The sequence below is a fragment of the Gossypium raimondii genome, chromosome 10 (genome assembly GCF_025698545.1).
Source record: "Gossypium raimondii isolate GPD5lz chromosome 10, ASM2569854v1, whole genome shotgun sequence".
NCBI classification, from domain to species: domain Eukaryota; kingdom Viridiplantae; phylum Streptophyta; class Magnoliopsida; order Malvales; family Malvaceae; genus Gossypium; species Gossypium raimondii.
The window spans coordinates 53,565,006-53,709,184 of record NC_068574.1 but is presented as its reverse complement, the minus strand read 5'-3'; the positions used below and the strand labels follow the sequence as shown (position 1 = coordinate 53,709,184).

At 33.3% G+C, this 144,179-nt stretch overlaps 10 protein-coding genes, 1 non-coding gene and 4 pseudogenes across 19 annotated transcripts; 10 read left to right on the top strand and 5 right to left on the bottom strand.

Moving 5' to 3' along the window:
• Positions 1-3,984: 3,984 nt before the first annotated feature.
• Positions 3,985-9,309, top strand: LOC105776954 (calcium-dependent protein kinase 1). 3 transcript variants are annotated; one of them, XM_052621906.1, is made up of 9 exons: positions 3,985-4,193; positions 4,457-4,538; positions 4,704-5,561; positions 6,356-6,499; positions 6,646-6,798; positions 7,188-7,303; positions 7,488-7,655; positions 8,398-8,622; positions 8,947-9,309. In XM_052621906.1, exons 3-9 carry the CDS (start codon positions 4,727-4,729, stop codon positions 9,067-9,069), a joined length of 1,764 nt encoding a protein of 587 aa, XP_052477866.1. In that variant the 5' UTR covers positions 3,985-4,193; positions 4,457-4,538; positions 4,704-4,726; the 3' UTR covers positions 9,070-9,309. The 3 variants fall into 3 exon arrangements, with proteins under 3 accessions (XP_052477866.1, XP_012455394.1, XP_012455395.1); XM_012599940.2 differs by having other exon boundaries at positions 3,986-4,193; positions 4,457-5,561; XM_012599941.2 differs by lacking the exon at positions 3,985-4,193 and adding an exon at positions 4,248-4,378 and having other exon boundaries at positions 4,457-5,561.
• Positions 9,310-9,459: 150 nt separating this feature from the next.
• LOC105775598 (uncharacterized) lies at positions 9,460-12,510 on the top strand. Its single transcript, XM_012598101.2, has one exon. The coding sequence runs from the start codon at positions 9,897-9,899 to the stop codon at positions 12,279-12,281; it is 2,385 nt and encodes a 794-aa protein (XP_012453555.1). The 5' UTR covers positions 9,460-9,896; the 3' UTR covers positions 12,282-12,510.
• A 13,251-nt stretch (positions 12,511-25,761) lies between these two features.
• On the bottom strand, positions 25,762-27,902 carry LOC105777538 (mitochondrial succinate-fumarate transporter 1). Its single transcript, XM_012600868.2, has 2 exons — positions 27,307-27,902; positions 25,762-26,574 (listed from the first exon to the last, which is right to left on the bottom strand). Exons 1-2 carry the CDS (start codon positions 27,718-27,720, stop codon positions 26,038-26,040), a joined length of 951 nt encoding a protein of 316 aa, XP_012456322.1. The 5' UTR covers positions 27,721-27,902; the 3' UTR covers positions 25,762-26,037.
• A 15,437-nt stretch (positions 27,903-43,339) lies between these two features.
• On the bottom strand, positions 43,340-47,320 carry LOC105777153 (fasciclin-like arabinogalactan protein 17). Its single transcript, XM_012600245.2, has 3 exons — positions 45,896-47,320; positions 44,142-44,272; positions 43,340-43,710 (listed from the first exon to the last, which is right to left on the bottom strand). Exons 1-2 carry the CDS (start codon positions 47,199-47,201, stop codon positions 44,196-44,198), a joined length of 1,383 nt encoding a protein of 460 aa, XP_012455699.1. The 5' UTR covers positions 47,202-47,320; the 3' UTR covers positions 43,340-43,710; positions 44,142-44,195.
• Positions 47,321-56,216: 8,896 nt separating this feature from the next.
• On the bottom strand, positions 56,217-57,583 carry LOC105776005 (uncharacterized; annotated as a pseudogene).
• A 3,421-nt stretch (positions 57,584-61,004) lies between these two features.
• On the top strand, positions 61,005-71,354 carry LOC105776124 (MATH domain and coiled-coil domain-containing protein At3g58270). 3 transcript variants are annotated; one of them, XM_052622121.1, is made up of 5 exons: positions 61,005-61,143; positions 61,218-61,347; positions 61,441-61,598; positions 62,214-62,521; positions 62,599-63,399. In XM_052622121.1, the coding sequence occupies exons 1-5, from the start codon at positions 61,137-61,139 to the stop codon at positions 63,268-63,270; spliced, it is 1,275 nt and encodes a 424-aa protein (XP_052478081.1). In that variant the 5' UTR covers positions 61,005-61,136; the 3' UTR covers positions 63,271-63,399. The 3 variants fall into 3 exon arrangements, with proteins under 3 accessions (XP_052478081.1, XP_052478080.1, XP_012454071.1); XM_052622120.1 differs by lacking the exons at positions 61,218-61,347; positions 61,441-61,598; positions 62,214-62,521; positions 62,599-63,399 and adding exons at positions 69,196-69,325; positions 69,419-69,576; positions 70,191-70,498; positions 70,594-71,354 and having other exon boundaries at positions 61,068-61,143; XM_012598617.2 differs by lacking the exons at positions 61,005-61,143; positions 61,218-61,347; positions 61,441-61,598; positions 62,214-62,521; positions 62,599-63,399 and adding exons at positions 68,993-69,123; positions 69,196-69,325; positions 69,419-69,576; positions 70,191-70,498; positions 70,594-71,354.
• Positions 71,355-73,018: 1,664 nt separating this feature from the next.
• On the bottom strand, positions 73,019-74,672 carry LOC105776125 (probable transcription factor At1g61730). Of its 2 annotated transcripts, none has more exons than XM_052622123.1 (2): positions 73,364-74,672; positions 73,019-73,076 (listed from the first exon to the last, which is right to left on the bottom strand). In XM_052622123.1, the coding sequence occupies exon 1, from the start codon at positions 74,503-74,505 to the stop codon at positions 73,405-73,407; it is 1,101 nt and encodes a 366-aa protein (XP_052478083.1). In that variant the 5' UTR covers positions 74,506-74,672; the 3' UTR covers positions 73,019-73,076; positions 73,364-73,404. The 2 variants fall into 2 exon arrangements, with proteins under 2 accessions (XP_052478083.1, XP_052478082.1); XM_052622122.1 differs by having other exon boundaries at positions 73,019-73,250; positions 73,364-74,671.
• Positions 74,673-87,808: 13,136 nt separating this feature from the next.
• TRNAE-UUC (transfer RNA glutamic acid (anticodon UUC)) lies at positions 87,809-87,880 on the bottom strand. The gene has a single exon. It is a non-coding gene; the product is annotated as a tRNA-Glu (tRNA).
• A 234-nt stretch (positions 87,881-88,114) lies between these two features.
• On the top strand, positions 88,115-88,802 carry LOC128033839 (GLABROUS1 enhancer-binding protein-like; annotated as a pseudogene).
• Positions 88,803-101,271: 12,469 nt separating this feature from the next.
• Positions 101,272-103,473, top strand: LOC128031960 (protein RESTRICTED TEV MOVEMENT 3-like). 2 transcript variants are annotated; one of them, XM_052622063.1, is made up of 3 exons: positions 101,272-101,667; positions 101,759-101,915; positions 102,666-103,473. In XM_052622063.1, the coding sequence occupies exons 1-3, from the start codon at positions 101,486-101,488 to the stop codon at positions 103,335-103,337; spliced, it is 1,011 nt and encodes a 336-aa protein (XP_052478023.1). In that variant the 5' UTR covers positions 101,272-101,485; the 3' UTR covers positions 103,338-103,473. The 2 variants fall into 2 exon arrangements, with proteins under 2 accessions (XP_052478023.1, XP_052478024.1); XM_052622064.1 differs by lacking the exon at positions 101,272-101,667 and adding an exon at positions 102,299-102,588 and having other exon boundaries at positions 101,771-101,915.
• Positions 103,474-105,030: 1,557 nt separating this feature from the next.
• On the top strand, positions 105,031-107,162 carry LOC105776122 (MATH domain and coiled-coil domain-containing protein At3g58270). Its single transcript, XM_012598616.2, has 4 exons — positions 105,031-105,407; positions 105,495-105,652; positions 105,994-106,283; positions 106,361-107,162. The coding sequence occupies exons 1-4, from the start codon at positions 105,226-105,228 to the stop codon at positions 107,030-107,032; spliced, it is 1,302 nt and encodes a 433-aa protein (XP_012454070.1). The 5' UTR covers positions 105,031-105,225; the 3' UTR covers positions 107,033-107,162.
• A 3,289-nt stretch (positions 107,163-110,451) lies between these two features.
• LOC105776121 (uncharacterized) lies at positions 110,452-116,907 on the top strand (annotated as a pseudogene).
• On the top strand, positions 110,657-112,317 carry LOC128034003 (uncharacterized). Its single transcript, XM_052622516.1, has 3 exons — positions 110,657-110,756; positions 111,639-111,943; positions 112,015-112,317. The coding sequence occupies exons 1-3, from the start codon at positions 110,657-110,659 to the stop codon at positions 112,315-112,317; spliced, it is 708 nt and encodes a 235-aa protein (XP_052478476.1).
• Positions 116,908-118,380: 1,473 nt separating the features above from the next.
• On the top strand, positions 118,381-124,049 carry LOC105775596 (MATH domain and coiled-coil domain-containing protein At3g58410-like; annotated as a pseudogene).
• A 6,537-nt stretch (positions 124,050-130,586) lies between these two features.
• On the top strand, positions 130,587-136,950 carry LOC105776120 (proteinaceous RNase P 1, chloroplastic/mitochondrial). 3 transcript variants are annotated; one of them, XR_008189936.1, is made up of 6 exons: positions 130,587-132,206; positions 133,124-133,213; positions 134,057-134,226; positions 134,989-135,043; positions 135,867-135,987; positions 136,342-136,369. XR_008189936.1 is itself a non-coding variant. In XM_012598614.2 (6 exons), the coding sequence occupies exons 1-6, from the start codon at positions 131,028-131,030 to the stop codon at positions 136,731-136,733; spliced, it is 1,731 nt and encodes a 576-aa protein (XP_012454068.1). In that variant the 5' UTR covers positions 130,587-131,027; the 3' UTR covers positions 136,734-136,950. The 3 variants fall into 3 exon arrangements, 1 of the variants encoding a protein (XP_012454068.1); XR_008189935.1 differs by having other exon boundaries at positions 134,939-135,043; XM_012598614.2 differs by lacking the exon at positions 134,989-135,043 and adding an exon at positions 136,632-136,950 and having other exon boundaries at positions 136,342-136,410.
• Positions 136,951-144,179: the final 7,229 nt, after the last annotated feature.

The window sequence follows — 144,179 nt, the reverse complement described above, 5'->3', positions numbered from 1 at the left end:
CCAAGAGTCAGTTGTTCTTACTCTCAAAAGAGATATTAACATAATTTAGGGATTTCTACGGATCAAGACACAAGTGAATAAATCATTTAATTCATATTCAGAATAATAGGTGAAATCTAGGTGGATTCTTTCTTGGGTATTGTCTATCTTGTTGGTTATCTTTGATTATTTTTCAACTTTATTCTCTTTTACGTTATTAGATAAATTAGATTAGTAAATTTAGATTAAAAATAATCACTCCAATTTGTCGGCTAAATAATAGAAAAACGGTAATTACTAGTACTTTTAGTCTTCGTGGATACAATATTCCTTACTCACTATGTTCGATAGGTGCACTTGCCTTAGTCGTATTTATAGTTAGTTTAGTGACCATTAGTTGTTATAGTCGAGCTATGGTCTTATACCCTTCTTTCTCGTTCTTTACGTCACTTTTGACTTGCCTTGTGTTTACTATCCCAATAGACTTACTCTTTTAATGCCATAAAGTTTTTCATCCATGATCTTACTCATCATATCTGGCTGTTATAGCGTATTTCATCTATGGTCCTACACCGTATACCTTATATCTTGCTGCCACAGCGCTTTTCATTCATGGTCTTATGCCATATACCTTTATTGTGTACCATACTGCCATGATATCTTTCATCCACGGTTTTATGCTATGTACCACATACCAGATTACCATATCATCTTTCATTTATGGTCTTACGCCATATACCGCCGTCACAGTGTTGTACTGAAGGACTAGTCAATACCGCCGTCACGGTAAATAGCATTCCATAATTTCATTTCCCAAATCCTCCTCCCATTACTTCCTTTACACCACCTAACCTTAATGCTCGAACACCGTGGTGTTTCCTCCGCAAGGCTCGGAGCTTTGCCTAAGGCAATAACTAATAGGTTCTCTCCCCATTCCCATCCTAACTTCATCTATTCTCTTAGGGTTTACCCACAATCATGCAATGCATGCACATATCATCATATTTCATGTTTATGCAAACACAACATGCTTAACAACGTAGACCATACTAATAAGGTTGGAGTTTGGAATTCACCTGAATCCTTATCGTTTCCATAGCTTATTCTTTCTCTCAAACACCAGAGCTTCCATTCTTTAGGGAGTAGCTTACAACCAAAAACCCTCTAGTTAAGCTTATGCTACATCTTAAAAGCTTAAGCTTCCATAAGCACGTAGAATCCTTAAAATGGTTATGATGTCCATAACTTAATTCTATATACACAGAAGGGTTAAGAACTTTACCCGCTTGTTGGTTTCCCTACTTTTTCAGCTCTATTCTCACGAAGTCTACTCCATGCAAAACCTTCCATAACTACTCCTTCGAGCTACCAAAAAAGATAAAAGAACAAGAGAAATTGGGACAAGCTCGGGAAGAAAAATCATCATTGGGAGTCATCTCTCATCTATTTATAACCCTTCCCGTGCTACTTCCAACCTTATGAGAACCGTTTATTCTTAATCATTATGTCTCCTACTGAGGAACCGACTAGTTTCATTCTATCCAAATCATGTTTAATTCTCAACTTTGTCAAAATCAGTTTCTAGCTTCCTCATTTCTTCCAATAGAGGTCGTCAATTTGTGGTCTTTTTCAATTTAGTTCTCCAGTTATTCTTAATTTCGAGTTTATTGAAAACTGGATGTTACATCTCAACAACTCTTCACATGCCTTCCGAGTGAACTATCATATCAAGCCACCATCCACATTTAACCCTCAATAGAAATAAAACATCTAAATTTATACTACTTACAAACTTTTTATTTAAATTGGTCTTAGGAGTGTATTGAAATAAGTATAAAGGTAAAAATATTAAGGTGCATTTAGACATCACAAAGTAATCGAATGGAACTATAATTACTAGGGTAGTAATTACATTCTCTTGTAATTACAAAGAATTGTAATTTATTAGGCGTGTTTGGTGATAGAGTATAATTACATTGTAATTCCTATATAACATGTTTGGTAATACAAATTGTAATTACACGTTATATAATTTATATTTTAAAAATATTAATTATTATAAAAATATTAGTATGATAAAAATAATTTCTAAACAAGTAACAAAAATTAAAATCAAATCATCATATGCATAATATTAGTCTAAAAAGTAGATGATAATACGATTACTAATAAAAATAACAAGAAAAATAAACATCATGTGCGATTTTATCTAATTATTAAAATCTCATTCTTCTATATCCTCTTTGAAGTATATGGATCATCTCAATTCGATTTATGATTTAAGTTATAAAATATGCAACATGCTAGTACAATTCAACTTTTTTTATGCTATACTAATGTGATGCGGTTAATATGAGAAATATTTTTTTAGAATAACAAATGTTTCCTCAACCACATTTCGAAGTATTAAATGTGTCAAATTAAAGAGTTCATGAGTTGTCTATGGTGCTTGTGTTTGACTCCATTCTCTCAAATGATATCATACCCACGATATAGTGTAAGAAAACCTTTTTTACTTGATAATTATCATCGACCTTATAATATTTATGTTCACAGTTCAAATAATTTGTAGCTTTAATTTTAAAAACTTATATAAACTTAATTTGGAAAAAGACTTATGCCGAGTTATATCTATTTTTATAATATGTAAATTAAGTCAAAATAATATAATATTTATAATATTTAACCTTTATAAAAAAAAGGTTTTATAAATTGTTCAAACTTTTACAACACTCCATGAAAGTAATATAATTTTTGTCATATTTTTATAAATAAGTTATTATAAAAAAACGTTAACATTTTTATGAATAAATATCTTATTTTTATAATATATAACATTGACACGTAAATAAATTATGTCCATACTTGATCATAAATTTTATAAATAAATATATTATAAAAATTTATAACATGTAAATTATTTTTATAATAAACTATTTGGCTATAACGATAGAAATTTTTAGCATTTAAATAATATAGTTTTTTTGCTATAATTTTATAAAATACATAAATTATTTTTATAATATAATTTTTAATATAATAATCTCAAACACTTGTACTTATCATGCTTATAATATAATTTTATAATTTGTATAAAAATAAATTTTTAAAATTAAATTTGGGTGTAATTACTTATATAATTACTCTAATTCTCACTCTTATCACTAAGAATTGGAAAGTGTAATTGGGGTAGTCCAATTACACTCAATTCAGTCAGACCTACAAATTACAATGTTTACTCAAGCATGCTACCATTGTATAATTATAAACAATTACACACCAATTCAATTACCTAAATATACCTAGAAGTGAGCAAAACTCGATTCGATTAGGAAAAAAAAAGAATCTTGAGTTAATTGAATCAAGTTGTTCAAGTTATTCGAGTAAACTAAATAAGTAATTCGAGTTTCGAATTCGAGTCGAGTCGAGTTAAATTTTACAATTTGAATAATTCGAATAACAAATTATTGTAAATACAACCTAGGTCCTTGCCAATTTTGAAAAAGTGCTAATTGGTCTCTCTAAACAAAAATTCCAAAAAGAAAAAATCAAAATGAATTTTAAAATTCAAAAATGTATATATTTTTAAAAATATATACTCTTTTAAGAATATATAAAGAAAGTTACAATTTTAATTTTTCTTAAAATAATAATTTTAGGATATAAATAAATTAATTAATGATTCAAGTTTATCATACTAAAATATATGTTTAATTTTTAATTTAATTTAAACAATTTCACTAAATTTGACTGAATTCAAATTTCATTTCACTTAACTCAATTCAAATGATAAAGCAAAACTCGTTAACTCAATTAATTTAAAATTTTTTGACTCGATTCGATTAAATCCGGGAACTAAATAAGTGCACATTAGTTGGATAAATTATTGTATTGCGTATTAAAAGAAAATGGGACCCAATACAAAGTCAGGAAAGCTTTCAATTAATGCTACCATCAACCGATAAGCCCGGAGTGATAAAAACCCTAAATCCGGCCAAGCGCGTAAACCCTGCAAATTATGTCCAAACACACGTTTATGCCTCTTTCCATATGTTTGTTCTTTTCTTGTTATTTTAATGCAATAAAATAAACATTAAATAATGTTGAGATTTAGATATAAACCAAGTTTCAAGGACTTTCCACTTCCACTCTCTTGTAGTTGTAAAACTTGGAAAACAGACTTCTTCCTTTTTCAACTATTAGGCCAAGACTTGGTAAACCATACCTTTTTCCTTTTAATATAAACTTATTTTTCCAATGATCTTCTTTCAACTTTCTCATCCTTCAACTTTACTCATTTGGGTTTCTGTTTTTTTCCTTTTGGACTTTTGGGGTGTTTTTCCTTTTGAGAATTTCAAGTTTGATTTTTCCAATTACTGAATTTGAGATCCAAGGAGTTGTATGTGTTTTTCTTTTTCTTGCATAGTTAATTTATTTATTAATTGGTGATTGATGATTGTGTTGACTTTTTTCTCAGGTTCTTAAACTTGCTTCTACAATCCCGTAGTTGTTGTAATCATTACTTTCATTTTTTTATGGATAGATTTTGAAGTTTGGAGGTAAGTAATTAGTTCTAGTTTGGTTTTTGATATAAAGATTTTCCCTTCTAGTGGAGAATATAGGGAGCTTGATCCTTATTAGGAAGATCAGATCTTTATGTATCAGATTGGTCCATCTATTGGTTTTAGATATTAATGTTCAAAACTTTTGATTGTATTTTGAAGAAGAAATTTAAGTGTGAGAGTAGATGGGGAATACTTGTGTAGGACCAAGCATTTCCAAGAATGGGTTTTTCCAATCGGTTTCCGCCGCAATGTGGCGGTCCCGAATGCCTGATGACTCAGTTTCAAGTTCTAATGGGGGAACTGGGAGCGAGGTAGCAGCTAGAGAACCTGAATCACCATTGCCAGTTCTAAACAAACCTCCAGAACAAGTGACAATTCCTAAATCAGAGACCAAACAAGAGGCCAAACAGGAGACCAAACCAGAGACCAAACCGGAAACTGAACCCGACAAACCGGCCAAACCCAAGTTCCCTCATATGAAAAGGGTGTCCAGTGCAGGGCTTAGGACTGAGTCTGTGTTACAAACAAGGACTGGTAATTTCAAGGAATATTTTAGCCTAGGGAGAAAACTAGGACAAGGGCAATTTGGGACGACTTTCCTTTGTGTGGAGAAGTCAACTGGGAGAGAGTATGCTTGCAAATCGATCGCGAAGAGGAAGTTGTTAACTGATGAAGATGTAGAGGATGTGAGAAGAGAAATTCAGATAATGCACCACTTGGCTGGGCATCCGAATGTTATATCTATAAAAGGAGCTTATGAGGATGCAGTGGCAGTTCATGTTGTTATGGAATTATGTGCTGGTGGAGAACTTTTTGATAGAATCATTCAGCGCGGACATTATACAGAAAGAAAGGCAGCTGCACTTACAAGGACTATAGTCGGGGTTGTGGAAGCTTGCCATTCTTTGGGGGTTATGCATAGAGATCTCAAACCTGAGAATTTCCTTTTTGTGAATCAGCAGGAGGATGCGCTTCTCAAGGCTATTGATTTTGGATTATCAATATTCTTTAAGCCAGGTAGTATTTAGGCTAACTAAGTCTTTTCAATTTGATCTTCACTTTATGGTTGAAACGGCATGGATTTCTTGGCTTAAATGAGTTATTTCTAGGTCCAAATCTAGTAAATGAATTCCTATTAAATTATTGAATAAGCAAAAATTAAGAAATTCTTTGCTACAGAGAGCTTATTCATGCTACCAATTCCTGTCAGAAATGTGATATTACATTGGAATTATATTCATATCGGTCTTATACATTACATTTCAAATGGTTTGTGACACTGGGAGTCATTATTTGCTGTTAGCCCTATGGTTATATTCTGCTACCAGCCAGCCATCCATTAGGCAATGGTATCACTATGGTATCACTTGCACATCTACGTCCTATGCTTTCATCATTGGTTTAGGCATGTCAGTTGTGTTTGATTCTTTAATGTTTGTGACACACAAGGTTCCTTTCCCTTGGTTTTCTTGTTTGAACAAAATTGGCTTGCATTATCTATAGTTTAGAGTTTCACAAGTAAATTTTACTTTGAGCCCCAATCTTAAAGTGGGCCTTTTCTTTCTTAAAATAATCACTATATAAGAAAGACATTCTTTTGGTTTGCATTAGCATGAAATTTATTAGGCTTTCCATCTGTTTATTTGTAAAGAATTATTATAGAGCTTTTATTCATGCATTGATTTGTGATCTTCCTTGGTTTGCATTGTCAATATAACATAGAAAATTGATCCCATTTGTGATTACCAACATCAGTAGAGGAATTAAGAGAAGATTTACTTACTTTTTAACTGTAATTCTTTGCCATGCAGGTGAAAGATTCACTGATGTGGTTGGGAGCCCATACTATGTTGCCCCTGAAGTCTTACGAAAGCATTATGGTCCAGAAGCAGATGTTTGGAGTGCAGGAGTAATTCTTTACATTCTCTTAAGTGGAGTTCCTCCCTTTTGGGCTGGTAAGAAATTTTCTGATGCGTAAGATTTTCTCCGTTTTGACTAGTCACATCCTAATACAACCTTAATTTAGCCAAGTGCAATTATTTTAACTGCCCCTTTGTTACATCATCATGATTATGTTTTGATTTTCCCTGCCATGATGTAGAAAACGAGCAAGGCATATTTGAAGAGGTATTGCATGGTGACCTAGATTTTGATTCTGATCCTTGGCCTAGCATCTCTGAAAGTGCTAAAGATTTGGTGAGGAAAATGCTCATCCGAGACCCTAGGAAACGGTTAACTGCACATGAAGTTTTGTGTAAGCCACATTCTTTTATTCCGGTCCAGCATTTTGTTATCAAAGAACTTTTAGGATTTATGAAGGCTCCATTTCGTCAGCGGTTTTACATTTTTTCTCTTTGCTTCTGGAAGCAAAAAGGCAAAAACTACATTTGGATACAAAAGCAAATAAAACTTTTAAACGGTTATATACAAAACATGTAATTGTTTTAGATGACAAAGTGCATAATTTTCAATTTTGTGCCACTATAAAACTTTTAAACTTTTGTTATTATTATGTAGAAAGATTCCAGTCTGCCATGTTATTGGCGATGCAGATGGCTCCTACTTACATGATAAAATGTGTAACACTAGGTTCCAGGAGGGCATTATTTTTCCGTTGCTAATATTGTTAAAAAATCTGTGCAGGCCACCCTTGGATACAGATTGATGGTGTTGCTCCTGACAAGCCTCTTGATTCTGCTGTTTTAAGTCGTATGAAGCAATTTTCTGCAATGAATAAGCTCAAGAAAATAGCTCTTAGAGTGAGTCTCTTGACATGCTAGACATGATATATGAGAAAAAGGGGTTGTGAGATAGGGAGGGAGGGACTGATGGATGGAGACTTGAGTGGATACTCAAACTATGAAAACCTATTTTTACATTTAAAACCTTTTTTAGATTTTCCAGTTATGTTGAACTGAAAAATTATTTTCTTTTTCCATTCAGGTAATTGCAGAGAGCCTATCTGAAGAAGAAATAGCTGGCCTGAAAGAAATGTTCAAGATGATAGATGCTGACAACAGTGGTCAGATCACATTCGAAGAACTTGAAGTGGGACTGAAAAGAGTTGGAGCTAATCTTAAGGAATCTGAAATTTATGATCTTATGCAAGCAGTAAGTATACCGACTGCTAGTCAGCTAGGAGTAATGTTATGTGGATTTGGGATGATTCTCTTAGGGGATAATTAGCTAACCCTTCTCTTCCTCAACTATCTTTCTTAGACCAGAGGAAACCCATTTCTTGACCTTTTTTACATCAAATCTAGTAACAGCGGTGGCACCTTAAACCTCTCGGCTTGTTCAATGAAATTTCTAGAATTTCTTCCTTATCTACATCCGAGGAATAAGTGTAGGGGTGGTTGCTTCAAGAATTTTTCTTTTTTTGGAAAGAGACATTTAAGGCAGCTCATGTTTGCTTGTGCACTTCCAAAGGGTAGCTATGGTTTGTGAATTTGTTGAGATCTCTTGGCTTCATTTACTCAATTTAGGATTTTCAGTGTTTAAATGCAATAAATATAGATATACCATGGAAGAAGGAAGATATACCAAATGGTATGAAGTGTCTTCAACCATGGAATCATATGGATTCTTCAATGGTCTTAGGCAATTACAATTGCATCCGGTCCATGCCTCAATTTGTATGAGCATAATTGAATGTGTACCTACTACCATGTCTTTGTCCAAAGTTGACAGTGGCAGACATGACTTTAGTTTCACAAAACTGACATCTAATGATTATCTAGTAGTTTTTCTTGGTTTTTACCTTTTGTCTTCTTTGTTCTATACCTAATACAAGGCTAATTGGGAATAAGCAATGACAAGTTGTCTCTAATGCAAATGTGTTCTTAAACTACAGGCTGATGTTGATAATAGTGGCACAATTGACTACGGGGAGTTTGTAGCTGCTACGCTTCACCTAAACAAAATCGAGAAAGAAGATCATCTATTTGCTGCCTTCTCCTACTTTGATAAGGATGGTAGTGGTTATATTACTCCAGATGAGCTCCAAAAAGCTTGCGAGGAGTTTGGCATAGAAGATGTTCGCCTTGAAGAAATGATCCGAGAAGTTGATCAGGATAATGTAAGTAGTCTGTTTTATTTTTGTATTTTAATTAGATCATTATACATTATATAGTCGACCAAAATTAAGAAAGCTTGCCCTCAAAATGAGTTGGTAGTCCTTTCCTTCACTTCCACATTCGAGATCCGTAAATAGTCGGCCGTTGGATCATGTAAAGGTATCCAGTTCTCATAATAAAACCCTCAATGCATCCATTTGCAATAATCAATCCTTCATTTCAACCAAGACCATAAAATATTTCAATGTTGTGCTAAATTATTATCAGCACTTTGTTGCCTGCATATAATTTATGCACTGATCTTATATTCTACGTATCATATGCAGGACGGACGCATTGATTACAATGAGTTTGTGGCGATGATGCAGGGTGGAAATGTCGCCGGTGCTGGTAAGAAAGGCCTGCAAAATAGTTCTAGCATCAAGTTTAGAGAAGCATTAAAATTTTAGTACAGGCAATTGCACTAGTTCTTGTTCCTTTTTTCTTTTCACCTTTCAAGTTTTTGAGGGAACTGAGGTTTGTATAGTAAGAAGTTACCTATTGTTCTTTGCAAAGAACAGCCATGTCTTTGCATGGCGCTTTGGCCATTTTCTTCCACCTTTTTTGCTATTAAATTATGTTCCATCATGTTGTATACTTTATACAGAACGAATCTGTGTTTCAATTTACTACAGACTGTAGTTTTGCTACGTGTTATTTACTTAATTCTTTTTAGATATTTCCATCTGTATTTTGGCCGAGGATTTTTGCAATGAGAATATTGGAAAACGAAATACTTGCAGCCTTGGATCAAAATGAATGTCTTTAAGTTTTAGATTTATCATTGATGAGTGTCAAATTCACCAAATTCGTAGTTAGAGAAGTAGGGTCAATCCTCTTCACAGAATTTAACTTCTCGTTAGTAGGATGAATCTCACTTCACTCGAGGAAAAGCCTCAAACTTTCAATTCCTGTTGCAGGAACGTCCTGACAGCTAACTTTTGTGTTACGAGCTACTTAATTAGCAGAGAAGTTTGAGCATAAGTGAAACGGCGAGTTTTGAAATTATTTAAACGGAGCGTTTTGGCTACAACAGAAATGTCCACGTACTTGTTTACAGTTTCTTTAATAATTGCATGTATTGCATGGTAGCGTTTTTCAAGGAAAAATACAGTAACAAATTATTTGTTCTCTCTCTCTTATCTTCTTCTTCCAATTTCTCCTACTCTATTCCTCTGTTCTTAACTCAAAATTTAGTCCCGCAACAAAGGTATCAGAGCCATTCTCGATCCCTTCCATGGCTGGTGACGGAGTTTCTACAAGGTTACAGAAGGAGGTGGGCGGTATGCAGCAAGAGATTTCCAAGATTCATGAGGAGATCACTCGGGTGGAAACAAAGTTGGAACAGCGGCTACAGGATTTTAAAACTGAGTTTCAAGGAGATCTTCAAGTTTTGCTGAGTCAGTACTTTGGACCACCACCAGTAGGATCATCGGCAAATGTCTCCGGAGACAAAGGCAAGGGTGTTTTGGGAGCTCCTCCAGGTTTCGGCCCTAAGAACAGGGATTTTCCTCCGATGCAGGCAGAAACTGTAATCCCAAATGGGGGCAGTGAACAAGTGAAAGATTCATCTCATATAGCTGGGGTTTCTATTAATCACAGTCGATTAGAGTGTCCCAAGTTTGATGGCACCGATTTCAGGGGGTGGTGGACTAAGTTGGAGCAGTATTTTGAAGCAGAAGAGATACATGATGCTAGCAAAGTTCGCGTGGTAATATTAAACTTGGAGGGCCGAGCGTTAGAGTGGCATCACTTTTATTCTCAACGCAATGGTGGGTTGCAAAGGTTAGCATGGCCAGCATATATTAGGAGTCTCCAGGACCGTTTTGGGTGTGGAACGTTTGGGGACCCGATGAGGGAATTGGTCAACTTAAAGCAACAAGGTACGGTTGAGCAGTTTCAAGACCTTTTTGTAGGTTTACTTAATCAATTGCACCTACCTGAATCATATGCTCTCAGTATATTTCTGGGAAATTTGAAATCAGAAATAGGCCATTATTTAGACTTATTTACACCATCGACCCTGATGGAAGCCTTTCAATTGGCTAAAAAGATAGAGATACTAATGTCACATTCGGGAAAGGGATCTACGACCACTATGGGAGTTCAGTCATCTAGAACTTTTAGCAATACTTCTGCCTTATCGAGACCATCTTCTTTTCCTACTAGACCAGTAGTCGGTAATCAGGGGGCTACTAAGGTTTCAACTAACAACCAGGGGTCTAGAAACATTTCTCCAGCAGTGATGGCTGAAAGGAAACAAAAGGGCCTTTGCTTCTGGTGTGGGGTTAAGTATCACGCAGGTCATAAGTGCATGAGGTCTCAACTGTATCAAGTTTTGTTGGAACCTCATTCTGACGGGGAGATTGAGGAGTTTCAGGAGTGTTCTGACAAGTTGGAGGAAAATGGGGTCGATGAGGAAGGTCTGACATCTCCTACCATTTCGCTTAATGCTCTTACCGGAATGCAGGGACACAACACCATGCGGATGGCTGCGAAATTGGGGACTCATTGGGCTATCATTTTAGTTGATTCAGGTAGTACCCATAACTTTGTTGATGCAAAATTGGTTCACAGGTTATCGTTACCAGTGATGCGACAGGAGCAGTTGAGAGTTTCCGTAGCAAATGGGAGCTGTTTGTTCACTAGGGGTTTGTGCAAAGAGATTACTTGGGAGGTGCATAACCAAAGATTTACAACTGATTTCATGGTGTTAGCCTTGAAAGGATGTGATATGGTTTTGGGAGTGCAATGGCTATTGACTCTAGGAGACATTATGTGGAATTTTGGATCCCTCACAATGCAGTTTAAGGTAGCAGGGGAGTCTTATGTCCTCCAAGGCATAGCTCCAGGTTCCCTGGCAGCAGATAATATGGAATTTAAACCAAGGTGTTTTGCAGCTGTTGGACAATCAATGGGTCCTTTTTCAGCAGTGTTGAGCTCGCCTAAACAAATGGTACTGACTACCAAGGAGAACGAGAACCATGAGCTTCATCTTCAAGGGTTGTTAAGGGAGTTTGATGACATATTTCAGGTTCCCAAAGGGTTACCTCCTCGCAGGGTGCACGATCACAAGATTCCATTAATGAATGAAGGAGTAGTGGTCAAGATGCGACCCTACCGATATCCAGCATTTCAAAAGAATGAAATGGAGAAGCTTATTAAAGAAATGTTACAGGCTGGTATTATCCGTGACAGCACCAGTTCTTTTGCCTCTCCCATTGTTATGGTCAAGAAGAAGGATGGGAGTTGGAGATTATGTGTGGATTACAGACAGTTAAACCAACACACTGTCAAAGACAAGTTCCCTTTTCCGGTGATTAGGAAAGTCGGGGCTGTGGCATATACCCTGCAACTTCCACCGCAATCTCGAATTCATCCGACATTTCATGTTTCTCAACTAAAGAAACATGTGGGGACGGTTCCAACACAGGCTCAATTGCCATTGATGGATGAGCATGGTGTCTTGCCCAAGGAACCTGTTCGTATTATAGACCGAAGGATAGTTAAGAGGGGAACTCAGGCGATAACGGAGGTGTTAGTGGAGTGGGCAAATTCCTTTCCGGAAGATGCAACATTGGAGTCTTTCACTACGTTTCAGAGCAAGTTTCCTAATTTCTAGCCTTGAGGACAAGGCTGTCTCGCAAGGAGGAAGTACTGTTACGAGCTACTTAATTAGCAGAGAAGTTTGAGCATAAGTGAAACGGCGAGTTTTGAAATTATTTAAACGGAGCGTTTTGGCTACAACAGAAATGTCCACGTACTAGTTTACAGTTTCTTTAATAATTGCATGTATTGCATGGTAGCGTTTTTCAAGGAAAAATACAGTAACAAATTATCTGTTCTCTCTCTCTTATCTTCTTCTTCCAATTTCTCCTACTCTATTCCTCTGTTCTTAACTCAAAATTTAGTCCCGCAACATTTTCTCAATTTAACAATTAGAGATCAGCTCTCGTGGGTTTCAACAACCTTATAAATGATTAAACTCAACAATATTTAAATCAGATTACTTAAAAGAAATTATAATTCTGATAAAAGTTAATATTAGTTTTTAACCTTATTAATATAATATTTTATACTATTTTGGATAGCTTTAGATGAGAGTTAAATACGATAATTTTAATATCTTTTTAAAGGATAATTGTCATGCCCAAAATTGGGACTAGAAGTTAGAAAAGAAAAAAGAAGAAGAGAATTTACTGTAATTAAGTAGAAAAAAATAGAAAATTTGGGAAAGTTAAATTCGGGTTAGAGAGTAATAGTCAGAACTTCGGATTAGCTATGGTGGTCTGAGAATTGAAATCGGGGATCAAATTGAAGCAAATTACAACAATTTTGGCCAATTTTAGCCGTTAGGGACCTATCTGGAAAAGGGGCAAGGTTTCTGTCTTTAGGAAGAAAATACTCCACTTTTTGAAATTTCAACCAAATCACCTTCTCCTCTTCCCGCTCCCGTCGGTGACCAAACACCATGACCAACCTTTTTTTTTTTTAAATTTTCCCATTAACTCTCAAATTTATCATCAAACAAGGATTCTAGTTCAGAAAAAATACATTTTCTCTACAAAACAACAATCAATTTCACCCGAAAACTCAAACAATTGCCGTCAAATCAAACTATTTTATTTCACGAATTTTTGAAGATTCTTCTCGAATTTGATCTCCAAACTTGCAATTGAGGTAACAGATAGCTTTTAAAGTTGATTTTCATTCTTTTTCAACCTTTACAATTCGATTTTACGTTCTAAATAAAAAACTTCCAAATATTTTAAAGTTTCTTTTAAGTTTGAACTCATACATGGTGAAATCATTATTTCTTTACCATTCTTTAATTTTAAAGTGTTTTTAGCTTTATTTTATGAGGAAAAAAAGTTTAGAAACTTGCTTTCAACTTAAAATGAGGGAATTGTTAGTCAATTGAAAAGCTTATTTCTGACTTAGAAAATTTTCTTTAAAATTGGATAGGTAGCATTACGAGGCCAATTGTATAATTTCTGACTTCTATTCTTGAATTGAGGTTGTAATGTGTTGCGAGACTAAATTTTGAGTTGAGAATAGAGAAATAGAGAGGGAAGAAATCGGAGAAGAAGATAAGAAGAAGGGAGAAAAGATAATTTGTTATTGAATTTTTCCTTGAAAAACGCTTTCATGCAGTACATGCAAATTTAAAGAAACTGTAAACAAAGTGACGTGGACATTTCTGTTATAGTCAAAACGCTCCGTTTTAATAATTTCAAAACTCCCCGTTTCACTTAGGCTCGAAACTTCTCTGTCAATTTAGTAGCTCATAACAGTACTTCCTTCCTGAAAGACAGCCTTGTCCTCAAGGCTGGAAGTTAGGAAATTTGCTCTAGAACACAGTGAAGGACTCCCACGTTGCATCTTCAGGGAAAGAGTTTGCCCATTCGACTAACACCTCTGTCACCGCATGAGTTCCCTTCTTAACTATCCTCCGGTCTATAATACGAATAGGCTCCTTTGGCAAGGCACCATGCTCATCCATCAGTGGCAATTGAGCTTGAGTTGGAACCGCCCCCACATGTTTCTTTAGTTGAGAAACATGAAATATCGGATGAATTCGAGATTGCTGTGGGAGTTGCAGGGTGTATGCCACAGCCCCGACTTTTTTAATCACCAGAAAATGACCATAGTACTTAGGAGACAACTTCTGATTAAATATTTTTCGAATGGACTGTTGCCTATATGGTTGTAGATGCAAGTAAACCATGTCACCCACTGCAAAACTTCTATCGGAACGATATTTGTCTGCCAATTGTTTCATATGAGTTTGTGCCTTCTTGAGACAGAACTGGAGTAGTTGTCGAGCAGCTTCTCTAGCTTGCAAACTGTGATCTACAATAGCCACGTGCGAAGCGCCAACCAAGTAAGGCATATGTGTAAGAGGGGGTTGTCCATATAATGCTTCATACGGGGTGAGTTGAATAGCTGAATGATAGGATGAATTGTACCACCATTCAGCTAATGGTAGCCATTGAACCCATTGTGCAGGTGTTTCCCCTGTCATGCACCTTAGATAATTTTCTAGGCATCGATTGAGGACCTCCGTCTGACCATCCGTTTGTGGATGATATGCTGTCGATAATAGGAGCATAGTTCCCAACTGTCGAAACAACTCCTGCCAGAAGCTACTGATAAAAATCTGATCTCTGTCTGAAATAATGGATTCAGGCATACCATGCAATTTGTACACTTGTGTCAAATATTCATGGGCCACATCTTTAGTAGTAAACGGGTGACTCATCGCTAAGAAGTGTCCGTACTTGGTGAGGTGATCAACCACCACAAGAATGTCAGTCTTTTTATTTGAAACTGGTAAGCCCTCAATAAAATCTATGCTAACCATCGACCAAGCTCGCTCAGGTATCGCTAAGGGTTGTAAAAGACCAGGAGATGCCACTGATTCACCTTTGCATCTCTGGCAAATCGGGCACTCACGAATCCACTTTTTAACATCAATCGTGAGCCCTTTCCAGTACAGTTGGCTCAATATTCTTTTCCTGGTCACATGCACCCCCGAGTGACCCCCTATGGAACTAGAGTGGAAGTGCAAGAACAGTTCTCGACGCAGTTGAAGATCTTTGCCCACCATAATCTTCCCTTTCCGAAATAAAAACCGACCGTCCCAAGAGTACTTTTGATCATTATCTTGGGCCTGTGGAAGTTTCTGAATAATGCTTTGCAACTTGTTATCAGACGTATATGATTGTTGTACCCGCTCTAAGAGACTCGAAATAATGGAACTCGTGGACATCTAATAGTACTAACAATGATCAGTCTATGGTTGTCGAGATAGAGCATCTGCAACCTTGTTATTGATCCCTTTCCTGTATAATACTTCAAAATCGTAACCCAACATCTTCGCAACCAACCTTTGCTGAAATGGTGTAACCGTCACTTGGTCAGATAAAAGCCTAAGACTCTGGTGATCTGTCCTGATTCTAAAATGTCGACCGACTAAATAGGGGTGCCATTTCCAAACTGCCAGCAGCACAGCCATCATTTCTTTCTCATATATTGATAAAGCTTGGTGACATAGCCCGAGAGCCTTGCTAAAGAAAGCAACCGGTCTCCCTTGCTGCTGTAAAACTACCCCAATACCCACCTCGCTAGCGTTTGTATCAACAACAAATTCGAGCTGGAAGTTTTGTGTGCTAATACAGGGGCTGAACTTATAACTTGTTTAAGTGTTTGGAAAGCTTCAGTAGCTCGGTCAGACCATTCCCATCCATTTTTCTTCAACAAATCAGTGAGTGAACGAGCCAATATCCCATAATTCTTGATGAATCTCCTGTAGTACCCGGTAAAACCAAGAAAGCTGCGCAGCTCCTTCACTGACCGGGGAACAGCCCACGCAAGTATACACTCAATTTTTGAGTTGTCCATGGAAACGGTCCCTTCTCGCAAGACATGTCCCAGGTAGTGAACTTGAGAGGACCCAAAACAGTATTTTGATTTTTTGCATACAGCTGCTATTCCCGTAAAATCGACAGAACTGATCTCAAATGTTGTAAGTGCTCCCCCCAAGACTTTGAATAGACAAGAATGTAATCAAAAAATACAAGCATAGATTTTCGTAACAGGGACTTAAAAACTGAATTCATGAGAGCTTGGAAGCTTGAGGGAGCATTAGTGAGGCCAAAGGGCATCACTAAAAATTCATAGTGCCCCTCGTGTGTACGAAACACCGTTTTATGTACATCAGGCTCCCACATACGTATTTGATGGTAGCCGGACCTCAAATCCAATTTAGAAAACACTTTAGCCTCCCCTAGTTCATCCAACAACTCTTTGATCACCGGAATAGGGAACTTGTCTTTGACAGTGTGCTGGTTTAACTGTCTGTAATCCATGCATAATCTCCAACTCCCGTCCTTCTTCTTGACCATCACAATGGGAGAGGAAAAAGAACTGGTACTGTCACAGATAATACCAGCCTGCAACATTTCTTTAATAAGCTTCTCCATTTCATTTTTTTGAAATGCTGGATATTTGTAAGGTCGCATCTTGACCACTACTCCTTCATTCATTAATGGAATCTTGTGATCGTGCACCCTGTGAGGAGGTAACCCTTTTGGGACCTGAAATATGTCATCAAACTCCCTTAACAACCCTTGAAGATGAAGCGCATGGTTCTCGTTCTCCTTGGTAGACAGTGTCATTTGTTCAGGCGAGCTCAACACTGCTGTAAAATGTCTCATTGGTTGTCCAACAACTGTAAAACACCTCGGTTTAAATTCCATCTTACCTGCTGCCAAAGAACCCGGAGCTATACCTTGAAGAACACAAGACTCTCCTGCTACCTTAAACAGCATCGTGAGGGAACCAAAATTCCATATGATGTCCCCAAGAGTCAATAGCCATTGCACCCCCAACACCATATCACAGCCTTTCAAAGCTAACAACATGAAATCAGTTGTAAATTTATGGTCCTGCACTTCTCAAGTAATCTATTTGCACAAACCCCTAGTAAACAAACAACTCCCATTTGCTACAGAAACTCTCAACTGCTCGTGTTGCACCATTGGCATGATAACCTGTGAACCAATTTTGCATCAACAAAGTCATGGGTACTACCTGAATCAACTAAAATGATAACCCAATGAGTCCCCAATTTCGCAGCCATCTGTATGGTGTTGTGCCCTTGCATTCCCGTAAGAGCATTCAATGAAATGGTAGGAGATGTAAGACCCTCCTCATCGATCCCATTTTCCTCTAACTTGTCAGAACACTCCTGGAACTCCTCAGTCTCTCCATCAGAGTGAGGTTCTAACAAAACTTGATACAATTGAGATCTCATGCACTTGTGACCCGCATGATACTTGACTTTACACCAGAAACAAAGGCCCTTCTGCTTCCTTTCGACCATCACTGCTGGGGAAATGTTTCTAGACCCTTGGTTGCTAGCTGAAACTTTAGTAGCAGTTTGACTACCAACTACTGATCTAGTAGGGAAAGAAGATGGTCTCGATACAGCAGAGGTATTGCTAAAAGTTCTAGGTGACTGAACTCCCAGAGTGGTCGTAGGTCCCCTTCCTAAATTAGACATTAGTACCTCTATCTTTTTAGCCAATAGAAAGGCTCCCATCAGGGTCGATAGTGTAAATAGATCCAAGTAATGGCCTATTTTCGCCTTCAAGTTTCCCAAAAATATGCTGAGGGCATATGATTCAGGTAGGTATAATTGATTAAGTAAACCTACAAAAAGGTCTTGAAATTGCTCAACTGTACCTTGTTGCTTTAGGTTGACCAATTCTCTCATTGGATCCCCAAACGTTCCACACCCAAAACGGACCTGGAGACTCTTGATATATGCCGGCCATGCTAGCTTTTGCAACCCACCATTGCGTTGAGAGTAAAAATGATGCCACTCTAACGCTCGGCCCTCTAAATTTAACATTACCAAGCGGACTTTGCTAGTATCAGATATCTCTTCTGCTTCAAAATACTGCTCCAACTTGGTCTACCATCCCCGGAAATCGGTACCATCGAACTTGGGACATTCCAATCGACTGTGATTAATAGAAACTCCAGCTATATGAGAAGAATCTTTCATTTGTTCATGACCCCCATTTGGAACCACGGTTTTTGTCTGCATCTGAGGAAGATCCATGTTCTTAGGGCCGAAACTTGGAGGAGCTCCCAAAACACTCTTGCCTTTGTCTCCGGAGACATTTGCCGACGATCCTGCTGGTGGTGGTCCAAAGTACTGACTCAGCAAGACTTAAAGATCTCCCTGGAACTCAGTTTTAAAATCCTGTAGCCACTGTTCCAACTTTGTTTCCACTTGAACGATCTCCTTCTGAATCTTAAAAATCTCTTGCTGCATATTGCCCACCTCCTTCTGCAACCTTGTAGAAACTCCATCACCGGCCATCAGAGGGATCGTGAATAGCTCTGATACCTTTGTTGCGAGACTAAATTTTGAGTTGAGAACAGAGAAATAGAGAGGGAAGAAATCGGAGAAGAAGATAAGAAAAAGGGAGAAAAGATAATTTGTTATTGAATTTTTCCTTGAAAAACGCTTTCATGCAGTACATGCAAATTTAAAGAAACTGTAAACAAAGTGATGTGGACATTTCTGTTATAGTCAAAACGCTCCGTTTTAATAATTTCAAAACTCCCCGTTTCACTTAGGCTCAAAACTTCTCTGTCAATTTAGTAGCTCATAACATAATGAAGCTATTAGGTGATTGAAGTGAGGTTTTGAACAAGTGGTTTGAGATTTTCCTAACATGGACATTTTAGACTAGTTTAGAGAAATTAGAGAAAATGATAATTTTGATGCAATTTTTATACTTCAATAATGTTATTAGGATTCTAATGAGTGATAATTGATCTTATTTTCAAGAAACAGAATTTGGAAGGCCGACAATCGAAATTGACAAAGGAAAAGTTAAAGTGAATTAGGTGATCGATAATCGAGGCTTACACAAATCGATGTGTGTCTTTACCTACTGTTTGAGTAGGTTATGGTGCTAAAATTTGTGTGTGCTTGCTGTTGAGATTATGTGCTTAAGTATATGTTAATGAGTGAAATGCTAGATGGTGCAAATGGCTTAAATAGTGCCTATACTGGTAAGTAAGATAAGTACAATAGAAATGATCATTTAGCGACCAGAATATATTATTGATATAGATTAAAGTTGCTGCCATTAGTATGTGTGAATGTCTAATATTTTACATTTATGGCTTGTGATGATTATCAATAATATGTTAAGTGCATACGTGCCGGTTTTAATTGCGTTGAGGTAAGTAATTCTGTGTAATACATATACGATAATACTTATGCATGATTGGATTTGAAAATGAACTTGATCAGTGGCTATTTGTCTATGTAACCTTAATGCAAACATGCTTAAGGAAATGAGTAAATTTGGAAGTAATAATGTGCATGTGAAATTAATTATTAATGTTGTTGAGTAACAAATTGACTAAATGTCATTGTATATATGTGGAAACCATTTAATATGATTAGCATGTCATAGGACATTTGGAAATGTCTTAGAACTGAAGTTTTGAGCACGATGTGCTAGACTGGTTCACCAATCATTTTGCAATTCACTATTTGAGTCATTGACTCATCTTTTTGTGTGGAACTTCGATTCATTATTTGATGCGTTCAGGATGGAGAGCTATGACTCAATATCTTGGTGTGTTCAAGTTGGGGTTCGAGTCTTGGATGTGTGTCCTATTGTAGACTTGGGCAAAAATATTAAAGATCATCTTTTGGTGTGTGCAATGATATAAGAGTAGTGCTGCTTTTTTGTGTATTAAAAAGTATGTTTTAAATTGTTATGTATGTAACTGAGCATGATGTGATGTCGAATTGAGTAGAATATGTCTAATTTAAATTGTGCATAAGTAATGAGGATGTTACTGACTAATGTGATTGTGTGTGCATGGTGTGTACCTTGAGGCCACACTAAGCTTAGTAAGCTTATTGTTTGAGCTTTATTTATTTTCAAGATATAGTTGATATCAGAGAGGCGACATCGGCATTGGAGGATTACTAGAAGTCTCGCAAGTTAAAATTGTAATAAAATTGGATTTTTGGTACTTTCTTTCTTTTATAGTGGCATGGGGACACTCATTTGGGTATTATGTTGATAATGCTCTTGGTTTAATATTTTCATATATTATATTTGTGTTGCATGTTCGAGATTGTATGAAATTGGTTTCAAAAACTAGTTTGAATGATTCATAATGTGAATTGATTGAATATTCGAGTGTAAGTGTATTGTTTCTAGTCTATGTCACTTGGTGTCTAATGTGATCCCTGAAACTTGGTCGAAACTCTTGAGTCGGGTTCAAGGTGTAACATTTGGTGGTATCAGAGTCAGGTTTACAAAACTTAGACCATGAAACCCACAAGCCTATGTTGTTTGGGTTTGGTAAGCCTTGGACGTATTGATTAGATTTGATGATTGCAAATGTTTTGGGGTTAATGGGTACCATGCCACCCTTATTTAACGAATTTTTACAGGACTTTTTGAGACTCTGATGTCATTCCTTAAATGTTTTGTTTGTTGTGAATGTGTATAGATACCTAGCATGTGATTACTCGAGAGTCGGTGATGAACATTCGAGGAAGAAAAAGAAAAGTCACGTCGAGGAAAAATTCGAATGCACAACAGATTATGGGTTCTCCAGTGAGAGTTGATCCACCTACTCGCGAAGGTGAATAGACTGCACTTGGCCATGAGTGGGCACATAAAAGGGCATTGAGAGAAGATGCACTTACTAGTGCCATGATAAAGGTATTCCAGAGGGTCGCGAGAACCCAACTCAGGCTAGTTGCTCGAGGAGTACCTACTGAGAGGCTCATGGCTAATGGGGCTGAAAAGTTTAAAAGAGTTGCGAGTGTAGCTTCGATGGTGGTCGAGTACTGGCTGGAGGCTACCGAGAGGATTCTTGAGGATTTAGAGTGTACCCTGGAACAAAAGTTGAAATGTGCAGTGTCGTTGCTTAGAGATGAGGCCTACCGTTGGTGGAAAACTATAGTGAAGGGTACACAAGCTGATTGACTTACTTGAGATTTATTTTTGGAGGTATTCTAGAAGAAATATGTTGGGACGATGCACATCGAGGCTAGAAGACTGGAGTTTATTAGGCTAGAGCAGGGTAATCGGACAGTGGCTGAGTACGAGACCGAATTTTTAAGATTGAGTTGGTATGCACCTGGTATGATTGCTACCGAGTTGGATAAAAGCTTAAAGTTCAAGGGTGGGTTGAGGTATGACATTAAGTTTCAGGTTGCACCTCACCAAAAGCAGGTATTTAAGAATCTGGTTGAGAAGGCTAAGATAATAGAGGAGGTGAAGAGGATTGAAAGGGAACAGTGTGAGTAAAACAGGGCTCATGGTAAGAGGATTGTTGGTTCTGCTGGTTTGAATGTTTGTCCTCCGAAACGAGTTAGGGATTTTCGGGATAATAGGTTTTCGACACCCCAAAATGATACTAGTGGTAGAGCTAAGCCACCCATTGTTTTAATGGTTAGTACGAGAGGTTTTGATTGGGCTTCAGGTGTTCTAGTTTGTGAATATGAGAGGCATCATCCCGATGAGTGTTGGAAAAAAAGTGGTGCATGTTTTAAGTACGGACCTATAGAACATCGCATGAGTACTTGTTCCCGGAGAGTTAGTGCCACCCCGACACAGACCCAGGGTTCTGCACCAGTGCTACCAATAGGACGAGGTCATGGTAGGACAGTTGGTACTGGGGTTACTTTTGGTAACACTAGCCATGGACAGCATGCTCAAGGACAGGGTTTTACTCGAACTGAAGATAGGCAACCGGTGCTGGCCTATACAGCAATGCGACATGAGGACAAAGATGCGGTTGATGTGATTGCAGGTACATTTGAGATTTTGTTGTTACATTTCTATGCATTAATTGATCTCGTTTCTACTCATTCCTACATTTCTAGTGTTGTGTCAGGAAGATTGGTTGTAGATGTAGAACAAATTGAGTATGCTATTACTGTTATTAGTCTTCTAAGACATAGTGTAGTCATTGATAAAGTGTATAGGAGATGCACGTTAGTGATTCAATATGTGGAATTTTCGGTTGACCTTATGGAGCTGCCATTTGGTGAGCTTGATTTGATATTGGGTATGAATTGGTTGACTGAGAATCGGGTGATGCTTGATTGCGATTTGAAGAGGGTGATGCTGATGACACTCGAGGGAAATGAGATCGTGATGGTAGGAGAATGATCAGACTACCTTTATAATGTGATTTCAACAATGGCAGCCGAGAAAATGATTTAAAAGTGATGTAAGGCATTTTTAGCCTATGTGATGGATAAAAAGGAAAATAACCCTAGTGTTAGTAGTATTCGTACGGTGAAAAATTTTCTTGATGTTGAGTTTGGGGTAGAAGTTTTCCCTAGAACCACTCCTGTGTCCATTGCATCTTATTGTATGACACTTAAGGAGTTGAAAGTCCAATTGCAAGAGCTTTTAGATCGAGGCTTCATACGACCTAATGTGTCAACTTGGGGAGCTCCGATTTTGTTTGTGAAAAAGAAAGATGGGACATTGAGATTCTGTATTAATTACCGACAGTTGAACAAGTTGACTATTAAAAACAAATACCCTTTACCAATGATTGACGACTTGTTCGACCAATTTAGGGGAGCTATAATGTTCTCCAAGATTGACTTGAGATCTGGTTATTATTAAATGAAAGTGAAGGAGGCAAATGTCCCTAAAATGACTTTTAGGACTCAATATGGCCACTACGAGTTCCTATTAATGTCATTTGGTTTGACGAATGCCCCTGTTACATTCATGAATTTGATGAATCGGGTATTCCAACTATACTTAGATTAGTTTGTGGTGGTGTTCATCGATGACATTCTCGTGTACTCCAAAATCGAGAACAATCACGATGCTCACTTGAGAATTGTTGTGATATGGTTGGCATGCCATGGGACATTTTGAAGTGTCTTAAAAGTGAAGTTTTGAGCATATGTGCTAGATTGGTTCACCAATCATTTTGCGATTCATCGCTTGAGTCATTAACTCGCCTTTTTGTGTGGAACTTTGGTTCATTATTTGGTGCATTCAGGGTGGAGAGCTACGACTCAACATTTTGGTGTGTTCAAGTTGGGGTTCGAGTATTGGATGTGTCTTATTTTAGACTTGGGCAAAAATTTGAAAGATCATATTTTGGTGTGTGCAATGATATAAGAGTGGTGCTACTTTGTTGTGTATTAAAAAGCATGTTTTAAATTTTTATCTATGTAACTGAGCATGATGTGATGTCGAATTGAGTAGAATATGTCTAATTTGGGTTGTGCATAAGTAATGAGCATGTTACCGACTAATGTGATTATGTGAGCAAAGTATGCACCTTGAGGCCCCATTAAGCTTAGTAAGCTTATTGTTTGAATTTTATTTATTTTCAGGAGATAATTGATATCAAAGAGGGGACATCGACATTGGAGGATTACAGAAAGTCTCGCAAGTTGAAATTGTAATAAAATTGGATTTTTGGTACCTATTTCTTTTATGGTGGATGGAAACACTCATTTGAGTATTATGTTGATAACATTTTTGGTTTGATATTTTCATATATTTGGTTTGTATTGAATGATTTGAGATTGTATGAAATTGGTTTCAAAAACTAGTTTGAATGATTCATAATGTGAATTGATTGAGTTTTCGAGTGTAAGTGTACAGTTTCTAGTTTATGTCACTTTGATGACTAATGTGATATTGAGGCTTGGCTGAAACTCTTGAGCCGAGTTCAGGGTGTCACAATAACTTATTTCAAGTTTTTAATAAAATAAAATTGACTTAATATTTTCAATATTTGAGTGATAAATAGCTATATTATTTACAACTCTTTTTGTTGAAAGTTTTATATTAAGTAGAAAATTAAAATGATTATCAAATACATTTAAAATATTAAAAGTTAAAATTTTTCAATTTCAATAAAATAAAAATTTCAGTGATTTATTAAATACATCTTAGCTAAATGTAAAGAACTATAAGCTTAATTAAACTCTTAATAAAATATTTTTATAAATAAATAAAATAAAATAACTATTAATAAAATATTCCTAAAATATAAAAATTTTGCACGCCAATTTTTATCTAATGTCAAATCTCTCTAGTAATTTCACATTTAAACTTGTATCCTAGTATTTAGGACATGTGTTGCACTTACATGGAAATAAACAAATAATCATCAGAATTTGTAGCATCATATTCAAATTTAATTGTAATAAATTACAATTACATATCAATTAAGCACATCATCGTCTAATATCATTTGGTATTTAAGTTTGACAATTTTTGTTAATGTGATACTTATGTTATTTTTGGTCCAATTTGGTATTTGTATTTGACAAAAGTTAAATATTTTAGTACCTAAAGGTAACGATGTTAACTTTTTGTGTTTAATCTGGGTTTTAGGGTTGATTTGATAAAAGTTAATTGCTAATATTATTAGGTTTGAGTTTTTTATGATTTTTAATAGAATAAATTTAGTGTTAATTGTAAATTTATTTAATTTTTCGTTTAATTTGTCAAATCTTGTCCAATGCATGTGTTTTGATTTGGATTTTAGGGATTAATTTGATGAAATTTAATTGATAATAGTATTAGCTAATTACAATTTTCATTAAATCAACTCTTAAACCAGATTAAACTCTTAAACCCGGATTAAGCTCTAAAAGCTAATATTGTTATCTTTAGGTATCAAAATGTATTACCAAATACATGTACCGCATTAGACCCAAAAATAACACAATACCACATTAAAAGAATTTTCAAACTTAGATACCAAATTATACATTAAACCGTCATTAAAATAAAAGGTCTATTACCCAAACTTTTTCTCTTTTCTTTCTACCATGCAAATAAAAAGAATATAAAAAATTTTGTATGACTTTATTTCATTCCATTCAACTAAATAATTGAATTACTTATTACAATTTTATTTTATTACGCTCTATTCCATTACAATCAACCAAAAGTAGTGTAAAAGTACAAAAAAACTTCTAGTTTTAACCTGCTTTTTTAAAAAAATTTTGGTTGAAATTTTTCTTAATTTTAATAAATTGTCTAGAAAGAAATATTTAGGAAAATTTTTAATTGTACTATATATATATATATTATTATATAATATTTTTTAATTCCTTGAAGTTCTGTGAAGTATTAATCTCTTAATATTTGATTTTATATACTTCCTATTTCCATATTCTTATAATCAAATTTTTTAATAAAATACTTAAAAATATATACAATTATTTAAAAACACACACACACATCCATGTGCATCTATGTAAAGCACAAATGTGACACCCTCATCAGTTTACACGTATCCGAGATATACATGCATAAAAATTTCTTACTTGACAAAGCCCCTACTCGATAGAAATAAAAAGTCAAAACTGAGCATTTTATCTTTCTATTATTGGTGATTCAACAGTACCACTTGCTCATTGAAGGCCAGAATGCTACTTGACACTGTCTCATTCAGACAACCATAAACACATAATGTAACAGAGGTGACTTTATGTTAGATCTGTCTCAACTAACAATCTTTACTGTGTTGATTGAAACATAGCATGCATGAAACTAAGCTGAGACTCAAATTGGTTAATGAAAGTGACACCAGCAATGTATCATTATTGAGATATAGAGAAACAGATACCTTCATTGCTATTCATGAACTTTTTTTTTTTTTGGATTCAACTACCATTTCCTAATTTATAGCTTAAGTTCAAATGTGGCTCTTTCTTACCAGGTGTTGAGTCCGACCACTGAAAAAAATGGTGTCCAAGATTTTCAAGATTTGCGTTTGCTATGGTAATCAAAACCAGAACAAGCAAACAAAGTACAAGCTTATAGAGCTGCACTATGAAAGTATCTCCTCTCATAGAGACCAATTATTTGGTCAGCAACAGCCCACATTATGGCCTGACCAGGTGGTATCCTCATGAGCCGAGGCAGCAGTCCTTTCCACAAAGCACGAAGTCCTTCCTCAGCATATATTGTTCGGATAGCATGGACCATGCCCTTATACTTCACCTCCCCTCCATCTCGACTTTGAGCCATCAACCTAGTTTTGACGACATCAAAGGGACCAGTACATACTGGACCAGCTGTTCCCGCAAGGAAACCCGATATCATAGACTGCCATGGTTGGAGGACTTTCCCGTCGCCTTCATGTTTCTTCCATAATACTACATCAAAAGCATTTTTGGCTGTAAACATTGCAGCTTGGTTTGTCCCATTACGCATAACGGTTGGGGCAGCTCCTGCCCACAGCCCAAAAAGGCCTTCTTCACGTATGATTGTATGAGCACAATGTATGGGGCCTTTGTACTTTAGAAGCTCTCGACTTAGTCCTCTCTGTTGCTGCAGTCTAATTTTCACCACCTGCACGATAAAAGACCAAACCAAACCTTTTCAGTACATTAGGATTAAAAGGCCATCATAATCCTAACCTCAGCATAATAATATGCACCACTGCAAATCACATTCTAAAACCATGAGTAAGCAATCACCAATCCCAGGTGTTTAATCAAAAGCACTACATGCAATTGATAAAGTCTCATGAAGCATCGTTCCAAGTTGCATTCTCCAAAGATATATGAATCATTCTCGCTTTGAAATGGAACAAAACTTACATTCAGTGTGGGAAATGTATTCCTAAGTTTCAAATTTATACATGTGTCCTGATTTAGCCAAATTAATAGTTATCATCTTCTTTGCTTGCTTGTGACAGAACAATAGCATCAATATCCAATTCTAATTCGGATATTGAAACGAGATCAATCCAACTGCTTCTTTCATTTTGTATAGCCTTATTAAAAGTAGACAGCAAGCTTAATGGCTTCACAATCCGATTTACCTTCGGATGAACCAACAAAGTGTACAAGGAACGTTCCTAGATTCATCAAAGAGACAATTGAACTCCAACAGATACCACAAGGAACGTTCCTAATCTTAAGCTTAGACACAGAATTGAGACACCCCTTAGCAATATTATGGTAAAAAACACACAGAAAACACCCAGTTTCAAATTCAACATAATGTAAGATCTACTAGCACATCATCAATTATAGATCAATATTAACTCGGATTGTATTGAGAAGGAGGGTAGATAACCTCAAAGGGAGTAACGATAACAAGCGCCTCAAGAACCCCAGCACCGAACCCAGATAAAAACCTCGCTTTGTTACTCAAGGTGCCAGTATCCGAGTCCTTGAACGCGCTCTGCAACATGGCGTTAGATCCCATCCGGAGCGCGTACTTAAGCGTGAGGTGAGTAGCGAAGGGCGTTAATCCTTTCCAAAGAGCCCGCACCCCTTCAGTGCTAGACACGGTGGCGCCGCAGTGAACGATCCCTTTGTAATTCCCCATCCTGTCCAATTGCAACCTGGTTTTGATGACATCGATGGGTTGCAGACAACAGGCTTCTACGATACCGCCGAAGGAGCCTGAAATGGCTTTCATGTAAGGCGGGATCGTCGTCTTCTTGGATTCCGCTTGGGGATTTCTGTTTGCTTGAGAATCTTTCATGGCGACGGGAATCGAAGTCTTTGAGTGGCGCAAATGATGTAATAAAAGCAAGTTTTGTTTGAGTACAGGAAAGGCAAAGGACAAGGTCAATATCAGACATGACAGCACATTTGGTGACTTGGTGTGAAGTTGTGAACGGCCCAAAAGTGAAAAAAAAAAACCAAACCCTGGAAAGCTTTTCGAGGTGCAGGAGGAATTAAGAAGAAATAATTATAGGGTTAATAATAATAATAAACAACATTTAAAATATTCGTATATGGAAAGTGTTGTGTGCATGAGAGTCCTGGAATTGCCTGGGTTTTCTTTCTGACGTGGTCAGGAGAATTTGTTTGTTTTCCCAATGTGTCACGAGTGTCTGCGCCACCACACCTTTTCATTGTGGACCATTACCTCCTAAACATGTGGTATACTTTTCATCTATCTCCTCATTGTTAAGTATTGAGTATATTACTCCCATTGCCATTTATTTAGAAGATTATCATGTAAAACAATAGAAGACTTAGGGTGAGTTTAGATGGGTAATTGGGTGAGGTGCGGTGCATTTAATTTACTTTTTGCCTCACGTTATAGTATCACTATAATATTTAATCCCACCGCCACAGCTATTTTTACACTAACCGTAATTAAATACACCGTTCATCCAAACTCATCCTTAGAGATAGCTAACACCATCTATGAATATGCATCCTTAGCTTTAGGAGATCTACCTTTTCCTTGTAAATTGTGTGAATAATCATCTCTCTTTGTCTACTTTTATTCATCATCAACATTGACTATTGTTTTTAAGAATTAGTATTTTAAGTTTTATTTATATGTTTCAATATCTACCTTGGTTGTTGGATTAGTTTCAGTAAAAGATGAAATGGTGGAGCTCTTTTGGTCATCAATAAGCGGCTTGGAGGATGAGTTAGGGTACGCATGTATTTGGATGTGATGGAATTGTTTAGTTACTCATTCAAAGGTTCTTAAATAGTGTGAATGTGACTTGTTTGAGTACTTATAGAGGATGCAAAAGACAAGTATAGAGTAAGGAATCAAGATTTGATCAAGTGGTGAGGTCACCTTAGATTACTTCTGGCCTGACATCTTGGGCGAGGTTTTTATTGTCTTCTACTAGTCATAGGGTTTGACTAAGCGATATCCTTCAAGCAAGGAGGAGAGATACAAAAATTGTCCCCCTAGATTGAAGGGTAAGTTATCAAGTAACCTACCCTAAGACTAGAAGTTGTGAGTGAGTTGATTAACCAATGACTCACTAAGACTCAAGGTAACTTAGCATAGTTGAGCTCAAGAAACAAGTCACCATGAACTTGAGAAAACTTGAGCCATTAATGACTCAAAGGGTTTTTATTATTCCGAAAAAGATTTCTTTAAGCAAGAAAAATGTGTGGATCAAACGAAGTGGCATGGTCAAGGACTGCCACCATAGGTGGGGGAGGAGAAAAAAAATGTGAGAAAGGAATAGGAAAGCACAAAAAGAAGAGAGAGCAAGGGAAATGAATGAGCTATCAACCATCGACCGATCATCAATCTCAAGCGATCATAAAAGGATATAGGGAAGAAAAAAATGAATAAAAGGAATGGAAGAGAAGGAAAGTGAGGGAGCAAGGAAGGATAAAGGAAGAAAAGAGAACAATGATGGGGTGGCTACCAGTTGCCAAGGGTCACCGAAAAGGGGAGCTTTGATGAGAATTAGAATTTGAAATATTTCTCTAATGTGTTCTCTTTAAATATTTTATTGACAACTATCGAAGGATGTTTCGAACTATAATTCCAACACCTTCGTAGCTTCTTTACTTTTTTATATAACCATTTGACAAAGCATAGGCCAATCCACCAAAAACACCATCAACAAGATGAAATTGTTATGATTGATCACTGCACAAGCCTTTCATTTAGACTATTCTAAACAGATAAATTTTGAAATTGCAATGTGATACATGAACTTTATTTTGTTCTTTTATGGAACTGTTTTTTAAACAAAGGCTAGACATCTTTATTAAAATAATACCGCGACGTTGTACAAATGAGAATAAAAAATAAATAAATAACATTCAAATAAAATACAAATCCTAGGACTTAAAAAGAAAACATCAAAAGAAAAGTATAGATTCCAGCCACACTTACGCTTTTCTCATTTAAAAACCAGAATACCAAGAAACTGAACAGCTATCAACTTCACTGCTGCCCATATATGTTGTAAGTCACAGACGGTGGTAAAAGCATCTAGTAGTAAACAAGCCGATGGTAAGCACCTTGACCGTTGAGACCCTTTTCCAATCCTTCGTCTCTCGCCACCATCGCCATCAAACCTGACCCATCCACCACACCACCTTCGTGGACACTTTTTGTCGTTCGTCTTCTACAAGAAGATAACGATCGAGGTTCCCTTCGTTGACTAGCATCTTGTCAAAGGAAAGATCTATGCGTATCCAACCGTTGTTTGAGCTACCCCTCGTGCAAATCGACATTTTCACATTGATACATACAGAGCTCTCTTGATACCACATGTCTCCAGTGACAAATGAATGATGAGAGACCCCGACTCCGACAAGATCCACCACTATTTGTTCACCTCCAATCTACCTTTGTTTCGCTCCAAGACGATAGCATCCACTCCTCGATCCAGTGGCAAATCTTCCACGATTGGAGGTTCACCCGACCCACCACGGTGCTTAACAGTAAGGCTTCTTCAATAACCCATCCCCCTATCGTCTAGCGTTGCCTCTCGCCTGCCTACCCCTCGCCAGAATTGATATGTCACTCGTTATCTTCCCCACCCTCTATGGACAGCACTGTTAAAACCGATACCATAACCACTCAACAAATCGCCAAACCGCGAGTTTACCTTCTTTCTCTCAGATGCTTGGAAAACCAAAAAAACTAAATAGAAACCCAAACTACTGTACTATAAAAGCAGACAAAATTATCGTACAAAAACTTTAATGGAAAAACATTTCTTCCATGGACAAAAAGTTCATGAAAGCCTAAAAACAGAAACGAAATGAACATATTCTTCATTTGAAAACTGTAAAGGAACTATAAGCAAAAGGCGGTTAACTACACCGACAAAGATGCTTTTGCTCGCCTCTACAATAGTTAACTCCCGTACTTGCCTATAAGGGTGTTGATTTTTTCAAAATAAGTATATGGGAATTGAGTGAAAAGAAATTTTTTTTTTAATTTTCAAATTTTTTATATGAAACTTTAATGTTAAATAAATATAATTATTTGTATATATGATGAGAATGTTTGTCAACTTCCAATAATAGTGATTAATCTTTTCTGTAACAGCCCGGTTTAGACCCTAGTCGGAACAGTGGTTTCGGGACCACAAATACGTAGTCATAAAATTATTTTAATATTATTTTTAGTGTTTATAGCATGTTAATTGAGATGTGTGAAAATTTCGTGATTTAATTTTACCGATTGGATAGTTAATTTGATAAAAGGGCTTAATTATGTAAAATGCAACAGTGGCATACTAATTGTTTAAGTGTTTATTTGCTATGATTAATTAATTATGAAGTCCTTAAGTGGTTATTTGACCCTTGTTTATTTGAGTGGACGGTTTTGGATTTATAATATATGGTTTTCATATTAAATTATAAAGGTTAGTTTTGTAAAATTAGTAAAATATGTTAATATAATAAAACATAAAAAAAAACATGCATTAGGTCATCTTTCTTTCACCGAAACAAGAAAAGAAAAAGGGGGTTTTAAAGCTTTTGAACATTCAGCCTTGGTTCAAGCTTGATTCAAAGTTCGTTTTTGCTCGGTTTTTGATAATTTTTATGTTTTTGAGATCATTGCTTCGAATACTAGCTAGCCCATGTTGAAATTTTTGAATTTGTTAATGTATTTATGATTTTCCATTGATGATAGCTTGTGATTTTTGTTGTTTGATGATGAAAAATAAATATATGTTGTTAGATTGTCAAGTTTAATTAAGTGATTTTTAGTAAAAATGCCTATCTAGGATTAAATCGTGAATTTCAAAAATTTAAGGGTCAAAATGTGAAATAAATGAAAGAAATGGGCTGCTAGGGACCTTAGTGAAATTCGGCCAAGCTTGGGTGTGGTAAAATTTTGAATATTTTGTGTTTTGTGAAATAGGGACTAAATTGTGAAAAATGTGAAATGTTAGGGGCTAAAATGCAATTTTCCCATTTATTCAATTTTGGATGAATTTGAATAAATATATTATTAAACAAGTCAAATTTGTATTAATTTAGATCAAGAAAAGAGGAATTTGGATTTGGATTGGGGGAAATCAAAAGTGGTCGAATAGTCGTCCCGGTCCGTTTGTCTTCGTCCGAGGTAAGTTCATAAGTTAATAAATGTTGTAAATTTTGAATGTATATGTTTTAAATATGCCTAATTAGAATGCATATATATTTTACATATTGCCGAATTGTTATAAGCATGGTGTGACTTGTATTGAGCTCGAATCGATCGAATTATGACGTCCGAAAGCCCCGTACGAACCATAGGAATAGTTAGGATACATATGTCATGACATAGGATTTTGATTTGAGATTTCGTGTAAGACCACGTCTGGGACATTGGTATCGATTTGAGACTTTCGTGTAAAACCCTGTCTAGGACAGTGGCATCGATATTTAATTACATGTAAGACCACGTCTGGGACATTGGCATTGTACGAGCTTTATGAACTCTCCAAGTATCCTTATTGATTCCGAACGGTTCAACGGGCAATGTCAAGATGAGACCGAATGTGAATTTGAGTTAAATGACTCAGGTATGTATACGGTTTAAATGTTCATGAAAGTAAAGGTAAGTAAAGTACTTACATGATTATATGAATTTGCAAGCATGATAAATGTATATGTGGTAAAGATTTGCTTGATTGGCCTTGTTAAATTGAATTATGTATGTTATTGAAATAATTTTATTTGCTTATAACTTACTAAGCTTTCTAAGCTTACTTTGTGTGTTCTTTCAGTGTTTTATAGATTTTGGAAGATAGTTACGAGCTCGGGGATCGTCAAGGAAATCCGTCACACTATCGAACGCTATTTTGGTATTTTAAAAGCTTGAAACTTTGAACATATAGCATGTATAGGCTAGCATTTGTCTTGGTTGGTTTTCAAATTTGTATATATTTAGCCATGCGAAAATGGCTCAATCTTAATGCCAATGTTCTAATGTTTAAGTAATTTTGGTCGTGATATATGTGTGTGGTAATATTGATATAGGATGTGTTTTGATTGTGGATTGTTAATGATGTTTAGGTTATGCATTTTTGGTCATGGTATATGTTATGTAGTGTGTTTAATATATGATTTTAGTATGAAGTAAAGATATATATATGTGGCTTATGATTAGTTCACTTAAGTATTTGCTTATTACTTGAGTTTATTATGGAGAAAGGTTCCATTGTATATATGCTTGTAATGTTTTGAATTATAATTGGTAATGGGTGATGAAAAGCTTGGTCTATAATCGTTATGAAAATAGCTCACTTTAAAAGTGTGTTTTTGGTATATGAAACATAGGTTAAATAATGTTATGTCATTATTTTGGATTGATTATTTAGGTGCGAATGGTGATGGTAAATTATGGATATATTTTATGGTAGCTTGGTTTGATCATATGAGTTTGAAATTGTGGACTGAATGTATGAATGTTGAAACGGTTGATTATATGTTATTTGGTTAGTCATTGAACATGTGCATTTGGGATAATTATGATATGATCATTTGTGATTTGGCTATTTTGATTCGGTTTGCAATGACAAATATATATATATATATATATATCCGAATTAGGTGTGCAAGGGAATGTTAAATGTGTTCATTAGATTAATGTGTTTATTTTTGTTTTTTTAGGGTAAGATACGCATTATACATATTTATATACATCAATAGTATGTTTGGCTAGGTTGTAATGTTACTAAAGTCGCATACGTGATTGCATAATAATTATTGTAATATGATTCGGATGGCTATTATTATGTGCTTGTGCAGAAATTATGAAATGTTATGTTTGATATTTAACTAATGAAATATACTGAATGCAATTAATATTAAGGTTATGTGGTTCGAACATTAATCTGAATTAAGTACATGGAATTTGGCTTTGTTGCATATTAGTTAAATTCGAATGTGTGGTTATATAGATTATATTAATATGGTCGAAATTTGAAGCTAGTTTGTATATGCATTATAAGTAATAAAGCATAACAAATTTTATCTGGTTACATGTTCTTTATGTGCAAAAATTTAATTAACATGATTTTGGTGGATGATTGATATTGGATATAGAAGTTGGTATAACCATGTGTATAAAAATGATAAATGACTATACGAAACTGTGTTTTGTTCGGTAATGCCTCGTAACCCTAATTCGACGACGGATACGGGTTAGGGGTGTTACATTTTTGCCACAAAAACTTATCGAAATATGCTCAATTCCCATAAATAGAGATTGAACTCTTGACCGCATGATTAAAAAAATGAGCTACTACTATATCACACCCGTAATTAATATAACAAATTTAGTATATTCAATTAGAAGTTGTATTTTAAAATACCAAATGGACTTTTTTTTTTCTCATAAACCCTCGGAAGGTCTGAAAACAGATCATCAATTTTATTAATTGAAATCAGAACCTCAATTAGTCATTATTTAAAAGTAGAAGAGAAAAACTTTAGGGCAAAAACACTAGAAAAGTTCATTATTTAAATCTGAACAAATGAATCACGTGATTGATGGTGTATTAGTTAAGACATAGTGTCACAAGATTATTAAAATTAAGTGGTTTGAGTTTTAGCTCTATTAGTATGAGCATTATTGTCAATGTAGAAGGACGTGCGTTTAAGTGTGCTGAAGCGCATTATTATCTTATTTATGGGTTGGAGAGAGGCTATAGGTAATTTTACGCATTGTGTCAAAAAAAAGCGGATATGATCAGAACCTATAATGAGATTATTCAAAAAATATTGTAAATATTTTTGTTGCTATAATAACAAACTTAGGCCTCAAAGTTTACACATTATATTTATGTAGTCTTGATTTTGACAAATTTAACCCACAACATTTACACGTTCTATCAATTTTATCCCGATTTAATAAATTTAATCCGCAACATTTATACATTTTGTCAACATTTACATAGAATATATAAATATTAAGAGTTAAATTTATTATTATACAAATCAAATTTATATACAACTGACGAAAACCTTAATATCAGGACTTATTATTCATAGTTGTTCACCTTCAAAATTGATAGATTAAATTGCTCCTTAAGTAAAACTAATTTATTCAATTTCGATAACAAATACTTTTACAGAAAATAAATAAATTTAATTTGAGAAACATATTTAAGATAATACTTTATTTAAGGCTAACAGCTTTAAACATGTATGAAGAACTATAGAACAAGTCTTTTGACGAAGACTCGACCTGAAGGGAAAGAATATGCCAACACCCTTTTAGAGCTAAGGTGTTTATGGTTATATTTTTCGATCTGGGTTATCTTGGGTTCAGCTTATTTTACTGTTTAAAAATATTTTTATATTTTATAACTAAATTTGAATAAATATTTTTATTATTTTTTAAATAATAGGACAAGTTATTTAGATAGATTTAAATAAATTAAACTCGGGCTTAAAATATTTTTCAGAATTAATATTAGATCTAATGTAACTCGACCATGAACACCATTGTTTTTTAATAGTTTTATTATAATTTTTAAATTTACTCATAATCTCTCTCCAACCCATAAATAAGAGGATAATGCGGTTTAGCGCACTCAAACTCACGTCCTCTTACATTGACAGCCAATCGAGTTAGGACTCAATCAACATTTTTAGAATAATAGTTGAAGGTTTTTATTCACATTCCAAGATTTAAAGTTTAAATCCTAGAATTGTAATTCCCTCCCTCGTATTATAATTTTACCAAAATAAAACCATAAATATATATATGTAAATAAAAATCATGTCATTTAAAATTTTAATTATATCGACCCATGTTACCATTAGAAAACTAACATGCAAAATAACATATTAGAATAAAATATTTGTAAATTACATGTACTGCTTTAAAAAATTTATGAATTATGAAAACAATTTTGCTCCCTCAAATTTTGTTATTAGTTTCTATTCTAAGCATGAGATGTATATTTATTCTTTATATTTTGATTTAATCAATTTTAATTCTTAATTTTTAGTCATGACCTAAACCGTAACAGTTAAATTTGGTAGGTTAAATTTTGCTGTTAATCTCATACTATGCGTAAGTTATGGACTTTAGTCTCAGTTTTCCTATTCAATCATTTTTAGTTTCTTTTGAATTTGAAAGTTCAATCTCAACTAGGGGAGAGCATTCGGTCAATTCAAATCGAATCGAGTGAAAAGTTTTTGAGTTAATTGAAGAGTTGAATTTTTTTTCAAATCGAGTCGAATTAAATGAAATTCAAGTCGAGTTGAATCGAGTGAAATTATTAGATTTAAATTAAAAAATCAAACATGTCAAATTAAATTCTTGTTACATTATAACTAATTCCATGTTAGAACACATAAATTTGAAATTAAAAAAGAAGAAGATACTTTAGTATTATAAACTTAAATCATTGATTAACTTATTAAGGTCTCAAATTTTTAAAAGTTTTACTTTCTCTATATATTCTTTAGAATTTTTATAAATTTTTAAAATATAAATTTTAGAATTTTTATAAATATTTTAAAATTTAAAATTATTTTGAATTTTGAAAATCATTTTAAAATTTTTATTGAGAAAGACCAATTTGCTCATTTTCAAAATTAACAAGGACCAAAGAGGTATTTACATTATTCGAATTATTAAAGTTATTCAAATTGTAAAATTCAACTAGACTCAAACTCAAATCACTTATTCGAGTTGACTCGAAAAAATTGAGCAACTCAAATAACTTGATTCAATTAACTCGAAATTCAAACATTTTTCATTTTTTTTGGAATTGAATCAAGTTTTGCTCACTCTAATCTCAACTCAAAAACGTAGTTGTTAAATCCATTAACGAAAAATAGTATAGCTTTTTGTAAATATAACATAGAGATAACAAGCCAGTATGATATTACATATGTCGAAACCACTTTTTTTAAAACAAAATTTGGTTGTCGACTTTTACAAATAAAACTGGAGTCGCCACCGATCCTTTATTAAGGTGTGACCGGCCCACCTCAAAAATTATTCTGGTCTGCGAATTTTGAAAACAGGTTCGGGAGTCAGTTACGCATGAGGAAGGGTTAGCACCCTCGTAACGCCCAAAAATCGGAACCAAATTGACTATTTAATGTCTTAGTGTCGAAAGTTAAAAAAGATTTTAAAATAAGCTTGAATGATGAAATTGGCAAAAGGATAATCAATTGTTCAAGTCATGTAAAGAAATCGAGTCCCAATACGTTAGGGTACAATTCCTCATAATCCCCAAACTTGAATGTCACTTTTATTTTATACGAAAATCCTCATTTCGAGAAAGTAACATGCCACACCCAATACGTTAGGGCACAACAAGTTAAGTTCCCAAAAATGATTTTTATGCATTTTGAATAAAAATATTCTTGGTCATTTAGGATTGACAAAGAAAATCAGAACCCAATACGTTAGGGCTCAATTTCCCTCGAAAATCTCAAACCTCAAATAATACTTTTATTCAAAAAAAAACCTTTAAATCAAGAAAATAACTTTGATGAATAGTTAAAACCAAAATATATTTTTGAAGGGGTATGTTAAAAGGGTTAATGTACCATATGATACAAATTCTTTAATTTAAAGCATGTATACATAAATATTTACAAATATATATACAAGTATAATATACACGTACATTTGCAAACAAAAAGAAGGAATGAAATACATCGATAAAAACAAATAGAGATACATGCATTAAAAAAGTATAAAAGTATGCATATGTATTTATTTACAAAGTAAAATGTATAATCACATATGTATTGGTAAAACAGGAAAAATGCGTATATATATATATATGGAAAATGCACATGTAATTATAAAAAAATATGTATATGAAAGATGCGTGCAAATATATAAAAAATAATAATGAAAATAATAGTGATGACAAAACTAATTAAATAATATAACAGTAAGAATGCAATAATAATATTAACAATATTAAAAAAACTAAAATGTCAAATGAAGGATTAAATCAAAAATAAAAGAATTTTGAGGGTCGAATTTTAAAAAAAATACGCGAATGGACTCAATTAAAGTGCGCACAACAGCAGGAGGACCCAAGTGGAAATTAATCCATCCTCTCAAAACACTGCGCAGCTAAGGACTGAATCGAAACGCAGATCAAATATGCGGTCTAATTTTTTTAAAAACAAACAGGTTTAATTGCAACGCGCCACGAACAGGAGGGACTCAATGCGCAAATAAACCATATGACGTCGAAGGCTTGGATCCTCCCTTCGGTCGGGTCACCGCATGGTCGAGGCCCTGACGAAACGACGCCGTTTTGCATGTTATTTAAAACAATTTTTTTCTCTTTTAAAATCATTTGAATCCGAATGAGGAAAAAAATGTTTATTCGGTGCTCTACTAGGGTTTAATCCCTAGCGTCCTAGCGCCGTTCGCCCGTGCTCGTGCCCCGATCGCGACGGAGCCGGCCTCCCTTGGCGTCGCCGCTGAAAGAGATAAGATTCCCTTTTCCTTTTTTTGTATTATTTATTTAGAAAAACAAATTAAAAAGAAAAAAAGAAAATAACGAAAAGAAAAAGAACAAAAATCCAATTTCACCTTGAAAATCTATGTATTCTCAGTGTTTTCTCTCTACTCCTTTTTTGCTTCCCTTTTTCCCTCTCCTTTATAGATTAAAAGTGGCTTTTTATAGCTTGAAAAAGAAAAATAAAATGCTATTGCTTGCTATTTTTTCTCCTTTGGACTCCTTGAGTCCGTTTTGCAGGCGGACGTGGGGAGAAACGTGCGCGTGAAGGCCGAAACTTGCGGCGGCTGGAGAGTACTCCGGAGGCTGTTGCGGCGCTGGAACAAAAGGAGCTAGGGTTTTTACTTAGGTTTTGTTTTGCTGAGTCGGGCTAGGTTAATTTGATTTGGGCTGGGTTATTGGGCTTATTTATTTCTTTAGGTTTTATTTCTTTAACAGGCCGGATAAAATTGGGCCCTACAACATATGTAATAATATAGTTATCATATAAAATTTTGAAAAGGATATAATTAAATAACTACCCTTTCAATTATAACTTCATTCAATTTTTAGAATTTTAAATTAAAAATAACTAAATTAAAATATAAAACTAAACACTTAATTTATGCATGGTATACAAATTAAGGGTGAGTAAAATTCAATTCGACTAAAAAATTAAAAATAATTTTGAATTTCGAATTATTTGAATCGAATTAATCGAATTGACTCAATTTTTTTGAATTTCAAATTCAAATCGAATTAATTTCGAATAACTCCAATAATTCAAATAAACAAAATATTAAACCCTTTTTACTTTCCTTGCCCCCACCCTGTCAAATCATTTTACTTTTCCAAAAATTTTACTTCCCTCCGAACCCCTCAAACTTTTTTTCTTTTATTTTCTTCTAAATTTTTTACTTTCCTCTAAACCTCATTTTTTTTTCCTTTTACTTTCTCCCCAAAATTTTTACTTCATCCAAACCCCCCAAAAAATTTCCTTTTGCTTTCCCCTAAAATTTTTACTTCCCCTAAACTCCAAAAACTTTTTTTCCGAATTTATATTTACTATTTATATTATTGAATTAAATTTTACAATTTGTACTATTTATATTATTAAATTATTTAATCATGTTAAATTTTATCAATTTCATTAAACTTGAATTATTGATGATGCCATAAAATATTCGTGTTAAAATTTTTTGTTGTTATTAATTTCACATTTTATCTTTAAAATAACTTTTATTAAAAAATCTCATTTTTTACATTTAATACTCTTTTTTAATTTCAAAATACATTGTGACAAGAATCAAAAGATAATTGAAGCAACTAAGCATGCAAAGAAGTTAACTCAGTATATAAAAGATTAATAAATAAATTATGAGGGGATGAAAGTTAATAACAAATTTGATTACGATGGATGGCAGTACTATAAGGACCCAAAGTCATTTTCATAATTTAACTCAAATAAATATATTTGAGTCGATTTTATTCGAATTCCATCTTATTCGATTCGATTCAAGAAAATTTCAAATCGAGTTAGGATGATAAAATATGATTCGTTATCTAAAAAAACTCAAATTTTTTTATTTGATTCGATTCAATCGAACGCTTACCCTTAATACAAACTGATAACATAATTTATTTTTGATAAATAATATTTCATAATCCACAAGTGTGATTTTGATATATAGTAATACAAAGAACAATAATAATAAAATGACTTGCAGCAAATACAATTTCATGTGAAGACGAAAGGAATATATTTATTTTATTATTGGCACACCACACACATTATATATAATAATAATTTAATTTTAATGCCTTTCTGTTTTTCATATGTTAACGAGTGGGATTGGCCACATGGTCGGCTCTTCACTGTCATCTACATCCCACAAAATTGCACACATAAATTTTACAATAAATTTAATAATTTTAACTACTTCATACTATAGTCGATTAAGTCTTAACTCGATTAATATTGACATTATTGCCAGTGCAGAAAGACGTGAGTTTGAGTACGTTAGCGCATTATAATCCTATCTAAAGAGTGGAGAAAGACTGAATAATTCTAAGCATTATATAAAAAAATTTACTCCATACTCTAACTCATATATTTTACTAAAATTGAAATGTTAATTTGTAAAAAATTAATAATGTAAACAAAATTGAATTATGACAACTATTATTTGATAAAATAATGAAAAATAAATAAATTAATATATATGTTGAGCCATAAAATAGGTTAGAGTAGTTGACGATGACTGACATAGTGATTGTGTAAAAAACCATATAAGACTGTACATAGATTATGAGGTAAGAGGCACGAGTTATGGTGAGCTTTCTATGCGTGCATTTGGATTATTATGTTAGCAAAGTTAAAAATATTAATTTTTCATCCGTTTTGAGTAATTTGACAAACAATTCAACTAGAAACAAGTATAAATTGATAATTTTGTATATTATTTTAGCTTCTACCCTTTTTCACCTAATTTTGATTTTTTTTACTCTAATCAATACTTTTAAAAATATAATTTTGGATGACCAAAATGAAAGTATAAACATGATGTTACATGTATAGTTTACTTCGTTAAAGATTTAATGCCCGAGTGACTAAAATGAAAATACTTTAAAAATTGAGTGACTAAATTGCGACAATTTCATTTTAGGTGACTAAAATAAAAGCGCCTTAACTAAGTAATTTATCCATAAATTAAATTTGAGAAAAGATGTTATTGAACAAATTTTATTTGATGAAGACTCAATTTGAAGGGAAAGAATATGCCAACACCCTTCTTTTAGAGCAAAGGTGTTTATAGTTATATTTTTCAGTAGGGCTTATTTGCCAATTTTACTATTTAAAATATAATAATATATAAATATAAATAAATTTATTATTATTTAAATAGTAAAACGGATTATTTGTCTAAAACTTTTAAAATTAGACTTGATCTGATCTAATCCGACTTATAAACATCTCAATTCCCACACCATAATTTAGGGTCATTCCTCCCTCATACTATAATTTTACCAAAATAAGCATTATGTCATTTAAAAGTTTAATTTGAATGCCATTAGTAGATTAACATGCAAAATGAACATGTAAGAATAAAATATTTTAAAATAATTACTTCAAAAATTTTATAAACTATGGGCATATTTTTATAGGTCAAATTCTGTTATTAATTTATTCATTAATGTGTAAGATGCGTATTTAGTTATCGTGTTATGATTTGGTTAATTTTAGTCATTGTATGTTTTTGATTTTGACTTTCAATTATGACCTAAATGAGAACAATTAAATACATTAGGTTAAATTTTGTTATTAGTTTCATACTATACGTAAGTTACGGATTTTAGTTTTGTTCTTTTATTTTATCATTTTAGTTTATATATATATATATATATATATATATATATATTACTTTGAAATTTCAATCCTAATTCAAACATTAGCCGTTAAATCTATTAACTAAAATAATGCACTTTTTGTGAGTATGATATAGAAATAGCAAGAAAGCTTCACATTACATATGTGATAATATATATATATATATATATATAGGGTTATGTAATAATATGTTTGTCATATAAAATTTCAAAAAATAGAATTTAATAGCTACCATTTCGACTAGCACTGAAATTTTAATTTTAAAAATACAAGACTATAAACCACAAGGGTGATTCGATGTATCGGAATGAAAAAAGAAGCAATAATAATAAAATGAATAATATAATTTTTCATCCTTGAATTTGGCAATTAAATCCACTTTGGTATATTTACTTTTTTGTCCATTTTGGTATATGAACTTGGCAACTAGATCTATTTTAGTCCCTGAACTTGGATTCCGTTAAGATTTAATGATGTGGCTAGTGTTATTGGAACAAGACCAAATCATTGAGTCAGTCGATTGAATTCATTGGGCCAAAAATCAATCGGTGTAACAATTTGAACAAAGGAGTTGAACCGATTAAATTGAAAACTGCTTGAAATAGGTAAATATATATATAAAACTAGAAAAATTGGAAGTTAAAACATGTTCAATCAATTTTATAAAATTTCTTATATATATAATTAATTATTGTTAATCTAGTGGTAGAACCAATTAAACTAATTGAATCGAAATCAATAATCTAATCGTGTGAACCAAAAACCTATTAATAGATAAGAACACATTCCAACTAATTCTCGAAAAATATAAATTTGTATCATATTCGAACTAGTAACTAATCCCGATATTGAAGTATTGAACAAACTCATATAAGCAAAAAACTCAAATATCCTTCATCATGAGACATATAATTGTCACCATAAATATGAACAAAAATTCCAACATAAGTGATTAATATTGACATAATAGAGGTAAGTGAATCAATAAAGTAGCCAAACTCAAACAACCACAGATCTCATTATTAAAACACTAAATGTGACACTTTGAATTGTATCACATTATCACCTAAAATTTATATAGATTTTTAAATTTTCAAGTAATAATACAATAAAGTATCATGTCATTAAACTTTTATATTTTTAAAGAATGATTAAATAAAAATAAAATACCAAATAAACCTAGGCAAAAAAATTATATTATCCTAAAAAGAAATGAATATTGCAGCAAAACAAAAGAAAAGTAGAATTTCATTTTTGTTGAATGGTGAAGACAAGAGGAATATATATATATTTTATTATTCCCACACCAAACACACAATTTTATTTTTCATCTTATTAGTGGGATTGCCGACATGGTCGGCTCTTCACTGTCATCTTATACATTTAATATTATTTATTTCTTTATTTTATTCATATTTATATATATATATATATGCTTATTTATTGATTATTTGATTATTATTTATGAACATTTTCCCTTAATATTTGTGAACATTTTGTTTATCGTTCACAAACAAATACATTTAATTCAAAAACGAACAGTTATTTACACATATAACTTTAAATAAACAAACACAAACAATTTTAAAACTTTTAGCGAACACGAACGGACAAGCTTAAAAATAAACAAACGAACATGAACAGGAATCCGTTCGTTCAAGCTCGATTCATTTACAACCCTGGCAACCACCTCCCTTCCTCCACCACCACTATCACCAGATTATTACACACATAATTTGACAGAATAGAAAAGAAAAGAAAGAAAAAATCTTGTAGACTTGAGGATCAGCAACCAACCAGGGTGACCTTTTTGCTGCCTTATGAACCATAGAATATAGAACAAAAAAGGGGAAAGAAGAAAAAAAGAAAACTAAAATCCTAATGCAGAGAGCAAAACATCATTCCAGGACTTTATACTATGCTGGTTCACCTGCATTTGATCAGTAATTGAATAAATTAGTAAAGCATTCACTGTGGCAGTCTTTTTTTTTTCTTTTTTTTTTTTGGAAAATGAGATACTTGACTTGGACAAAAAGTTAAATAAAAGAGAAAAAAAAGGAAAAATAATAAATTTTTTGAGGCCAAAAAGGAAAAAGAAAGAAAATCTGCAGGTGCCATAAAAGATGGACCAATTCTGTTGTTGACCTTTAATTTAGAATCATATACTATAGGCAGAAATGTATTAAATAATGTGACAATCATGCATGTTTCACAAGGGTGTGTAGGCAGCTGGATTGAGCTGTAAGAGTTTTGTCTTTTATTTACTGCAGACTAGAGTAAAAATGGAGCTAATTCTGATGCAGAATGACATGGTGAGTGGATGAACACATAGAGCTAAACATGAAGATTCATTTCTTTTACCTTTTTTTGTTGTTTGAAGATTTGTTTATGATATGGAGGAAGTAATTGTTGTGTTCATTGTCGGCAAGAGGTGAAACGTGAATCTTGTCCAATAGCCACAAGCATTCGGCATGCAGCTTCAAGCAACTTCCCTGCCAAACATTTTAGGCAAATTAAGTATTAGGCCCCCCAGTCCTATTTAAATAAGGAAGATCAACTGAAAGCTACTTATTAACTTGGTGAAAACAACTTCCCATCTTAAGAAATTCTTAAGTTAAAACAAATGTGATACGAGTTCGGTACTGTCGGACATATATCTGTATTTGACACTCACCCGAAGTCCAAGTAATAGAATGATAATTTTATAGGAAGGAAACAAATATGTGAGTGAACACATGGCGTGATGGAATTTATTTTCTACAAGGGAAAACAAAGGGCAGTCAAGATTCCTCTGAAGTCCAAACAAAATTTTATTGTTGTTAAGCTGGAACTTTCATATCCTTTTATTTTGGTAAACCCAACTAATTCCAAAACAACAACTTCATACATACATATATTCTGCTACCCACCATTAATCTTCATATAAAATTTTAGCATGTTTTATTTGCCATGACTTTGGCTCATCACAACTCTTAATACAACTAGAATCTACCGATGTCGAATACATAATCGTATCCAACACTCGCCTTTGAAGCCGGTAAAATAAATTGCAACTACTCCGAAAACAAAGGATATATATATTGCATGACACTCAAACCAGCTACGGTAGATGAAACTTTAATTCAAAACAAAGTTCATGACCTTTAACTAATTAACAAAGGTCAGGGAGAAAGGTGGTAAACAGTCAATGTCATTCAGGAAACTATAAATTTCCCTCACAACAACCAGGTTGATGTAAAGCTACAAAACAATATCAAGTCACATTCACAAGTGAAATTGTAATAAAAATAAGAGAATATATATATATATATATATTATTTCCCACAGAGAGCTGCAGTTCATCTTTCTAAGACATAATGAACCCACCAAACATATATCAAATTCTTGATTAAGTTAAAGAAATGAGTTTCATTGATTTTCGATGCCTATGCTATTTGTCACAAGTTCAAATCTTGGAGACGGCACTGTTAGAAGGGGCAGCCACGAACCCCAAACATGGACCGCAAAACGGACATGAAAAATACCAAAGAAATGAAATGAGTTTCATTATCAATTTCTTACCAAAAGCTAAAATGTCCTAAACTTTAGGTCCAAGGCACCACCTCGACTTTAGGTGTTTGATAATAAACTATAAGCTTTCCTTTTCTTAGTTCAAGAGTTGATAAATATTTATATTTTTAACCTAATTACATTAATTAATCATATAAAAATATATTTTTTAATTTATAAATAAAAATTTTAATTTTATGTTAGTTAGCTTTATAACATCATTTCAGTTAGAAGTATTAAAAAATTGTTAAAAGTTATATTTTTTCTTGTCTTGAATTAAATCTATTATTATTTTTCTAGCAAATATTAAATAATGTAAGTAGACCAAATTGAATACAGGAAATTCTGAGGAAGACAACAAAAGCAAACAAAGGAATAGACAATTCTACCCTCCAAAATGATTCTAACGCACCGACACTTTCCATTTACCCACCAAAAATTCCCCGGCAACCACCGTCGCCGCCGCCACTATTCCCAAACGCCCAAATCAAGAACTTATATGAAAAGAAATCTAATTTTATAAACAATGAATCAATGATCGATGTAAAGTAATAATGAAAATGTACCTCTTCTGGGTTTCACAGTGGCAACTTTGATGGTTTTCTTTTCTTCCTTAGCTTTCTCTTCCGGCGGGAAAAGGACGCCGTCGATACCCTGAACGGAGATCCTTCCGTCGGTATAAATGTCGGGATCGAACAAATACGCAGATCCATCGCTGTGCCCGAATCTAACAGACCCATCAGCTTCTTGAGCCAACACTTTATGCGGCAACCTCAATGTATCGTACGACACTTTCCCAAATCTCCTCACCGCATTGTACATACTTTCCTCCGTCTGGTACTCTGGGATTATATGGTAATATATGATTTGCTCCGGCGCGCCAGGTTCGCTCAGCTGGTCCGTCGTTAGCTTCGCCATTGCCTCGTCGTTGGGTGCTAAAACGGTTAAAACGTAACCTTCGGAAACCAGGCGTCCCATTTCGGTGGCTAACGATGTTAAGTTCACTAAAATGTCCGCCATTTCATTGTACCCTCCGTATTGTATCAGAGTTTGGATGAAATCTTTGACTTGCCTCATTCCGTTGAAATGATGGTGAGGTCCGCCGGGTCCGGGTGCTGGTGCCGGAGCTAGCGATGGGCCTGGAGCCATTGCGTCGTAGATTGGGAGGACGGGTGGAGCTCCGGGCTTGACCGGGGGTGCTGGTTTTTTCAAGCGGTGGGTTCTGGGATCAACTTCCGGAGCTCCTTCTGGTTTGACAGCGGAGATTGAGCGAAGGCTTCTACGATTGTTGAAATCTTGTTGCACCGATCGAGGGATCAATAGTTGTTCGATGCCGTGGATGACACCGTCGGGACGGTCAACAGCGTTGGGGGAAATGACTTTGGCCGAACCAATGAATTTTTCACCGGAGGAATCGTCGCCGGAGAGTTCAACTCGTTCATTTGATAAAGTAAAATGATGGGTTAACGCCGAAGTCGATTTGGGCCATGAATGACGATCGATCCTAGCAGGGACAATGTGGTAAAGCAAGAGAGTTTGGAGGGACTTGAGATTACCAGGTTCAAGCAAAAACCGCTTGAACTCAGGGTCGAGATCCCGCTCAAGAGCTTCATTTTTAGGAGCGAAAATGGTGATATTGTGTTTGCCGACAGTTTCCTCAAGGGTCTGCAACAACAAAGCTTTCTCCACCAACTCGGCAAGCTCAGTGTAATGTGAGTCTAACAAAGCCACCAGGACTGAGTTGGAATTGATCTGACCCGAGCGAACCGTGGCTGATGAGTTCTCTTGCAATGCCAATGAGAATCTAGAACATGAGATTTGAAGAAGAAGAAGAAGAAGAAGAAGAAGAGAGTTGAAGAACATGAAAGCCATTAGTGAAGAATAAAAATCTAATATGGAATTGACAAAATGGGGGATATTATAAACCAGGAAGAGAGAAGTATTCTTTTTTCTTTCTCTCTCTGGAGAAAGTCTTTGAGTTACCGATTTAAAGAATTGTTGTAATAATATGTTTGCTAAATTAGCATTATATGCCATTCTTATTTTATTTGGCTTTTTAGGTTTTTTTTTATTTTTTTTATTTTAAGAAAATAGATCGGTTTTTAATAGAGTGTGTGAAAGCATGTCTAACCGTGGTAGAAAAGTTGAGCACGCTTTTCACCAATAGTCATTTTTTTTAACACTAACAATGGCAACATTTTTTAAAGGCCTTAACAATAATTTTATTTTTCTTATAAATAGTAGGTCATTTTTCATTATTTTCACTCAAATCCAATTCTCTTAATTCTTTCTAAATTCTCAACTCTCTCAATTTTCTCAAGTTTTGTTCTAAATTTTTTGATATGCTTGTTTAAAAATATTGTAAATTTATTTAATTATTTCGTATATTATTCATTTCGATTAAGTTTTCACGAATGGCAACCTCTCTGATTCGAGATGGGACCATTACCTCTGAAATCTATCACGTAAAAGTCGGGATTTAGGATTATTTTGGTTTGTACAGTCACGGGTGGAAGTCTACATAGAGGTCTCAATCGACGGCAGTTTTGCGATCGTGGATCAAAGTATAACACAGGAGCCAGTTGACGGTCGTTACACAGCCACAAGCTCAAACTTTTCGAATATCTGAAAATGTTGCATTATAAATACCATACAGAAGTTTGAAGGGATAATCATAAAGAAAATTTGTGGGGGCTTCCCGCTATAATCGGCATGATTTTTTTCTCCATTTCCACACTACCGGTATCTTTAACCTTCTTTCTTATCTGAAGGTCGGCACTATCAAGGACGCGGGAGGACTCTCAGGTGGACAACAGCTGTTGCGGTGGAATAAAGGTGATGTTCCTTTTGGGGTGACAACGGTTACCGTTATTAAACAAACTATTAATAACTACAACCATTGTCGTGCTAACCTGAGTTTAACATCTACTGTGTCGAAACATCCGCTCTTTGATTGAGAGCCCTCTTATGTTCTTCTCGGTGTTAGCCTTCAAATAAGAATGAAAGGTTAAATATACCATCTTCTTGGAAATAAAGAAAAAATTACATTGATTACACCGGAAATCCTTATGTTTTTCCATATGATTATGGTTTCAATCTTATGTATGGTATATATAAGGCATCTTTTGCGAGTATCTAAAAAGCTTGAACTCGTGACCTCATAACAACCGTCAATTGGCCCTCGATTATACTCAAACTGGTAGCCGCATTACGACCATCGACTAAGACCTCCACTTAGTCTTTGACCCGTAACCATATCAAACACTATCACACCCACAACCTGACTTCCATAGGATGAGTTTCTGAAGTAATAGTCTTATCCCGGCATGACATATGAAATGTATGTGTTTTGAGGTTCGTTATCGCATCCTCTACCCCTCAAATCTACTTATAAACTTTTACGGTTTAAACCCTAAAAACCTAACCCTAACAAAATAAAAAAACCTCTAACCTTAGGAAAGAAAGTGTGAAAGCGTCCAGCTGGATGCGCTTTCATATACTCTATCTAAAATTAACTTATTTCTCTAATTTAAAAAAAAATAGTCTAAAAGTCCAAATAAATTTTTTTACATACAAGGCTAATTTAGCTAATATGTTGTTGGTTTGATAATTATTTTATATTTTTATTTTACCGCGGTTCATATTTATTATAACTAATCTTATAATTTATTTATTGTATTTGCAAATTTTTATCATTATAAATTTAAAGAGGAATGGATGACCTTTTACTCGAAACATGGTCAACACAAAAAAAAATTATAAGGTAAAAATAGTATATTAATAAAGTTATATAAATTGTTTAATTTTATTTTGAAAAACCCTAAAAATATTTTTCGTTTTAAGTCGTTTATTTTTTTTACCAACGGTGTCAATTTTCAGGTTGGTTATTATCTGCTTTTTTTTTTCTCACTAACCTTTTTTTTTTCCTTCCCATTCACTCTTTGTACTTTCTCTCATTTCAGTTTACAAATCTATTTTGTGAGTATCTTTGCTCTCTTCATAAGTCATGATAGATAGATGACGGTGTCTGTCGTTGCTAAAACTCCATTGGCTACTAATAGTTTTTTTTAGAAAAAGGGTAGCACTTCGTCGGCTTCTTAACATATTTATGTTTTGAGAGTATTTTTAAAATAATAAATGATTTCATAAGTCAATTTAGACTCGTGTTGTCTTAAGTTTTATATATTTTTTTGTTTGTCTTCCATTGTTTAATAACTCTTTACTTTTAGACGTGTATGTCTACTCTTGTAGCACATTTTTAGTCTTATTTATGCATATAATATTATTATTAAAAGTGTTTTAGAGATGATTTTATCATTTTCCTCTTGAGTTTGGATGCTCGATTTCATATCTGTTAAAATTATGATAGCTAATTCAAAGATACGCAATAATATTATCAGAATGAATTTAATTTTAAATTATATTTTATATTGGACCCTCAAATGGAAGCAGTAATTATGGCAATATAAAGCATTATAGGGCAAATTTATGGGGGGTTGTGTTTGATATCACTTTGTGGAAAATATGGAAACAGCGCAACCAATACATCTTTGATGGTATTCCCTGTAATGTCAGTAACACTATTTCATGCTGCGTGAGCTGAGCGAAAGCGGTCAAGAAGAGTGGGAATGATCGTGCCTCACATGGTCAGTACAGGAGAAGGACGGTATGTTGGGAAGCGCCGGAGATAGACCAAGTGAAACTTAATACAGCCGGTGCTTGGAAATCTCATAACTAATTGGCCTCGGTGGGGGGGTAGGTACGAGACAACTGCAGGCAGTGGTTATGGGGCTATACTCGAAGCTTGGGGAGGTGCTCTGTGCTGGAAGTAGAGTGATGGTCGATACTGGATGGTTTGCAGCTGTTGTGGGTAGATTAGGGTCTTCCCATGTTGGTTTGCATGCTTTTAATTACTGTGTTGATAACATCAATAAATTTAGGATAAATTTGCAAATTATTATAGGAGCATAATTTATTTTATTAATTTATTTGACATGTGGCAACAATTTATTGGGACACATGGTTTTATTCTAACTATGCAATATCGGCAATAAATTATTTATGAACTTTTTATATTTTTTAATTTTGATTTTGATTTATATTTTATATAATTTTTAATTATTTATTGTCGTGACATATAAAAGAATAGTGTTATGTTAGCATGATATACATATAGATTATCATGTGTGTTGTCACGTTAATAATGTTAAAATTAATATTTTAGTCAACATTTCTATTAAAAAATAATTTGACTCTTTTTCAAAAGATTAAAACTGAATTTAGCTCAAAAAAGAATAAGGATCAAATTAACAGAAAGTATAAATATTGAGAGTCAAATTTATCATTATGAAAAAAATAAATTGAGGGCCAAATTTATCATTAGGAAAAATAAATTAAGAAAGAAAAGTTTTTAACTATTATATTTTGAACATGTGTCATCTAGGTACTAAACGAGAGCTCTAACAACGTCTTGATAATTATAATTTTATTTATTTCACTTATTAAACTATTATCCTTAAATTTAAGTGATACCAAACTTCAGAAATTATTTTATGGTCCCTTACCATCACATTATTCACGGTCCATTAATTCTAATTATTTAATGGCATTTCAACAATTTTGTCCATGTCATTGACACATAATTTTGATAAATTTTTTACCCCGAACTCTAAATATTGAACCTTAAATCTCAAACCCCAAATCCAAACTTAAATCTTAACCTCAAACCATGAATCTTAAACTTAAACCCAATTTAGGGTTCGAATTTGGGGTTCAAGATTCAAAGTTCAAAGTTTAAGGTTCAGAATTTAGGGCTCGAGGTTCAAGTTAAAAAAATACCAAAATTATGTGTCAATTTGACATTAAAAAATTTGTTAAAATGTCATTAAAGAATTAGAAATGTACAATGAATAATGTGGTGAAAAAGATCTATAAAATAATTTTTCTCATGATTTTATGAAAAAGAAAGTTAATATTTATAAACTAACTTTTATTTAATAATTTTATAAAATCAATCTATTCTTATTAAATAATAATTTCCTTAAAAATTAAAAATTCTTCTTTAAAAAAAAACTAACCAATTTAAGAGTGAAAATTTTAGACGTAATAAACACAAAAAAGAAAAAAAAAAATGGGGTTGATATGAGCAGCTGAGGGTGTAGTTTTGCTTTCTCTATCGGCGGGTTTGGTGAATGTTTTCCATAGGGTTTTGTTTACTACCGAAACTGCTTAATGTAATCACAAAAAGGGAAAAAGTGGAGGGTGGAAGGTTAAAATAGCGTCGGTTGCGGGTAAAGATGACAGCGATAACACGTGGTACTCAGGAAGGAACCAAAAGGTTGCCGGTTCCTTAAGGCTTTCTTTGCTCTTTTCCCTTTATTTTCTGTTGGGAGAAGAGAGCTGTGTCTAGTTCAAGCCTTCCTATTTACAAATGACACTTGTATAGTTGGAGTGATGGTTGGAGGGTCCATTTCTGGAACACATTCAATTACGTATATCATACAAATGTGATCGATTATTTATATTCTAGTCCTTGTCTTCTTTCTATTTTTTTCCATTTTAAAAACAGCCGATTGAATTTTAGCTTGATTGGCATGAGCATTATTGCCAAGGTAGGAGCACATGGGTTCAAGTGCGTTAAACCGCATTATCTTTTTATTGATGAGTTAGGGAAGGGCTATAGGTAGTTCTAAATATGGTGTCAAAAAGAATAGATTTGATCAAAATCTATAATGAGATTGATAAAATTTTTTTATTAAAAAGCAGCTAATAAAATGTTTATTTTTATCCATAACGTTTCTTCAATCCTTATTTTAATATTTAATTTAGAGGAAAAACATGTTCAAACTCACGCCTTTTCCATTACTATAATAGCAATGGTACAATAAAGCAAAAACTTCACATCTTCCTTTCAAAGCATTGAGGGAAGATTATCCACTGATGGGTTAAAGGCATGTGATCGATGTGTTGGTTTTGTTGTTTAATCTAAAGGGTGTGTTCGTATTAATCTTACTAGGTTTGGGTTTTGATCTCACCATGGATTGCTTTCCAGTAGTCCAACAAATGCTTGCCACCAACCCTAGATCATTCAGTTAAAACAGCTTGGATATATTGTTCCACCACTCAAGACACCAACCAAATCGTATATGCAAAGGGTTATAGCTGAATTTTGAAGCTCTTTAGATAGGTAGGGCAAAGGGGCATAAGAACAGGGTGTGTTATGTTCTGTTGATAAACATTTTAAGTTTAGGAATTGTGTTGAGATTCCATAGGCCAGTATGATTTCTGGCCTGGCCCCAATGACCCAATCTCAACTTCGCTGCATATCATTTAGTTAGCAACCAGTGGTCAAATCTAACAACATATGTCCCATCATCTTTGGTAAAGTGCCAAATAAGGGAGTCCTCATTACCTATATGGATTAAGCTGATGGCTTCTGCAACTTATGGGGTAAAAAATGAATTGAAAACATTCGATATAATCTATCTATTTAATTGTTAGATTTTTTATATATATAGAAAGTGTAGAACTGAATTATAATAAAAAGGAATATTTCCTAAAATGGTTATTCAAGAGACCTAAGAAGTTTTCCTACACAGTCTTTGTCAAGCTCATTCTTGATATTTATTTTTGGGGTTTTAGGTGAAATTATAAATTGAGGCCCTTTTTAAAAAATATATAAAATAAAAATATATACTAGTAATAAAATAAAAAAAATTGGGCCAAATTTTTTTCTTTTTTTTCCCTGCGTACAATAAAGCGTCGATTAGAAAACTTAAAAGGTTAAAAAAAAAATTCATGTTAAAAGTTGAAAAAAAAATTTGGGCTCCTTCAAACCCTGAACATTAGACGACCATACTTCTAAATTATCCCAAGGTCGAGCCTGATCTTTATTAACAATTTGTCACCAAATATCTAATGGAGATAGCTGAAGGATGTTTTCCAAATATAAGGTAAAGCATTAGACGTTTGTATACCAAAAAATAAAGTGAATTTAACTGGCATAATTTCGACTTTGTCAAATTCTCTAACATTAGGGAGACAAGTTACATTGCAAACAAGTTAGAATAGTTTTTGACTTTCCAATCATCATAATCAAGCCAATATTTTATGGTTCAATTCTTGCTTTAGAATAGATTAAAATGGAACATAGAATCAACATCAACATGATGGCTCCGAAACCCCTAAAGAATACTAATACTTTGTTGATGGTCGACCGGCTCCTTCGAGAGAAGTTTTTGAAGTGTCATCCTTCGAGCACTCCATCGGACCCCTAACAACAAAAGGTATTGTTCTCACTTCTCATATTGAGATTTTGTCCCTAACTTCTGCAGAGAATTGTGTATGGTTCATGAAGGGGGTGCCTCGGTTGGTGGAAACAGGTGCTTGCAAGACTTGATAAAGATGTCGGTATGGGGCATGTGAATAATAATGAGGTGGGCACAGGACGACTTGAACCACCAACACTAACCTGAGGCTTATATGGTCCTTACCTACAACCATGATACCATTTAAGCTACATAGCCCAACCGATATGCGCCTTCCATGAACTGTACACTACTCTCCGTAGAGGTTGGAGGATAAAACCTCAACACGAGGACAATACCTCTGGTTGTTGGAGGCCCAGTCAATTGCTCAAAGGACAACACTTCAAAGACTTCTCTCGAAGGAGCCAACCCCTCTCAACAATACTCGAATTTTTGGAGGTGAGGAGAAAAAGATTATGTGTATGCCAAAAGAAAAAAAATTGTTATGTATTTAAAATGTTCTGATTTTTTTTATAAAATTTTACATGTTAATAATTCGTTAAATGTAAATACAACACATTTTTGTATTCGTACTGTTTTCATGGTATGTCATGTTTTAATTATTTCACATTGTTTTATATAATTTTAATTCTTGCATAATTTATAATAATCATTTTAATTAACTCTAAATTTGTTTTTTTCCTTAGTTTTCATGAAATTGAAGCTTCCGAAATTCAAATTCTGACTTTTCATTGAATGAGTGATAATTTTAATAGAAGATCATGGAATAAAAGTTATGCACGCTAAAGGGAGGGAAAACAAGTTAGTGAATGCTTTGGTTAGGGTTAAATTATTATTTGAGTTATTGATTTTGTAATTTTTTTTTTTATATTGGGGTTTGATTTTTTTTATTTAAGTCCTGAATTTGGTAATTATTCTGGGGTTTGGATTTGACAACTTTTCCCACATTGTGGTTTGAATTGTTTTAGTCCAAGTTAGGTACTGAACTTGACAATTGTTTTCACTTTGGGGTCTAAACTTAGCAATTGTTCACATACTTAGGCCTGAACTTTAGGGTTTTTAAGGACAAACTTGAATAAAAAAAGTTCAAATTCTAATGTGAGAACAGTTGCCAAGTTTAAGGCCTAACTTGGACCAAAGAAAAAAAATTCAAGTCCCAACGTGGGAACATTTGCTAAGTTCAAGGCCTAACTTGGACAAAAAAAAGGGTTCAGGCCCCAATGTGGGAACAACTGTCAAGTTCATGACTTAATTTGGACAAAAAAAGTTCAAACCTCAATACGAAAGAGTTACTAAGTACCAGCCTCTGAATGTGATTTAACCCTTCGGCTAATTATGCCTAAACCTGGTCATGGACCAGGCTACCCACCCAAGCTTGAAGGCCCGCTCAAAAAGTGGGAGAGTTTAGGCAAAACTATAGGCTTGAAAAATGGACTTGGACAAAAAATGAGACTCGTTTTCTAAATGGGTCGAGCCTCGGGTAAGATCTCTTTAGCTTGAACCTGGCCCGGATTTGCCTAATTTTTTTCACTGTTGTTTTGCTGCTATTTTGTTGTTGTTTGCTGCCATTTTGATGTTATTTTGCTATTATTTTATTATTATTTTATTATTATTTTTTGGATATTATATAACTCTTATTTTATTATTAATTTTGCTATTATTTTAGAGGCATTTGCTTGCTAAGTTTCAACTATCTTAGTATTATTTAAGTATAAAGATTTTTTTAATGTATTTTCAATTTATTAGAGAACATTTATTATAATGTTTTTAGTGTATTTGATGTATTATATTTTTTAATTTGTTTATAAAAAATAATATAAAAAATTTAATATGGGTAGACAGAGCTTGTGTTTAGCATTTTTTTTATCTAAGTCAGACTTGGACAAAGTTTATGGCCCATTTTTTGGGTCAAATTGAGCCCAAACCTAAAAAACGAGCCTAAAATTTTGCATTAGTCTGACTTGACTCATGATCAGGTCTAATTATACCCCGCCTGGGCTCCATTGTTTCTTGCAATTGTCGGCTAAAGTCCTGCATGGTGATATGAGCTATCCTGACTAACCAAGACGGGTGACTGTGTTGTTAAGCCTATGCTATCAATTTTCTTTAAAAAAAATGTATCAATTTATTTGGTTTGTTAAGTTTTAAAAAAAATTAAAATAAAAAAATCCAGAATTATTTGATAAATCATTGAATTATTTAAAATATTTTATAATCATCATAAATTATAAGAAATTAAATGGCTACTTATCACTTAATGTTGAAAAATTTGAGTTGATTTAAAATATTATGTTCAAAATAAATTGTTTTATTTTATTATATTTAATTTTATCCAAAATAATTTAAAATAATATAAAATATTATATTATATTAACTATGAAATAAGTAATTTTCAAAAACCAAAATTTATTATTATCAAATAATATAATTATATTAACAAAAAAAATTAATATTAAATTTTTTAAGTTTATCAAACAACATCTAAATCTACTTAAATCAAACACTTTGATAAATTAAATCGAATTAATTCAATTTTATGGATTACCTGATTTTTTTCTTACTTACATTATTTGTGTTTGACACTACTGATTTCCTCATTTCCTTTTTGTTTTATGGAGTTTCATTCTTCCCCATCTGCCTCAACAGGCTTCTCTTCCTCCTCAACAACCTTAGCCTTGGGCTCATGCTCTGCCCATTCCTTTCCCAATGCTTCCAACTCCATTTTCATTTTCTTGCAACTTCTGAAGATCTCCTTTCATTCAGCCGAAAGGGCAGTAAGTTTTTGCTCTACCTGTTTCACCTCTGATACGACCTCCTTATATCTGATTAGATTACGATCCAAATTACGAGTAATCGTCTGCTTCATAGATTCCTTCGCAATAAGGTGATTGTTGTCTTGCACTGCTTTCGCTGCTATGTCAGCTAGTTCTTTCAAGCTCTCCTCCATGGCCAACGACTCTTTTTTCTGCTCAATTGTAAGGGTGGTAGAGGAACAATCAAAACTAGCTAGTATCTTGAATGCATGCTTAAGTGGAGAAAGCTTCGGTGACTCGTAAAAGGTAACAGGGCTCATATTCAAGGCTTCGTCTAATTTAGTCAGTGCTTCCATTGCTTCTTCTTGAGAATAAACAATGTTGGAGCTCGAAAGCTAGTGAAGAATGTGTTCATATCTTCTTCAGTAGGCTCCTCAAGTTCAATGGCCTGAAATGGCGGCAAAGAAAGCAATAATATAGATACATAAATGCATTAATATCAACAACTAATTTAGCTGACTTACCACAATCTGGGAAGAAGGCTGAGTTGGTGAAAGAGTTGTGATTCCTATTGGTTCGGTTTCTTTAGTTTCCTGGTTGTGTATGACTGCCTTAACACAATCAGCTTCCTCCGTCTTAAGTTTATCCGAATCGGATTTGAGTATCAATTCATGTGAAATCAAAGCTCTAGTCCTATCAGTGGGCATGCATCATTGACAAGATAGCCTCTTTCAGGGTCATGTAATTCAGTAAGAGGTAAGAATGAACGAAAGCTCCAAGCAACATTCATATCGAACTCACGCGTACCCACTGCTAAAAGAAAAAGAGTGTATCATCAACAACCAGTCAAGTAAACAAGCTAATGACACATTCTAAGAAGAAAGAATGGCATGGAGAACATATTTGGCCTCAAACAAGCTGAGCTAATCGATGGGAGGTCAGATTTCATAGAGCTCAATCCCATTTCTGAACCTATGACCAATATGAACCCAAAGTTTCCTTTGTGATAATGGTTCCATTTCATGCCTCGTTCAATTTTATATTGACATTCTAGTATATATTTTCTATTTCTATGTATGCATGGGTAAAGCTCAAGCATTCACCATTGAGCCAGGGCCCCAAGTGAACATACAAAATAAATGCCAATATCACCAAAAAGAATTGAATTACACAATTGGTTCACACACTGACCTTTAACAACTAGCATTAGCTTAACCCCAACATCACTAACCATTCCACTATTCCCATAATATGGTCAAATTTGTATGAAAATAAATAAAACAAATTCACCAAGGGGGAAAAAGCAAAAGCCATGTGTCCACATAAGTATACCCCATTGTTTAGAATCAAATAACTATACCCCCATTAAATAAAGTAAAAATGTGATAGCTGCAACAACATAACCTTCAGTAATGGAAGTTGTTCGATCAAATCGGTCAATTACAGTTACTTCAAATTGGACAAATGATCCGCATTGTTCCCTTTGGGAAAGATAAGAATTCGCCTGCCATCAACCAGTTGAAACAAGTAAAACATAAGCAACAAGAAGAAGATTATCAAAGTTACCATTTGTTGCCATCAACCACAAAATTTTCAGAGTAGAGCCTTTTGTCTTGGATGCTAGAGAAATTTTCAATCCTCCCTGTGTTAATATCCACAGACTGAGACTTGCTATCCACTGCACTCAAAATTTTAAACATTAAAAGGATTAAAAAAAAAAAAAACAGGGTTTTTGAGTGTTTAGGGGAAGGATTATAAGAAGTACTTGCTAATACCTTCCATTATCAGATAATGTGGTAGTAAAAGATGCTTACTGCTCAACGTCCATAATTGGAAAATTCAGGGTTTCCTGGCAAGTGTTGCCAATTTGACTAAAATATGATAAACAATTAACCCAAATTTATTTATTTGAAGTCCGTCATATTATTATTTTTAATTTAACATTTAATTGTTATAAATAATAAATTATTGTAAATATTCATGGAGATAAATTATTTCTTTCTATCTAAGACAAAAAATATATATTTACATTATTTTTAATTTAATATTTAATATTTATAAATAATAAATTATTGTGGATATACATATAATAAGAGATAAATTACTTTTTTTCTAAGATAAATCATTTATTTATCTTTATGTGTTAATTTATCTCCTTTATTTATCTTTAATTTTGTAAAGTTTATCATTGTTTTTAACCCCAACACATAGGTGATTCAAGTGAATGAGAACACATAAAGTAGAATTATATTCTCTATTATGGTGTTTTGTAGCATTCTTTTATTTCTTTATATTTCTAGCTAAATTTCTTTTATTTTATAACATTAATGTTGGGATTTGTTTAAAACTAAGATTTGAATTCGCAATAGAGAAAGGATTTTATAAAACAAGGATATTATCCATTTCCGATAGTTTAATGTCACATTAGTAATTATTGGTCTAGCAACTAAACTGATCAAACCAATTGAATCAAGAACCAAAAGTTTAACTGATTGAATTATTGGTTCGATTATTAAAATTTATATGTGACTCTCTAAGGTTATACCATATTGTCATATAGAATTTTAAATTAATTTTCAAGATATGATGTGACATAATCTCAAAATTGATCCTAATAACCAAGTTTAAGGGCCAAAAAACTTATATTATCCCAAACAATAACAAAAAATGTTCCAACACCAAGCTATACAATACCAACATTATAAATTGTTTTCAAGAGAAACTTATTGGTATCAAGAATTGGCTCAGAAAACGACTCGTTAGCTGGGAGAAGTTTTTTTTTCTTTTTTGGGGTTCAAACATTTATAAAAGTTGAAAACTTTGATTAGTAAGTTTGATAATCAAATCGATACAATTTGTAAACGTGAAGGGTTAAAATTATTAGATTATTTATAATTAAGATCAAAATGCTAGAATATGTAAATATTCAGGACTAAATGTGTTATTATACCGTTATCAATTTAATGGTGGCTAATCAGAACAGGAACGAATTCAAATGTCAGTGTTTAAATTAAAAATTTTTAAAGTTCAGTAACCAAAACAGGAACACGTGCATAGTTGGGTGACCATTTGTATAGTTTACCCAAAAATCAAATGAATTTTAAGTAAAAATCCTTTTGGATTTTCAGATCCTTTTGGGCTTGATATTAAGGCTAAGGCCCAATTTAATTGTTTTTCAAAACCCAATCTGATTTTCTTTAAATTTGCTGCTCAAACCTAAATTTATTTGGAATTTTGTTTTGAAAAATTTGTTGTCAAATCTGTTTTTAAAGAAGTCCAAATTGATTTGTTTTAGAAACTCAAATTGATCTTTTAGAGCCAAATTAATTTTTAAAAAATTCAAATAAAATTTAAAATTAGCCCAAATTAAGAGTCTAAATTTGTTTTAAGCCTAATAGGTTTTGAGTCAATTCGAATTGTTTTAATTTTTCAAGGTCTTTTAAAATGCTCTATCTAATTTTAATTTAACAAGGTCCAATTTTAAACTTATAAAAATTATAAAAAAATCATAAAAACTTAAATTGGATTGGATCAATCAGTTTGATTGATTAGATCGAAATCGATAAGGGTATCAATCTGGAGAAGGTCATTAGATCGGTTGACTTGAAAACCGAATGGTTGAATCAAATTTTTTAATATATTTTTTATTTTTAATGTTTTATTTAATTGAATTGGATGAATTATCGAACTGTAAAATCAAGGGCTTGAACAATTCGATTAGCTGTTCAATTATGGAAACATTGGTCAAAATATTTCATTATGGCATATGCTAATAGTTGGATAATAAAATTTTCATTTGATAAAAATTATTAAAAATAAAAAAGTTCGATTCAATAGTCCAGTTCTCAGGTCAACCAATCTATTGACTTTTTTCGGATTGGTAAACTTGCGATTTTGGGCTAATTGGTCCAATTCAAGTTTTTATGATTGTTTTATAATTTTTATCAGTTTATACAATTTTAATAAATTTAATATATTTTTTAAAGAATTCTAATATGTATTTTATTTTAAATAGGTTTCATTAATTTTTTATATTTTTATAATATTTATAAGTTTATACAATTTTAATAATTTTAATAATTTTAATTTTTTTAAAGAATTCTAATATATATTTTATATTAAATAGGTTTCATTGTTTATTTTATATTTTTATAATATTTATAAGTTTATATAAATTTTAATATCTTTTTATAATTTTTAATTTTTTATGATTTTTAGGGGAAAATATTAGATTAAACCAAAAGTTGCCATTTGTCACTATTTGATTGGTCCATCAATTTATTTTAACAGTCAACGTAGTCAATGACGGAAATTGTTAACGGAGGGGCTTGATTGATTATTTTAATTAACGATAGAAAGTTAGTTGAGTGTGAATTTAATATAGGGGCTTAATTGATTTTTTTTGTTTGCATTTTCTTAAGGGCTTTTTGACATATAAGCAAAAAAAAAAATCAACATTGATAATTTTGGTGATAGAATTGAAAATGTTTGAAATTAGATAACCAAAATAGAAATATATTAATACTTGAGTGACCCAACTAATAGAATTGCCATCATTTTTTATTTTTTAAATAAATATAAAATTATTTACATAACTTTCTATTAATTTTTAAAATAGTAAAAGAAAATAATAAAGGATAGCCTAAAGCTAAGTAGTTTAAGTCAACTAGACTTTTGACAAAAGAAGAGGACTTGTCAATATTTAAACAAACTTGGAACTCAAAGGAACCTTGAATCTTCATCCCCTCCACGTTTCTGCACTGCAGGTAGCACCACATTCTCTCGTAATGGCAGGTATAGAGCTTCTACTTATAATCCTTTCTTCTATTATTATGTATGTTCTGTAATGTTTAAGATTTTGAGTGCAGTGGATAGTAAGTTTCAATGTATGGATATTGATGTAAAAATAAAGAAGTTCACATGGAGGATTCAGAATTTCTCCAGTCTTGAAGTCAAAAAGCTCTACTCTGAAGTTTTTACTGTTGATGGCTACAAATGGTAACTTTGATCTTCTTCTTCTTGTTGTTGCTTTATGTTTTTATTTCCAGTTTTTATCTCCCTATGACTCAGATTTACAAACTTATTTGGCAGGCGAGTTCTTATCTTCCCCAAGGGGAACAATGTGGATCATTTGTCAATTTATTTAGATGTTGCAGATTCAGCTACTTTGCCTTACGGATGGACTAAATATGCCCAAGTCGGGCTCGGAGTCATCGATCAATTTGATCGTGAAACTTCCAGTACAAAAGGTATATTGTTATTTGTTGCAGCAATCACAATTTCGCAGTACAAACAAGGGATCAGCATTTTATTCTTGTTCTTATTTAATGGGTTTAAAGAACCTATATAAGATAGCCATAATATAGGAATAAGGGAAGGGTCACTGATATGCTGAATGCTAGGTCTTAAGAGTGACTGCGTCAACCAATTGTGTAATTCGACTCTTTTTCTTATTTACTCGGTTACTTGTCATTTGTCAAAGCTTTAGGAAAACAATGGATATTGCTTCCTCTTGTTCTGTTTTGCATTTATTTTGTATGTTCACCTGGGGCTCTGTCTCATTGGGGAATGCTTGAGCTTTCCACGTACAAGCATACATAGAAATAGAAATGATAGACTAGAACCAAATGACAATATAAAATGTAATGAAGCATGGAAGAGCCATTACGAAGAAGTTTCGGGGTTTATAAAGGAAGCTTCGAATTCATATTACCTAAAGCTCAGCTTGTTTGAGGAGTTGGTATGGTCAAAACTGTTGAAGTCCAGATGCCAAATATTTTATCTATGCCATCCTTTCTTCGTAGAGTCTGTCAGCTTCTGTACTGAACTGGTTGTTGATGATAAGGCACTGTTGTTTTTGGCAGTCACTCACCATTGTTTCAACGCGAGGCAGGTTGATTGGGGCTTCACTTCATTCTTACGTCTTACTGAATTACACGACCCTAAAAGAGGCTATCTCCTTAATGATGCATGCTTGGTTGAAGTATACGTTTGCACTGATAAGACTCTAGATTTTATTTCCCATGAATTTATAGTCAAAACTGATTGGGATGAACTTAAGGCCAAGGAAGCTGATTGTGTTAAGGCAGTCATAGACAACCAGAAAACTCCTACAACCAAACCAGTAGAAATCACACCTCCTTCACCAACTCAGTCTTCTAGCCAGACTGTGGTACGTTACCTAAATCAGTTAATATTAATGCGTATATATATATCTCTTATTATTGCTTTTCTTTTCCGCCATTTCAGGCCATTGAACCTGAAGAGTCTGCTGAGGAAGACATGAACACATTCTTCACTAGCTTAGAGTCCGAGCTTTCAAGCTCTAGAATTGTTTATTCTAAAGAAGAAGCAAAGGAAGCACTGGCTAAAATAAACGAAGCCTTGAATACAACCCCCGTTAATCTTAACGATTCAGGGAAGTTTTCTCCACTTAAGCAGGCATTCATGATCCTAGCTAGTTTTGATGGTTCCTCCACCACCCTTACAATTGATCAAAAGAATGAGTTGTTGGGCTTGGACGAAAGATTGAAAGAACTAGCTAACCGAGCAGCGAAAGCAGTGCAGGACAAGGATCAACTTACCGCCAAGGAATCTATGAAGCGGACGATGACTTGTAATTTGGAGAGTAGCCTAATCAGATATAAGGAGGTCGAAACAGAGGTGAAACAGGTGGATCAAACACTTGCTGCCCTCCGTGAGGAAGTTGAAGAAGCACAAAAGAGAAAGGAGAAGATGTTGGCTGAACGAAAGGGGATATACAGAAGTTGCAAGGAAATGAAAATGGAGTTGGATGCATTGGGAAAGGAATTGGCAGAGTGTGAGGCCACTGCCAAGGTTGGTGAGGAAGAAGAGAAGAGTGTTGAGGCTGAATGGGGAAGAATCAAAGATTTCATCTCTTCCATTGAAGCTAAGATTTAAGTATTGGTGTTTTGAACAAGACTTTATATTATATAAATTTTATATAAATGATATGTAGGAGGTATATATGGAATATGGTATTCTTCTTATTGTCATGCTTAAATTATTTATTTGGTTTTTTTTTGGGAACATTAATCTTATTATAGTTTTTTATGATATAAGTTTTTTTTTATATATATATATAATATATGAAACTATCTATAGCTTATCTCAAACTTTAAATAGGACGAAAATATATTTCAATAGCATTTAAATCGACATTCTCCTGCACTAGTAAGAATGTCAATACTAATCAAGTTAAAATTATATGGGCCACAATTCACTATTTATTATAGTAATGTATGCATAATTTAATGTTTATCTTGGGGTCAATTTGACTAAAATATGATAAACAATTAACCCAAATTTATTTATTTGAAGTCCGTCATATTATTATTTTTAATTTAACATTTAATTGTTATAAATAATAAATTATTGTAATTATCCATGGAGATAAATTATTTCTTTCTATCTAAGATAAAATATATATTTACATTATTTTTAATTTAATATTTAATATTTATAAATAATAAATTATTGTGGATATACATATAATAGGAGATAAATTACTTCTATTTATCTAAGATAAATCATTTATTTATCTTTATGTATTAATTTATCTCTTTATTTATCTTTAATTTTGTAAAGTTTATCATTGTTTTTTTACCCCAACACATAGTTGATTCAAGTGAATGAGAACACATAAAGTAGAATTATGTTCTCTGTACAGCCCAATATTTGCCCAGCCCAAAAATCAATTACAAACCCAATACCCAAAACCTATACAACATAACCCAAACAAAACAGCAGCCTAATTTAGCCCAATAACCTAGCCCAACTACACAACCGGCCCAATCCCCCAAAGTCAAACTAGGGTTTCAGAAAAGAAACCCTAGCGCCGCATCTGCTGACCAGCCGCCACGGTCATGTCGCCCACTTGCCCTGCCACCGCAGCTTCTGCCACCGCACGTCCCATCGCCACTTGCCTGCAAAACTAGAGAAAGAAATCACAAGTAATAAATAAAAAATATTGTAAAAATGGCTATAAAGTCATTCAAAGATCTGTAATGGGGCTGCCCCCCTTTTTCACGATTTAAAGAAATAAAAAAGCAAAAAAAAAAAACAGATTCAATAACCCATTTTTCGGTATATCTATTTTCCTTTTCTATTTTTATTTTTTTTCTTTATTTTTTTTCTTTCGAACTATTTGTGTTTGATTTTGTTTCTTTTATTTTTTAAAACCTGTATATATATATATATATAACATATAAAAGAAAGCAAAAAAAAATTACCTTTGAATTTACACGGTGGCCGGCACGACGGCGTCGACGGCGGTTCTTCTCGTCGGATTCTGGGCTACGGACTGGAAGGAGAGAGGATTTTTTAAGAGAATTTGTTTTTTTCTTTGAAAGAGCAGAAAATGAAGTTAAATTTTTTTTTTTGATTTTATAAGCACTCAAAACGGCGCCGTTTTGCGCCATAGCCCCAGGCGTTAAAACGACGCCGTTTTGCCCCCAGATCCGCCCGTCGACTCGATCCGACCCGGAGGATCCGCGTGTTTTCGCTGGAGAGGATATTTGCGCGCGAGGCCCCTCCTCCTTAGCGCTCTGGTGCAATTTAGTCCTGTTTTGTTTTTTAAATTCGGTCGCATAATTTCTCATATGTTTCATTTCAGCCCGTGTCAAAACGCTGCGTGTAGGGCTCGGGATATTTTCCAAATCGATCCCCTAGGCTTCGCACGCATTATAAATGAGTCCCCTTTGTATTTTCCATGTTTAAATTCGCCCAGTATCTTTGTTTTTACTTCGATTTAGTCCTTTTTTAACACTTTTATTATTATTTTTTTTTTCTTCATTATTTTAATGTTATTATCTTTTATTATTATGATTATTATTTCTATTATTATTTATATCATTTTTATTCATCATATTATTATTATATGATAGTTTAGATATACATACATATATTCTTTTTGCATTTACTTTATAATCTTAAAAAAATAAGTATACTTACATACATTTTGTACATATATACCTACCCTTTTTACATGTATTTCATTATTTTCATATTCTATAATTTTTATATACCGACGCATATGTACATATGTACATATTATATATATATATATTTATATATTCTTTATATTTTAAAATATATTATATATATTTTATATATACTTTATAATTCTAACATACATACATGCATATATATATATATATATATATATATATATATATATATATCATAATTTTATTCATTACTATTGTTTCATTTGGTGTTAATTTATTTATTTATTTACATGCTCATTATTATTATTTACTTAAAGTGCTTTAATTTTATTTGTTTATTTACTTTTATTTGTTGATTTCTTTTTATTATATTTGCCATCTTATTTATTTATCTTTTCTTATTTTGCTTGTATTATTTTATTTTCATTATCATCATTATTATTATTTTACATTCATTTTTCTTTACTCAGATTTATCCAAAAACGGAAAATTTCAAAATAAAAATAACACTCGATATTTGAGATCTTCGAGAGAATTGAGCCCTAACGTATTGGGTTCCGATTTTCTTTGTTGAATCAAAATAATCGAAATTACTCTTTTATAAAAAAACATAAATAAAAAGCTCATCATCGAGAATTCAATACGTCGTGTCCTAATGCATTGGATGTGACACGTTGATTTCTTAAGATGAAGATTTTTTTAAAAAAATAAATGCAATATTTAATGTTTGATATTTTGAGAAATTGTGCCCTAACGAATTGGGTTGAGATTTCTTCATTTGATTTAAACAACTGAATATTCTTTTAAACTTTATTACGTGAATATTTTCAAACTCAAGTTTTAAACGATATCGGGAATTAAAAAAGGATCGTGTCCTAACTTACTGGCCGCGATCTCTTTTTTAATCCAAGATAGTTAAATATCTTTTGAACAAGCATTTTCATTCACGTATCGGGAATTCGAGATATTGTGTCCTAACTTACTGGATATAATTCTCTTTCTCGAATAACGTGAAACATGCCCTTTTCCTGAAAATTTTTAACGTTTTAATACAATGATCGTATTTTTAAAATTCTTCAAGGTTCTCAATTTTCGACATTAAGACATTAAGTAATCAACTAGGTACCAATTTTGGGCGTATCGAGGGTGCTAATCCTTCCTCGTATGTAATCGACTCCGAACCCGTTTTTCTGAATTTCGTGGACCAAACTTGTTGTTTTAATAAAATCAAACCGTTTATTAAAAACAACTCCTTTTCGAGGTGATCCAATCACACCTCATAAAAAAAAGGATTGGTGGCGACTCCTGTTTCTTTTTTTCAAAACCCAAGTCGACCCCGTTTTCAATAAAAAAAATAAGGTCAACATTCTCAATTATGGTCTTTTATAGCATTCTTTTATTTCTTTATATTTCTAGCTAAATTTCTTTTATTTTATAACATTAATGTTGGGATTTGTTTAAAAACTAAAATTTGAATTCCACAATAGAGAAAGGATTTTATAAAACAGGGATATTATCCATTTCTAATAGTTTAATGTCGCATTAGTAATTATTGGTCTAGCAACTAAACTGAACAAACCAATTGAATCAAGAACCAAAAGTTTGACTGATTGAATTATTGGCTCGATTATTAAAATCTATGTGCGACTCTCTAAGGTTATACCATATTATCACCTAGAATTATATGTATTAATTTTCAAGCAATGATGTGATATAATCTCAAAATTGAACCTAATAGCCGAGTTTAAGGGCCAAAAAAATTTATATTATCGCAAACAATAACAAAAATTATTCCAGCACCAACACTATAAAATACTAACACTATAAATTTTTTTCAAGAGAAACTTATTGGTATCAAGAATTAGCTCGGAAAACGACTCATTAGTTGAGAGAAGTTTTTTTTTCTTTTTTAGGGTTCACATTTATAAAAGTTGAAAACTTTGATTAGTAAGTTTGATAATCAAATTGATACAATTTGTAAACGTGAAGGGTTAAATTTATTGAATTATTTATAATTAAGATCAAAATGCTAAAATATGTAAGTATTGAGGACTAAATGTGTTATTATACCGTTACCAATTTAACGGTGGCTGATCAAAACAGGAACGAATTCAAATATCAGTGTTTAAATTAAAATTTTTTAAAGTTCAGTGACCAGAACAAGAACACGTGCATAGTTGGGTGACCATTTGTGGGTTTACCCAAAAATCAAATGAATTTTAAGTAAAAATCCTTTTGGGTTTTCAGATCCTTTTGGGCTTGATATTAAGGCTAAGGCCCAATTTTATTGTTTTTCAAAACCCAATCTGATGTTCTTTAAATTTGCTACTCAAAACCTAAATTTATTTGGATTTTGTTTTGAAAATTTTGTTGTCAAATCTGTTTTTAAAGAAGTCCAATTTGATTTGTTTTAGAAACTCAAATTGATTTTTAGAGCCAAATTAATTTTAAAAATCCAAATAAAATTTAAAATTAGCCCAAATTAAGAGTCTAAATTTGTTTTAAGCCTAATAGGTTTTGAGTCAATTCGAATTGTTTTTAATTTTCCAAGGTCTTTTAAAAATGCCCTATCTATTTTTAATTTAACAAGGTCCGATTTTAAACTTATAAAAATTATAAAAAAAATCATAAAAACTTAAATTGGATTGGATCAATTTGTTTGACCGATTAGACCGAAATCGATAAGGGTATCAATTTGGAGAAAGTCATTAGATCGGTTGACCTGGAAACCGGATGGTTGAATCAAATTTTTAATATATTTTTTTATTTTTAATGTTTTATTTAATTGAATTGGATGAATTAGTCTAACTGTAAAATCAATGGCTTGAACGACTCGACCAGCTGTTCAATTATGGAAACCTTGGTCAGGATATTTCATTATGGTATATACTAATAGTTGGATAATAAAATTTTTGTTTGATAAAAATTATTAAAAAATAAAAAAAAATCGATTCAATCGTCCAGTTCCCAAGTCAACCAATCTAATGACTTTTTTCGAATTGGTAAACTTGAGACTTTGGGCTAATTGGTACAATTCAAGTTTCTATGATTGTTTTATAATTTTTATAAGTTTATACAATTTTAATAATTTTAATATTTTTTTAAAGAATTCTAATATATATTTTATTTTAAATAGGTTTCATTAATTTTTTATATTTTTATAATATTTATAAGTTTATATAAATTTTAATATCTTTTTATAATTTTTTATTTTTTATGATTTTTAAGGGAAAATATTATATTAAACCAAAAGTTGCCACATGTCACTATTTAATTGGTCCATCAATTTATTTTAATAGTCAACGTAGTCAATGACGGAAATTGTTACTGGAAGGGCTTAATTGATTATTTTAGTTAAGGATAGGAGGTTAGTTGAGTGTGAATTTAATATAGGGGCTTAATTGATTTTCTTTGTTTGCATTTTCTTAAGGGCTTTTTTGACATATAAGCAAAAAAAAAATCAACATTGATAATTTTGGTGATAGAATTGAAAATGTTTGAAATTAGATGACCAAAATAGAAATACATTAATACTTGAGTGACCCAACTAATAGAATTGCCATCATTTTTTATTTTTTAAATAAATATAAAAATTATTTACATAACTTTCTATTAATTTTTATAAACAGTGAAAGAAAATAATAAAGGATAGCTTAAAGCCTAAGTAGTTTAAGTCAACTAACTTTTGACAAAAGAAGAGGACTTGTCAATATTTAAACAAACTTGGAACTCTAAGGAACCTTGAATCTTCATCCCCTCCACTTTTCTGCACTGCAGGTAGCACCACATTCTCTCGTAATGGCAGGTATAGCTTCTACTTATAATCCTTTCTTCTATTATTATGTATGTTTTGTAATGTTTAAGATTTTGAGTGCAGTGGATAGTAAGTTTCAATATATGGATATTGATGTAAAAATAAAGAAGTTCACATGGAGGATTCAGAATTTCTCCAGTCTTGTAGACAAAAAGCTCTACTCTGAAGTTTTTACATTTGATAGCTACAAATGGTAACTTTGATCTTTTTCTTCTTGTTGTTGCTTTATGTTTTTATTTCCAGTTTTCATCTCCCTATGACTCAGATTTACAAACTTATTTGGCAGGCGAGTTCTTATCTTCCCCAAGGGGAACAATGTGGATCATTTGTCAATTTATTTAGATGTTGCAGATTCAGCTACTCTGCCTTACGGATGGAGTAAATATGCCCAAGTCGGATTCGGAGTCATCGATCAATTGGATCGTGAAACTTCTAGTACAAAAGGTATATTGTTATTTGTTGTAGCAATCACAATTTCGTAGTACCAACAAGGGATCAGCATTTTATTCTTGTTCTTATTTAATGGGTTTAAAGAGGCTATATAAGATAGCCATAATATAGGAATAAGGGAAGGGTCACTGATATGCTGAATGCTAGCTCTTAAGAGTGACTGCGTGAACCAGTTGTGTAATTCGACTCTTTTTGTTATTACTCGGTTACTTGTCATTTGTCAAAGCTTTAGGAAAACAATGGCTATTGCTTCCTCTTGTTCTGTTTTGCATTTATTTTGTATGTTCAACTGGGGCTCTGTCTCATTGGGGAATGCTTGAGCTTTCCACGTACAAGCATACATAGAAATAGAAATGATAGACTAGAACCAAATGACAATATATAATGTAATGAAGCATGGAAGAGCCACTACGAAGAAGTTTCGGGGTTTATAAAGGAAGCTTTGAATTCATATTACCTAAAGCTCAGCTTGTTTGAGGCGTTGGTATGGTCAAAACTGTTGAAGTCCAGATGCCAAATATTTTATCTATGCCATCCTTTCTTCGTAGAGTCTGTCAGCTTCTGTACTGAACTGGTTGTTGATGATAAGGCACTGTTGTTTTTGGCAGTCACTCACCATTGTTTCAACGCGAGGCAGGCTGATTGGGGCTTCACTTCATTCTTACGTCTTACTGAATTACACAACCTTAAAAGAGGCTATCTCCTTCATGATGCATGCTTGGTTGAAGTATACGTTTGCACTGATAAGACTCTAGATTTTATTTCCCATGAATTTATAGTCAAAACTGATTGGGATGAACTTAAGGCCAAGGAAGCTGATTGTGTTAAGGCAGTCATAGACAACCAGAAAGCTCCTACAACCAAACCAGTAGAAATCACACCTCCTTCACCAACTCAGTCTTCTAGCCAGACTGTGGTACGTTACCTAAATCAGTTAATATTAATGCATATATATATATATATATATATATATATAGCTCTTATTATTGCTTTTCTTTTCCACCATTTCAGGCCATTGAACCTGAAGAGTCTGCTGAGGAAGACATGAACACATTCTTCACTAGCTTAGAGTCTGAGCTTTCAAGCTCTAGAATTGTTTATTCTAAAGAAGAAGCAAAGGAAGCACTGGCTAAAATAAACGAAGCCTTGAATACAACCCCCGTTAATCTTAACGATTCAGGGAAGTTTTCTCCACTTAAGCAGGCATTCATGATCCTAGCTAGTTTTGATGGGTCCTCCACCACCCTTACAATTGATCAAAAGAATGAGTTGTTGGGCTTGGACGAAAGATTGAAAGAACTAGCTAACCGAGCAGCGAAAGCAGTGCAGGACAAGGATCAACTTACCGCCAAGGAATCTATCAAGCGGACGATGACTTGTAATTTGGAGAGTAGCCTAATCAGATATAAGGAGGTCGAAACAGAGGTGAAACAGGTGGATCAAACACTTGCTGCCCTCCGTGAGGAAGTTGAAGAAGCACAAAAGAGAAAGGAGAAGATGTTGGCTGAGCGAAAGGGAATATACAGAAGTTGCAAGGAAATGAAAATGGAGTTGGATGCATTGGGAAAGGAATTGGCAGAGTGTGAGGCCACTGCCAAGGTTGGTGAGGAAGAAGAGAAGAGTGTTGAGGCTGAATGGGGAAGAATCAAAGATTTCATCTCTTCCATTGAAGCTAAGATTTAAGTATTGGTGTTTTGAACAAGACTTTATAATATATAAATTTTATATAAATGATATGTAGGAGGTATATATGGAATATGGTATTCTTCTTATTGTCATGCTTAAATTATTTATTAGGTTTTTTTGGAACATTAATCTTATTATAGGTTTTTATGATATAAGTTTTTATATATATATAATATATGGAACTATCTATAGCTTATCTCAAACTTTAAATAGGATGAAAATGTATTTCAATAAGATTTAAATCCACATTCTCTGCACTAGTAAGAATGTCAATACTAATCAAGTTAAAATTATATCAGCCACAATTCACTATTTATTATAGTAATGTATGCATAATTTAATGTTTATACTAGGGTCAATTGCACCAAATGTCCCTAATTTATCGTTTAAATTTTAAATTGGCCCTAACTTTAAAATATTTTAATTGAATCTTCAAAATATTCATATGTATCAATCAAGTCCTTTAGTTTAGATATCAATTCAAGCATTAAATATTGATTCAAATTTGATGTAAAACATATTTAAAATATATAGATTAAATTATAAATATATATGTACTTATTGCATAAATAGTTATTTTTTAACACCGCCAAATCTAAGCCATAGTGTAACTACATGCACCACAACTTATATTTGCCAAAATAAACACTCGAACTGTAGTAAAATTTGAGAGTAGTTGGAATGGGATTAGGGTTTGTAGAATGAGGGAGAATAATGACTTTTAGAGAATTTTGAGATAATTTTTTTTTTGGTTTAGTCATTGTTTAATTTAATCAATTTTAATTTTTATATTTTTTTAATTTTGAAATTTCAATAATAATTTAAACAACATTCATTATTTTGAGTCATATATCGAAATAGTAACTTGACATATCAATGAGCGTGAGCAATTGATTGAATCGAATCGAATAATAATATTTCGAGTAAACAAATATTATTTTATCATCTTAATTCAATTTAAAATTTTTTAAAATTAAGTCGAGTGATATAAAATTTAAAAAAGAAAAAAGAAAGTTTTAAAAAAAATTCAGATTCCTAGATACATGCAGTCAGAAAAAGTAGGAACGGGATTTAGGGTGCAATGAGGAATAAGGAAATGGGACATGGAATAATAGGGAAAGTAGGTTGGACATTTTTGATTAAAAAAAGAAAACGTCATAGTTGGATTAGATTGATTGGAAGTGTAAGAGAAACCTTTGAGTGGATACAGATACACTTATTTATTTGTTTCTTGTTTTGTTGGAATTTAGAAAGAGGAGAGCTGGTTTTGTCATAAATGAGGTGAGGGTGTTGTAGTTTCCATGGCGGCGATGCAGGGGCTTTAAGTACCAACCTAAGCCTAAATCTAAATCTTCACTTTAATTACGTTTGCATGGTCATGATCCCACTATTAGAACAATTAATTGGTACTCCTCGTAGCCATTGGTGTTTCTGCTAAGGTGGTTGTACTGGCTCATTTTGGGGCAGTAGTGATTTGGAGAGCCAACTGAAGGTTAATGATGAAAGCAAGTAACTGCTGGTTTGAAAGCACACAGTAACCAATCGAAAAGCAAAAACGCAGTACATTGTGCCAAGAATTTTGGTTGGTGCAACAATGGCCTCAATCGGTTCAATCCAGCTATCGCAGCAAGCCTTGAAGCAACAATCACCCATTATTTTCGGATTTTTGAGGCAAACGATGAAGCAATTAGCAGCATGTGCAATGACAATTCAAAACAATATGAATGGAAACAATGGGTGAACAATGAGATGGTAAAGCAGCATTACATTAAGCCAAATAGCAGCAGATTTTTGAACATGTTCAGTACCTGATTTGTACAACAAAGTGAAGCAATTTTAGAACCAAAACAAGCTAGATTTACAAGAGAGGAATTTTTGGTAAATGGCAGCAAAACAGCAATTCCTTCAAGGCTTAAGAGAGATGGCAGCAGCAGTTTAAAAAGTAAAGTAAGCACCGAAGGCCAATAGAGGGTCGCAGCAGACTAACAAACAAACAAAATATATTACCATAACATGAAACAAAAGGATTAAGCACTTCCAAATATGCTTAACAGCATAAGTACCATCCTAAAGTTACCAAAGGCATCTTACTTACCTAATAATCACAGAAGTTAAAAAATTTCATTTCTTGCCAATCTATTCGTCTTCGGACTTGTAATATTTCAGCGCCAACTTAGCTTGCTCAGTCACAAATTCAGCTCGCTCAACAAACAACTCCAACTGCGCCATTTGCAATTTCCTCCATTTTGCCTCCAAAGCAGCCTTCTTCTCACCATCAACCATATCCAACCCGACCTTTACAACACCTACTTCCGTGTCAGAGACACTAAATTTCATATCAAGCAAACTACTGTAACTCTTAGACACCACAATATCGACCTCTATTGGCACCGCATTGTCTGTTTTCTTATCGGATGAAGAAGGCAACTCAGCTTTCAATGCTGCCACTACCTTGTTATTCCCCTTGGCTTTCCCATTCGACTTGGCAGTTGAAGACTCAACTTTTCCACTAACTCCCCAAATCTTTTTCGACAACTCAAAAGCTTTTTGTTCATGGGCTTTAGAGAAAGTTGGATCCTCACCCTTCTTATTTTTACCAACATTGTTTTTGAATTTTTTCTTTAGTCTTCTAACCTTATCCATCAATTGTACTTTGCTAACATTAGTATGAATCGATTTCTTAACGAAGTCATAAAATCCATTCATATCAGTATGAGGGTCAGCCCCTGTCTTAGCAGAATAATCCAACATACCTTTCAACAAAGCAATCTCATCATCTTCACTAAACAACCGCTGGAACAGCAGCTTCTTTGCATCTTCACCAGTCCTTTTCACCTCCTCCACAACAGGTGCAGTAGCCATCCCTTCTCCCCCAACCTTCTTCTTGGGTCGTTTCCCTTCTTTGGCATCCAACCCAGACTCCCCAGGCCGTTTAGATGAAGAAGCCAAGGGCTTATTCGATCCGGGTTTCGTCGCAATAGCAACCGGTGCAGCGGTGTCGGATTCAGATTCGGAATCAGAACCGGATTCATCAGATTCATCGTTAGCGGTTTCAAGCTTTCTGTGTGGTGGGATCTTGTGGGTCAATGGAGTAGACTTGGTTTTGGGGTCTTCCTCACCTTCTTCCTCAGTTGAAGACCCTTCTTCTTCTTCCTCAGAAGAAGTCACCTCTTCATCTTCTTCAGATGAAAAAGCGGGTGCTGGGACTTCAACAGGGTTTGCACGCTTTGGTGCCATTAAGAAAGAGAGAGAGAGTGGGGTGGATACTTCTTGTTTGTTTGATGGTTTTATAGGGAAAGAGGGGGGATGAAGGACTGATTTCAGAAGGTTTTCTTTTCAAATGGGCTGTAAAATTGATAGAAACGAAGAGTCAAAGTTTAAATGTGGGAAATAAAGAGTTTTCCCCCTAACCAAGCGTCGGAAATCTAATTCAAGCTCCATCATATCATAATTTCAAATCAAAAGTAACTTTTTTAAATTAATCATATTTTTAAACAGACATTTTTAATTCAAGCTAAATTTTTTAGCTTTCACTTTTACAAATTTACCTTTGATTAAAAAAGTATATCCTCTTTGAAGATTATTTTTTTAGTAGAAAAAAATACATCTTAAAGTAAAAAATTTTAAGAATTACACTAGTGACTCAAAGCAAGAACATAATCCGCCTTAATTAAATTTCTAGCTGATTGCCGGGGGTTTTTCAAACTAATGAATTTCTGTTGAATTAGTCGCCATACACTTAGCCATATGATCAGTTACTATATTTTGCAACCTCAAAATATGACAAACAAGGACCTTCCAATTTCGACTCAATAAATGATGGATAATACACATTTCAGTCAAATGACTATCTGTAACTCCACAAGCTAAAATCAATTCAACTAAGAGAGCATTATCACATTCCACTTCCAACTGTCGATGACTTTTCCTCCATGATATAAGTAAGCCTTCAAGTAAGGCTATCCCCTCAATCTTGAAAATTGAATCATTTCCTAACTTCATCAAAAAACCACCTAACCATTTGTCATCGGCACTTCTAAACACTCCTCCAATGCCAGCAAATGAGTTATTTCTCGATACAGCTCCATCCGTATTAAGTTTAACCCATCCTTTAGTTGGACATGCCCACTGATTGGTTGTCACCCTCGAACTATCATGCAATCGTGCCATGTTTAACCACTTATAACTTCTTGCCCAACTTATGCTTGTATCCATAATTTCCTGACCACAACTATGGCCTATTGAAAACAAATACATGTTTCTATTTTTCCATAATAGCCAACAAATTATTGAGAAGAACATTTGCCATTCAATATCATGATAATTATAATTACCTATATTTTGCAAATTCCACAGCAACTAGTCTTGAAGCGAAAAAGAGAAAAATTGTACCTGATTATGTTTCGGCACAATCGACAACCACACCGCTTTAGCGAAACTGCAATCACGTAAAGCATGGATACCTGATTCATCAACATGGCTACACCTCTCACAACTTCTATAATTTGTCATGTGTCTCCTTACCCTTTCATCATTAGTCAAAATTCTCTCATGCCATAGAGTCCACATGAACATTCTAACTCTTTGAGGCACTCTTACTTCCCAGATAATTTTCCAACTATGTGCATTGACACCTAAATCAAACTGATGGAGTTTCTTATAAGTTTCAGATACAGAGAACATCTCCTTAGTCGCCCATTTCCATGCAAGACAATTTGGCCCAGCATCCAACGAATGTGGGACTACTACGCCTATTTGCAAAACAATGCTGTCAGGAAGTAAATTTCTTAGATAGCCCCAATCTCAATTACCATTATCATCCACCAAATCACTGACTCGAAGAGTATCATCCAATCTTGACCCTCCAGTATGCCATGTTTTCAAAATTCCCACCTGAGGGACCCAAAGGTCATTCCAAAAATTCATCAGACGTCCATCCTCTATTGCCCAATAAATATTTTTGAGTACCTCAGGCCAAAATTTCATGAGTGACCTCCAAAAGAATGAACAATTATATCTTGAGATACCGGTTGGTAAAACTCCACACAAATTATACTTGTTTCTCACAACTTGTACCCATAAGGCTTCCGTCTTTGTAAGTAACTGGAATCTTAATTTCAATAAGAAAATTTTATTTTGGTCCATTAAGCTACATATACGAAACCCACCCACAACCATAGAAGTACAACAAACATCCCAACGAATTAGTGTTGGCTTCCTCATCTCAACTGTAGATCCCTAGATAAAATTCCCAGCCAACTTTTTAATTTCCCTACAGGCTAAAATTGACAACTGAGTCGTTGCCATGAAATAGTTCGGAATAGACAGGAGTACTGTTTTTGCTAGCGTAGCTTGACCGGCTAATGAAAGCTTCTTTGCAACCCAACCATTTAACTTGTCATGAACCTTCTTCACAACAAACTCAAATGAATGAATACCAACTCTCCCATGTAAAATCGGCATGCCTAGTTACTTCCTAGATCATCAATGTATGCAAACTCTATTTTCCTACAAATAGCCGAAGATAATTCATCTAGAACATTGGTGAAAAAAAGATTTGGGATTTACCTTTGTTCACCTTCTGTCCCAAGTAGTAGAAAAAATTTATTTAGAATATCAATAACAATATTAGATTGCCCTAAATTAACCTTGCAGAATAACAATAAGTCACCTGCAAAAACAAATGAGAAAGATTCGGCCCCTTCCTAGACAATCGCAGCGGAACCCATCTTTTTTTATTAATCGCTTCATTAATTAGATACCCCATCCATTCCATACACAGAACAAATAAATAGGGCGATAGGGGATCCGCTTGTCGGATACCACGAGAAGGGTTTGAAAGCCTCAGTCATCATTTCATTCCAAAGAACTTGAAAAGATGATGAAGATACACAGTTAAGGATAACAAAAATTAGAGTAGTCGAAAAACCAACAGTAGACAACGTTTCTTCTAGGAAATTCCATCTTAATCCGTCATACGCCTTTTCTAAATCAATTCTGAGGATTATCCCAATCTTCATTCCTGTAAAGTTTTTCATAGAATGAACAACTTTCTAAATGACAATAATATCGTCCGAAATATTTCTTCCCATCACAAAGCTAGCTTGATTTTGACTAACCAGTTTCATCATTAACGATCTTAATCTGTTGACAATAGCTTTCGTGATAATTTTGTAAGCTACCGTACATAGACTAATAGGTCTAAACTGCGAAACCTTCTCAGATCCTTGAACTTTCAAAATAAGAACAAGTCATGTTTTATTTAGTCTTTGATCTAAAAGATACCCCTCCATAACCCGCTGAACCAATCTACACACCATCAACCTTACAACATCCCATTGTGATTGGTAGAATTTTGTATGAAATCCATCAATTTTAGATGTTTTAAGTGGCACCATATCAAACACTGTCTTACGAATCTCTATATTCAAGACCACCATACTAAGGTTCTCTTTATCTATTTGTGATAATGTCGGGAAATACCCTCTACATGTAAGACCACCATAGACAATGTAATCTATAAAATAAATTTTTTTGAAAAACTTCACAACATGTTTCTTAAGCACCGTCGACTGAAAATACCACTCATCACCATCAATTTTGAAACCCACAATTCTATTATCTTATTGCCTAACTAATGTACGACTACGAAAAAATTTGGTATTCCTGTCTCCCTTCACAAGCCAATTAGAACATGATTTTTGGAACCATAATAATTCCTCATGATACAAAATTTCCTCCACTTCTAGTCTCAGTTCTAGCTCTCTATTACGAAGGCACTAAGAGTATCTTAATTCCAAAATATGCTGCACCCGTTTAAGTTCTGAAATTAACTAGCGCTTTCTTTGAAATATATTATCATAAACTGTCTTATTCTAGTCTTGAACCTCTACTTGAAACTAATTCAAATTGTCTACCACGAAAATATCATTCCTCAAATTCTAAAAATATAGCTCTTTAAAATTTGCATGTAACATCTAACTCTCCAAACAACGAAAGGGTCTAACTCCTCTTCTTTGCTTCAGCTTTAAATAAAGTAAAACCAGATGATGATCAGATTTTAGAGATAAAGGTTTCTAACATAACAATTTGACATAAAGGAGAACTAAGCTGCATTACCCACTACTTGGTCTAACCGCTGAGACAGGCCTCTTCTACTCCAACAAAATTGTGACCCACAAAAGCTTAAACCGCGGATGCTATAATTAAACATAAATTCCTAAAACTACAGACATCCATTTCTTGTCGAATCTGCACCACCAATCCGTTCTGAAGAATCTAAAATAACATTGAAATCTTCAGCAATAACCCAAGGTTCAATAATCTGTTCTGCGACTGAACCAACATATTCCCACAATATCTTTCTTTTTGTTGGTTGGAGACTACCATAGATAGTTGTACAAAGAAATTGAGAAGAATAATAAGTACATCGGATCCTCATATTAATTGTTTGAGGTTGTAAATCAAGAATTTCAACATGTAAAGTATCTTTCTAAAAAACCCAAATTCATCATTCAAAGCCTTTCGCTTCAACCCTACACAAGTTCAGAAAACCAATTCTACTTATAATAACTTCAGCACGCTCACCACTGATTCGCGTTTCAAAAAAACAAAAAACATCAGGGTCAAACTCCTTTCTATATTCACTAATAAATTTATGGAATCGGGGATGCCCTGTTCTTTGACGATTCTAAAGAATCAGCTTAGAATCTATAACCATAAACAGTAGATAGTCAAAACCGACAATCAAACTAATAACTAAGGAATGAACGACTTACCTCATTTTCCTGATTCATTTACGCTTCCATACCAACCATCAAAGAATTCGATGGATCCTCTAATTTATTTTGTTGACAGGAAGTTTCAATTGCTTGAATGATGTCTTCCATAGCCTCCGAAATTCCCATCATAAGTTGATCATGATTTGTCAACCCGATATCAAGAGGTTTCTTACGGTGCATGTCCTCCTCCACAGTGGCCTCCACTTCTCTTCCCATACTCTCATTTCTCATAGCACCAAACTGAAACATTTTATTTTCTTTTCTAAAACCTGATTCGTGTGACGATAGGCTTGGTGTTTATTTCTATTTAAGTTTGTTTTAAAATTCATAGCTTGGGTCTTTAAATTACCAAACGGCCCATCAAAGCCTGATTTTACCAAATTTGCTCCATCGTTAAACCCACTGACACCTTTACTTAAATGAAGCCCTGGACCATTACTATTAGGTCTCAATATTTGTAGATTTTTCCTATGCCCATTAGCCACAGCTAATTCTTTCCCTTTTGCCCTAGAAACAATTTTCCTATTCCCACTGACATCATCAGCTGCCTTCGAACTCATCCCTTCCACATATCTCTACAAATCTACAGTAACTTCGTTGTTTTCTTCTTTAGCAACAAAATTAACTCCATGATTAACTGTTGCACTATTAATTCTGCCATCCTCTAGAATAAAGAAATGCGATCCCGTATATCGGTTGTATTGACCACTGTTAGCCACCATTGTAGACTCTTTAAACCTTCCTCTCTGTTTTCATTCCACTAGCATCCAAGGACCAAATGGTTGCTTTTCAACCCTATTAGTCAGATTTGATTCCTTCGTAATTAGTACTGTGGTGTCCATCGAGTTTTCCATCATGCCTGTTTCTTCTCTTGAACAAAGTGCAGTTGTATGCCCATACAACGTACAAGTAAAATAGATATTTGGCAGAGACTCGTATTCGACCCTTTGCGTTTTACCATTTATTCGAACCTTAAAAATCAAAGACTTCCTAAGATCTGCACACACTACCAACAGAGCGAGCCTTTCTCTTATTGCTATATTCGTATGTTCATCAATTCTAATCATCGGCCCATTTGTTTGCCCTATAGCCCGAAGTAACATTTTTGAGTAGTATCCTTCCGATAAACCAGGCAATTTTATCCAGGCAATTTGATTATCTACTTTTGTGTTAGCAGTTGAGAAATCTAATAACCAAGGTTTTATCGTTAGATAATGACCAAAGATTACCCATGGACCACCTATTAGAATTTTGTCAAAATCATCCATATCTTTAAAATGAACGAGGTAGAAATCATTTTCCAAATCCATCAATTGAAATCGACTCTATAGTTTCCACAACGAAGAGACCTTATTAAGCAATGTATAAAACCCTATCTTCTTCCCCAATAGCTTCACCACAACAGTTAGGGTCATTTTTCGCGCTATAAATTACTAAACATGATCGAAGAAAGTAATCGATGGGACTCCACCCATTAGCACCGTGGTCACGTCTCCATCCTGCAATTCAAAATCTTCCTCTAAATCTACTATCGAATTGTGACTCACCGGATCACCTATCAATTTAGTTTTATAATATATCATCGCCGTATTCACAATCTTATTCTGTATGGGCTATCCATTTCCATCTACAGTCAGATCAATCGAGTCTGAGGGCCCATCCGTACATCGATTAACCTTCATCGTTGCCCTACCCGCAGAATTCGTTCTAATCACAAAGTCAACCGGAGAGAGAGTTTCTTCAATCAACTTTTTAGAAAATGTAATATTTAAGCTAAAATTTATTTTAAATAATTGTGATAATTATATTTGTATGTGATTTTAATATATAAAATATATTTAAGATAAAATTTTTATCTTTCACTTTTATCGATCCATACATATTGCCATTAATGATGAGGTAAACATCGTAAATTGTACAATAAATGTTTTTATTTTGGGTTAAACATTAGATTGGTACCTGAATTTTTTCACTTATCTCAGATTGGTACTTATAGTTTTTTTGTCGTTGATTAATAACCGAACTTTTTTCCGTCCACTAGTTTGGTACCTGTGACTAACGCTGTTACTTTTTTCCTGATGTGGCAGTGCTGACCAATCATGCGTCACCACGTGTCATCCTATTTGACAATTGAAACTCTCAAATTTCTTTCTCATATTTCTTTCCCCTATTTTCTTCCTTCTTTCTCTTTTTTTTTATATTTCTCATTTCTTCTCTTTTTTTTTCATAATTTTTTTTCTTTTCACAAAGTTTTCCTATTATGATAGAGTTAGATGAGATTTTTTGGATGATACTATTTCTAAACTACGGTTGTTAATTACTATTATTTTAAATTGTATGTCATCATCTTCGATGAATACGTTTAAACCGACACGTTGCATTTGACAAGGAGATCTTTTATCTCCATATCTTTTTATTCTCTATATGGAATGACTAGGCCATTGTATTGATTATGCAGTGGAACAAAAACTTAGTCCTATTAAGATTATCAATGAGTGGTCCTGATTTGTCAAATCTATTTTTTACCGATGATCTCATGTTGTTTTGTAAGGCAAATAGGAGGCAGACAGCTTTGATCAATGGAATCTTGAATGATTTTTGTTACTTTTTGAGTCAAAAGATAAATAGAAACAAATCACAAGTGCTTTTTTCTTATAACACTTTAGATACTTTAGCAGCAACAATTTGCAGTCAGATAGGGTTTGTGCGAGTTGATGATCTGGGAAGTTATCTTGGAATGCCACTACTTTAGAAAAGAACTGTAATGAATACATTCAAGTTTGTGGTTGATAAGGTAAGGAACAAACTCAATGGTTGGAAAGCAAAAAAAATTATCACTGGCAGAGAGAATAACGTTAGCCAAATCTCTTCTACTAGCAATTCCCAACTACTTCATGAGTATGGTATATATACCAGTTTCGATTTGTAAGGAGAATGGGAGATTAGCACGTAACTTTGTTTAGAGTACTAGCTTCGAAGCTAGGAGACCGATGCTTGTTTCTTAGAAAGACTATTATAAACCTCTCGATTCTGGAGGGCTTGAACTACGAAATTTGGTGGATCAAAACAAAATTTTTCTATTGAAATTAGGTTTCCAATTACTTACAAAGATAGATGCACTGTGGGTTCAAATGTTAAGAAAAAAGTATCGTGTTCATGGGAAGGGTTCCAACCTTAATTGCGAGGAGTAACTGTTTTTTCATTTGGAGATCGTTGAATGCAGTTTGGTTAGAGGTAATTGACAACATTTTTTGGTCCATTGGTGATGTTGGGCTCTCTAATTTTTAGAATGATGTATAACTTCGGGAGATTGGTCGGCTCAGAGCTTTCTTTAGAGGGATTGTTCAGCCAGATGACATGCTCTATGTTTGTGATTTTTTTTATTCTACTGGAGATTAGGTTTGGGCCCGGTTAAGAAGTTTGATTCCTGACAACGTTGTTAACCAAATAGCAACAGTGTTGCCACCTACTCCTGATGCAGGCCTGGATTAGCTAGCGTGGAAATGGATGTCGAAAGAGAACTTCTCTAATTTTGAGAATATAAGAATCTTTGTGTGGTGAGTCATGAGGCTTCTCCTATGTGGAAATTGATATAGAAAACTAAGACACCTTAAAGGGTTTGAGTATTCCTTTGGCTTTTTTGGCAAAATATATTGTTAATGAATGGGGAACGATTGATGAGGCATATATCAAATGGTGGGAATTGTCCCAGATGTACTACTTTATGCGAATCTGGGATTCATGCTATGCAGGATTACCCATTTTCAAGGGTGATTTGGATGTTAGTTGTGTCGATTCACGCTCACATTATTTTCTTTTCATTACAACTGAAGGATTGGTTAGTTTGGAATATTCAAGATAAGGGGCATTGTGGGAGTAAGGATTTTGAATTGAGGACTCTTTTCTCCATAATATATTGGTTGTTATGGAAGAATAGGAATCATTTTGTCTTTTCTAATAGACATAATTGTATTCAAAATCTTGTGGATACAGGTCTCATATGGGTAAAGAGTTATGCAACTTCCAGTTCCAATCTATTCTAGCCAAATCAGATGGTCACTATCTATTATTAGGCACCACCGGAGGATGGATGGATTAAAGTAAATACGGATGGGGCGGTGTCTTCTAATAATGCGAATGTATCAATTGGAGGTGTGTTGAGGGACTTGAATGCAATGTGGTAATGTGGTTATACTATGTTATTGGGTAAGAAATCAATTTTTAAAAATGAAGCTAGATCTATTTTATAAGGACTATGCATAGTTTGGGATAATGATTTTGGACGAATATAACTGGAATGTGACAATGTGTTGTTGGTTGAATCTCTTTTGGCTGGTAGTGCTTCTAGTAGTAAAATGGTGGAATTACGGTTGATTCATGAAATGATGCACCAAGAATGAGAAATCTGATTACGGCATATGCCGAGATCTTAGAATGAAGTTGCAGATTGCTTGGCCAAAATAGCCATTCATCTTGCTGGTTTATAATTATTTGTTGCTCCTCTACATGCAGTGAAAGACATTTTGTTAGAGGATCGTAATAAAGCTTTGGTATTGTAATAAAACCAGTGGTTGTAATTGTAGAAGTTGTTGTTTATTTTCTACCAAAAAAATATTATATCCGTACAAATAATTAATATAGGTTGTTGCTTAAAATGAATTTCACTATTCCAAAAAGTGATGGGTTTATTAATTTTTGTTCAATTTTTCAGGCTTTTTTACTTTAATAATACAAAAATAAACAAAAAAAATATCAAAATGGTATCCCACCCACATTATTTACCAAAATGGGATGTTGTGGGTGGTTGAAGGTGGTGTAGAGGCGGCACCAACCTTGTCTTTCAAAATAAATCATTAGCTTGATGTTTTAAAAGAACAAATAAAACTATAAGATCAAACAAATATTTAATACTAAAAAGAATTAATTACAAAAAATATTAACAAATAACTATAAAAATCAATTTACTTTTAAATAACAATTTAAGTGTTGCTTCCTCCCCTCAAACAAAAAAAACAATTAAAAATAACAATAAACACTACACTAAAAAAATAAATAATTAAAAAATATTACCTTTAAAAAGAAAAGAATTTGAAAACCCCAAACTAAACCCAAAACACTTCATTATCTTCTTTTTTTCCCTTTCAAACCGTCTTTTTCCTTTCAAACCCTAAAACCTTTTTTTCTTTTTTCTTCTCTACTACTAAGTTGTTGTTGCTTCTTTCTCTTTAAAAAAAAACCCTATTCTTTCTTTTCTATTTCTCTACTGATCTAAGCCCTCTTCTATCTTATCTTATCTTCTTTGTTTTCTTTAAATCGTCTCATTCTTCTCTTCTCTAATCTCTACTCTCACTTTTTTTTTTGAATTAGCACAATTTTTTCCAACACCCTAAATAGTTTATAAACCTCTAAACCCCATTTTCCAGTGAAACCCTCAGTTAATGCCTAAGCTCGTAAAACTCTAAAATGCAATATTGATGGGTTTAATCAATCTAGTGTCACCTGTTAGGAAGGCACCACCAAATCCCCAAAATAACGTACTCATATCCCATATTACTGACCCGTATAAAGTAGTGTCACCTCTACAACACCCTCAAATGTTGGACAAAACATGTTAGCGAACAAAATAAATTAATTATAAATAAACACATATAAAATAAAATATGAACATAAATATTTATAATGAATTTATCAAATATGAAAATCAAATAAAACAATAATAAACAATTGAAATAAAGGAGAATTGAGATTTTACGAAATGTTGAGGCTCGTGAAACACAGTTTCCTTAAGACAGATTCGACCGCTCTACGATACTTGGAGTAACGTTGGTCGAAAGGCTCCCAAGATACAACAACAATGATCGAAGTAGTAGCACATCTACCACAATCAATCGAATGAACAATGCATTTTTCTATCACCGGAATATTTATAAAACACGAAGGATGGAAAAAAGAGATTTCTTGAGAATAATAGAGTTTCGGCAAGAGAAATTCTTAGAGAGTATGAAAGTGTACAAAAAACTTTCAGAATCATCGCCTTTTATAGGCATGGAGAGAGTGTTGGAATTTTTGGAAAAAATATCCCCAATATCTGCCATTAAATAAAAAATTTAAACAGATTTATTAGAATCAAATTAATAAAATAAGTTTCCATATATAAGCAGATTTTTTCTGCTGAGGAAAAATAAATTCGTGTTGGGCTAATATAAATTTTCGACCTGTTCGGACATTTCGCGTCACCCACATTGTGCGGGTGTACCCCAAACCTATCGGGTTTGGACCTACACCTTCCTGCACGCGAGGCAAAGTTACAAGCTTAGTCATTCAATTACCCTTTAAGAGAGTTCACATATATAAACACATCCCATACTTGGTATTTAACCAATGTTGGGTCTAAGCCTATTATTTTTCCTTAATAATATTTCCAAGTAGCTTAATTAATTTCTCATTCATCACTCAACCATTTTGAGCATATGATATACCGTTGTAAAGGTCTCATGGATTAGAATATGAACCATAAAATTATGATTCAATTCTCCACTTTTACCTATTGAGAATATGCCTCAAATTTCCCATAAGAATGTAATTTTTCCAACAATCCCCCACATGAATGAAAATTGATAGTTTTATCGAAAAACTTTGACTCGATGTGGTGATAGAATCTACGATCGATAGTTGTATAGGATAGGTAGGTATCCACCCTTGAACCTTCCCTTGCTATAGTATATTTACTTTACTAGCTGACCAGTAGACGTGATGTCCTTAAACCGTTCTGCCTTTTGTGTAAACGATGATATACCTCACACAGCTACCTCCCTGGCAAGGTTTTAGTTCTCATGGGTATGTTCATATAGCCGTGAACATCTTCTGGTTCTGCAAGAGTTTGAGAGAACTATGCCCTAATAGTCTCATTGAAGCGACTTCACTTCACTCTCACATAGGTGACTTATGTTGTTCGGCTCATAGAAACATACAATGGTTATTAAAAGCATTGCCTAACCTATCCCGTTTTTAGTCACTGTTTACATCATAGGAACGGACTTGGGATAAGTACCCCCAAAGTGACCTCACAAGGTCTGAACAATTAGGTTGTCCTTTCGAACTTAGATATTGGGATCTTCAGTTAACTAGGTAGGGTTTTCCTTCACATAGCGCCTTTTATTTTCATAGGCTTTAGTCGCATTCCTTTCGATGTTTTAACAACATGATCTCGTTTTAAACTTTTGGTTAGTGGATCTGCAATGTTATCTTTTAATTTTCCAAAATCAATATAGATAACTCCGTTTGAGATAATTTGTTTAACGGTATTATGTTGACGTCGCATATGTCTCGACTTACCATTATATGTTACGCTAGCAATACACCCCCCACACGGATGGTTTTCTACCTTCCCATAACTTATGTAGCATCTTGTCCCTTTTCTTGTGGGGTATCTTATTTAAAAGGTAATTTACGCATAGAAACGCTCCCCCCACATTTTACGTGATAACCTAAAGCTTTTTAGCTGTGCATTCATCTTTTCTTTTAGAATCTGATTTTCTTCTCGATTACTCTATTTTAGGAAAGTATGGTGGTGTTATTGAAATGATTCAATATATCCATCATCATGATTACTTAATCATTTATTAAGTTGGTTTTCAACTTCTTGCTTATAGAGAATAAATTCTCTTCGTCTTAGCTCGTAGTAATGAAGGTAATAAACATTTTTATTCCTTCCTCTCGTTTAACCAAGCTTTACAAGCATTGCTACGTATTAGATCCAGTGATTTTTTTTACCTTTATTAATTTGTCTCAACACATGTTTCACATTTATAATTACTATTGTGAAATGAAGGAATGTGCTCTAAGTTAATTTATGTACGTAAAGTACCATAATTAACATATCTGAGCCTACTATGCCATTAATTAAATGACCCGCAACATACCATTTTGGTAAATAATGTGGGTGGGATACCATTTTGATATTTTTTGTTTATTTTATATTTTTAAAGTAAAAGGCTAAAGTTTCATATCAAATGATATTAGATAGAATTAGCTTGTAATAATATATCAAACTATTTCGTTATCTTACCCCTAAAAACGAAAAAATATACGAATAACAAGGTTTACATAGAAAGGTGGTGTTCATATATTGGATTTATATACATGTTTAAAATTTCTATTAAAATTAAAAAAAACATAACTTTGTATGTTAATACTGTTAAAATATAATATAGAATTAAATTTATATAAAATAATCTTTATCAATGAAATGTTCCAAGCATGATTTAAGGTTAACCTAAGATTCAAGTCTTTAGTTTACACTTAATTCCAAATTCAAACATAGAAACTGCACTTTGAAAAATCTGTTTCTTGTTTCGAAAAGAATTTAAAAGGTTGTTTTAAATATAGAGGAAAAGTTTTACACTTTGTATATTTATAATTTAATTCTCTAACATTTATTTTGAAGAATTTAATCTCTGCACTTTACTGTTTTTAAATTATATGTAGCCACATTTAATTGAAAAGTTAATGATATTAATTATTTAAAATAATTATAAAAATATAAAGACCAAATGGTGTTAGAGATTAAAGTGTAAGGATTAAATGTCAAATTTAAGCATATTAAGACTAAAATTGAAATTGAAGTACAAGAATTAAATCTCAAATTTAAGCATATTAAAAGGACTAAAGTTGAAAATTAACTGATTTATAAAATGAAAAAAAGCTGGTGGGTGTGTGCCACGTGTCAGTAAGAGAAAGCAATAAAAATTGAAGTACCTTTCCATTGCCGGGAATTGAACCCGGGTCTCCTGGGTGAAAGCCAGATATCCTAACCACTGGACGACAATGGACTGTTGTTGGATTTATAAATGATATTTGTTTATAAAAAAAGTATGAAAGCATCCATAAAAGTTAGTAACGATTTCCATTAGTGAATAAAAACTCTTCGTTTCTGTCAAATTTACAGCCCGTTTGACTGATGCAACCTTCTGAATACAAAAACTTTTATCTCCCAGTACCTCTTTCCCTATAAAACCATTAAACAAACAAGTAGCATCCTCCCTCTCGGCTCTCTCTCTTTCTCAATGGCACCGAAGCGTTCTACCCTGTTGAAGTCCCACCAGCCGCTCTTTCCTCTGAAGAAGAAGATGAAGAGGTGACTTCTTCTGAGGAAGAAGATGAGGAAGACCCCAAAACCCACAAGACCCCACCATCCAGAAAGCTTGAAACCGCTAACGATGAATCTGATGAATCCGGTTCTGATTCCGAATCCGAATCGGACACCGCTGCACCGGTTGCTAACTTTCTCTAAGAAGGGTGAGGATCGAACTTTCTCTAAAGCCCATGAACAGAAAGCTTTTGAGTTGTCGAAAAAAGATATGGGGCAAAGAGGGGGTTAGTGGAAAACTTCAGTCTTCAACTGCCAAGTCAAATGGGAAAGCCAAGGGGAATAACAAGGCAGTGGCTGCATTGAAAGCTGTGTTGCCTTCTTCATCCGATAAGAAAAGTGACAATGCGGGGCCAATAGAGGTCGATAAGGTGGTGTCTAAGAGTTCCAGTAGTTTGCTTGATATGATATTTTGTGTCTCTGACGTGGACGTGGGAGTTGTAAAGGTCGGGTTGGATATGGTTGATGGTAAAAAGAAGGCTGCTATGGAGGCAAAATGGAGGAAATTGCAAATGGCGCAGTTTGAGTTGTTTGCGGAGCGAACTGAATTTGTGGCTGAGCAAGCGAAGTTGGCGCTGATATATTACAAGTCCGAAGACGAATAGAGTGGCAGGCAATGATATTTTTAAACTTTTGTGCTTAGATAAGTAGCTTTAGGATAATATTTATGGTTTGCACGGAAAGTAACTTATGCTATTAAGCATATTTGGAAGTGCTTAATCCTTTTGTTTCATGTTATGGTAATATATTTTGTTTGTTGGTCTGCTGCAACCCTCTATTGGCCTTGATTCTGTGCTTACTTTACTTTTGTTTCATTTAAAGTTAATATATTAAAGTTATGTGAGCAAGTGTTTTTTTTTTCTCTTAATTTGTCCTTCTTTAATCAGTTTGCTTCACCTCCAAGGTATTGCTACTTTGCTGCCATTTACCGAAAATTCCTCACTTGTACATCAAGTTGCAATTGGTTCCAAAATTGCTGCACTTTGTTTTACAAATCAGTTACCGAACATGTTCAAAAATCTGCTGCTATTTGGCTTAATTTAATGCCTCTTTACTATCTCATTGTTAACCCGTTCTACATGCTGCTAATTGCTCCAAAATCCAAAAATAGTGGGTGATTGCTCCTTCAAGACTTGCTTCCATAGCTGGTCTAAATTGAACCGATTAAGGCCATTGTTGCACCAACCAAAATTCTTGGCACAAGCTGCTGCGTTTTTGCTTTTCAGTTGACTACTGTGTGCTTGCCGACCGGCAGCAGCCTTCAATTGGCTCTCCAAATCACTACTGCTACAAATAAATAATTAATTTCGTATATTGGATGCACTGGGAAAGGAATGGGCAGTATATGAGGCCACCGCCAGGGTTGGCTTGGAAGAAGAGAAAGAGTGTTGAGGCTGAATGGGCAAGAATCAAAGATTTCATCTCTTCCATTAACGAAAAGATTTAATAACTGTAGGAATTTTATAGGATTGGTGTTTTGAGCTAGATATGCATTTAATTTGTGTAATTGGTTTTGCTTTTGTCTAATATTGCGTCTAAAAGTTTGTATTTTCTAAATTATCCTTACTTCTCTTTAACTAATCATACTTACAAGGGTAGAATATGGAATCCAAGAGGTCCTATAGGATTAAAATTTTTTAGTCTTTGTCAAACTAAACTAAACAATTTTGTTTTTGTTTATAATTTAATAGAAGAGTGACTAAAATATTAAATGTTGATAGTATTAATGACTAAATTGAATTATTTTTGACTAAATAAAATTTGATGATTCCGTGGTTATGAGCATAGCTTAAAACGTGACCGACTAAGTAACCAAGGTAAGGTGTTTGAGTTATCATCCTACTTCGCGTAAAATGTTGTGTGACGTGTTACATAAAATTCCACTAACCGGAATTAAACAAAAAAAAAAATTAAGAGTGTGTTTGGCTAAATAACCAAGGTGGGGTGCTTGGGTTGTAATCTCACTTTGCGTCAAAATAGCCAATACATTCTTAAGTGAAAAAAATTAAGGAAAAAAGAAAAAAAAAAGAATTGGATTTGGGGACTAAGGGTGAAACAAATAGGGTGTCTTGGTAAGTTTTGTAAATTATCTAATTTTCATGAAAGAATTCAACTCGATTTAACTTTTGTGTGTTTAAGTTGGAACACTTTTCGGTTTTACTTAAAGCAAGCTAAATGTTCTCTTTATTTTTTATACGCATTATGCTTAATGTTTATAAAACTTTGGAGTGATACTTCTTTCATAGTAAATCTAAATTACATAATGGAATAAGAACCATACTTGGGGCAAGTATGAGCTAAGTACGAGGAATATGATAATACTCTAAAATGGCATATTTTTATGGGTTAATTAAATATATATTTTAAGTACGATCCTACTAATTTGGGTTGTTTATAGTTTTTTTTTATCTTGTAGGGATTAAATTGAAGGTAAAAGAAAATTTGGGGCCAAAAAGTGTGAATTTAAAGACAAAACGGGTCAACATATGAAATAGGAAAGAAGTGGTGCCAAAAATACAAAGTGTGGAAGACTTGGGGCAAAATTTCAAAGAAGAGATTTATGAAATAAGACTTTGTTTAAATTTAAATTTTATTTTTAGGATTATTGTTAGGATTATTATATTGTTTAGATTTAATTTCAAATTATATCTTTTAAATATTATCATGTAGAGTTTAAATAGGAACAAACTAGATTTTTTATGTACTATAAATAGGAGATGGAGTGACATGAATATTAACTCATCATTGTTGTAAATGCTTATTCCCTATAAGGCTTTGATCATTTTTGCTTTTTTTCTTTTCTAATAAAATTTCTTTTTATTAAACTTGTGTTTTTTTTCCCAAGAAACATGAGCCACTAAACTCATCTAGCCAAGGTTATCAAGACTCATCCAAAAGAGTTCATTAAGCTTAGAACCTGCACTTAGCCCTTCTCAATGAGTATTCATCATTTCTCCGCATTACGGGAATGACGCATCTGTCCATATCGTTCCAAAAGTAATCTTTTCATCTTGTGCAAAGGCTGTCTTATTGTATGTTTTGGGAATGTTACACAGTCGGTTCGCAAACTTACTACGTCACAGGTTATCGAGCCCAAGAAATGAAATGGCATGGCATTCGCCATTAAGAAATGGTGATCTAGTGTAAGACGGTCTCACAAAAGTGATGGTTGGTTAAAGTCAGGTTCCTCTTGCAGGGGATTTGGCCTGGATTGGTAATCCTGCTGTAAGAAATGAGGTTCGGAGAGTGTGCTCTCTGAATTGGAAAATGTGCTCACATGAATATGAATTGACGGACCCAAATTTGTACACTAAAGTGTACCCCTGAAAATCCATCAAAATTCTGAGAAATTCAACGGGATATAAATAGAAAATGATAAGTACTTAAAATCATGAAATTAAACTTGAAATACATAGAAATGATAATTATTTGATATACTAAAATATGACATAGAAAATACATGTATGTGAAACTTGCTCGATAATTATGCATGTTCAAGATTATGAACTGCTATTGAAATAAATATACATTGAACTTATAAAAATTATGGTACATGAAATATTGTCATAATCAATTGAATAATTTATATTTAAGAAGAAACAACAAGAAAATGATATGTATTATGACATGTAAATATGAGACTATCTTTGATATGTTGATACAAGGAAAATTATGTGTATTAAGACGAGTAATAAATTTAAGTGAGACATGGCGAGAAAATAAGTTTGTCAGTATTAAAGTACGCTAACCAATTTTGTTGCTTGAAGTTTAGGCAAGTGTCAAATTACTATTGAATGGTAATATGTTTAATTATAAGGTGCATTGGAATGGTAAGTGCTTAGATGAAAATATAATTGAGCTTATGAAAGAGTGGAAAGGTTTCAGTTATGCAATTTCTTATGAAAAGATTTGTTATGTGATACGCCCGTATGAATCCTACACCTAATTCAGAAATTAAAAAAAATCTAAAATCTATATATATATATAGGATTTTGTAGAAAATTCCCTATGATTCCGATTTAATCCCAGTAGGTTCCTAATAAATGTTTTGGGCTTCGAGGGCCCAATAAAGGGACATTATGATTATTTTTAGAATATGAATAATAAATGATTCAGAATTATTGAAAATGTTCAATAAACTTCGGAAATGCCTCGTGTCCTATTCCGACAACGGATACGGGTAAAGGGTGTTACAATTATTGGTATCAGAGCTACGCTTTAGTTTGTTCTCGGACTAACATAGCGTATGTGAGTCTAGCTATATATGACGTATTATTACTCGTGATAGCGTGATATCCGATAATGCCGTATTACTTCCAATCGAGCTGTTTCCAAAAATGCTAAAAATTTTATATTGATGTGATTGAAATGTGTTTATGATGAAATGAAACTTAGAAAAGTATGAATAGAAGTTCATGATAAGTATGTGTTAATGTACGAAATGAGATAACCATAAGTTGAGATGAGAAATGTGGAAACGTAGAATAAAATGAAAGTTTATATGGTGATAAGCCCATCCGTGTTTGCTTGGTGTGCATATGATGTTATGTCCTCAACATATTTGATTAAGTAAATATGGTAATCAAATATACACAAATAAATGGAATGTGTGTTTATGTACACTTGCTTGAATAAGTGTAATCAGTATATTTATTTGATAGAATCTTATGTTTAATTGTTAAATTAGAAATAATATGATGTTTTGTTTATGTCTTTATTATTGAACTATAAATATTATAATAGCATGAAAATTGAATTGGAAGATCAAATTGAGTAGAACGCAGGATGAGTACTTTCGTTCAGTGATATGTGATGAATTGACAGAAAAGACCATGGTTTGACCATGGCAACATGTGAAAATGTGATTATGTGATTCCGTGTAAGACCATAGCTGGGCTATGGCATCGGTATGTGATATGTGACTACATGTAAGACCATAGTTTGACTATGGCATCGAGAAAATAAAGTACTCAATTCCGTAAGACGTTCTCTAATTTGACAAATGTCAGTAAGTAAATTGGAAGCCAAGTATTGAAATTTAATTAGATATTAATATTGAGCTCAAGTAAGTAAATCCATTGTGTGAAATTGTGAGTGACAGAAAACATTTGTAATAAATAGATATGTTAATTTGCTTGGAATGAACTATGTGGTTATGATGGTATTACATTGATGATGAAAGCTAAGTTATATATATATGTATTTATAAGAGTAAGTTAGAGGCTTTATGACCTCACCATCACCCCCTTATCAGTATTGCTTTATGATGAAATTTTTTACAAGAATCAGGTTGAATAAGCTCATAAATGTGAACTAACGAAGAGGTTAAATTTGATGAGACAAAATATTCAGGTATGATACCTAAAGAATGCATGTATTAACTGGAAGTTCTTTTGAATTGATTTTTGTTAGTAAATGGAATAATGTGAGGTTCGTAATAACAAAATTTGTCAGAGAAATGATAATTAAGTGGTAAAGATGCCTGTGTGTCACGATTACAATCGAAATGAACACGATGATCTTTTTTGGATATTCTATATATTCTTTTATCCTTAGAGATATGTGTATAATTGTTCAGTTTCTAATGGAATTCTTATGTTATGAGAATGTTAGCTAATTATGATGTTAGACGAAAACCCTGTTGGTCTGGTCGGTTTATGACTAGTTATTATTCTGTTTTGCATACATATTTAAAAAGTGTATTGTTTTGCTACGATGAAATTCCAGAGCTGAAATGTGGTGATTTTGGTATCTGGACTTTTCTGATTTTGTGTAAGGAATTGTCATCAGTAAGGGTATAAATAATGGGAGCATAAACTTAAAATTGTATGATTGAATTTTTCCTCAGGTAAATTTGATTAAAGTTAATAAGTTCAATCAAAATATATGTTTCCTTGAACTAATACAGTTAAAGGATCTTTGGTTTGCATGCTAAAAGAATGTTGAAAGATTGAGTGTTTGAGTTGTATCCTCAGCATTAAGAAAATAGTATCTTGATATGTTAGTGTTTGATAGTTGAAATCAATACAGTTGTTTTATTAAAGTGAATTGAATTATTGACATGTGATTTAAGTTACATGTATTTAAGCATGTCCTCAGCTAAGAGAATAAATTCTGTGCACTCATGAGTATGAAGATAGATAGTCAAAATGAAAAAAAAATATGTTTCAGAAAGTATGATATAGAGATATATGAGATTAAATTGATTAGTGATTTTGGAAAGTTAGTGAAAGTATTTCATGAGAGTTGGAAGTAATTTCTTTTGGTAAGATTTTCGGGGCGAAAATCCCTAAAGGGGGAGAGTTGTAACAGCTCGATTTTTAGGTCTAGTCAGAACAGTAGTTTTGAGACCACAAATCCGACGAGGAAAATTTTATTTTTATGGTCTACAATTTCACGGAATGATTTTGTGAAAATTTCGTTCGAAAATTTTGACATTTGAGCACTCAATTTATTTAAAAGTTCTAAGCTGATATGTGATCCCAAAAATTATTACAGTAAGAGAGTAGATATTCTTGATATAGTAAAACAAGGAAATTTCTAGGACGAAATTTATTTTAAGGGGGAGAGAAATGTAATACCTCGAAAATTTTACAATAAGATATTATTTTTGATATAGTAAGGAAATAAAGTGACAAAAGGAGAATTTTGAGTTATGACAACATTGGGAAGTATATTATGACATATTAACTCAAGAAAGAATTAAATTGTAAAAGTGAGAAAAGTTTTGTTACCCAATAGTAAATACTCAAAAATTGAGGGGTTAAAATGTAAATATGAAAAGTTGAAGGATCAATAGTGTAAATATTTTAAGGGTGGAATAATCTAGAAACTAAGGAAAATGGATGAATTGAGACCAAATTGAATAGATGAAGAATTATGTGGGACTAAATCGTAATTTTACCAAACTAAGTGATGACTCAAGGATGGAATTTTAAAATATCTAAAGAGCAAAATGGTCAATTAGAGGAGAGAGAAATCTAGAAAATAATGATGATGTTGGAGATATTTTAGATTAAATAAATAAATATTAGTTTATTATATTTTGATTTGATTTTTTCTTAATGATATTTTATTATCTTATATAGTAATATATATATATATATATATATATATATATATATATATATATATATATATATGGAAAAAAAAGATGGAAGCCACCATCCCACCATTTTTCCATGCATTAACGTGAGAAGAAGAGAGAAAGAAAGAAAGTTTTGCTTTCTTTACAATTTGGTCCCCTCACAAAAAAATCACTATTTTCACTTAGAATTTAAAGAAATTTCCATAGCCACCAAAAGAGAAAATTGATAAGGAGACTATGGGGAGCTAGAATATCAAGTTAGATTCAAGACATAGAGGCTGGAGGAGAGAGAAAATCAAGTAAAAGATTGAAATTAATAGAGCAAGGTAAGAACATCAAGATTTCAATATATTTTTGAGTCGATATTATTGAAAAGTATGAAATTGATGTTAATGTAGGGTTTTATTATATAAGGTTTTATTTTCTTGATATTTTAGTGAAGAAAACAAGATAAAGTGATGGGAAATACTATAGAGAAAGGGAATAAGGGTGTTATAAATTTAGTAATCAACATTTTGCACTAAAACAGTTTTGGACAGCAACAGTAGGTTAACTTTGAAAAATCACTATAAATCATGGAAATTGAATTAGAAGATAAAAAATATGAAATTAAATCTTTATTGAGTCTAGTTTCTCATAGAAGAAATGGTGTAACCAATGGAATTGTAAATTATGAAATATAATAAATTTAGTGAGACAAGTACAGAATGAATTCGGTTCCCTGTTCTGACTTTGGAAAGTCATTAAAATTGTACTAAAATGATTATGAGTTATAATTTATATGCTTAGAATCCTTAATAAGTCTATTTTCAAAAGAAACAAATTAGAACATCATCCGAATTCTGTATAAAGAGATAATTAGTTTTTAGTGAAGAAGGGTCAAAACTGTCAAACAGCAGAATAAGGATGCATTTAAAGAATAAACTGTACTTATTGGCTATACCAAAATTCTAAAAATTTTATGGTAAGAAAATATGTGAGTCTAGTTTTATATAAAATTTACGGATCTTAATTTGGAGCTCTGTATCTCAATATATAATTAATTTAGTGACTATGACTCAAGTGAACAATTTGTTATGAGTAAACAAGTAAATAGTGGTAATATATATGTATCAAGGATGTGGATTGGAGTGGAGGAGGAGGAAAATTAATATATGTTAATATTCAGCTAATATGAGTTTACTTTAAAATAGTTAATTTACATGTTTTAGGTTCAGGGACTAAATTGAATAAAAGTAAAATTTTAAGGGTAATTTTGTAAAATGTCAAAATGACCAAATTGCATGAAATGAATTTTTTATCGTTTAAATTAATAAATTGAATGAAATATTAATTTAGATCAAATTTTGGGTGAAAATTGAGAAAATAGAAAATTATCAAAATGTCCTTGAATTTTGATAATTCTGCAATTTAGCCCGGTGAGTTCGTGTAACTTGAATTATATTCTTAAATGCTTGAAATGTATGTTATTGATGTGAATATGATTTGAATGTTCATTGTATGAAAATTGATGAAACATTGATATATTTGACAAAAAGGAAAAAAAATCTCAGTTGAATGGAAGGAAAATTCTATAGATCTCTGAAAAGGAATTGACGGTAAAAAGGATCTAGCCCGGACAAGTGATCCTATCATGATATAGCTCTCTCGAAGAATATGTGGGAAATGGATTTAGCCCGGACGGGTAATCCGAATTAGGGTCTGAATTTAGCCTGGACTGGTAATTCAGATCTAAGCTCATTAGAGTAATTGTCGTTGTAGGGGATATAGCCTGGACTAATAATTCCGCTATAAGAAATGAGGTTCGTAGAACTGTGCTCTATTGCAGGGGATTTAGCCTAGACTGGTAATCCTGCTGTAAAAAATGAGGTTTGCGAGAGTGTGCTCTCTGAATTGGAAAATGTGCGCACATGAATATGAATTGACGGACCCGAATTTGTACACTAAAGTGTACCCCTAAAAATCCATCGAAATTCCGAAAAATTCAACGGGATAAAAATAGAAAATGATAAGTACTTAAAATCATGAAATTAAACTTGAAATACATAGAAATGATAATTATTTGATATACTAAAATATGACATGGAAAATACATGTATGTGGAACTTGCCTGATAATTATGCATATTCAAGATTATGAACTGCTCATCGAATAAATATACATTGAACTTATAAAAATTTATGGTACATGAAATATTGTCATAATGAATTGAATAATTTATATTTAAGAAGAAACAAAAGAAAATGATATGTATCATGACATGTAAATATGAGACTATCTTTGATATGTTGATACAAGGAAAATTATGTATATTAAGACGAGTAATATAATTAAGTGAGACATGGCGAGAAAATAAGTTTGTTAGTATTAAAGTATGCTAACCAATGTTGTTGCTTAAAGTTGAGGCAAGTATCAAATTACTGTTGAATGGTAATATGTTTAATTATAAGGTGCATTGGAATGGTAAGTGCTTAGATGAAAATATAATTGAGCGTATGAAAGAGTGGAAAAGTTTCAGTTATGCAATTTCTTATGAAAAGATTTGTTATGTGATACGCCCGTATGAATCCTGCACCTAATTCGGAAATAAAATTTTTTTCTAAAATCTATATATATATAAATAGGATTCTGCAAAAAAATTTCCTATGATTCCGATTTAATCCCAGTAGGTTCCTAATAAATGTTTTGGGCTTCTAGGGCCCAATAAATGATGTTATGATTATTTTCAGAATATGAATAATAAATGATTCAGAATTATTGAAAATATTCAGTAAACTTCGATAATGCCTCGTGCCCTATTCTGACAACAGATACGGGTAAAGGGTGTTACATGTCACTTCATCCCTTATTTATAGTATATATTAGTTTGTTTCTATTTAAACTCTAGATGATAATGTTTAAAAGATATAATTTGAAATTAAATCTAAACAATATAATAATTCTAGCAATAATCCTAAAAATAAATTTCAAATTTAAACAAAGCCTAATGTTCATAAATCTCTTCTTTAAAATTTTGCTCCAAATCTTCCACATTTTGTATTTTCGGTATCACTTCTTCCCTATTTCGTATGCTGACCTGTTTTATCTTTAAATTCACACTTTTTGCCTCAAATTTCCTTTTGTCTTCAATTTAATCTCTATAAGATAAAAAATCATAAACAATCCAAATTAGTAAGATTGTACTCAAAATATACATGTAATTAATACATACAAGTATGCCATTTTAGAGTATTATCACCTATAGATAGCCATAGTATAGGAATAGGGGAAGGGTCATTGATATGTTTAATGCTAGGTCTTAAGTGTGACTGCGTGAACCAATTGTGTAATTCAACTCTTTTTGTTATTTACTCGGTTACTTGTCATTTATCAAAGCTTTAGGAAAACAATGGCTATTGCTTCCTCTTGTTCTGTTTTGCATTTATTTTGTATGTTCACCTGGGGCTCTGTCTCATTGGGGAATGCTTGAGCTTTCCACGTACAAGCATACATAGAAATAGAAATGATAGACTAGAACCAAATGACAATATAAAATGTAATGAAGCATGGAAGAGCCATTACGAAGAAGTTTCGGGGTTTATAAAGGAAGCTTTGAATTCATATTACCTAAAGCTCTGCTTGTTTGAGGAGTTGGTATGGTCAAAACTGTTGAAGTCCAGATGCCAAATATTTTATCTATGCCATCCTTTCTTCGTAGAGTCTGTCAGCTTCTGGACTGAACTGGTTGTTGATGATAAGGCACTGTTGTTTTTGGCAGTCACTCACCATTGTTTCAACGCGAGGCAGGCTGATTGGGGATTCACTTCATTCTTACGTCTTACTGAATTACACGACCCTAAAAGAGGCTATCTCCTTAATGATGCATGCTTGGTTGAAGTATACGTTTGCACTGATAAGACTCTAGATTTTATTTCCCATGAAGTTATAGTCAAAACTGATTGGGATGAACTTAAGGCCAAGGAAGCTGATTGTGTTAAGGCAGTCATAGACAACCAGAAAACTCCTACAACCAAACCAGTAGAGATCACACCTCCTTCACCAACTCAGTCTTCTAGCCACACTGTGGTACGTTACCTAAATCAGTTAATATTAATGCATATATATATATATATATAGCTCTTATTATTGCTTTTCTTTTCCACCATTTCAGGCCATTGAACCTGAAGAGTCTGCTGAGGAAGACATGAACACATTCTTCACTAGCTTAGAGTCCGAGCTTTCAAGCTCTAGAATTGTTTATTCTAAAGAAGAAGCAAAGGAAGCACTGGCTAAAATAAACGAAGCCTTGAATACAACCCCCGTTAATCTTAACGATTCAGGGAAGTTTTCTCCACTTAAGCAGGCATTCATGATCCTAGCTAGTTTTGATGGTTCCTCCACCACCCTTACAATTGATCAAAAGAATGAGTTGTTGGGCTTGGACGAAAGATTGAAAGAACTAGCTAACCGAGCAGCGAAAGCAGTGCAGGACAAGGATCAACTTACCGCCAAGGAATCTATCAAGCGGACGATGACTTGTAATTTGGAGAGTAGCCTAATCAGATATAAGGAGGTCGAAACAGAGGTAAAACAGGTGGATCAAATACTTGCTGCCCTCCGTGAGGAAGTTGAAGAAGCACAAAAGAGAAAGGAGAAGATGTTGGCTGAACGAAAGGGGATATACAGAAGTTGCAAGGAAATGAAAATGGAGTTGGATGCATTGGGAAAGGAATTGGCAGAGTGTGAGGCCACTGCCAAGGTTGGTGAGGAAGAAGAGAAGAGTGTTGAGGCTGAATGGGGAAGAATCAAAGATTTCATCTCTTCCATTGAAGCTAAGATTTAAGTATTGGTGTTTTGAACAAGACTTTATATTATATAAATTTTATATAAATGATACGTATGTATATATAAGGTACCCTTGTTATTGTCATGCTTAAATTATTTTTCAAAGATTATTTCCCTTTTTAAATTTATTTTAAATAATTGTGATAATTATATTTGCATGTAATCTCAAGTAATATTTTTGTCTCTTATATTTGAAATATTATATTTTAATTACTTGCGTTATTATGTTGTAATATTTTAGTTATAGAATATTAATTATCGTTAACAATATAACGATAAATTATTATGGTACGTTAACTCATCGTTTCAAACGAAAATTTTAAGTTAAATATTGGTTCCTAATTTTTTTTTTGTTTGGAACAATTTTATGTTTTTAATTAAAAATTATATTTTTAAAATTTAACAATAAAAAAAATTATAAAATTTTCTTTTACGGAGTGCGGGCTATGAGCTAGTGGCACCACTTTAATTTGGAAAGAAACGTAATTGAAGTGAAGATCTAGACTTAGGCTTAGGTAGATGATATAAACGCCTGCAACGCCGCCATGGCAACTGCAACACTCTCACCTCATTGATGACGAAACCAGCTCTCCCTCTGTCTAAATTCGAACAAAACAATAAATAAATAAATCTCCAGAGTAATGTAAAGAAAGACAAAGATGTATCTCTATGCACTTCTCTACAGTTTCTCACACTTATTAAAAAGGAATACTTATATATTTAAAAAAATACATATAGGTGCTATCAAATATAATGGTGACAAGCTACAATCATCAAGTAATGATAAAGGTCGTGTTGTCATGAAATTGACGACATCAATTTTTATTGTGGAAAGTATATTATTTTCGTAATTAATTATTTTTTAGAATAATTTTGAAAAGAAGTTCAAAAGATTATTGAGGTTGACTGGAGAAAATTAAAGTTTTTACCTCTTCGATTTTAAAATTGTTAGACATTTGAAAATGATATAATTTAACTTAATAAATTTAAAGAGATTATCAAGTCAAGAAAATTTTAAAATTTAAAAGTACAAAATTAAAAATTTAAACTAAAGTATAGGGACTAAATTATTAATTTAGTAATAATATAGGGCCTAATAATAAAATTTAACTGCTTAAAGGCTAAGTAGCTTAAGCAATAAGGTCTTTAAAAAGTGAAAAAGACTGACTTTATGGGAAACGGAAAGACTTAGAGTTGTGAATAATCAAAGAAGAAGGAGCGTCGCTCGCTAGGAAAGGAAACCTTGAATCTTCCTCTGGATTTTGTCCAGATAGCATCTTCTATAGCTTATATTTTTTAATCGTAAACCCTCCATTATCTAAAGGCCTGTTTTTTTTAACTGAAATTTTGAGTGTAGTGGATAGCAAGTCTAAGCCTATGGATGTTAATGGACTAATAACTAAGGTGACATGGAAGATTGAAGTTTTGAGTGATGTTGGTAGTAAGTCTATGGGTCGTAATGGACAATTAACGAAGGTCACATGGAGGATTGAGAACTTCTCCACTATTCAAGACAAGAAGCTTTGCTCTGAAAATTTCACTGTTGATGGCAACAAATGGTAACGTTGATTTTCTTTCTTTTTGGTTATGTTTTTTAATTTGCTTTTTTAACTCCCTTGCATGACTTGGATTTGCAAACTTATTTGGCAGGCAACTTATTATCTACCCAGGGGGGGCCAATGAGGCTTTTTTGTCAATTTTTTTAGGTGTTGCAGATTCTGCAACTTTGGCTTCCGGATGGACTAGATATGCCCATTTCGGATTGCTGTCATCGACCAATTCGATCGTGAAAATTCCAAAACACGAGGTATGCTCACCTGGGCCCTCTCTCGCTCAGTGGTGAATGCTTGAGTATTCCATATACATACATAGAAATAGAAAAGATAGACTAGAACCAACACCTCTTATGTTGTTTTACTGACGATAACAATTGGAACAGAGCCACTAGAATAAGTTTCGGCCCGGGGGGGGGGGTTACAGAGGAAGCTTAGAATTCATAATGGTCATGGGTTTCGTATTATCTCCCATTGTTCCCCAATAGCTCAGCTTGTTTGAGGTTTTGGCATGGGTAAAACAGTCGAAGACCAGATGTCAAATATGTTATCTATGCCCTTTTTTTTTTCCTTAGAATATGTCACTACCTTGTTTACGCAAGTTTTTGGTGATGATACACACTCTCGCTTTTGGCAGCCACTAAGAAAGAGTTCAACGCGACCAACCCTATTCTGGGCTTCCGTTCATTCTTACCTCTTACTGAATTACGCAACCCTAAAAGAGGCTATCTCCTCAATGATGCATGCTTGGTTGAAGCCTACGTTTTCACTGGTCGGACTGTAGATATGATTTCACATGAATTTATAGTCAAAACTGTTTTGGGTAAACGTAAGACCAAGGAAGGTGATTGTGTTAAGGCAGCCATAGGCAACCAGAAAACTACAACCACCAAACCAGTAGAAGTCATTAATCCTTCACCAACTCTGGTAAGTCAACCAAATTAGTTGTTAATAATAATGCCTTTTATGTATGTATCACTATGATTGCTTTTCCGCCATTTCAGGCCGTTGAACTTGAACAGCCTGCTGAGGAAGACATGAACACATTCTTCACTATCTTAGAGTACGAGCTTTCAAGCTCTAGAATTGTTTATTCTAAAGAAGAAGCAAAGGAAGCACTGGCTAAAATAAACGAAGCCTTGAATATGACCCCAGTTGATCTTAACGATTCAGGGAAGATTTCTCCACTTAAGCAGGCATTCATGATCCTAGCTAGTTTTGATGGTTCCTCCACCACCCTTACAATTGAGCAAAAGAATGAGTTGTTGGGCTTGGAGGAAAGATTGAAAGAACTAGCTAACCGAGCAGCGAAAGCAGTGCAGGACAAGAATCAACTTACTGCGAAGGAATCTATCAAGCGGACAATGACTCGTAGTTTGGAGAGCAGCCTCATCAGATATAAGGAGGTCGAAACAGAGGTGAAACAGGTGGATCAAATACTTGCTGCCCGCCATGAGGAAGTTGTAGAAGCACAAAAGAAAAGGGAGAAGATGTTGGCTGAACGAAATGGGATATACAGAAGTTGCAAGGAAATGAAAATGAAGTTGGATGCATTGGGAAAGGAATGGGCAGTGTATGAGGCCACTGCCAGGGTTGGTGAGGAAGAAGAGAAGAGTGTTGAGGCTGAATGGGGAAGAATCAAAGATTTCATCTCTTCCATTAACGGAAAGATTTAAGAACTGTAGAAGGAATTTTGTAGGATTGGTATTTTGAGTTAGATATGCATCTTGATTTGTGTAATTGGTTTTGCTTTTGTCTAATATTGTGTTTAAAATATTTTCTAGAAATTATGTATTTTCTAAATTATCCTTACTTCTCTTTAACTAATGAATATTATCTATTAGAACCCAAAATGTCCAAGAGTTCCTTGTACTATAGGATTATTTTAGTTAATAATTTAATAGACGAATGATTAAAATATTAAATGTTGGTAATATTAATGAGTGAGTGATTAAAATAAAAATATGGTAATAGTTAGGTAGCTTGAGATATAGATTGTTGAATGGTTTGTTTTATAATTTTTTTTTGAATTACAATAACAGGACAAAGTTCGAACAATAAACGCAACTAATACGACTCGAATTCAGGTCACACCTGAAGTGGTGAACACTCTTTGACCATAAAAAAGTCATCATATTGGTTCTAAATCTTATTATGTTTAAATTAGTTTTGGCAGAAGATGTAGCATATTGTTTAGTTTTGTCAATTTTAAACCGTTTCGTTTAAAAATGTCCAATCTTTTTAGTATATTATGTTTGAAATGTATTAATTTACTGTGTTTTTTAAATAAATTAAAAAAACCTTTATTTAAGCTCTTTGTTCATATTTTTTCCCAGATTTTATTACTTTAAAAAAAATACTAATTTCTAATTTTATTATTTTACATTATTTTAGTATATTATGTTTGAAATGTATTCATTTAGTGTGCTTTTAAATAAATTTAAAAACCCTTATTTCAACCCTTTGTTCGTATTTTTTTTCCGAATTCTATTACTTTCAATAAAACACACACTAAATGAATACATTTCAAATATAATGTACTAAAATAATGTAAAATAATAAAATTAGAAAATAGTATATTTTTTAAAGTAATAAAATTCAGAAAAAAATACGAATAAATGGTCGAAATACGAACATGTTGGTGCTGCCTCTGCTCCATGCACTTTTGATGCCGCCTGTGGCAGGCCCATTTCTGCTTTTTTTTTTTAATTTTTTAACTGTTTTTTTGTACCATTTTAGTAAATAAAAAAAAGTATACTATTTCAATATTTTTTTATTTTTTGTATTATTTTAGTAAAATACCCGGAGTAATGTAAAGAAAGACAAAGATATATCTCTATGCACTTCTCTACAGTTTCCCACACTTATTAAAAAAGAATACTTATATATTTAAAATATATTTAAAAAAATACATATAGGTGGTATCAAATATAATGGTGACAAGCGATAATCATCAAGTAATGATAGAGGTGGTGTTGTCGTGATCTATTTTTATTGTCGAAAATATATTATTTTCGTAATTAACTATTATTTTTAGAATAATTTTGAAAAAAAGTTCAAGAAGATTATTGAGGTTAACTGGAGAAAACTTAAAGATTTCACCTATTCTATTAAAGGAAAGATTTTAAAACTGTTGGACATTTGAAAATGATATAATTTAACTTAATAAAATTAGCGAGATTATCAAGTCGGGGAAATTTTTAAAATTTAAAAAGTACGAAAATTAAAAATTAACACTAAAGTTTAGGGGCTAAATTACTAATTTAGTAATAATATAGGGCCTAATAATAAAATTTAACTGCTTGAAGGCTAAGTAGCTTAAGCAACAAGGTCTTTAAAAAGTCAACAAGACTGACTTTATGGGAAACGGAAAGACTTGAGTTGTGAATAATCAAAGAAGAAGGAGCGTCGCTCGCTAGGAAAGGAAACCTTGAATCTTCCTCTGGACGTTGTCCAGATGGCATCTTCGATAGCTTATATTTTTTAATCGTAAACCCTCCATTGTCTAAATGCCTGTTTTTTTCAACTGAAATTTTGAGTGTAGTGGATAGCAAGTCTAAGCCTATGGATGTTAATGGACTAATAACGAAGGTGACATGGAAGATTGAAGTTTTGAGTGATGTTGGTAGTAAGTCTATGGGTCTTAATAGACAATTAACGAAGGTCACATGGAGGATTGAGAACTTCTCCAGTATTAAAGACTACAAGCTCTGCTCTGAAAGTTTCACTGTCGATGACAGTAAATGGTAACTTGGATTTCTTCTTTTTGGTTATGTTTTAATTTGATTTTTTAACTCCCTTGCATGACTTGGATTTGCAAACTTATTTGGCAGGCAACTTATTATCTACCCACGGGGGAACAATGTGGGTTTTTTGTCAATTTTTTTACGTGTTGCAGATTCTGCAGCTTTGGCTTCCGGATGGACTAGATATGCCCATTTCGGATTTGCAGTCATCGACCAATTCGATCGTGAAAATTCCAAAACACTAGGTAGGCTCACCTGGGCCCTCTCTCGCTCAGTGGTGAATGCTTGAGCATTCCATATACATACATAGAAATAGAAAAGATAGACTAGAACCAACACCTCTTATGTTGTTTTACTGACGATAACAATTGGAACAGAGCCACTAGAATAAGTCATAATGGTCATGGGTTTCGTATTATCTCCCATTGTTCCTCAATAGCTCAGCTTGTTTCAGGTTTTGGCATGGTTAAAACAGTCGAAGACCAGATGTCAAATATGTTATCTATGCCCTTTTTTTTTCTTAGAATATGTCACTATCTTGTTTACGCAAGTTTTTGGTGATGATACACACTCTCGCTTTTGGCAGCCACTAAGAAAGAGTTCAACGCGAACTACCCTATTCGGGGCTTCGGTTCATTCTTACCTCTTACTGAATTACGCAACCCTAAAAGAGGCTATCTCCTCAATGATGCATGCTTGGTTGAAGCCTACGTTTTCACTGGTCGGACTGTAGATATGATTTCACATGAATTTATAGTCAAAACTGATTTGGATAAACGTAAGACCAAGGAAGGTGATTGTTTTAAGGCAGCCATAGGCAACCAGAAAACTACAACCACCAAACCAGTAGAAGTCATTAATCCTTCACCAACTCTGGTAAGTCAACCAAATTAGTTGTTATTAATAATTCCTTTTATGTATGTATCACTATGATTGCTTTTCCGCCATTTCAGGCCATTGAACTTGAACAGCCTGCTGAGGAAGACATGAACACATTCTTCACTAGCTTAGAGTCCGAGCTTTCAAGCTCTGGAATTGTTTATTCTAAAGAAGAAGTAAAGGAAGCACTGGCTAAAATAAACGAAGCCTTGAATATGACCCCAGTTGATCTTAACGATTCAGGGAAGTTTTCTCCACTTAAGCAGGCATTCATGATCCTAGCTAGTTTTGATTGTTCCTCCACCACCCTTACAATTGAGCAAACGAATGAGTTGTTGGGCTTGGAGGAAAGATTGAAAGAACTAGCTAACCGAGCAGCGAAAGCAGTGCAGGACAAGAATCAACTTGCTGCGAAGGAATCTATCAAGTGGACAATGACTCGTAGTTTGGAGAGTAGCCTTATCAGATATAATGAGGTCGAAACAGAGGTGAAACAGGTGGATCAAATACTTGCTGCCCTCCATGAGGAAGTTGTAGAAGCACAAAAGAAAAGGGAGAAGATGTTGGCTGAACGAAATGGGATATACAGAAGTTGCAAGGAAATGAAAATGAAGTTGGATGCATTGGGAAAGGAATGGGCAGTGTATGAGGCCACTGCCAGGGTTGGTGAGGACGAAGAGAAGAGTGTTGAGGCTGAATGGGGAAGAATCAAAGATTTCATGTCTTCCATTAACGGAAAGATTTAAGAACTGTAGAAGGAATTTTATAGGATTGGTATTTTGAGCTAGATATGCATCTTAATTTGTGTAATTGGTTTTGCTTTTGTCTAATATTGTGTTTAAAATATTTTCTAGAAATTATGTATTTTCTAAATTATCCTTACTTCTCTTTAACTAATGAATATTATCTATTAGAACCCAAAATGTCCAAGAGTTCCTTGTACTATAGGATTATTTTAGTTAATAATTTAATAGACGAATGATTAAAATATTAAATGTTGATAATATTAATGAGTGAGTGATTAAAATAAAAATATGGTAATAGTTAGGTAGCTTGAGATATAGATTGTTGAATGGTTTGTTTTATAATTTTTTTTTGAATTATAAAAACAGGACAAAGCTCGAACAATAAAAGCAACTAGTGCGATTCGAATTCAGATCACACCTGAAGTGGTGAAGACTCTTTAACCATCAAAAAGTCATCATATGGGTTCTAAATCTTAGTATGTTTAAATGAGTTTTGGCAAAAGATGTAGCATATTGTTTAGTTTTGTCAATTTTAAACCGTTTGGTTTAAAAATGCCCAATCATTTTAGGACTGGTCTAGTCCAAGGCCCACTTTTGAATTATTTATAAAGTTCGGCCCAAAATCAATTTTTTATTATTTATTTGTGACAAATTGGAAAATGTGTAAACCTTATAGATTTGATTGAGCAGTGGGAAAAAAGATTTATATGTTAAGAAAACTTTTAAGAAAGTACAAAAAAATTAATTGAACTATTGTATTAAATTGGTATCTAATTAAGCTTTTGTCGTTAACTGAATTAATTAACTAAGTCCTTAACGGTTTTTATCATTGACCATATTAACTGTTAAAATAAATTGACGGACCGACCAAATGGTAATACATGATAACTGCTAGTTTAATCTAATATTTTTTCCATAAAATATTTAAAATTTATAAAAAAACATAGAAAAGGAAAAATCAGAATAAAATTATCAAAAAATATGAAAATTGATATAAACTTAAAAATATAAATATTATAAAAGATGTAAAAATTATAATAAATTATATAATTAATAAAACATATTTAAAATATTATAAAAATGTATTAAAATACTAAAAAAATCATGAACCATCATAAAAATTATTAAAAGTATTAAAATTGAATTAAACTTATAAAAATCATAAAAACTTAAATTGGACCAGACCAGTCGGTTGGACTGATTAGACAGAAATTGGCTAGGGTATCAATTCGAAGAAAGCCATTAGACCGGTTGACTTGGGAATCGGACGGTTGAACCAATTTTTTTAATATATATTTTTTATTTTTTTATTTAATTGAACTTGATGAATCAATCAAACTGCAAAATCAATAACTTGACTGATTCGACCAATAGTTTGGTTATGAAAACCTTGTATTATAAAATTAGAAGCAATTTTATATAATTAGAAAACGAGAAATATTCTTCAATCAAACTGCCAAACTTGTATTATAAAATTAGAAGCAATTTTATATAATTAGAAAATGAGAAAATTGCACTTTATTCCATGTATTTTTCTATTTTATTCAATTTAATTCCTATCTCAAATTTTCAACTTCACATACCAATACATATCCCTATCACATCCATAAAAATATTTATTCAATTTCTCCTCCTTTTAAAAAATGGTTGATTTCACTTTTAGTCTTTCGACTTTCAAAATTTTGCAATTTAACCCTTAATAATTTTCATTATTCATACTTTCTCTCTAAATACTTAATTCACCTTTTAAATACTTTTCTTTCTTAAAGACTAAATTTTGGGGTGTTACATTATACTAGTTAGAAAAAAAAAGGTTTTTTTTGTTATCAATTTAACGACGAGTGACCAAAATAAAAATGAATTCAAACGTTAGTACCTAAATTGAAAATTTTTAAAGCTGGTGACCAAAATAAGTACGCGAGCATAGTTGGGTGACCATCTGTATAGTTTACCTAAAATGGGTTAAAGAGAGTTAAAAAACAAAAAAAAGTGTTAATAAAATTAAAGGGAGTTATTTTTTCGTAGAAAAATACGAAACTGATAATTAAGTGCCAAGGGAGTGGCTACTCTCTTACCATTAAAGTTGTTTTAGATAGTTCCATATTTGAGATGTTGACAATTTATTGAACGTATATCTAGCTCGTTATTGAAAATCATATCACTTGGAGAAATATATTTTAGAGATTGAATCAAATCAGATCACTCTATTTAATCTTTTGGATCGTGGATGTTGGATTGAATTGGAACATTGATTGCTTAGCTACCAAGAGTCCATGATTACCTTGTACTTTATTATTATATTGTATTATCTTGTTCTATCATTGTTTAATAGGGATTGATATAGATCTTTTTATATAAGCAAGTCTCGAAATATTATATTTAATTGAGTGACTTCTATAGGATTCTATTTAATTTTGACTTGTATAGATTATTATACTAGGAGAATTGAACACTTAATTTGTCATTGTGAGAAACTTTAGTGTATGAGTGCATATTGATAGTAAAGTCTGTTGTGTTGTGGTTTTAATTGCTGAATTCAAAAGAGAGTGAATTTAGCAGTAAGAGTATCATTCTTCAAGTTGTAAAGGTGAGAAAATTATCACAAGTGTGTGATAGATCAATGTCACTTGTTGTAAGTGTTGAAGATAGTGGATATTTTCCACTAAGTTAGACTCCGCAAACATAGAGAAACTAAATTGTATAAACAACTCTTGTATCTTTTGTTAGTTTTCTGTTTTACTTTCAGCAATGAATGAGTGTCCACTCCCTTATCACTCTTTCACGGTTTATAACTTTTATTTAAGCAATGATTTTAAAGCTTTATTTTTTAATACGACAAATCCATGTTATTCATGTTGTAGCTACATACATTACAACTTATATTTGCAAAATAACTTATGACAACTTTATTAACACTAATAGTATAAAAATGGCAAAAGAAAAGAAAACACTTGTGGGATAATGACTTTTAGTGAAATTTGAGAGTAATTTTCTTTTTTTTTGTCTAGTCATTGTTCACTAATTTAATCATTTTAAGTCTTTATATTTTTCTAATTTTGAAGTTTCAGTTATGAATTAAACGATAGCCATTAAATCTATTAACTAAAATTACATAAATTTTTATGAGTATTAGATATAAATAGTAACCTAACATGACATGATAATATATATTAATTGCATAAAATTTTGAAAATAATAAAACTTAACAAAAATAACTATTCAATAGTTTGTTTTCTTAACAAGACAACAATGTCAAATTTTGAAAAAGTACAAAACCTAAAAATATAAAGCTAAAGTATAGGGATTAAATTAGTATTTTACGGATAATACAGGGGCTAATAATAAAAATTAAAAAGTCGACAAGACTGACTTTATGGGGGAGACGGAAAGACTAGAATTGTGAATAATCAAAGAAGAACGAGCGTCGCTCGTTAGAAACCCCCTGAATCTTCCACTCGATGTTGTGCTTGCAGATGGCATCTTCTACCTTCACATTATCTCATAATGGGAGGTATTAATATATATACACATATATATAGCTTCTATTTATAATCATAAAGCTTCCATTGTCTAAACCCGTCTTCTGTGTTTTTTTTTTACCTGAAATTTTGAGTGTCTAAGCCTATGGATGTTAATGGACAAGTAACGAAAGTCACATGGAGGATTGAGAACTTCTCCAGTATTAAAGGCAAAAAGCTCTGCTCTGAAAATTTCACTGTTGATGGCAAGATATGGTAACTTGGATTTTTCTTCTTTTTGGTTATGTTTTAATTTGCTTTTTAACTCCTCCAATTAGGGTGAGTTTGGATAGACGGTGCGTTTACTGTGATTAGTGTAAAAACAGCGGTGGGGTGTGATTAGATACTGTAGCGTGAGAAAAAAAAGTAAGTTAAATGCACCACACCCAATCGCCCATCCAAACCCACCTTTACATTTGCCAAACTTATTTGGCAAGCGACTTTTTATCTACCCAAAAGGGTTTTTTTGTCTATTTTTTTCGCCGTTGCAGATTCAGCAACTTTGCCTTCCGGCTGGAGTAGATATGCCCATTTTGGATTAGCAGTCATCGACCAATTTCATCGTGAAAAATTCGAAAACACTAGGTATTTTGTTGCAGCAATGGCATTTCTATAACATAGACAAAGGAACAACATTTTACGGTTGTTCTTATTTAACGAGTAATGGTTATTTGATTCTAAAAAATGATTTATTTTCATACAAAAATGATCATAGTATAATCGGGTAAGGGTCATCCCTAGCTCTTAAGGGTGACTGCATGAACCAATTGTGTAATTCAGTTCTTTTTGTTATTTACTTGGTCCCTTCTTTGCATATACATACATACATACATACATAGAAACAGAAAAGATGAACTAGAATCGGACACTTTGAATTCATATTGGTCTTGTGTTGAAAGCAGGAATTGAATTCTATGAGAAGTAACCTCCCATTGTTCCCCAGTAGCTCAGCTTGTTTGAGGCTTTGGCATGGTCAAAACAGACAAATGCCAGACATGTTACCTATGCCATTCTTTTTATTTAAAGAATCTGTCATTAGCTTGTTTACTCAAGTGTTTGGTGATGATACACACTCTTGCTTTTGGCAGACACTATGAAAGAGTTCACGTGGAGTGTTACTAGTTGGGGTTTCCCTTCATTCTTACCTCTTAGTGAATTACACAACCCAACAAGAGGCTATCTCGTCAATGATACATGCATAGTTGAAGCCTACGTTTTTACTGATAGGAAAATTGGTTTTATTTCACATGAATTGATAGTCAAAACTGATGCGGATAAACTTAAGACTAAGGAAGCCGATTGTGTTAAAGCAGCCATGGACAACCAGAAAACTGTATCAACCAAACCAGTTGAAATCACTAATCCTTCACCAACTCCACCTTGCCAGATTATGGTAAGTCAGCTAAATTAGTTGGTAATGTTAATACATTTATGTGTCACTATGATTGCCCTTCCACATTTCAGGCTACTGAACCTGAGGAGCCTACTGAGGAAGATATGAACATATTCTTCACTAGCTTAGAGTCTAAGCTTTGGAGCTCCAACACTATTTTTTCTCGAGAAGAAGCAAAGGAAGCACTGACTAAAGTAGAAAAAGCCTTGAATATGACCCCGGTTAATTTTTACGGTTCTTGGAAGCTTTCTCCACTTAAGCATGCATTTAAGATACTAGCTAGTTTTGATTGTTCCTCTACCACCCTTACAATTGAGCAAATAAAAAAAGAGTTGTTGGCCATGGAGGAGAGCTTGAAAGAACTAGCTGACTGAGCAGCAAACGCATTGCAGGACAAGAATTTTAGGTAAAAAGCTAATATTTTATTTTCAATAAATTTATTTTTTTCAACGATTTACCCAACAAGGTCTAAATTATAACAACTTTAAAATAACATAATGATCATATTTCTTTTTGCTAATTAAAGATCTTAAAGACTTTATATTTTTACTTAAAAAAAATACTAAATTTCATTTAGTTTAACCATATCAAAGTTCAAATATAAATATTATGTATATAACGACACTGAATTTTGTTGTCGTGTAGAAGAATGTAATTTAAGTGAAATTTTATTATCAATGCAGTTTAAATTTAAGTGCGCTGAAACGTATTATCCTTTTATCTAAGAGAGATAAAAAGGTTAGGGAGTGAATATATGGATAGTCCAAGGAAGTAAATAAAAAATAATATGTCAGAAAAATACATAATTAAAAAAATGTCATTATTTCAAAGCTCATGTTGAGATTTTTCTTTGGATCTTATACCATATTTTTTATTCTGCTTGTGGGCAATGCGAGTGAAATTGAATGTCAAAGTTGTTATAAAATTGATTTCGTTTCTGTTGTTGATAAAATTGAGTTCATTTACATGAAAAAGAGTCAAATAGATGATTTAGATGTCTTTTACGGGGAAAAAAAAATAGGATTTCGATACATGTTCATTGTTCCTCTTGTTCATATCATTATAGACCCACCTCCCTAAAATATTTGAAATCTTTAATGTTTTCTTTCTGCAAAAACAAACAACTTTAGTTAGAGAAATATTGCCTTGGCACCTTATATACTTCAATAGAAGCTACTTTGAAAACAGAATATAACATCAAGTTCTGTGAGATTTAGTGTGAGGCCTACTCGAACAACAAGACGATTGGCAACAAATCGAGAACTCGCCCACAAGTCCTACCTTGTGTCGCAAGTCATTCGATACTTTCATTTTTAAGTTTATGTAATGTTGTTAGTTATCACGTAGATTCAATCGCTCTATACCATCAAATCTGAATGAATTATAGGATTTATTCTATCTCCCACACATTCCACAATAATAATTAGATAATTAGTCTAACATGTTAGACAGGACTCTCGTCAATTACCTTCAGAGACGATAAAAGAAAAGATCCACTCTCCAAAGATACCAAGCCTATACTTCACCAATTTACCTTACCTTCAGCTCTCAACCTTAACATCCTCTTCACCTTCATTCTTTACGATCTCCAACTCTTCGCCTCAAGAAAGTGAACCGGTCTCCATGATAATCACGGCTTATTGTATCATTATATCAACAAATTTTTTATTAAAGAAAAAAAAAACAAAAAACACTACCCATTGCATGCTCTCTTTCCCGTTCATCAGTAGGCTCTCCACAGGATTATCTCCTCCACCCAGGATTTGCTTTTTGCCAAGAGCTAAGAGTTGCTCATGGTACATAGTTTTGACTTTATGCAGGATTTTTCCGATAGTCAATGATTTTGTCATTGCCTGATTTCCTCCCATGGCTAGGATTTGTCTCGTTTATTACTGCTTGGCCCCATCTCTTCTTATATTTCACTTTCTCTTTTTTTTTTTCGTTCTTTTTCTCATGCTCTTTTCTATGGATAATACAGAACCTTTTAGTCTCATTTAATTCTTAATAAATTACGGTTTAAATTCTAAAAAGGTTTCTAACACTAAAACACTAATCACTATCAACCTTGACCAAGAAAGGACACCTGTTGCCAAATTGCAGCACATGTGTTGAGTTGCTCAAGCCAGCTGGTTCCCTGCTTAGCTGCCAGCTGAATGGGATTAGGGTTTATACATCTCGAGGGAAAATAACTTTTAGTGAATTGAAAGAGTAATTTTTTTGTTTAATCATTGTTTTATTATTTATTTTTTCCTTTTTTTTAATTTTGAAAATTTAATCATTACTAGCCATTAAATTTAATAACTAAAATGACAATTTTTATAGTATTTATATATAAATAATAATCTAGATATTAAGTATGTAATAATATATATTTTTGTATAAAATTTTAAAAATAACAGAATTTAATTTAATAAATTTAACAAGATTATCAAGTCGAATAAAATTTATCGAGACTAAAATTTTAAAATTTGGAGAAATAAAACACTAAAAGTGTAAAGCTAAAGTATAAGGACTAAATTAGTAATTTAAGATAATATAAGGGCTAATAATAAAATTTGACCGCTTAAAGGCGAAGTAGCTTAAGCAATAAGGTCTTTGAAAAAAGAAAAAAAGAAGAGTTAACGTCAATAAGACTGACTTTATGGGAAATAAAAGACTCGAATTGTCAATAATCAAAGGAGGAGCATCGCTCGCTAGGAAAGGAAACCTTGAATCATCCTCTCGACGTTGTGCAGATAGCATCTTCTACCTCCACTTCATCTCATAATGGAAGGTATTAATATATCTATATATATATATATGGATAGCTAGATAGCTTCTACTTATAATTATAAACCCTACATTTTGTTTTGCTTTCCCAAATTCTCTAATCCATGCCCTGTTTTTTTTACTGAAAATTTGAGTGCAGTGTATAGTAAGTCTAAGCCTATGGATGTTAATGGACAAATAACGAAGGTGACATGGAAGATTGAAGTTTTGAGTGATGTTCATAGTAAGTCTATGGATGTTAATGGACAAGTAACGAAGGTCACATGGAGGATTGAGAACTTCTCCACTATTCAAGACAAGAAGCTTTGCTCTGAAAATTTCACTGTTGATGGCAACAAATGGTAACGTTGATTTTCTTTCTTTTTGGTTATGTTTTTTAATTTGCATTTTATGATTATGTCCCATGACTTGGATTAGCCAACTTATTTGGCAGGCGAATTCTTATCTTCCCCAAGGGGAACACTGCGGATCATTTGTCAATTTATTTAGGTGTTGCAAATTCATCAACTTTGCCTGCCGGATGGAGCAGATATGCCCATTTCGGATTAGCAGTGATCAACCAATTTGATCGTGAACTTTCCATTGCGGGAGGTATTTTTTTTTTTTTTTGTTAAACCAATAACATCTCTATAAAACAAAGGATCAGCATTTTTATGGTTGTTCTTAGTTAATGAGTGTACAGAACACATGTAATCACTATGGGTAATAGTTATTTGATTCTAATTTATTTGTTTTCATACAAAGATGGTCATAGTATACTGAATGCTAGCTCTTAAGGGTGACTACATGAACCAATTGTATAATTCAATTCTTTTTGTTATTTATCTTGGGTCGCTTCTTCGTTAAAGCTTTAGGAAAACGAAGCCACTTATAATTTGGTTTCCTGATTGTTCTTGATCAAAATCCCTTGTTCAGCTTCATTTTTTGTTTTGGGTAGTTTGCCTTTATCTGCTTTAGGGGCGGAGCATTCATTTTGTATGCCTCTCCACCTGTGCCTGGCACGGTGGTGATCATAGACACTCTTCAATGACTCAAGTGGTTGGTGATGATACTCTTGCTGCTTTTGGCAGTCACTACACAAGTGTTCGATGTGAATGGGCCTGATTGGGGCTTCACTTCATTCTTACCTCTTACTGAATTACACAACCCTAAAAGAGGTTATCTCGTCAATGATGCATGCTTGGTTGAAGCCTACGTTTTCACTGATAGGAGTATTGGATTTATTTCACACGAATTGATAGTCAAAACTGATTCGGATAAACTTAAGACCAAGGAATGTGATTGTGTTAAGGCAGCCATGGACAACCAGAGAACTACATCAACCAAAGCAGTTGAAATCACTAATCCTTCACCAACTCCACCTTATTGCCAGCTAACTTGTCGGTAATATTAATGCATTTATGTATCAGTATGATTTCCATTCCACCATTTCAGGCTATTGAACCTGAGGAGCCTACTGAGGAAGACATGAACACATTCTTCACTAGCTTAGAGTCTAAGCTTTGGAGCTCCAACACTATTTTTTCTCGAGAAGAAGCAAAGGAAGCACTGGCTAAAGTAGAAAAAGCCTTGAATATGACCCCGGTTAATTTTTACGATTCAGGGAAGCTTTCTCCACTTAAGCATGCATTCAAGATACTAGCTAGTTTTGATTGTTCCTCTACCACCCTTACAATTGAGCAAAAAAAAGAGTTGTTCGCCATGGAGGAGAGCTTGAAAGAACTAGCTGACCGAGCAGCGAAAGCATTGCAGGACAAGAATTTTCTTACTGAGAAGGAATCTATTAAGTTGACAATTACGCATAAATTGGATCGTAATTTAATCAGATATAAGGAGGTGGAATCAGAGGTGAAACAGGTAGAGAAAAGACTAGCTGCCCTCCATGTACAAGTTGAAGAAGCACAAAAGGAAAGGGAGAATATGTTGGCTGAAGGGAAGGAGATATTTAAAAGTTCCAAGGAAATGAAAATGGAGTTGGAAGCATTGGAAATGCAATGGGCAGAGTATGAGGCCATGGCCAAGGTTGCCGAGGAGGAAGAGAGTATTGTTTTGGCTGAATGGGGAAGAATCAAAGATTTCATCTCCTCCATTAAAGGAAAGATTTAGAAACTTTGGAGGAAATTTTGTAGTAATGGTGTTTTGTGCAAGACTTCATATTATATGAATACATCCTTGATTCATTTTCTCTCCTTAAATTGAATGAAGGATATATAAATATACAATTTCCAGAAGCCTACAACAACATTAGCATCTAATAAGTTAATACACAAATAAACATTTTTTAAAAATCATTATATGTTAGTAACTTGTATTAAAATAGTTTGTGTGGTGTTTAATTATTTTTTCCAAAGCATATTGTATATGATATTATCAAGTCTGGATTTTTACTATAATGTTATTAATGGATGTATAGCTTTCTACTTATACCATATGTGCACAATAAGCTAGGAATAACACTTTAGACGTTACTAGAATGATACAATGAAATTCAAACAATTAAAAAAAAAGAGAATTAATATTCAACCAAACTGCAAAACTTGTATTATAAAATTACAAGCAATTTAGTCATTCTAAAAACACAATTCAATTTTTATATAATCAAAAAATGAAAAAAATAAGAATATTGATCATCACATTAACTATTAGTAATGTTGATACATGGAATCAATAGAGGTCAAGATGGAAGAGATTCTGGTTCAGGAGTAAAGAAGAAGCAGATCGTTCTATTTTTGGATGTCTTTTTGGATGCTAGTAGAATTTTATTATATAGGGTTAGCCCTTGTGTCAGATTCTGGGCAATACCAACCTTCTTCTTTTCAACTTTTTCTTCTCCTTTATTCACTAATTTGAGCCTCATTTCATGAGTGAGTAAAGAGCCAATTAGCTCATCTAATGAAAGAGTCTCCAGTTTTTTTGCTTTTTCTATGGCTATAACTTTGGCATCCCATGACATAGGCAAGCTTCTAAGCATTTTCCACACTACTTCTTCATTGGGATAGGTCTTCCATAGGACTTGAGCTCATTTATGATGATAGTGAATCCATTGCACATAGTTTTAATGTCCTCCTCGGGCTTAATCATTAATGTTTTATAATTGAGGGTGAGCATTCCTACTTTTGATTTCTTGACTTGATATGTACCCTCATGAGTGACCTCCAATTTGTCCCAAATTTCCTTAGCATTTGTAACACCCCAACTCATCTCTGTTACCGAATTAGGGTTATAGAGTGTTACCGAGTAAAATAGAACATTTGATTTCATTCCAAAATAGTTAAATAAATAAAATTAAAAACATATAACAAACAAATCAATTCATGGGAAAAATACACTTATGGGCCTTAGAAACAGTTTGAGGACAATTTGGGATCAAATCGAAACAAATAAGAAAATTTCAGAAGAACTTGAAAATTTACAAAACAGGGGTCACACGGTCGTGTGACATAACTTAGATTGTGTGAACATTCCAAGTCAGGACATACAACCATGTCCTATCTCGTGTGTACGGCCATGTCGTAGGCCGTGTGTTAAACCGTGTAACAAATTATTTTAGGTCACACGGTCGTGTCGCATGCCATGTGCTAGATTGTGTGGATACTACACCTAGAAGCAATAAATACACATGATCGGTTGAACGAAAGGAGATGTTTAAAAGTTCCAAGGAAATGAATATGGAGTTGGAAGCAGTGGAAAAGCAATGGGCAAACTATGAGGTCAATGACAAGGTTGCTGAGGAGGAAGAGAATACTGTTTTGGTTGAATGGGGAACAATCAAAGACTTCATCTCTTCCATCAAAGGAAAGATTTAGAAATTGTTGATGAAATTTTTTAGTATTGGTGTTTTAAGCAAAAGATACTTAATATGGTGTTCAAATTTCGGTTAAAATCGAATTAACCGATCAAACTGATCTAATTCGATTAATCGGTTTGTTAATCGATCTAGTTTAGTCAGAGGTCAGTTAAAAGTATTTTAGAATTTCGTTAATGGTTAATTCGGTTTGAAATCGGATAATTAATTGAATTAACTGAACTTAATAAATATTATTATATGTTATATGTATTAGGTTATTACTAATTCGGTTAATTTGGATAATTTGGGCAAATGAACATTATCGATTTATTTATTTGTTGATATGTTTTATACTTGTTTTAATAAAAAAATAAAACATATAAATTTCGGTTAACGGTTAAAGGATTAAAAAGTTCGATTAATATTAGTTCGGTTCAATTAACCGATTGGTTAACTGTTTGAACACCCCTATTGATGTCAACCCATTAAGGAGTGGACGTTTGTCATGACTTTTAAAGCTGCTCTATACTCAGGGTGAGAATCAAACTTTTGATCATTGGCTAAGATAGGAGAGACTTTTGCCATCTAATTGTCTTTAAATTATATTATATTTGGTAAAATTTGTTGGTTAAACTACACCAACTATCCTTAAACTTTGTAATTTGTGAAAGTTGGGTGACCAAAATAAAATTATAAACAAAATTTAGGGACAGTTAATGTAGTTTACCCAGCATTTAATTACTAATCAAATTTATGTGTGGAGAATATTACGCATCTAAATCTGAGATTCTGCAGCAATATTAATGCTTATTGAGCTAAATTTATGTATTACAATGATTTTGAGACATTTTGTAATCATATCATATCATTTTGTGTTAGTTTTTCATTATTTTTTCTATATCATGTGCTTATGTTTTAATATTGTGTTTTGTTACAATTATTTCTTCTTCTTTTTGTATAATATGGTCATATTTTGTATTTAATTTTAATTAATATTCAAAATATATTTTATAATTTAAATTTAGTACTTAATTTTTTAATTTGTGAAAAGTATATGTTATATAAATTTGAAAACACAACTCTGAAATTTTAAGTTTTAAAAATAGGAGCAGAAAAAAATGTTTTAATTTAATAAATGTTAAAATTGGTAATTTTAATTTATATTAATAAATTAACGTTGTTTTATTATTGGAAATTGAAACAAAATTGATACTTGTTATTAATTAATTGTGAAAGAAATCTCTTTAGCTTTTCGAGGGACTTTTGTGTGAGTCATTTAAAGAGCTTTCAAAAACATTAATGAAATTTTATATCAGTTTTGAAAAACGAAAAAAATTAATAAACTCATAATTTAATTTCAATTCTTAATTTTTCTATTCACGGAAAACAAACCGATCTTGTGTGGGCATTAATAAATATAAATGGCTTCAACTTATAATCTTCACCCCTCCATTTTGTTTTGGTTTCCCAAATTCTCTGATCCTACAGTGGAACGGTCTACTGAAAATTGAAGTCTATGGATTTTAATGGAAGGTCACATGGAGGTTTGAAATTTTGAGTGCAGTTCACAGTCTCTCCAAGTCTCTGCGTGTTAATGGACAAATAACGAAGGCCACATGGAGGATTGAGAATTTCTCCTCTATTCTGAAAATTTCAGTGTTGATGGCCACAAATGGTAACTCTGATCTTCTTCATGTTGGTTATGTTTTAGTTTGCATTTTATCTACCAAACTTATTTGGCAGGCGGCTTGTTACCTTCCCGAAGGGGAACGATGTGGATCATTTGTCAATTTATTTAGATGTTGCAGATTCAGCTACTTTGCCTTCGGGGTGGAGTACATATGTCCAAATTGGATTGGCAGTCATCAACCGATTCGATCGTGAACTTTCCATTACGAAAGGTATTTATTGTTGAACCAATAACATTTCTACAAAACAAAGGATCAACCTTTTTATGGTTGTTCTTAGTTAATGAGTTTACAAAACACATCTAATCACCATGGGTAATACTTATGGTTCTCCTTTTTACTTTATTTAATGGGGGTATAGTTTTTTTATTCTAAAGAATTGAATATGCTTATTTCGGCACATATTGCTTTCTTCCCTTTGTGAATTTTTTCTATTTATGTTCATACAAAGATGACCATGGTATGGGGTTAGAGGAAGTTTGACATGAGACATGACTGCATGAACCGGTTTTGTCATTAGCTAGATTACTCAGGTGGTTGGTGATGATAGAGACACTCGCTTTTGGCAGTTTCTACGGTAGAGTTCACGGCGAATGATTCTAGTTGGGGCTTCCCTTCATTGTTAGCTTTAAGCGAATTACATGACCCTAAAAGAGGCTATCTCGTCAATGATGTATGCTTACTTGAAGCCTACGTTTCTACTAATACAACTAAAGGTTTGATCTCACATGAATTGATGATCAAAACTGACTCGGATAGACAAAAGACCGATGAACCTGATTCATCAACTCAGTCTTCCGACGAGAGTGTGGTAAGTCAGCTAAATTAGTTGTTAATAATAATGCATCTATGTATCTCTATTATTGTTTTCTTTGCCGCCTGTTAGGAATCGTCCCGATTAAGCAACAAACAAGTAAAATAGCAGAAGAAATTGAGAAGATGAACACACAAATTTAACGTGGAAAAATTCCTCCAAAGAGGATAAAAAACCACGGGCAAAGATAATTTTACTATAATGGCAAAAGAATGAAGAGTACAAAAGATGTAGATAAAACTAAACCCCGAAAACCCGAAAAACAAAGAACCCTCAAAATGTAAACACAAAATTCTCTGAATGTGTTATGAGTTCTAATCTAATGGGTGTATTTTCTAAGGTTGTACAAGAGCCTATTTATAGGTTAAATTCATATGTCAAATAATAATAAAATAATCTAAACTAATCAGTGTTTGACTGAAATAAATAAACAGAGTTTAACTAAAAGATTATTTTTCAAATTTGACTGAAAATAGGAGTTATACTTAACAAATCTCCACATTGACTCATATTTCTACAACGCCATTTTTGCCAAAACCCGCCACGAGCCTATCTTGAACTATGCAGGGAATTAACTAAGTCGAATCTGTGCTTAGAAACTGGAAGACTTCTAGCCTTCAACTTGTACACTACCAAATCAAAACTAACCCGGGTCTGATTTTCACGAAAATAGTGCCCTAACTTTTCAAAACCTGCATCCAAAAGAGAATCTCTCTTCAACGAAACGGTCATACATTTTTCCCTCCTATGACCAAGTTGCCTCCGCTCCAAACGAGTTGACTTCAACTCTGTAACGGATGAGGGACATCCGATTTCACCGATCACTGTAGAACATTCCAGAATATAAAGACTTCCAGTTCTTTTACCTTTTAACAAAACGAGAGCTCCATGAGATACTTTAATGCCGCTTGACTTTATGTTGATTCTGCATCCTTTCAAGTCTAAAATACTTAAGGAGATGAAATTTTTTCGTAAATCAGGTACATACCTGACATCTGAGAGTGTCCTAATCATCCTATCGTGTATCCTAATTTTAACAGTACCAATACCGATTATCTTACTAGATGAATCGTTTCCCATGTGCACAACTCCACCTTCAACTGAACTGTATGTGGAGAACCATTCTCTGTTGGGACACATGTTGAAAGAACATCTTGAATTTAGGATCCACTCAGACTTAAGCTTGGAGTTGTCACTCGTTGACACTAACAAGAACTCATCACCACCTTCATCGACCAAATTAGCACCAACAACATCTTCCTCGTTACTCTTAGCAGTTCTTTTATTTCACAGTTTAGAACAATCTGCTTTGACGTGACCTAACTTTTTACAATAGCGACACTTTTTGTCTCGTTTCTTTGATGCTACCAAAACGGAAGCTTACCTATCTACTTTACTATTCAAACCAAACTCATTCTCGAGTTTGTCTCTACTCAACAAATAATCCTTCACATCTTCAAATGAGAGTTTGTCTTTGCCATAAATCAGGGTCTCCCTGAAAGACTTGTATGAAGAGTGTAAAGAGCACAATAATAGCATAGCTTGATCTTCATCGTCAATATGAACCTCAGCGTTCTTTAAATCATTTAAAAGAGTAATGAATTGACTGATGTGATCTTTAAGAAGCTCACCTTCGTTCATGCGAAACGTAAATAGACGTTTTAACACTAAACGGTTAGCCAGAGACTTAGTCGCATAAAGAGTTTCTAACCTTTTTCACAAGGCGAATGAGGTCTTCTCCATCAATACCTCCTGCAATACTGTATTCGCGAGGCACAACTGGATTTCAGACAATTCCTTTTCATCAAGCTCTTCCCATTCTATTTGATTTAGATTCTCAGGCTTTTTCCCTATAACAACCTTTTTCAAGCCGTTTTGAACTAGAATTGCCATCATCCGAACTTGCCACAAATTGAAATTTGTCTCACCATCGAACTTCTCAATTTCAAACCTTGTTGCTGCCATCTCTGAACGGGCCAATCTATGAAAATTGAACTAGTTCTGATACCATTTATTAGGAATCGTCCCGATTAAGCAACAAACAAGTAAAATAGTAGAAGAAATTGAGAAGATAAACACACAAATTTAACGTGGAAAAACCCCTCCAAAGAGGATAAAAAACCACAGGCAAAGATAATTTTACTATAATGGCAAAAGAATGAAGAGTACAAAAGATGGAGATAAAACTAAACCTCGAAAACCCGAAAAATAAAGAACCCTCAAAACGTAAACACAAAATTCTCTGAATGTGTTATAAGTTCTAATCTAATGGGTGTATTTTCTAAGGTTGTACAAGAGCCTATTTATAGGCTAAATTCATATGTCAAATAATAATAAAATAATCTAAACTAATCAGTGTTTGACTGAAATAAATAAACAGAGTTTAACTAAAAGATTATTTTTCAAATTTGACTGAAAATAGGAGTCATACTTAAACACTGCCATTGCAGGCTTTTGAACCTGAAGATCCTACCGAGGAAGATATGAATACATTCTTCACTAGTTTGGAGTCTGAGCTTTCAAGTTCTAACATTGTCTTTTTTCTCAAGAAGCGAAGGAAGCACTGACTACATTAGAGGAAGCCTTGGATATGACCCCTGTTCATTTCTACGGCTCTTGGGAGTTTTCTTCGTTTAAGCAGGCGTTCAAGATACTAGCTTGTTTTGATTGTTCCTCTACCGCCCTTACAATTGAGCAAAAAAAAAAACGAAGCAAAGCTTGAAAGAATTAGTTAGCTAAGCAGCTAAAGCAATGCAGGACAAGAATCACCTTCTTGCAAAGGAATCTATGAAGCTGACTATTACTCGTGATTTGGATCGTAATCTAATCAGATACAAGGAAATCGAATAAGAATTTGCTGCCCTGTTGGCCGAACGAATGGGGATATTCAGAACTTGCCAGAAAATGAAAAAGGAGTTGGAAGCATTGGGAATGGAATTGGAAGAGTGTGAGTCCAAGGCCAAGGTTGCTGAGGAGGAGGAGAAGTCTATTGAGGCTGAATGTGGTAGAATCAAAGGTTTCATCTCTTCCATTAAAGGAAAGATGTAGAAACTTTGGAGTACTTCTCTCTTATTCTTATTATAATTCTCTTAGTTTTATAATACATTATCAGCACAATCTAGCTTAGAAGTAAAATTATAATCTATTAAAGATCAGATTTATCCTCCATGATTTTTCATTTGAAGCTTTAGACATAAGATGCAAAAAGTTTTGCCGTGAGTTTTTATGTAAAGTTTCATTTTGGATTTTTTTAAAGTCTTGAATAATTATGATGATTTTGTTTAATTTATTTCATTTCTATATTTTGAGGATGGTAAAAGATTTAATCTCAATATAGACTTTGATCAAAAGTAATTTTATGGATTGCTTGTTGTGCTATTGAAACTTTAGTAGAAGATAAGAAATTTAGGTAAATTTTACTTATCACATCACATGTTTATATGTACCTAGATTTTGTTCATAAAAATTATTTTCTTAATTATATGCTATTTGATAATTGCTTGGTGATTATATTTGAATGACAATAGATTAATTTTAATGTTATAAATTGATATATTTGTAAATAACACTCCATAATTTTATCGATCATTTTTATTAATCAAGGCCTAAGCTTCATCATAATATGTGACTTTGCATCGGTTCTTAGTCATCATTAAACTAATTTTTTATATGTTCATTTGATGGTTTCAATTTGAATATATATATTCTAAATTCTAGACAACATATGTTTTTGGATTTTAATATCGGTATAATTATGATTCAGTGTTCTTAACATTAGGGTGTATCAAGATCATATAAGTTATTTTGAAATTTTGTTATTAATGAATTTGATTGGATTCAAAGTATACTACTAGAGCTTTATTGGCTTACTTCTCGATAAAATTATCAAGACTCGATGTCAAACAAAAAGGTATATCAACTTATTAGATCTCTATCTTTACGTTTTTTTCTTAACAATAGCATCTTTAAAATATTAAATTGGCTTGATATATGATTAAATATTTGAGATGATAATCCTTTTTAAGTTTCGATTCCATGGGCTACTTCTTATTTTAAGCATATCAATTGTTTATGAAAATGAATATTGATTGACTTATTTATGTCGCTATAATATGTTCTATAACAAAACTCATTGTTACAGCTTGGGGATATGCTATTTTGCATGCAGTAGTACTTGTGTGCATTAGGCCAACAAGTTATAGTAAATACTACAATTGACTTTTGGTCAATAGTCAAATATTTCCCATCTTAGAATTTTTGGATCTGCGATATATATTCCAATTGCTCAACCACACACAAAGATGGGCCATCATAGGAGGTTGGGAGTATATATTGATATGAGTCTTCTTATATTATTCAATATCTTTGAGCTATTAATTCGAGATTTAGTTATGACATGATGTGTTAATTATTATGAGATAGTTTTCCCAACATTAGGGGAGAAAATTAAAAGCTGAATGAATAAAGTACTTGAAATGATTTATCATTGTCTAAGATACTCGTACAAAGCAACGTGAACCAGAAGTTCAACAGATAATTCATTTTACAAATGAATGGCCAGATTCATTTACTGGCCTAAAGAGAATTACAAATAGCTGACAATGCTCCAATATTAATTGATGTCTCAATAAGGCAAACTATTAGTGCAAAAGAAAACAATTGGAAAGAACAATAATATATAGACTTTTTCAGCACCTTTTGAGCTCTGATTCATGCAGTTTTGTAGTAATTTTGTTGAAATTCATAATTTTATTATAAAATAATTAAATTGCACTTAAATTATTACCATATTGAATTTTAATTACTTTTATAATAAAATTTTCACAAATCTGGTTTATTTTCGACTGTTTTGCACAAAAGGTGAAAATTGGCTCGACAGACACCTCGAAAGGCTTGAATCGTTGGGGTAATTTGTGCATCCAGTGAATCAGGAGCAAGGCTAATTATTTTTCTCCAGCCAAGGATGGTCCAATAATGATTATTATACATACTTTATATTTAAATTTTATCCAACATTAATTGGGTTAAAAATTAATATAAAGTCTGAAGAAGAAAGTGATCCAATTGTGATAAATAAAAGAGGACTGATTCAACAAGAATGGGGCAGCCCAAACCATCCATATAGCTGACCCAATCAGCTGATTTTCACATTTGAAAAATAGCCCTTGAGCTTCTCCTGAATACCATTCAAACCCTCCACTTTTTGTGCCTTTTGCTTTTTGCCCTAAGCTAAAAATAACAAGTTTGAATCATTCAAACTTGCTCAATGCATGGCCGGAAAAGGGAGAGGGAGTGATTGATAATTCTTTGTTGTTTTTAGCAGCCCTTCCCACCTATAAATACTCCTATTCCATTCTTCATTTCACATGACTCAGTTCCCACACATCTCTTCATTTATCTATTCCGTTTCCTTTGTCCTCTTCCCTTGTCGATTCCCACTCTTGAAAAAGGGCTTGCATCCACCTTGGAGTAGCAACATTCAAATGTTCGTGATGGTCTTGAATCGACAGAACGGCGAAAAAGAAGAACAGTACACTATTCTAGCTTCAGAAAAACACTGAGATCTGTTTCCTAGTTCACTTCTCTTTAATTTTTCTCGTTTATGTTAAGATTATGAACATGAATATTTGTTGTTTTGTTGTTCTTGATTTAATTAAAATGACTTAAATTTAATTCATGTTAGATTGATTGCATTATGTTCGCTAGATTATTGAAATCATGTTTGTGTTGTTCAATTAAATAAAAGCATGTCTATGTTATACTTGCATTATAATTGTAAGGTAACAAATGAATTAATTATTAATCGAATTGAAATTGTAGTTAATTGACACAATATTTAAGTGATGCATGTTTAATCTTCTAAGGTAGTTGAAGGTTAAATTAGTGACGATATTAAATGGTACATTAGCCTTGCATAACTTGCAAGATTTTTGTGATTAAATTGTTTCAATATAGGACTATGTGGTTACTTCACTTAATCTTATACTTGCTTATGAAATTGATTAATTGTTTGAGTTGATATTGAAATATGTTCAAGATATTAATTGGTTTAGTAAGTTTGTATGTGCATTAGTTAGCAAAATACCAAATTGCCGTGAAATTATTCGTAACAACATGAGCATGAGTTTAGTAATTTTGAGTTAAGAAATGTAATTGATCTAACACATTTATGTCATCTTGATTTAAACCAATCTTTTAGAAATTGTGCATTGGATTATTTTACTTTTTATTTACTTAGTTAAATTAGCTTCAGTTTTTAGATCACTTATTCAAATCAACTATTGTTTTCACCACCAACTTTTTTTTTACGTTTCATAAATATTTTCTTTCAAAGTCCATGTGGGTACGATAACTTGACATTTACTTGTCACTTTATTACTTGATACGATTGTGTACACTTGCACATTTTCATCATTACAAGCTTTTGGCGCTGTTGCTGGGGATTGTTTTAAAAGATACTATTTGTGAAATTGTTAATTTTGCATTTTGGTTGATTTTTCTTTTTAATTTTAATTTAATCATATTTTCTATGATTGTTTCAGGTGTTTATGAGTATTGATTGAATTATCGACATACTCTCTATAGATCCTGAAATTGAAAGGACTTTTTGACAAAGAAGAAGACAAGCAGTTTAAAGAAGGACCGAATAGATGAACTTTGAAAATCAGAATCAAGGAAACGGAGCAAAAAATGCTCAAAATCCTATCCTTATTATTGATGATAGGGATAGAGCTTTAAGACAGTATGCTATGTTGTTGTTTCACGAGCTTAATCCGAGCATTAAGAGACTCAGAATCGAGGCACAACAATTTGAGCTAAAGCTAGTCATGTTCTATATGCTTCAGACAGTGGGCCAATTCAGTGGAATGCCTACTGAAGACCCTCATATTCACTTAAGATTGTTTATGGAAGTGAGCAATTTTTTCAAATTAATTGGAGTACCCCAAGATGCACTATGATTAAAGTTTTTCCTATATTCACTAAGGGACAGAGCTCAAGCTTGGTTGAACTCGTTGCCACCAGATTCCATTACCATATGGCAAGAGTTAGTAGAAAGATTCCTTATGAAGTATTTCCCACCTAGCAAGAATGCTAAGTAGCGGAATAAAATTACTTCCTTCCAACAGATGGATGACGAGTCTTTGTATAAGGCATGGGAAATATTTAAAGAACTATTATGAAAGTGCCCTCATTCCCGCATTCTGTCTAATTAAAGACATTTTATAACAGTCTCAATGCTCATACGAGGATGGTAGTAGACACTTCTGCTAATGGTGCTTTCCTTTTTAAGTATTATAATGAGGCTTATGAAATCATTGAGAGGATGCCAACAACAATTACCAATGGCCAACCAATTAAGTAGCTTCAAGACGAGTCACAAGAATACATAAAGTGGATGCTCTCACTTCACTCGTATCTCAGGTATCTTCGATTTCCTCAATGATTAAAAACTTTACTACTAATGGGTTTAATAATTTTGCAGCCCAGTCACAGAATCAATTTGAAAATGTAGCATGTGTTTATTATGGGGAATGGAACTCGTTTGAAAAATGCATATGAAACCCAAAATCTGTTTATTACATAGGTAACTAGAACTAGAACCGAGGAAGGCAATGACTGCAATCCAATTTCAATAACCCATCCTGGCCAAACCACCCGAATTTCTCTTGGATTAACCAAGGGGTTGGACCTAATAACACTTTTGCACAACCTAGATCAACCCAACCACCTGTATTTACCTAACAAGTTCAGAAACCAACTTAAGTTAAACCTTCCAATAGCATAGAGAACTTATTGAAGGTATACATGGCAAAGAATGACACAACTTTAAGGAATTTGAAGAATCAAATGAGTCAACTTGCTACTGAACTTAAGAACCGACCACAAAGTGATTTGCCTAATGATATTGGCCTCTCCTATTTAAACCAACCATTGATTCTCGCCAATAGCATCAAATTTAGAGCCTTCACCTACACCACCTTGATTTTCACTTGATTTATCCCCATACTTCTCCCTTTCTGCTGTTTCTAGCGTTCGACTATCATCTACAACTCGTAATCTTTTTCTTTTACCCTTTGTTACAAATCTCGAGGAACTTGTTTTTCCAACACTGGCGCATTAACAGAAGGCTATTCCATCGACGATAGGGCTGAAATGCCGTTTCTTCGGGCATAAGTCGATCCTGTGACCATAAAGCCCACATCTGAAACATACGTTCAGTAAAGATTCGTACTCTACCCTCTGTATACGTCCATTAATTCTAACTTTAAAAGCCAAGGGTTTTCAAAGGTTTACACAAATGACCATTCTTGCGAATTTTCCCATTTTTGCACTATCATTATTCTCATCAATTCTGACTATTGATCCAATGGCCTGCCCAATAACTTTAAGGAGAAAACTCGAATAGTAGGTTTTTGAAACACCAGACAAACAAACCCACACAACTTGGATGCCCACCTCAACCTGTGTCGTCGAGAAATCTGGTGACCAATGCCTCACTGTCAAGTACTGCCCAAAAATCACCCATGGCCTATTAGTCAACACCTTGTTATAGTCTTCTTCATCATTAAAGCGAGCTAGGTAGTAATCGTTTTCAAAATCTATGAGTTGGAATGAGCACTTGGTTCTCCATAACATCGTGACCCTATTCAACAGGGCATTGAAAGCAATCTTTCTTCCCTAGAGTTTAATAATGATCGTTTTGGCCATCTTTCTCTCAATGAAATCTTATATCTTGTTAGAGAACATAACCAATAGGATCCCATCGACCAACTTAGTTCGTACACCCCCTTCTTGAATCTCAAAATCCTCTAACATCTGCAATGAATCATTTGAGTTCGACAATCCCATCAGTATATTCTTATAAGTTGCCTTCGGCACAGCAACCTCCAACACCTTCTTTCCATCCCCATCCACAGTCGGGTCATTAGTGTCAGCCGACAATTCTGGTTGTCGTCTAACTTTTTCAGTGATTCAACCAACGCCCAAGTTTGAGACATCAATAATGGCCCCAACCACAAAATCCGTTACGGTCAACGCTTCGCTCATCAAAAGATAATAACCTAAACCTCGATTTTCTAACAATCTTTGTTTATTATAATAATATTTAAATTGTTAAATAAGTTGACATATTTTAACTATGTTCACCAATTTGAATAACAATTATTACTTTACTCTAAATACAATAATTAAAAATATTTATTTAAAACTAATGGACCAATATCACATTTTTTTCATTTTAAATATATATTTTATTATTTATAAGATTTATCACATATATAAATAAGTGTTTTAATTTTACTAAAATAATTAAATAAAATTTACTAGAATTTTGATTCTATTAAAAACTTTTATTAAATAAATTTATAAATAAAGTAATTGGCAATCTACATTAAACACATAAGAATAATCCCTATCTAAACCTACATAAGACATAAAAATACAGGAACATCTATATTGTTATTTTCTCAGTAATGTCGATAAATGAAATTTTTAATAAAAGTAGATTTTAATAATTTATTAATTTTTAATAAAAGAGGTACTTTTAAATGGAATTGTATAAATCAAATTATATTTTATCTTGTCTAAAGCTAGGCAACAATTATTTTTCTGTGACAATGGCCGGATAATGGGCTTGTAAAAGCTTATCCTAGCTTGCTTCTTTCTTCTTCTTCTTCCCTCTAAATTCACCCTCTAGACGCCTCTCTCCACCCGAGAATCCTAACTTCCTCCGGCCGCCACCTTCAGCCACCTACCGCCGATTGTAGCCAGCGTATTTGTCTTCATCACCTTATCCCTCTCAAATTCCTAAAGTTTCGCTTTTTCTTGCCCTGTAAATATACTACTTCTGGCACGCTTGGTGCCAGCCCGACCATTTTTTTTCTCCTTTTCAATTATTTCATCGAACAGTTTACAGGCATCCATGTAGACCACCAAAACGCAATGGTGTTCGCGCTATAATAGTTTTTTGTGTCATTCACTTCGTTCCTCCTTCTATAAATTTGTCATTTTTGAAAACAAAAAGTGATGTTAAAGGTAAACCCTTTTGGCCCTTCACTCTCAATGTTTAATAAAATCCCATTTTCTTTACTTTATCGGCGTGGTTTCCGGCGCGCTTTTCGCATCTTTGAGGCTGGCCATTGTAATTCATTTGCCAAACCTGTTAGTATTGCGAACGTTAATGTAAATTTCTTTGCTGTTGATAAAACAAGAAACTTATCTGCGGTTGCTACTGCTAAGAAATCAGGCTTGAATGCGTCTAGTAGTAGTAGTAGAACTAATGAAATGACCAACAAAGCAAAGAAGAAAGCACGAATGGAATCACCTGAGTTTCTGCTTAAAATTAAGCTTGATATGTGCTCGAAGCACGGCAAACTTGAGGAAGCGCTTCGTTTGTATGATGAAAGCATCAGTAACGGGGTTAGTCTGAATCTGCACCATTACAATATGTTGCTTTATTTGTGTGCTCGTGAAGCGAGTGGAGATGGGAGTCAGTTGAATGAGTTGAAGGAATTAGGACTGAAGAGGGGTTTTGAGATTTTTCAGAAAATGGTTGGAGATGAAGTTTCTCCCAATGAGACTACTTTTACAAGCATGGCAAGGTTGGCAGTAGCAAGGGAAGACCCGGATATGGCTTTTGAATTGGTGAAGCAGATGAAGAGTCTTGGAATCCCGCCGAGACTAAGGTCATACGGGCCGGCTTTGCTTGGATTCTGCGAGAAAGGGAATGCAGAGAAAGCATATGAAGTGGATGCTTATATGTTTGAATCAGGGGTGACGCCTGAGGAGCCTGAGCTCTCAGCTCTTCTGAAAGTTAGCATCAATACGAAGAAGGCCGACAAGGTGTATGAGATGTTGCAAAGATTGCGAGCCTCAGTGAGGCAAGTCTCGGAATCAACCCTTCAAGTTGTTGAGGATTGGTTTAAATCAAAGGATGCTGCAAGTGTTGGGGCTGAAAAATGGGATGTGAAGCAGATAAAGGAAGCAGTTATAGGAGGAGGAGGAGGGTGGCATGGGCTAGGGTGGCTTGGAAGTGGGAGATGGAGGGTGGTGAGGACTGAAATGACTGAGAATGGTGTGTGTCGTTCCTGTGGTGAGAAGCTTGTTTGTATTGATATTGATCCAAAAGAGACGGAGAATTTTGCTGCTAAATTAACTGAGTTGGCATGCAGTAAAGAGGTTAGAGCTGATTTCGTTCAGTTCCAGGTAAGTCTTTAAACTCTATTGTTTTCTAGTTTCTGATATAACAACTTTGAGAAATTGGGAGTTTCTGTTGCTAGTTGTTGTAAGTATTGCAAATGCATTGTTGTCTTATCCTGTGATGCCATTTAAACTTTTATGTTTTGGCATTTAAAATCTACTGGATAGGGATGTGCATTTTTGTTAATTTTAAACACTGTTGGAGAGAAGAACAAGTTCATGCCATAACCTTTGGGTGTGTTCTTTTGATTTGTGCGCGTGTGTGTGTGTGTTTGTGTATGTAAGTATGTATGCATGTATGTATGTAACGAAGGGACTTTTAGGTTATTTATACTGGTTAGTCTGTTAATTTAATTAGTAACAGGGATTATAGGCTATAGAAGCTTATGTTACTTCAGTTTCAGTTGTGTTCTGTAAATGATGAATGATGAACTTAATTAAGAGATTTTATTATAGGGATTTTATCCTTGATTCTCTCCTTTTGCCCCTTGTTCTCATCCAATTCCCAGCCTGTCTTTTTGTCTCCCATCCCTTGTTTCTCTTGCTTACCCTTCTCCAATACTAAGTCACTTTTCCTCTGTGGTAGCTGATTGAGTGCTTTATATATTACACTTTTTCATGAATGTAAAGCTGTAATTTTCTGTTCTGTACTGGAAAAACCAGAATTGTTTCAAAATTTGGCATGCCAGTTTTGTAATGTTGTGAACAAATCTAATAACATTTAGAGGTGATCGCGTTTCATTTTTAGTCCTCAGCTTGCTACATATAGCATAACTTATTAGTGAGTTTCCTCTGGTTTTCTGATGCCACTTACCTTTTTCTGATGCCATTGCATTCTTCTGTATGCTTTTGGCAAGTGATTCATATTTACATCAAGTGGTTCTCAATGATAACATAACTGATTAGAAAGTGCACTGATCCAGGAGTGGTTGCAGCAGCATGGACCATTTGATGCAGTTGTAGATGGTGCAAATGTGGCTCTCATCAACTCAGAAGCTTTCAATTTGAACCAGGTAAGGGGGGCTATTGCAAGAAGATGTGATTTATGTTAAGCAAGACAGATCATGGATTTAGGTCATCTGTCTCAAATATTTGGCCAGGCCTCTGCCCCAAAAACGAAATATTTCCATGTCATCATCCCCATTTCTTTGTTGAAGTATTTGTGTATTTTATCTTAAATCAAGTCAAGTCAAGTCAAATTAAATGAAATAAATTGTTTTACATTAAGTCATAGATAATTATCAATCAGGATAGTGTCCAAATTGTTTTTCTCCCCTGAAAATTATGTTTTCATAACAAAGAATAAAGGTAGTCTCAAAAGTTCTTATATATCTTGCTAGATTATCTTGCTTCTCTACTGAAAACAAATCATGTTGCATGTTTAATGCTACCATGAACAATGAATTTTGGTCAGTATATACTCTTTTATAATAGATGAATGATTTTGTTTCACTTACCATTAAAAGTAAAAGTTGACTTCACACTTCTAAAATTTGATTATTTTTGCTATAATTTTGTTGATAAATTATATATTTTAGAACAAGATCTTGATACCTGTACTTGCTATATTTCCTAATTATTTCAAGTAGAAGTGTTGGATGTATGTTGCATATTTGTACTAGGATCAATTTAGATGTTACCTTAATTGATGATTATGTTTCTTAATCAATTAATCTATTTTTGTTTTTTTTAAATTGAGGCTAAACCAGTTATGAGTCTGATTAAAGAGAAGCATATGGATTGGTACCTGGCATTATATTACATAAGAACAGAGGTCGAGAGAAATAATCATGACAGATGATTACTGATGCAAGACATAAATCTATGATGTCTTTAACAGTTATTTGTGGTTGTAGCTTAAAAATGTTGTAAATAAATTACAACAAATGAGTCCAACAAAAAGGTCTCCACTTATTATTTTGCATCGAAGTCGGATTGCACGGGATCCTAATAACAGGAAGTGGTTAGAGAGGTGGCAAAGGGCTGGGGTGCTTTATGCTACTCCTTACGGATCAAATGATGATTGGTAAGTTCTTGTTTCACATTCTCAAATGTAGAAACTCCCAATATATTCCCCTTAAATGGTCATTTTCTTTTTTGTATTTCAATTTCAATTTCTGTTTTTTTTTCTTTTACTTTTCCTTGATCTGTTTTTTTGGGGCCCCGGGGGGGGGGGGTCAATGCAAGTGCATGTATTTTCATGTAAATTACCTTGAAAATATGCACTTCATCAAATCTGCAATTAGATTTCCCCTCTCTTCCCCATGCATTGCCCATCTTTTTCCCTTCCATCTCCATTTCTCTTTATGTCTTCCTTCATCCAGTATCATCAACATTTATGACCCTTAGCTTAGTGATATTGCAAACAATTGTGGCTCTGCTTTCCATTCAATTTCAGTCTTATATACCTTACAGATATTCATTGTGTAATCAGAACCACATCTTATCAATTAATGAACTATCAATTTATGTGACAACCGTAGCTATGTTGCTTTTAATTGATTATTCTACCTTGTTACCTTTTGGGTGATGTCTTGGAGGCAGCTATTAGACACATCAAAGTTTAGTTGTTATGCTCTTCTTGTGTTTTATAATAAGTCTTAAGCTAATGGAAACAACTTAGAAAGAAATGCCAAATTATTTAAGTGACTTGCTAATTTTGAAGTTGACTGGAATCATTTTGGTTAAATTTATTGGTTTGAATGCTAATCCAATCGTTTGTAAATGAAAATGAAAAGGGGAAAAAATTGTTCATTTGCAAAAATAAACTTTAGGTTTTTTTGATTAGCACCAATTGAAGACTTGCTGAGGTCTACTGATGGGATTGAAGCAAAAGTTAAATTGTAAGCTCATTTACTTGCAGGCTACTTTTGGGCCTATTTATTATTGAGACATTTACTTTATGGAGTATCCATTCCATTTGATTTTGTTAAAATGAATTGCGTCAATAGGTTTAGAGTGTTTTTATATAGTTCAGAACATATTTATGCTTTTGTATCTATGCTCTGATTGATTTTTAGAAGTATCCTCCATCGCTAATGCTTTAAAACCTTGCTATGATATTCATAGATTAAACTTTTAATTTCAAATGCTTATACCTCAGAACATTGAGGTAATGTCTAAACTAACACAGGTAATGCATTCTACTTATGGCGTTATTGTATTAAACTTTTGGTGATAGACAGCAATGGCGTGAATTGATTATGGTTCTGGCTTAGCCCAAACAATTGTGTTAGATTTGTAGGACAAAGCTTTACTTAAATATAGTATGCATTTTTTTTCTTAAATAAAACACACCATGTCAAAGTCATAAAAGTAATTTGGAAATTTAGTTATTAGCTATTCATTGGTTATAATTTCAAAAATATGTTTATGTTTATTTTCTTTTCATAAACTTATTGCTACATGTATCAAACTAGGAGCAAACTAGGAGCAAACCAACTAACATATACTAGAAAGATGTTTTCTATACATGAAGAGTTGATTGCTGTGTTTGATTTTGGTGATGGTTTAGTTTTAAAATTTGATTGAAATAGGTTGGCCCTTGAACTTATGGATTGAATGTTGAAACTTTCCTAGTAAATACTGATATATAATACTGAAAACTCACATAAACAAAATCTTGTACTATGGGAAGTGTTGACAATTGAATGCTTATTTTTATAGGTATTGGCTATATGCTGCTGTTAGTTGCAAGTGTTTACTAGTGACAAATGATGAAATGAGGGACCACTTGTTCCAGTTATTAGGGAATTCCTTTTTTCCAAGATGGAAAGAGAAGCATCAGGTATTCTCTCTCTCGCTCTCTTCATGTTGTCTTCTATATTTCAGTGCACCCTTTGTGAAACTACCTTCACACACACTTTAGGTGGTTATTATAGTCAGAGAAGCAGCAATCAATTGTTGAAAAGAAATCCCTAAATATAAGAATTAGGAGCCTAGATGGTCCATGTAGCCACTCTTAAGAATGACTTTCAGTAGGTATGGATTTGAATCTGACCACTTAGAACCCCTTCTATATTGTATAGCTATTGGCAATTTCAAGATTAATTGGTAAGAATGACATATATTTAACCAACAATCTCATTTATTAACCTTTGTAAAAAAAGGAAATAATGTTCATTTTCTTGATAATTTGTAGGTTCGGTTATCTATGACGAGGACTGGTCTTGTGCTTCGTATGCCACCCCCATATTCAATTGTTATTCAGGTGAGAGAGACAGGTTAAATCCTTGGGTTTCACTGGATATTTCATGCTTTAAGATGCCATGTTTCTATTGGTTAAGGAAACAAAGTAATTAACTCTTATTTGATGTATGATATTATGAAGAACTTATTATATTTAACATTAAAACCTTAGTAGCAACCAAATAAAATATACTTATGGATTTATTATATTTTCATATTAAAAGTTTGTTAATTTCAATGTAGGAATCGGAAAGTGGTAGTTGGCACGTTCCTAGCATAGCAGACGATGATCTTTTGACTCCAAGACAATGGCTGTGTGCTTGTAGAAGCAAGAAAACGCCATGATTGCACTTGAACAAGCAAGTGGAAAATCTGAAAGAGGGAAACATGTATTTTATTCTTTTGAAGGTTAGATGCTGCAATTTAACATAATTTTTTTAATGTATTTTGATGTTTCCAAATTCATGTTCTAATAAATATTATTGTAAAACTAGAAAAAGAATAATGGAAGGATTTTGACCGAGAAAATATTTATTATGAATATATTACAAGTTTTATACAAGATTGTTTTTCTTTTAAATTTTTATTATTATTTTGCATAAAGAATATTGTAATATGGATATTGACATTTAAAACTTTGGACTTGCATAATGCAAATACATTTTTGTTACAGTCATTTGGACTAAACATTAAGCTAAAACAAAATGAATGAGTGTGTTTTTGTCTATGTGCAAGGTTTAGATAGGAATTATTCTTATTTATTTAACGTAGATTGCCAATTACTTTATTTATAAATTTATTTAATAATTTTTTATAGCATCAAAATTGGGCAAAATACAAGTAAAATCCCTTTTTTTTTTCAAAATTTACCGAAATGGGCCCGGTAAATAATTATTTACCGAAATGGACCATTTTCCCTTAAAACATGTCTACGTCAACGCGATGTCAGGGTACGTGACAAGAAAACGCGTCCTCAAGGGCGCGTTTTGTCCACGTGATGAAAGCCTACCGACGTGAAGCGTTTTGTTGTTGCCGTCGGCGTCCCAAGGGACGCGTTTTCCCTGCGCGTGAACAGTGCCAACGGTCATTTTTTTGACTGTTGGCTCCCCCTAACGGTAAAAAAAAAACTATAAAAACCCCCCCACCCCTTCAATTTTTTTTACAAATTAATCATTTCTCAATTTCCTCTCAAATTGCTCTCAATTTCCTTCCAAATTTCTCTCAAATCCATATTTAATCTCAATTTGCTCTCAATTTCCTCTTAAATTTCTCTTAAATCCCTATTTTTAATTTTTAAATTTTTTTTTAAATCGTAAAAATTTGTACGAATTTAGCAATGGCCGGAGATTTGATTCGTCTTGATAACAAGCACATATCCGTCGAACAAATAAAAATGGCAAGTGTTAAATTTATTTTTTAAATATTATTTAAGATTTTTTTATTTATGCATTTTTAAATAATTATTAATTTATTATTTGTTATAAAAGTCTGTAGATCGGATATTGGAATGCTATATCCGAAATATGCATGGTCCTCTATTAGCGTTGGTAGAGAATTACCTGCGGGAAGCAGGTTTTTGGCACGTGGCGCGGTAGGCCGGGGATGCAAGTTGGACCTGAAACTTATTAGTGCGTTGGTTGAGAGGTGGAGACCCGAGACGCACACATTCCATCTTCCATGTGGAGAGTGCACTATCACTTTGGAAGATGTCAATCTGCAATTGGGATTGCCGGTGGACGTGTTGGATCGACGGCACCCCTACGGCGCAGCGAAAAAAAAAAAATTAAAATCGGCGACCCTAACCATGGATCCATGTGTGAGGAACGAATCGGGGTGATCAAGGTTACGAATTTACCTAATGTTTATTCAGAGTAGACAAGAACACCTCAACAACAAGTAGTCTGATCTGCTTGTCGAACCAAAACCGCAATCTATCGTGATCCGGTCTCTACGTAATCCACCCAGTTGACTACTGACGGAAGGAATCCCCAAAACAATTTTGAGAGTTATTTTTCTTATCGGTGCTAGACTCAAACAAAGAAAACGTGATTATTTATATCCTTTTGTTTTTAGGGTTTTTAAGAATTAAATAAATATGATAATATTTTAAACCGAAAATTATAATTACATTAATTATAATATAAGTTCGGTAAACCATATATTTATTTGAATTCTTATGCTAACCAAATTCATGTCCTCACTATCGCACAACAACCTTGTACATAATGTGTTGGAAATTTGATTACCGAATTAAATTAATTCTATAATTAATTTAATTCAAGCGACCCAAAAACAATACCAACTATGGTATATTCCGTTCATTTCAACTATAGGGTGTGACCTCAGAGATTCTTGTAACGTTAGCGATAACACTAGAACGATTCTAATGCTACGAACAATGAGTGGCATCTAGCAATGCATCATTGCTACCTAAGTCACAAGAGATCATGATTCGACATAACCTTTTTATGATTAACCTTTTATGCAATAATCCTTAAGTCCTTTATCTCGGATTGGACACAAGTCATGGAATAGTCACACTTGCATTGTCCATTCCATGTTCCTTGATCTCTTAAGCGACTACGATATACAAATAAGTATGACATCTAATATCAACTTATTTGAGCATGGCCATGCATTTCTAGTCTTACTTAATCAAGTGGCCTAAGATATTACTCCCATTATGTAGGAGGGACTTATCCTATATCGACCAACCATATCCCTCTACATAGATTGTGGTATATCCAACATCGGTCTTTATAGAACAACCGATTCTGTGTACGTTTGATCAGTATCAAAATATACAACTCACGATGTTGGGATTATGATGATCTCAAGTCCGAGGATCATATAAATATTAATCATTATGAGTAATGTCGTGACAATTACATAATAATCCAAGAAACATACTCATAACGGGTCATCCAATATGTTGTTCTCTAACACACATATTCATGTAATGATTCGACATTCCATATCAATGACAACTCTTTATCATCAATCAACTACACGTTAGTCTTAATGCATTATCGTTTTCCTATCCAACAATAATACTTGACTAATGAACTTTTAAGAATAATCATATTATTCTCAGGACATTATTATAAAACAGTTTATTTATATACACAGAAAAGAAACTGAAATAATAATGGTAACGCCTTATATTAATAAACATGATAAATCAAGTATGTTATTACAACCATCTCATGATTGATCTTTGGGCATACTCTAACAGGACGGGTACCCAGTCACCAGGTCTGTTCAATCTGGCGATTGGGGAGCGGTGTGCTACGAGCTTTTGGACGCTATTCCGGAGAAAATTAACGGAGGTCGGATCGAGATGGGCTGGTTACGAGACACATTCCCAGATCCGGATGATGATTCAACCGAAGTAGAAAAATCCGGATGATGATGATTCAATCGAGATGGGCTGGGGAGCGCTTATGTGGCAGCAAAACGCGCCCTTGAGGGAGCGATTTATGTCCACGTAGGCAAAACGCGCCTTCAGGGACGCGTTTTTCTACCACGTCCCCTGACATCGCGCTGACGTGGATGCACTTTCAGGGAAAAGGACCATTCCGGTGAATAATAAAATACCGGGCCCATTTTGGTAAAATTTTTAAAAAATGGGCTTTTAATGGTGTTTTGCCCATCAAAATTCTTATTTTCTTATCAAGTAAATTTTTTATCTAATTATTTTAGTAAAATTAAAACTCTTACTTTTATATATAATGAATGTTGCAAAAATGAAAATGTTAGTAAAATAATGAACAAATGTAATAGGGTGCATTAGTTAAATAATATATTTTTAATTATTGTATTTAGAGTTATTATTCAAATTGTTTAATATAATTAAAATATATTAATTTATTTAACAATTTAAATATTATTGTTTATAATTAAAATATTTTTACTATATTCAAGGCAAAATATAGATTACTTTATATCAATAATAGAAAGCAATATTATTCAAAATAATAAATAATAAACATCAATAATATATATTCACGTGTACTTCATGTTAACATGTAAACATTAGTTTTTAACAATAAAATGGATGGATTTTAGGACTAATTTGCTTTTTAGTTTAACGTAGATGGACTAATTTATCCATTTTAAGTATATGAGGTAAAATGCAATCGACTTATAGTATAAAGACTCCATGATACGTTAACTTTTTTAGGACATGAATAATCATTCTCTTTAATTGGGGCAAAGCTAGAAATTTATTTTAGGGGGCCAAAGATTAAATTATATTTTTAAGGAGGTCAAACTATAATTTTATCATTGTATTAACATATTATTTCATAATTTTAAAGGGACTATAAAGAAATTTTACCATTTGAGGAGTCAATGCCTCTACTTTGGTGTCGTCCCTACTTTTAATAAATGAAATTTATTTTAATTTAAAATAATAAAATCATTAATTAAATATAAATATGTTTTAAATAAAATTACATTAATGATAATAAAATATTAAGTATCATCATATGTTAATTTAATCTTTACTTTCTTGTGAAAATTGTTATATCCCTCCGTCGAATGGACACGTGTCAACCCAAAAAGCATCACTGACTTCTCATTGACTTCCTAAGCATGATCGCCTGCACAACCTCAAATGGAACCATCTACTTGGGCTTAAGGGTGAATGTTACCTTAATGTGAACACACTTCCAAGGCAATAAGAAGTCTATTTAAGCTTAATTACCTCGTATTGTTAGAGTCATGTGATATGTGCTAATGATTATTCATTATGCTTTTAATGGGGCTAAATGTATATCCCAACATGACATCTTCACGGACAAGGGGACCTCCCCTATAAATATCCTAGAAAACAATGAAGAATGGATGGGCCTTTTAGCACCTTAAAGTTACTTTGAACACTAGTCTTTCGATCAGCCTGTCCTCTTGTCCTTGTCCCGATTCTTGGCTTTTACAGGTAAGCTAGCCTTTATTACCCAACCTTGACCTCTTCCCTTGTTGTATTTGTATCAATAATTGATGCGGTGAGCATGGCCCGAACATGTCTCAAATCCAAAAAGATTCAACCTACAAACCTGACAACCATAGGCAATTTAAGGATCTTACTATTTCTTCTCAAAGGAATGATAATCCTAGCCATGAAAAGACCCCTTCAAGCCTGAAGCTCCTTTTGGCACCCCAGCAACAAAAAACCCAACTTTCACTCCCTTGGAACGATTCCTAGCCGCTCTTAACATTCCTCTACCTTCTCTTACGACCAACCCCGCTATCACCATAAGTGCGTCACCAACTACCCAAATACACAAGTTTCAATACTTCGACCTCAGATCCAGATACCAACTCCTACAACAAATCATCTTAGGGCTAGTAACCATGTAGACTCAACCTGCTACTGTCACTACATCTTCAAATCAAACTTCCCCATAGCAATGAGAATCTGAGTCTAAATTGCAAGTCAATGAGATGTAAGAAAAAATGTGTCTTATGCAAGAACAACTCTTAACCCAACAACACCAATTTCAGGAGCAATAAGAATGTTAACGCAACCTGGATTTGCAAAATGCTCGTAATGAGCAATTAATTGTAGAACTATGAGTACTAAATAATACTCTCAAGGTAATGATGTTAGAAAATCGGGTTTGAAAAATGCAGTAGAAAATAAATTTAGGGAAAAATAAGAGTTTTAAAACTTTTTCCAAAACAAGATCTTAGTTGTGATATCTAAAGAAATAAACACTTAATCAAAATTGCACCTTTTTGATTCGTCCAGGATGAACGCTTTGACCGAGTAGTCTTCTCCGCTATCTTCAAGCTCATGTCTATTGAGTGTGGGCTCGCTTCGAATCAGAAAAATTTTCACAAAAATTACCACTGGGGTAATTTTGCAATTTCTCTAAACTTTAGAGTCAAGTTGTAAATCAGAAAAATATCTCTAGAAATTTTCTAGAATAATCTCTTCACAGAATTTTCTCTCTACAACTTTTTCTTGAATTCAAGTGTGTGTAAATAATGATCCAAAACTCTATTTATATAGGGAGAGTTTAGAGAGTTCAACTATGATTAAACTTAAACTTAATCACTTTAATATTAATTTAATCTCATATTTATTTTGATAAATATGAGATTAAATTTAATATTAAATCTTATCAAAATAATAGAATGTTTATCTTGTAGATGAACATTAAATTAAATTTAATATTAAGATAATCACTTTAATACTAAATTAATAAAAAACTATTAAGATAAGTATTAAATTTAGTTTAATATTAAACAATTAAAATAATATTACTTTTGGAATAATTAATCAGAAATCAAATTCTCTGGTAGAGTCCCAGTAGGAGTGTTACTCTTCCACTGCTCAACCACCAATGACCAATCGCCACCGCCCACTGGGACGTTGCCGTCACAGCCAATAGCATCGCCGTGTTTGGTAATGTAGGTACGACACCCTTATGACACCCCGAGCCGTTTCGACTGTTGTCGGTTTGGTCCAGGTCAGTGACGACCCGATCGGTCTGGTCTAGCCACCGGTTGGACCATCGGCCTAGTTTCACATATCGGGTCTGGTTGACTAGTTTTTTGGTCTTGGTCTCGGATTTGGGCTGCCTGGTCCAATTTTAAAGTTCAATTACCCATTGGGCCAATTGTCTGACTTGAAGATTAATTTCCAAAAATATCATATTAATTTTAATTGATTTGATTAATTTAATTTTACTTGATCAAAATTAATTTTCCCAAAAATCACTTAGATTTTCCAAATTATTTTTTCAAGAAAATTCTAGTTGAACAATTCTTACGACCACCTAATTTAATTCCACATTGAATAAATCGACTCAATTAAATTATTCCCAAAGTTGTAGAATTTTCTTCTGATTCAAATGCAGTTCAATCGAACATTTGTTGAACTAGCGAAGTGACCAATCAGACATATACAATTAGGCTCTAGTGATTGCAATTATATCTAGAAGCATCGTTTTGATAATTCACAATTACGTAATCATGAAGTTAGTCCACAAGAAGTACCATGATTGAAAACTCCTTATTGTATACTTTTTGCGGAAGTAATTCATCCAACTGCTTTGTCCAATGACCTCGTCAAGTGTGTGTTACCCTCATATGATATCATTGATTCCTTTGAGTTAAATTCGTTCACTCAATACAATCCTATTTCATCTCATTGTCACCATTGTCTTCTTAATGATTAATATAATCACTGTCAACAAATGATTGTGATAAATTGCTCGTTCGAGAATAAGCAACCCGTGACCACGTTTCATATTTATCAATTTACACAATGCCAATGAAATGATATCATTAACACTTTAATTGAGCTATAAATTCCATTGTTGCTAGTAAAGCCATGTCATACACAAGTCATGTACCCAACATACCGGCTATGAACTCGATCATCTTTAGAGCATAAGCCTCCACTTATATTAAAGCACATGAGTTGCATACGTATGATTAGTAATTAACTCATGATTTAGGTAAATCACACCATAAACGTCACAAGTGAATTAATTAACAAACGAATTCAGAATTAATTTATCTTGGGACTAGTCCAATATATTATTCTACCAATGAATACATCTATGTCTCTACTTGTGGAGTCAACTGCTCCGATAGCCAATACTAGCTATCTCCCCAATTGGAATTGTAGACGACATAATAATCTTTCTCAGTATTTGAATAAAATGCTCACTTTGATTCTTTTATGGGATTACAGACTCATTTAGATTATCTACTAAAGTAAGTTGTCTTTCTCGTAATGTAAACATTCTTTACAATGCCAATTATCTTCACTTCGAA

Bases quoted from the DNA above. Each gene is read 5' to 3' on its own strand.
- LOC105776120 (XM_012598614.2), top strand. From the start codon at position 131,028: ATGTTAAAGGTAAACCCTTTTGGCCCTTCACTCTCAATGTTTAATAAA. The intron at 134,227-135,866 runs GTAAGTTCTTGT...TTATTTTTATAG, and splicing joins TACGGATCAAATGATGATTG to GTATTGGCTATATGCTGCTG. The intron at 135,988-136,341 runs GTATTCTCTCTC...GATAATTTGTAG, and splicing joins GATGGAAAGAGAAGCATCAG to GTTCGGTTATCTATGACGAG.
- LOC105777538 (XM_012600868.2), bottom strand. From the start codon at position 27,720: ATGAAAGATTCTCAAGCAAACAGAAATCCCCAAGCGGAATCCAAGAAG. The intron at 26,575-27,306 runs GTTATCTACCCT...TTTATCGTGCAG, and splicing joins TTATCGTTACTCCCTTTGAG to GTGGTGAAAATTAGACTGCA.
- LOC105777153 (XM_012600245.2), bottom strand. From the start codon at position 47,201: ATGGCTTTCATGTTCTTCAACTCTCTTCTTCTTCTTCTTCTTCTTCTT. The intron at 44,273-45,895 runs GTACATTTTCAT...AATGTTTGGCAG, and splicing joins CACTGTGAAACCCAGAAGAG to GGAAGTTGCTTGAAGCTGCA.
- LOC105775598 (XM_012598101.2), top strand. From the start codon at position 9,897: ATGGCTGGTGACGGAGTTTCTACAAGGTTACAGAAGGAGGTGGGCGGT.
- LOC128034003 (XM_052622516.1), top strand. From the start codon at position 110,657: ATGGATGTTAATGGACAAGTAACGAAAGTCACATGGAGGATTGAGAAC. The intron at 110,757-111,638 runs GCAAGATATGGT...TGCTTTTGGCAG, and splicing joins TGAAAATTTCACTGTTGATG to ACACTATGAAAGAGTTCACG. The intron at 111,944-112,014 runs GTAAGTCAGCTA...TCCACATTTCAG, and splicing joins CTCCACCTTGCCAGATTATG to GCTACTGAACCTGAGGAGCC.
- LOC105776124 (XM_052622120.1), top strand. The intron at 69,577-70,190 runs GTATATTGTTAT...TGTTTTTGGCAG, and splicing joins TGAAACTTCTAGTACAAAAG to TCACTCACCATTGTTTCAAC. The intron at 70,499-70,593 runs GTACGTTACCTA...CCACCATTTCAG, and splicing joins AGTCTTCTAGCCAGACTGTG to GCCATTGAACCTGAAGAGTC.
- LOC105776954 (XM_052621906.1), top strand. From the start codon at position 4,727: ATGGGGAATACTTGTGTAGGACCAAGCATTTCCAAGAATGGGTTTTTC. The intron at 6,799-7,187 runs GTAAGCCACATT...AAATCTGTGCAG, and splicing joins AACTGCACATGAAGTTTTGT to GCCACCCTTGGATACAGATT. The intron at 7,304-7,487 runs GTGAGTCTCTTG...TTTTCCATTCAG, and splicing joins TCAAGAAAATAGCTCTTAGA to GTAATTGCAGAGAGCCTATC.
- LOC105776125 (XM_052622123.1), bottom strand. From the start codon at position 74,505: ATGGCACCAAAGCGTGCAAACCCTGTTGAAGTCCCAGCACCCGCTTTT.
- LOC128031960 (XM_052622063.1), top strand. From the start codon at position 101,486: ATGGATGTTAATGGACTAATAACTAAGGTGACATGGAAGATTGAAGTT. The intron at 101,668-101,758 runs GTAACGTTGATT...CTTATTTGGCAG, and splicing joins ACTGTTGATGGCAACAAATG to GCAACTTATTATCTACCCAG. The intron at 101,916-102,665 runs GTATGCTCACCT...CCGCCATTTCAG, and splicing joins TGAAAATTCCAAAACACGAG to GCCGTTGAACTTGAACAGCC.
- LOC105776122 (XM_012598616.2), top strand. From the start codon at position 105,226: ATGGATGTTAATGGACTAATAACGAAGGTGACATGGAAGATTGAAGTT. The intron at 105,408-105,494 runs GTAACTTGGATT...CTTATTTGGCAG, and splicing joins ACTGTCGATGACAGTAAATG to GCAACTTATTATCTACCCAC. The intron at 105,653-105,993 runs GTAGGCTCACCT...CGCTTTTGGCAG, and splicing joins TGAAAATTCCAAAACACTAG to CCACTAAGAAAGAGTTCAAC.